The sequence below is a fragment of the Rhinoderma darwinii genome, chromosome 7 (assembly GCF_050947455.1).
Source record: "Rhinoderma darwinii isolate aRhiDar2 chromosome 7, aRhiDar2.hap1, whole genome shotgun sequence".
NCBI classification, from domain to species: domain Eukaryota; kingdom Metazoa; phylum Chordata; class Amphibia; order Anura; family Rhinodermatidae; genus Rhinoderma; species Rhinoderma darwinii.
This window is the reverse complement of record NC_134693.1, coordinates 48,601,829-48,738,647: the sequence shown is the minus strand read 5'-3', so window position 1 is coordinate 48,738,647 and position 136,819 is coordinate 48,601,829. Positions and strand designations below refer to the sequence as shown.

The following is a 136,819-nucleotide window of genomic DNA, read 5'->3' as shown; positions in this document are numbered from 1 at the left end:
GTCACACTACAAACGTTCCTGCTCTTTACCTCTCTGTTATGTGTGATCCAGACCTGGATTATCAAAGACAACACACAAGTGTAAACCAAGGCCTGAAGAGCGGAATCAACATCATCTGTGCCTTTCTATTGAAAGTGACTTTATCTAAAGTCTATATTTTATCTTCTTTGCTTGATAGTAACAACTTTCATGCATAAATAAATATTTGAACATCTCTGGAGGTTTTTGCAATATTCTTTCCATATACAAAAAAAATCTTTTTTTTATTAATATTATAAAGTGCTAAGATAATGGGGGAGGAGCAAGAAAACTAGTATAAACATGGCAATATAAAAAACATACTTATATTATAAATAAAGAATCACTGGAATAATGATAGAGCTTTATAAAATATAACTTTTACTTCATATTGTTTAAAATAATGTGCAAAACATACACACAGGACAAATTTAAAGGCTAAAAATGTGCTCTCTTTTGTGAGAGAAAACTGACATTCTGTACGTTTTGTGCAGAGTAAATGCACGCTACACGCCGTGACAGGCGTTTATCCCAGCATCGTGGGAACAGATGCACTTAACTTTCTTTGCCACTGCATAGGATTTATCTTTTTTCTTGCTCCAAAGCCTCTGACCATAGAGGCTAATTGGCCTAAACTCCCCTGAAGAATCTTGGCCACAAGGAAACGCGTCGGGAGAACAGCATTATCTGCCTGGACACATATAAAAGGAAAATAGGAGGTTTCCCAGTCCCCAGCTACAGGATCAAGATGGACTTGGACACACTATAGAATGGGTAGGGGGGTGGATTACCCCAAAATATACCTTTGAAAAAACCTCCTCCTTTATGCAGTAATATTTGGAGCTTTGCATTTACTCTGCACAAAACGTACAGAATGTCAGTTTTCTCTCACAAAAGAGAGCACATTTTTAGCCTTTAAATTTGTCCTGTGTGTATGTTTTGCACATTATTTTAAACAATATGAAGTAAAAGTTATATTTTATAAAGCTCTATCATTATTCCAGTGATTCTTTACTAATTCTAAATAGAGTATTTATGCTATAAAAAACCTTTGGTGGAAGGAATAAAAATACCACCTGACATCTATTTATATTATAAATAAGAATTTTAAATGTATCCATAAACTGAGCTCAAACATTATGAAATGTAGTTATTCAAATCACTAGACCAATATCCATTTTATTATTGCACGGTAGGGGTGACATAAAATGTATAAAGTGCTTGTTCAGTACAATGGTCCAGCCATCTTTTATAAACATGGGTAGTACACATAAATCTGCGTGAGCCGGTCACCAGCCAGTATCTGTGTATGCAAGGACATGATGTACACTAGGGTGTGAGTGAGTACTGACTAATGTAATAGGTAAGGGAAATGAGTCAGAGTAGGGAATCTGACAGGCCTGTCTCAAAATATGTGTTTTCAGGGCACGCTTAAAACGATGGATGTTGGGCACTTATCTGATTTCCCGGGTTAAAACATTTCAGAGGACTAGTGCGGCACGAGAAAGATCTTGGAGACGGGTGTGGCAGGTTCGGATTATGGAGGATGTTAATCTAAGGTTGTTGGTAGAACGTAGAGCACAAGTAGGGTGGTAGACAGAGATGAGGGAGGAGATGTAAGAAGGTGCAGCACAGTGGAGTGCTTTTTAGGTGACAGTTATAAATGTACATTTTATTTTAAAGAGAATGGACAAACAGAGCAGTGACTGGCCCTGTGTAGAGGCGTTGGTGTAATGGGTGCTCAGAAAGATGACCAAGTCAAGATGGGAGTAAATCAGAATGACTATGGGTGTTTTGGCTGTTTCCATAATAAGAAAAGGGCGGATTCTGGAGATGTTTTTCAGATGAAGGTGACAAGAGCGTGCATTTTATTAAATATGAAGAATAAAGCAAAGATCTGAGTCCAACATAACCTAAAGAAATATATATCCTACAAAAGAGGTCAATTAACACAACATATTTTTTAGAAAAATACAAAATATACTTTATTATTACATATATTTAAACAAACAGTTTAAAACGGAATCATACAGTGCAATACCAAGGTGTCTGTCAGGGCAAGAAGCATATGGATATTGACAAGCGTGATATATGACCACAAATACTATGTATCAAAAAATACATACAAAAATATGTGATGGGCAAAATCCCCATGCATGTATTCAGAGAGACCGGGGTCAAAAAAAGGTGAGAGTGTTGTAACAAGATGATGAAGTTTTTCTAAGAAATGTCAAATAATTCCCTAGTAAGTATGCTATTTGCATTAATAAGGTAAGGATGTGGACAAAAATAACCTACCCATATTACTGCTTCTGCACCGTGGAGACACCAAACCCCAACAAGGGTAAGAAAGTAGCCTCCAGCGGGTGATAATGTAAGCATACAGTACCTCCCAACTGTCCAGGAATTCTGCCAGACAGTCCCAAATTCCGGGCGGTGTCCTGCTGTCTCGGGCGGCCGCTGGTATGTCCCGGTGTCAACTGTATCTGTATAGAGGGAACCCCTGACGTCACTGTTCATAAATGGAAAGTGAGGTCAGTGGCTCCTCGAGGAGCGGAATCCCCAGCCAGAGCATTGCCGATGCTCTGGCCGGGAATTCCGCTTTGAGAGGGAACCCCTGATATCACTGTGTATATATGGACAGTGACGTCAGGGGCTACTCTTTGACCGGAATCCCCGGCCACAGCATGGTCAATGCTCTGGCTGGGGATTCCGCTCCTAGAGGGAGTCCCAATGGAGCTATCTACAGGGAGGAGGTAGCACTATCTACAGGAGGGGTGGTGCTATCTTCTGGGAGCTGGGGATTCTGCTCCTAGAGGGAGTCCCAATGGTGCTATCTACAGAGAGGGGTTAGCGTTATCTACAGGAGGGTGGCGCTATCTTCAAGGGGGTGTTTCACTATCTACATGGGCACTGTGGCACTATATACGGGGCATAATCTACAGGGGACACTGGGGTGCTATCTACATTGGCACTGTGTGTGGCACAATCTACGTGGGTACTGGCACCTTATATGTGGGCACTGGCACTAGGGGCAACTAAGGGGGCATTATACTGTATAGGGAAGCTATAGGGGAATTATACTGTATGGGGCAGCTATTGGCGGTCACTAAAGGGGTAAGATTGTACGGGATGAGGTGGATTCTACTCTTAATATTACGCATCATGATATAAAACATAGGCTTCATTTATCAAAACTGTCTCAGGGAAAATCTGTCCTTGGTACCCATAGCAACAAATCACAATGCAGCTTTCAAGGATAGTTTATCTATTAGACAGTTTTGATAAATGAGGCCCATATATACAGTAATGTAATATATTTTATTATTTGCTTTTCTTTTTACATTTTTTATACAAAAATATAACTCAAGTAAGTCGGTTTTGGAGCTGCAATTAATACAGATTTTTTTTTTATCTCAGCAGATGGAAGCCTTAAATCAAGCTCTGACATATTGGTCATGCCAGTAGAAGACCTTGGTTATGCCAGTAACCGTACTCCATCCCCCAAACAATTGGTCAACATGATGATACCTATTGACTTTGACAATCTTAAATTCCAGAAAAACCTTGGAGCGGGGAACTACGGAAAAGTAAGTGGCCAAAACGTTAAAATATAAACTACTTCTAGTCATTAGATGTGTCCTTATAATAAATCACAGTTTGGTCTGACCTGTTTTGGTTCTCCTCCAGGTCATCTTGGCATCAGATGCGGTCAGTGAAGAACTGCTGGCTGTTAAAATCATGGCCAAGAGTCAAATCGAGGACAAAATCTTTGCAGAGCTGGAAGTTCTGGAAATTGCCGCTGGAAGCCACTTCCTAACACCTATGCGGGCATCTATAGAGACACCAAGTGATTACATCATTGTAATGGACTATATGGCTGGAGGAGATCTGTTTAACCTAATGGGGGAATGGATGCCGTTTGATATATATAACACAAGGTAATTTTGTTATAGCAGAATTTTAGAAGAGAGGATCTTATAAATCTGCTGCATATAGATTGTAGTCTTAGAGCAATGGACAATGACAACAGGAGAAGATGAAGACATGAATAGGACACTTCTGTTTAATCATCTTGTGTCCTCTGTATGATTATATATGTAACCCCTGATCAATCCTCTACTTTCTACTCCACAGATTGTTTGCGGCAGAGATGGTCTGCGGACTCCAATACCTGCATGAGCATGGCGTCATACATCGGTAATAACTTATATCTTCAGACATATCACCTTCGGCGCCGTAGTTGTCATCTTACAGGTCTTCTCATTATAGTCTTACCAAAAAGAGATATTTTTTCCCTCTATATTTAAAACATTATTTGCTATTATTTAAAGTTTTATTTTTTAATAAATTATCCATCAAAATAAGTGTCTGCTTTTCCTCTCTGCAGTGACCTGAAGCCTGAAAATATCCTCCTAGATGATATCGGACACATCAAAATCGCCGACTTTGGCTTATCAGCAGTGAATGTGTTTGGGGAGGAATCAGTGAATGACTTTTTAGGCTCTACTGGTTATGTGACCCCTGAGGTAAGGATCACTCCTGTCTGGATGACGCAAATAGTATGACTGAGTAGTAATCTTGTCATTTACGACCCCTTATCTGTAACTTTCTAAGTGTTCTGATAGAATTCCCATCTATCCTGCTTATTTCTGATCACAGATCAGTCCTCATAGCACTCTGTATGTAAATCCCCTCACCTGCATATTCAGCTGATCTAGTACTAAGTGATGTTTTACCAGGTGATGAACGGTAAACGCTACAACCATTTGGTGGACTCATTTTCCTTCAGCGTCATCTTATTTACGATTAGCTTAGGTGATCAGCCGTTCAATGGCTATGGCTCGCTGGAGGATTACGATCAGTCACTAGAGGAGGATGTCCCTTTATTTCTACCTGGGATGTGCCCGCTTATCATCGACTTTATAGAAGGGGTGAGTAGAGTCAATAGAGGGCGAGGGGATTATAAGACTGGGAAGAACATAAAAGTTGAACACCTTTTACCCAGAAGAAGATGGTGCTAAATAAGATGTGCAAGTGATTGTAATGCTGTATCTCATATTTCCCCATATTCTTCTACAGAATCTTATAATATTATCATCAATAAGACATAAATATAATGATCTCTCTCAATTTTCAGCTCCTCTGCAAAACTCCATGCAGCCGGCTGGCAATAACATTTTCCATCAGATCGCACCCGTTCTTCTACTCAATAGATTGGGGTGATGTGGAGTCCGGCAGGGCCCCCCCCCACCATTCCAATGGGACTTTGTAAGTATAACACACAGGGACATCCATAGTGTTAGTATTGCTCAGTAACACACATACACACTATATCCTTATTATTATATTCGTGTATGGTCTAGATCCTCACTTACTACACTTTCATAGCGACATTTTTTATGTTATATTGTCCAATATCCAGATGTGGGTGTAATAACTAATACATTTCACTTATTTGTAAGTAAAGGGTCTTCCAAATATAGTAAACGATGCTATAGTACTTTATTTATACATCATAAAGACGCCCCCCCCCCAGCTATAGAGTATATATATGAAAAGCTGATTCTAAGACATGTTTTATTTTCTTACAGGAGTAAGTGGCTGATATAAATCAGCCCCATTCCAGTAACATCAAGGAATGAATTCTTCTTTACCGATTTGTGATAAATTTACCATAATTCCACCACTGAACATCAATGTAGATTCGAGCACCAACGATCCAGGGATTTATTCCGATCGCCATATTGGGGTCAGGAAGGAATTTTTCCCGTTATACAAGGACAAACCAATAACTAGTCCTAATGGGTTATTTTTTGCCTTCCTCTGGATCACCATAGCAAGTAATTAATAGGTTGAAATTGAAGGACTTTTTTCAACCATACTTGCTATGTAACCATCTGGACATCTCATCTACAAATGTGGTGGCAAAGACAATCAGAAGGAAACTTCTGAGATAGAATGCAGCTCCTTAGCCTACCGGCAATGGTCGTACAGTAGGAAGCTCTTGAGACAGAAAACACCTTATTTTCCTACTGACCATAGACACTTAGAAGGAAGCTGCTGAGATAGCAGCTCCTTCTCCTACCAAGAATGGTCACAAAGAAGGAAGCTGCGTAGACAAAAAACAGCTCCTTCTCCAATGGACCATAGACATACAGAAGGAAGCTGCTGAAAGAGAAAGCAGCTCCTTCACCTACCGACCATGGGCAGATAGAAGGAAGCTGCTAAGACAGAAAACAGCTCCTTTACTTCCTGCCCATAGACAAACTGAAGGAAGCTGCTGAGAAAGAAAGCAGCTCCTTCACCTAGCAACAATGGTCAGAGAGTAGGAAGATGCTGAGATGGAAAACGTCTTCTCCTACTGACCATAGACACACAGAAGGAAGCTGCTGAGATACAAAGCAGCTCCTTCAGCTACCGACAATGGTCAGACAGAAGGAAGCTGCGTAGACAGAAAACAGCTCCTTCAACTTCTGACCATAGACGCACAGAAGGAAGCTGCTGAGATAGAAAGCAGCTCCTTCACCTACATAGACAAAGAAAAGGCCGAATAGTTGATCGTAATGTTGTAGAAAGAACATCTAGAAGAATTCAGTGAAAACTCCAACTACACAGGTCACACTACAAACGTTCCTGCTCTTTACCTCTCCGTTATGTGTGATCCAGACCTGGATTATCAAAGACAACACAAAAGTGTAAACCAAGGCCTGAAGAGCGGAATCAACATCATATGTGCCTTTCTATTGAAAGTGACTTTATCTAAAGTCTATATTTTATCTTCTTTGCTTGATAGTAACAACTTTCATGCATAAATAAATATTTGAACATCTCTGGAGGTTTTTGCAATATTCTTTCCATATACAAAAAAAATCTTTTTTTTATTAATATTATAAAGTGCTAAGATAATGGGGGAGGAGCAAGAAAACTAGTATAAACATGGCAATATAAAAAACATACTTATATTATAAATAAGAATTTTAAATGTATCCATAAACTGAGCTCAAACATTATGAAATGTAGTTATTCAAATCACTAGACCAATATCCATTTTATTATTGCACGGTAGGGGTGACATAAAATGTATAAAGTGCTTGTTCAGTACAATGGTCCAGCCATCTTTTATAAACATGGGTAGTACACATAAATCTGCGTGAGCCGGTCACCAGCCAGTATCTGTGTATGCACGGACATGATGTACACTAGGGTGTGAGTGAGTACTGACTAATGTAATAGGTAAGGGAAATGAGTCAGAGTAGGGAATCTGACAGGCCTGTCTCAAAATATGTGTTTTCAGGGCACGCTTAAAACGATGGATGTTGGGCACTTATCTGATTTCCCGGGTTAAAACATTTCAGAGGACTAGTGCGGCACGAGAAAGATCTTGGAGATGGGTGTGGCAGGTTCGGATTATGGAGGATGTTAATCTAAGGTTGTTGGTAGAACGTAGAGCACAAGTAGGGTGGTAGACAGAGATGAGGGAGGAGATGTAAGAAGGTGCAGCACAGTGGAGTGCTTTTTAGGTGACAGTTATAAATGTACATTTTATTTTAAAGAGAATGGACAAACAGAGCAGTGACTGGCCCTGGGTAGAGGCGTTGGTGTAATGGGTGCTCAGAAAGATGACCAAGTCAAGATGGGAGTAAATCAGAATGACTATGGGTGTTTTGGCTGTTTCCATAATAAGAAAAGGGCGGATTCTGGAGATGTTTTTCAGATGAAGGTGACAAGAGCGTGCATTTTATTAAATATGAAGAATAAAGCAAAGATCTGAGTCCAACATAACCTAAAGAAATATATATCCTACAAAAGAGGTCAATTAACACAACATATTTTTTAGAAAAATACAAAATATACTTTATTATTACATATATTTAAACAAACAGTTTAAAACGGAATCATACAGTGCAATACCAAGGTGTCTGTCAGGGCAAGAAGCATATGGATATTGACAAGTGTGATATATGACCACAAATACTATGTATCAAAAAATACATACAAAAATATGTGATGGGCAAAATCCCCATGCATGTATTCAGAGAGACCGGGGTCAAAAAAAGGTGAGAGTGTTGTAACAAGATGATGAAGTTTTTCTAAGAAATGTCAAATAATTCCCTAGTAAGTATGCTATTTGCATTAATAAGGTAAGGATGTGGACAAAAATAACCTACCCATATTACTGCTTCTGCACCGTGGAGACACCAAACCCCAACAAGGGTAAGAAAGTAGCCTCCAGCGGGTGATAATGTAAGCATACAGTACCTCCCAACTGTCCATGAATTCTGCCAGACAGTCCCAAATTCCGGGCGGTGTCCTGCTGTCTCGGGCGGCCGCTGGTATGTCCCGGTGTCAACTGTATCTGTATAGAGGGAACCCCTGACGTCACTGTTCATAAATGGAAAGTGAGGTCAGTGGCTCCTCGAGGAGCGGAATCCCCAGCCAGAGCATTGCCGATGCTCTGGCCGGGAATTCCGCTTTGAGAGGGAACCCCTGATATCACTGTGTATATATGGACAGTGACGTCAGGGGCTACTCTTTGACCGGAATCCCCGGCCACAGCATGGTCAATGCTCTGGCTGGGGATTCCGCTCCTAGAGGGAGTCCCAATGGAGCTATCTACAGGGAGGAGGTAGCACTATCTACAGGAGGGGTGGTGCTATCTTCTGGGAGCTGGGGATTCTGCTCCTAGAGGGAGTCCCAATGGTGCTATCTACAGAGAGGGGTTAGCGTTATCTACAGGAGGGTGGCGCTATCTTCAAGGGGGTGTTTCACTATCTACATGGGCACTGTGGCACTATATACGGGGCATAATCTACAGGGGACACTGGGGTGCTATCTACATTGGCACTGTGTGTGGCACAATCTACGTGGGTACTGGCACCTTATATGTGGGCACTGGCACTAGGGGCAACTAAGGGGGCATTATACTGTATAGGGAAGCTATAGGGGAATTATACTGTATGGGGCAGCTATGGGGGCATTATACTATATGGGGTAGCTGTGGGGGCATTATACTGTATAAGGGCAGCAATGGGGGCATTATGCTGTATGGGGAAAGCTATTGGAGCATTATGTTGTAGGGGGGCAGCTATGGGGAATTATACTGTATGGGGGCAGCTATGGGGGCATTATACTGTATAGGGGCAGCTATGGGTGCATTATCCTGTATGGAGCATTATGCTGTATGGGGGAATTTGTGCATTATGCTGCATAGGGGCATCTGTGTGGGCATTATACTGTATGGGGGCATCAGTGTAGGCATTATACTGCATGCGGCATCTGTGTGGGCTTTATATTGTATGTGTACATCTTTGGGGGTATTATACTGTTTGGTTGCAGCTATTTGGCATTATACTGTGTGTGAGATACAATGGGAGCATGATGCTGTGTGGGCTGATCCGGGTGTGTATGGGCAGAGATTGGGTGGGATTAGAGCCATGGTTTAAAAGGAAAAAAATGTGCCCCTCTTTGCGATACTTGAAAGTTGCGAAATATGATGTAAGGACCAATGCAGTTGTATGGTGGCAAAGATAGAATGGAGACAGGAGATTTCTTGCAAACTGAACTGTACTAATGTAACCTCGCCGCCGGGTCTCGTGCCTCCACCGGCGTTCCGTCTCTTCCCCAGGCCACTGCTATCTTTGGTTTGCGTCCGCTATTTCCTTAGTGCGTGCGTGCACTCCGGCCATCTCTTACAGGGCCAGTGGGCAAAATTCTAAATTCACCCATTCAAACCCCGGTGCCCCCAGGACTACTAAAGGCACCTCCGCTATTGTATTCAGTTATCCGCTACCAGCCTGAATCCAGTCCGCTATTGCTGCCTATTGTCAGCCAGTATCCAGTCATCTGCTACCAGCCATGAACCAATCCGCTATTGCTGGCTGTGGTTAGCCAGTATCCCGTCATCCACTACCAGCTTGCATCTAGTCTGCTGTTGCTGCCTGTGGTCAGCCAGTATCCAGTCATCAGCTACCAGCCTGTATCAAGTTTGCTATTGCTGCCTGTTGTCAGCCAGTATGCAGTATATTGCTACCTGTCAGCATCCAGTCCGCTATTGCTAACTGCAGTCAGCCAGTATCTAGTCATCCGCTACCAGCCTGTATCCAGTCCACTATTGCTGCCTGTTGTCAACCAGCATCCAGTCATCCACTACCAGCCTGTATCCAGTTTGCATTTGCTGCCTGTTGTTAGCCAGTATCCAGTCATTTGCTATCAGCCTGTGTCCAGTGCACTATTGCTGCCTGTAGTCAGCCAGTATCCAGCAATCCGCTATCAGCTTCTTTCCAGCTGCCTGCTGTCCGCCTTCCTCCTACTGTCGGTGGCAAGCCTGAACTTTCTGCACATTAAGGTACCATCTGCCAGTGCCTGTTTCTAGTCCGATTGGCCAGCAGCTACTCCGCTGAGACCACCTCTAGAGCTAGCGACCTGCAAGCCTCACCAGACCAGAGCCCTGTATAGAGATTAAAGGGTGAAGACCGGGGAGGCTACTTAAATAACGCCCTTAGGCTAGATTTACACGAGCGTTTTCGATTTTCGTCCGCAAAAAAACAGACAAGCATTTCATGCGTTGCAGTTCCGTGTGCCATCAGTGTTTGTTCCATGTGGCATCAGTTGTTGATGTCAGTGTTGGTGCACATTTCTTTATTCTTATTTTTTTCCTCTGCATTTCAAGGAGCTGGTGCGTGAATCACGGACAGCATGCAGATGTATGTCCGTGATTTTCAAGCACCCATTGAGTTCAATGGGTGCGTGATCCGCAAAAAACGCACAAGAATTGGACATGCAGTGAGTTCCACACAATGGAAACACTGCATGTCTGATTGGCCCCATTGAATTGCATAGATTTTTGTGACGGCTGTTGTTTTAATGGCCGTCACACAGACGTATTAAATGTTCGTGTGAATAAGGCCTTAGAGGTGGCCCTAAGACAAACCGGTGGAGTAACCCAGTGGATTCACAACCTGCTGGTCATAACAGCTATGCTGGAGTTCTGGCCACAACTGGCCACAGCAGGTAAAACAAATAACACTTCTCAATATGAGTGGCACAGATCTTAGACACGGTTCAGCTAGTCAGATGTTGGCTGGCTAGCTCTTACTCTTGTTGAGGACAGAGCCAACGGCTCTCCTCCCTCCTGCTACAAATTTTAGTTTTACAAGGCTGCAACTGGCTGACTGTTTACATGTTAGATAGATAGGAAGAAAAATCTAGATAGATAAATAGATAAATATGACATAGATGAATAGATAAATAGATAGATAGATAGATAGAGCTAGTCAGAGGGTGCTCCTATACACATACCTCCCAACCGTCAGCAGGACAGTAACAGATTCTGAGCGGTGTCCAGCAGTCCCGGGTGGCCGGTTGTATGTCCTGGTGTCAACTGTATCTGCATCCTCAGGACGCAGATACAGTTGAATCCAATGCTGAAGCAAGGAACCATCAGGTCCCTGCTTCAGCATTCAATGTTCGTATGTTAAGGACTCCCTGTACAGAGCCCGACTTGAAGAGCTGAGCCTGGGGAAGCCCTTGATGACTATGTCCATATATGGATAGTGATGTTGGGCTTTCAACTATGGAGTCACCGGCCAGAGCAATGCAAGCTCTCTGGGCGGGGACTCCTGACTTGGGAAAGCCTGTGACGTCAGTGGCCCCACCAATCCCCGCTTAGAGCATTGCCGATGCTCTGGCTGGGGAGTCCACCCCTGGAGAAGCCCATGGCTTCACTATCCATATATGGACAGTGACGTCAGGGGCTAGTACTGGAGCGGAATCCCCGGCTAGAGTGTTGTCGATGCTCTGGCCTTGGATTCCGCTCCTACAGGGAGCCTCTGACGTCACTGTCCATATATGGACAGTGACGTCAGGAGCTCCTCCTAGAGTAGAATCCTTGACCACAGCGTGGCCGATGCACTGGCCGGGGACTCCGCTCCTAGAGCCCCACACAGGGGTAGCGCTATATACAGGGGGTGGTGCTATATTCATGGGAGGTGTGGCACTATCTACAGGGGATAAGGAACGGGGAGTGGGAAAAGTAGTGTGTTTTGTAATTGCAAAAAAATAAATAAAAAATACTTTATTATTAAATTTATATTAAAACAATGTTAGATGAAAATGATGTTGCGCCAAAGTCCCCTAAATTGGCGCACTATGACAAATTATGTCTGATTTAGATTGCTCCGGATTGTAAAGGATATATATGTGTCTAACCTCCCCCTTATTTAGTAATAGAGAGGAAACTATAATAGTCCCTAAACCAGAAATTGGGTTGTTAAATAATTGCAAATAACTGTCCCCCTCAGTGTCAATGATGAGACAGTCTGATTGCACATGAACCCAGAGGTTCCTTCAACGGGCTGTAAGTGAAGCCCAGCGGTGGAGAAACCCCTGTATTAATGTGACTGTAATGGGTTACATGTACATGTGTCTTATATGAATAGACATGGGTTACATGTACATGTGTCTTATATGAATAGACACAGCACAGCAGAGTTGCAACTGCTGCATTCTAGGAACTGAACAGGAGAAGGGAATAGACTGGGCCACAGTCTGTAACGGGCGGCTGGTCCGCTGAATTTAGGACGAGGGACGACTAGGCCCGAGGAAGCATAAGGTGGGCCAGGGCGTCCCTGATGAGTTTGGTTAGAGGAAGCAAGGGATATAAAATGGTGCTGGCCGCATGGCCAATGGCACCAGCATGGCTGGAGGGGGAGGGTGAACTCATTGTTCACTGTGAGATAAGTGTAGAAAGGGGAGTGATAGTGGAAAGAACTATAGGAGGCATAGGTAATGAGGTTAGGGGAGCAGGATAAGGGTTTATAAGTCCAGAAAGCAGGGGGAGGTAAGACAGTACTTACCAGGAGAAGCAAAGACAGTACTTACCAGTACTTACCAGGAGAAGCAAAGACCCACCCAACCCTCCCTTGTTAGAAATAGAACCGTCCCAAAAGAAGTCGTTTGGCGAGGTTGTCGCTGGAATGGAGCTGGTGGCTACTGCTGGAGCAAGTCCAAGGCGGAAGACCGTGGTCTCCAAGCGTCTTCGGGATTCCATTAGCCCGGGTAAGTCGGTCCCATACCGTAAGCGTTCTTCTCTGGCCCCCTGCCCCACGCCAGTCCCAAGGGCCCCATTATTCTTCCTCCCACCCCATCTCAGCCCAATTTTTCCCAAACAACCCCCCCTCACAACATGTAACCCTGTCACCCCCACTCACATAGGTTCCCTGCCACACCCCAGCAGGGTTTTATTCTTTTAATGGGCCGCAGGTACACAGGGAGGGTAATTTCCAAGGTGGCCCTATGGGCATGCTAAACCCCCACCAATTTAATAGTGTCCCCAGTAGTTTCTGGGAAGCCAGCAGACCCGGTAAGCCAGAGGTACAACGGCAATTAGGATCAGGTGCCAGCAAGCTATATTCAGCCTAGCCGGGGGGTGGTGGGGAGGACATGGATATTTCTTCCCTTAAGCCGGGGGGGTTTAGCAATGGGCCATGGGGCCTTTCAGCGATGGAACAGTAAGGAAGCATTATCACAGAGCCAAGGGGAAAGGTCACATAGGAACACATACTCGCACAATATCTTTTGTTGCAGGGAGCGAAGCAGCGATAGAGCACAGGAGGGATTGCAGCAAGCCAGCCCAGCGACCAGCAACCTAGGACAGAGTCATTAAGAGCCTGGAAGCCAAAGTATGCAACAACTGGGTGAGTCTGATTCCAATGCATCGGATGGGCATTATTTGTGTTCAGATGAGGAATAATGCAGTAATTATGGAAAAATGCTCAATATAAAGTTATTAAATTAATAAAAACATTTAAAGGTAGTGAAGGGAAGAGCAAATAAGTAAAGAAGCTGTTTCTGTAGGGGGTGTAAGAATTTTTCTCTTCCACCCTCTTTACTGGGTTAGACTTTAAAGGAACAGTGTCATCACAAATTATTTTTTTATATGTTAAAGATGTTAGTGCTTTATTAAAAACGTTTATATTTATTTGTGTGTTTGTGTTTTACTTTTTCTTATTTTTACACTTTTTCTTCCCTATGGGGGCTGCCATTTTTTGTTCCATTTCTGTATGTGTCGATTAACGACACATACAGACCTGGAATACGGCAGCCACAGTCCCATAGGGACTGCGAACGGCTCCCGTCCCATTCACTTGTGTGTACGGCGTCTGTGTGGGAACTGCGCATGCGCCGCTCCCACACAGTCCAATTTGAAATTGGCGCCGTCCGGCGCCATTTTCCTGTGGACCGGAAGTCGCGGCCGGACAGTAATATTACTACTTCCGGTCGCGGCTTCCGGACTTGTGCACTTGGACCAGCGGCAGCAGACGGAGCGGACGGGCCGGAGGGAGCCGCGGCGGTAGGAGCAGGTAAGAGATTTCAATGTATGTTCGTGTTTGTGTGTGTTTACTACTGTATGTAAACCTACTACACTGTGTGTTAGCTCAAAAAATGGCGACACACAGTGTAGGAGGTTACACCGTTCAAACCCCTCGTTTATCCCGGCACTAGCCAGGATAAAGGAGGGGGGGATGCTGAGAGCTCACTAGAGCGAGGGCTTTTTACCCAATTTTGCAATGCTGAAATTTTGGGAATAGCTCCATCTAGTGACCAAAAATGGGAAGTATTCTAAATTAGAATTAATTTATAATATTTCCTGACTCGTGAAAAAAATAAAAAAAATTTGAACAATGTTTAATCACCCACACACTAAATGTTTAATTAAAAAAAAAAAAACATGTTTTTCTGGCAACACATTGCCTTTAAGGCATTAATCTAGAGGTGTAGTGAGCATTTTGACCGGAGACCTACACCCCATAAACTGTAATGTGGGTTCTCCCGGGTATGGCAATACTGCACGCCGGGCTGCTTGAGCAGCTCTTTGTGCATGAGTGCACGGAGCTGAGCTAAGTTTGAGACAGGATCGTACTCAAACAGCTGACAGCAGCTCGGCTCCTTGCAGCCCTCCCCACATATACGTGACTCACCAGGCAGCCTTATCTTGCACAGACAAACAAACAGTGGTACAATATCCTTACTGCCTGTTAGGCAGAGTACTCACTGTTGTGTGGAGCTGGAGAACGCTGTCCAGGCGCGCTGCCTGTGTGATCGTTTGCCCGGGAGCGTGGCTGGCCTGTCAGGTCTCCTTGCAGGGCTGGAGACCTGAATGTAGCAGTAACGGCTCTGCTACATCGAGCTTTGACAAATAAGACAACACACACACAGTGTTTGTCTTTGACGGGGGCTTCTTTGCTGCTGTGTGCAGTCATAAATACTCAGCTGACCGCAGCCTATTTGCTAGCCCACATAAATTGTTGTAAACCCTGACAGCTAGGTTGTTAGTATACATCAGCTGGGGGGAAGTGATTATACTGCCTGATAGGAATTTTACAGATACTTTAGATCACTACCAAGGCAATTCAGCGGACCAGCCGCCCGTTACAGACTGTGGCCCAGTCTATTCCCTTCTCCTGTTCAGTTCCTAGAATGCAGCAGTTGCAACTCTGCTGTGCTGTGTCTATTCATATAAGACACATGTACATGTAACCCATTACAGTCACATTAATACAGGGGTTTCTCCACCGCTGGGCTTCACTTACAGCCCGTTGAAGGAACCTCTGGGTTCATGTGCAATCAGACTGTCTCATCATTGACACTGAGGGGGACAGTTATTTGCAATTATTTAACAACCCAATTTCTGGTTTAGGGACTATTATAGTTTCCTCTCTATTACTAAATAAGGGGGAGGTTAGACACATATATATCCTTTACAATCCGGAGCAATCTAAATCAGACATAATTTGTCATAGTGCGCCAATTTAGGGGACTTTGGCGCAACATCATTTTCATCTAACATTGTTTTAATATAAATTTAATAATAAAGTATTTTTTATTTATTTTTTTGCAATTACAAAACACACTACTTTTCCCACTCCCCGTTCCTTATTCATATATCGACAATTGGTGGTGTACACCTAGTGTGAATTACTCTAGCATATTATATATAAAATTGTAAGAGGGGAATACCTATTTAAATATATCCTATCTACAGGGGACACTGTGGCGCTATCTACATGGGCACTGTGGCACTATGTGGGCACTGGCACTTTATATTTGGGCACTGGCACTAGGGGCAGCTAAGGGGGCATTATACTGTATCTGGGCAGCTAAGGTGGCATTATACGGTATGGGGAATTATACTGTATGGCGGTATGGGGAATTATACTGTATGGGGGCAGCTAAGGCGGCATTATACTGTATGGTGGCAACTAAAGGGGCATTATACGGTATGTGGCAGCTATGGGTTCATTATACTGTATGGGGGCAGCTATAGGGGCATTATACTGTATGGGGGCAGCTATAATGTATGGGGGAGCTGCAGGGGCATTATACTGTATGGGACAGCAATGGAGCATTATACTGTATGGGGCAGCTATGGGGTATTATACTGTATGTGGGCAGCTATGGGAGAATTATACTGTATGGGCGAATTTGTGTGGGCATTATACTGTATGAGGGCATCTGTGTGAGCATTATACTGTATGGGGCATTATACTGTATGGGGGCATCTGTGCTGGCTTTATACTGTATGGGGGCATCTATGGGGCATTATGCTGTATGGGGCATTATACTGTATAGGGTCATTATGCCGCATAGGGGATCTGTGGACATTATACTTTATGGGGGCATTATGCTGTATGGGGGCAACTATGGGGCATTATATTGTATGGGGGAATTTGTGTGGGCATTATACTGTATGGGGGAATCTGTGCTGGCTTTATACTGTATGGGGGCATCTATGGGGGCATTATACTGTATGTGGGCAGCTGTGGGGTCATTATACTGTGTGGGGGCAACTATTTGGCATTATAGTGTGTGGGAGGCACTATAGGGTATTATACTGTGTGGGGCAGCTATAGGGGCATTATACTGTGTGTGGGTTCTATGGGGGCATTATACTGTAGGGAGGCACTATGGAAGCATGATGCTGTGAGGGCTGAACTGGGTGTGTATGGGCGGAAATTGGGAGGTGTTAGAGGTGTGGCTTAAAAGGGAAAAAATTGCTGCGCTAAGTCCCTCTTTGCGATACTTGAAAGTTGGGAGGAATGTGTACAACACTTTGTCAGACACCAGTGACGTCCCACCTGTCACAGTATCTGGCCTCATGCTCTGAAGATTATTTTAAGCTGGTCACATGCCACATTCAAATGTTGGGTAACATTCCTTTATGTACAGACTGAGAACAAGGTTTGCAGCACGGACTTCTACATTCGAACATTTTACATAATAGAGAGCAAAGCAATGAAAATGAGGAAACATATATTCTGTTGATGTCATTACAGACTTTTGTGGATGATAGCATGTTGCTCTGAGATGTTATATTCAGTCCTACTGCAACAATTCTATTTTGAGCATGGAACTCTTGGATATGGCAGTGTCTCAAAGAGCCGGGCACAGTCATTAGACAAATCTGGGTGAGTTACATTAACGGCTAGAATTGCAATTCTCTCTAGATTATTTAAGTTTGGTAAGAGTCTTCTACATGGAGTGATAAAAAAATATTTATGGCAGAGAAATCCATTGTGCTTACATAAAACAATCAAAGGAACTATGAAAGCCCTGGGAGCATTTGTCCTAATTTCCTAGCAATGATAGTGAGCGTGAAATGTTTTTAACCAGTGCATGCACTAAGGTGGAGCAGTTTTTGTGCATTCTCTCAGAATAAATGGGACTTTGTATGCACAGATACTCATAAAGTCAATACGCAAGTTAAATATGCATTGTTTCCTCAGTACCTCTCAGTACACACATCTACCAGTATCTGAAGATAATCCAGATATATTAGTATTTTTCATGATATTCATTATAACACACAAGAGTTGCTCAAGGATATCACTGGTGTTTAAACCTAATTCATAAAGAACTTATCTACTTAACATTTTTAGTACAATAATTTGCAGAAATCTTTAAACATAACAACGCTGAGCATTAGATGCCTGTAGGGAAAGCTATAAATTGTGTGTAGTTAAAGGGGCTCTCGCCGTTGGACAAACCCTGCTTGATAAAAAGATCCCTAAACAATAAGCTGATCACCAAGTGTCCTCCTACTGGGTCCTCAGCGTTTAACTGTAATCTATGGGGAAACCTGGTAGTAAGTGTTCAATTTCCCTGCAGCGCCACCACAGGGGTCATTAAGCATTACATAATATCCATTCATATCAATGAGTTTGAGTAATACACGACAGGACAGGTTCTCCAGGATCTCTTGTAATGTATACCCCTTTAAAAACAAGCATCTATAAGTAAAAATATCGTAACAGGTGTAGCTCAGGCGCAACATAACTAAAAAAGATGAATAGACTACATCTAGATATAAGGTCCAACCATTATATGTATACAACAAAAACAATGCAAATTTTTGGAATTTAGTGTCTGTTAGCTTTGTGCCAAATACACTGTGATCACATTCAGATTTGAGATCAACCGGCAGATGCCTCGGTCATTTAAAGACCATTTAAATAAGGGGTAACTAAACGTTCAATAAACTTCTGACATGTCGTAGTGACATGTCAGAAGTTTTGATTGGTGGGGGTCCGAGCACTGAGACCCCCACCAATCGCTAAAACAAAGCAGCAGAAGCACTCATGTGAGCGCGCAACCGCTTCGTTTCTGGTCGGCTTTTTCCCGAAATCAATGTATCGGAGTACGAGCTCAATGGAAAGTATATGAGCCCGTACTCCGATACATCGGCTTTCTGTAAAAAGCCGAACAGAAACTAAGTGGCTGAGCACTCACACGAGCGCTTCTGCTGCTTCGTTTTAGCGATTGGTGGGGGTTACAGTGTTCGGACCCCCACCAATCAAAACTTCTGACATGTCACTATGACATTTTAGAAGTTTGTCAAACGTTTAGTTACCCTTTAATTATTTGGACTGACTTGAATGTAAGGCTTTGCAAAACAACTTGCTTCATTGAGGATAACTATGTATTATTATGGAAGACCAGTAAAGAGTATGTCCTGAGCCACATCACAGTGATATGAATACTATGCCATTTATATAAATGGCACATGTGTAAAAATAGCTATACACTAAATCATTTTGTTTAGGAAGAATGACAGCTGCGAGGAAAATGTTATTTACTGCTTCAGGAAACATCTTTAACTGATAAAGCATTTCCCTACAGAGATTAAAGTTAAATATGAATTTGCATTGTTCAAGGTAATAACAGTAATCAGCTAAATTTTACTTTCCACCGTTAATAAATAATTAGCAGATTAGTTATGCACATCATACATTTTTAAAGGGGATTTCCAAGCACGTGCCTGCGAAGGAATAGGCAATAAACCCACCACAAATTTTACAACTGGTATCTTAGTATGGAATGGTGAAGGGGTTAATGGAAATGGTCTAGGACAGGAAAAAGTACCAACTCTTTGGATGGGTCAGAGCGTTGTTTTAATTCTTCCCTCCACACATTCGTAGAGTAACATGATGAGATTCTGGTTGCCTGCAGCCAACACTAGGGGGAGCTCACTGCATAGGGGTTTATACAGTTCCAATAGACCGCTATAATAAATCCATATTCAATAAGCTTCCTCGCCGAAATAATTTTATCATTTAACTCCACCTAATGATGGTGATACTAGAAAAGTGCTATACTGGGAGAAGTCACTTGTTGAGAAGGATCTGGGTGTACTTGTAGATCATAGACAAAATAACAGCATGTCAATCAGCTGCTTGTAAGGCCAGCAAGATATTATTGTGCATTAAAAGAGGCATGGACTCGCGAAACAGGGATATAATATTACTGTGAATCTATGGAACAGTCTTCCGCAGGAGCTGGTGACAGTAGCTACAGTAGATGGCTTTAAAAAAGGCTTAGATAATTTCCTAGAACGAAAAAATATCTGCTGCTATGTCAATGTGTACAATTTTTTGTTTCATTCCTTCCCTTTTCCCATCCCTTTGTTGAACTTGATGGACATATGTCTTTTTTTCAACCGTACTATGTAAATATGTAACTAAAGGCCCTTTTTGACGGACAGATATTCTGCGCTTTAAACGAGCACCTATCAAAAACACAGGATGTTGATTGGCGCGTTTGCTTCATTCTAATGGAGCAATGATTGCAAGTATGTGGAAGGACGATCATTACAAAGATTGGTCGTCCTGTACATTATGCATCTTGTCAGCAGCATATCCCGTGCTTACACGATGAGACGTGCTGCCGACAATCCACCATAAAAGATGTGATCAGCTGGTTAATTGGCTCATTGCTGTCCTATTCACACAGGACAATGATCGGGAACGATCATTTGTACAAACAATCGTGTGCCCGGTCATTGGCCCGTGTAAAGAGGCTTTATTAAAATCCAGCCAGAATGACTCATTTTTCCCCCTAGCCCCCTCCCTCCCATATATTCCAACAGAAATAGCAATATCAGTCTGATACGAAAATACCTGCCCTGCACCTTCTTACATCAAACCCATAAAGAAATTATACAAATTATATTACCCCATCAGCCATTGTTCAATGTCTCTTGCCCAATTTGAAAAATATATTATTTCTAATCAAAAAATCCGACCAAAAAATTGGAAGGCCTTAGCCCCTCACCAGTATATAGGAGCAAACTAGACTTAGGCACCTTAAAAAGAGACCTGTTACCATTCTGTTCCCTACTAAATAAATAGATAGTGGTGAGTTCAACATAATGTAAACTATATCTTAACCTTTTATGATTTTCTACTACTAATTTGCCTTGCTGCATATTCACAGTCCCACTCATCATGGGTTGATAGCACTACTTTTTATGCAACTGACTAAACTGCTGCACATGATAGATATAGCAGGACTCCTCTCTTCCTTTGACTCTTCCGAGCATGATGTGACTAGGTAGATTTTACATTTAAAATGTCTCTGTCTTCCATAGATACACCAAGTACAGTCCTTGTCCTAAAGCAGGAACATGACAGCTTTGGTTTGCTTAGGGTCAATCTCTAATATTAAAGCTTTGTGGGAGAGCAGAATCCAGAAACACCAGGAAGAGCTGAAATCGGAGAAAGGCCGCAGAGGAAAGACTTCTGTGGAAGAGTGAGTATAGAGACATTACATCATATAATTACCATATGGTCAATGGTCCGTTATATACATGGCATTTTTCATGGTATATGTAACCGCTCATAAGTTCTGCTAAGAATACTACCGTATGTGGGTATTAAAATAAGTAAGAAGGGACAAATCTGCCTGTAACATTGCATCTTGCTGTAGCCTATAGGCCAATGATGCCCAACTGACAAGTCTGCGTTTCTGCTTTGCAACTCATGCTCCAGAAGACACAATGATCGGGAAGAGTACAATGCCTGCTCTGTCTGTTCAAAGGGAACATAGGGGCTGTTATCCGACAGCTCTTCTGTACTTTCTCTTTCTCCTGTGCAAGGTCCAGGAAATAGAGGAGAGCAGCACTTCCCTCTGCCACAGGAGGAAGGGCTTAAAAGTACTAAAAAACAGCCATTGATTGGCCACTCACAGTCGTTTCCTGTTGGAAGAGGACAGAGCAGTACTGGGGAGGTCACATCATTCCTAACACTTTTTAAAGTAGGTGACCGGTCCCCCACCTCCACAAAAGAATTTGCGTATATACTTTGTCAGATTAATTGATTTTGGTCTTTTATGTTTATGAATTAAAAGTTAAGTTTTAAGCATTTTTTCACCCTTTTGGACTGTTTTTTTGTGACATGTAAATGCAGTCTTAAAGGGAACTTCTCATGTATTTAATTTTAGTTTAGTTAACTACGTTTAAGTCTGTAGAAAAAAATAAATTTGTTCTTTTTTTTCTTCAATGTAGTGTTTTATTCTTTTATTTTTATAACCTTCCCTAAGGGCGTTCATATTGAAAATACACACACTGCCTGTATTGACAATTCGGCAGAGTGTGTGTGCTTTATGTCAGCTGAAATGAATGAGAGTCAATTGACAGAAAAATATCATAGATTATTCGTTTTCAGGAAGTGATGGAGTACAGCCCCTAGCAAGCCCCAAACTGTAAAATGATGGGGCCAAGGACTGCAGGCTAGTTAAATGGTTAACCAAATGTCATGTTTAGGTCAAGGGGAGGTGCGAGAAATGTATCCATATCAATGTTGCCCAGGCCAGTATACGGCCCTGGGGATTTGTCAACTTAAATTGTGGGGTGGGTTTACTCAAAAATTAAGTAAAAGATAACATATGGGTCCTACCTCTTCCTGGCCTGTGCATGCAGCGTCCCACCCTCCCGGCCCCCTTTTTTGTACTTCGGTCTAATTTTGTATGTTATGTTGCTTGATATCATTGTGTGCCTTATGTCGTCACAGCTGACTTAACGTTGTTAAGTGCTCAATGCTAGTTTATGGTGAATAAGGAAGTACGTGCTTACTGCTCTGCAGTATCTGGGCATACCCATGGATAACTGAGAATGGACGTTAACGTATAATGTTAACGGTTTCATACATATATTTATAATAAAGCTGTGGTCTTCCACTTAACCAACAAGAAAGCACACATATATATATAGTATGTAAAAGGACTCTTCCCCAAGATTTTAGAATTTTCATTCTGCAGCATGCATGACCGTCAGCGGAGAAGCAGCGGATTTTCATTGCAGATTTCAGCCTTTGCAATGCAAAAACTGAAATCTGCGGCAAGTCCACAGTGATATCCGCAACGTCTGAATTACCTGTCAAATATGCAAATGTTGCTGCAGATTCATCGCGTAATTGGCACGAATTTGCAGCGGAAAAATTTTGCCACCTCTGAACATGCCCTTACTCTTTACTTTCTCAAGCCTTATTGACAGTCCTCCCCCAGAAACCAGGGAGTGACAAGGGAGATGCATACAGAGCCTTATCTGTATCTATAGTGTAACTATACTGCCTTATAATACAAGTACAATAGAGATGTAATTTAAAGGGGTTTTCCCATAATCATTATTTAACCCCCATCCACAGGACAGGTGATAAATATGTGATGGGTGGGGGTCCGGCCGCTGGGACCTTCACCGTTCATGAGTACAGGCTTACCTTGCCATTCCTGGGAGCCCAATATGAATGGAGCAGTACTACTTGTGCTCAACCACTGCTCCATTCATTTCTATGAGGCTGCCGAAGATAGCGCCTGGCAGCCCCATAGAAATTAATGGAGCGGTGGCCAAGCACACGTAGTACTGCTCCATTCATATTGGGTTCCCAGGAACGGCAAGGTAAGCCCGTTCTTGTGATCAGTGGGGGTTCCAGTGGTCAGACCCACACCGATCAGTTATTTATCACCTGTCCTGTGGATAGGTGATAAATATTGATTATTGGAAAACCCTTTAATGTTTATATATACATAAATATGCAGCTATACAGCAATGCTGAGAAGTGAACTACAGAAAACAGAAATCACCATTAGCCTATTGTGACTGCTCTAGTGGCCAGTGTGAAAACTACGATATTTTAAAGATTTATTTTTTTCTTTGATAGTCACATAAATTTATTTTAAAAAAATACAAATTTAAAAAAAATATGTTTATAATAAATAAAGATATTTTCTGATGATATATTCTCTTTAAAGTGGTCAAAGACATTAAGATAAGTCTGCTAATCCATCTGCCACTTAGTGGTTAGAGCAATAAAATTTCATTTGATTCTTGATTTGATTGTGTTGCATGTCAGGCATGAATGGTTTAGAATATGTGTGCCTATATGTGATATGTGTCATACTTTGGTGGAACAGAATCTCTAATGTATGGGAAAGTCGGATCCAGTTATCTAAACTGAAAGAAAAAGTTTACAATGAAGATGGAAGACTAATCCTAAGGATAGAAAAGGAGGAATGGAAGGTAATTTATACCCTATAGTATTTCAAAATAACTAAAAAGTTGTTTCGACTTATCTCTAAATAGTTTATTTTACTGATATTTATATTATTTTAGTCACGCTATAGCCAGAATTGCATCGCTACACCTCTAAATAAGAGCAGAAAAAAGGATATTTTTGTGACCGTTTTTTGTTTTTTAAAAAACAGTTCTACCAACTGTTCTTTGAACTATTAATTCTATAATCTTAAAAGCTATTTGAAATCTTTTAAAAATAATTTTTACCTTTTGAGATACAGCTGCATTGTATCCTGTAAACAGAGCAGCTCTATCTTGCACTGAGACCTGAATCCGTCAGGTCAGCAGCACTAACAAGTTCAGTGTCAGCAGATCACTGCAGGTTATTGATCACATCTAAGGCTGTGTTCACATCATCGCTGACTTTCCATCGGAGGTTTTCATGGGTTAACCCTTCAACGGAATCCCCTCATCAATGGTGATGCAAACAGAAGGCAAGGTTTCCGTTTGCCTTTCCGTTGAGGGGTTAACCCAATGGAAACCTTGTACATAGACTTTATGTAATGACGAGGAGGGAGACAGACAGGTGAGCCCTAATCTACCCGCCACTCAGTCCCTGCCTACTTGCAACGACCCGTCCTAGGCGACGGGGTACAACTGGGTGACGGTCCCTACGCTCAGGAAGTGCAAGACAGACAAACAGACAAGGGTACACAGAAGCTACGGAAACGGGGCAGCTGCCCACGGACACACCGTGAGCAACCAGAGTAGTGAACGAGCCGAGTCAAACCTGGAGTGAACGAGGTACAAAAACGCTGAGCAGGAGAGTGGTCAGAAAGCCAAGGTCTATAACAAGCAGAGGATGAGTAGTACAAGCAGTAGCAGCAAGGCCAGGAAACAAGCAGAGCAGAATCACAAGCAAAGGAGGAACAGGAAAGGCAGGTATAAATAGACAGTGGGCGGGAGCTAGCTCCGTCTGGCCAGGCTGTGATAGGCTCTCCCACTCCTAAGCCTGCCATCCTGAGGGGTGGAAAATGGAGTCAGTCTCACAGACATAGGAGCAGGTGCAGACTGATTGCCCATGGGCGTAGACACAGAAGCTGTGTCTGGCAAATCCTTTACACTTTAATGCTTAGGCTATGTGTACACAGGGCAGATACGATGTGTACAAGGAAACAGCGTATCCGCCCTGGAACCCGCAGGGAATTCTGTCTGAAAAACCACACTAAATTGTGGAGCAGTTTTTCGGGTGGAATGTCCGCATCCCTCTGTTGTCCGTGCAGCCCGGCCTCCTGGGTTTGTTTCATCCCATGTGAACACTGCAACTTGTGATTGGCTGCAGCAGTCACATGGGATGAAACGTCATCCAAGGAGGCTGGCCTGGACGAAGAAGTATATAAAAAAAAACGATACTTTTTTTTTTGTGAGTTGCCCTTTTTTTCAGCGGCGGAAATCACAACATTTTCTATTTATTACAGGTTTTACCTCCGCATTGAATTCAATGGGGAAAATCCGCAACAGGAAATACTCCAAAGCATAAATTTACATTCTGCGTATTTAAAAAAGCCGAACCGCACGTCAATTTATTAATGTTTTTTTTGGCTGATTTTTTACGCAGCTTGTGGATGAGATTTGTTCAAAAAATATGCAGTGTTTACGCTACGTAAGAAAAATACCCATACCGTTTGTAAAACGATTCTTTTGTGATATTTATATTTAGTATGTACTGAAAATTTCTCTACCCAAATACTAGTAAAAGTATGAGCAATCGGTATGTGTCAAAATGGTAAAAACTACAAATAGAAGAAAAATAGATTATAATGAATATTAACTGAATTAGTATTCTGATCATTAAAAATGGATAATTGATAGTTTTGCATACTTAGGTTTGCATAATAATTGCAGAATTTTGTTGTTTATCAGTTAAAGGTAAGAATTACATGTGTTTTGTTGTTTTAACAGTTTAGAGTGCCAAAAACCTTTTGCCGAAAATATGCCTCCATTCTATTGCATATAGCTTTCCTTCAGCATGAAAACTAGAGTGGTGAGGCATATATTCAATGGATGTATCATTCCCAAAATAGTTAGAAAATTCTCTTGTCATAGCTGTACTTAGATGGATCCATCCCCTACAACTGGTAAGAACAACTCCACTGTCTTCTCCCTTTACTGCAGACACTTCCAGCATGCTTGGTGAAGTTACCACAACTTCAAGAGTGGCAATTGCATCGCACAGGTCTGACCACTATACCCACGTTCATTGGCAACTTTAATAACCTACTGGTCCTCGACTTATCTCGAAATGTGATAAATAAGATCCCTCAGGAGATTGGTGAGTTACTATCCAGTTAGTGAGTTACTTCTGTATATATAGAATTATACTTTTATATTTGTAATTTTTAATGTTTAAAAGGAAGATCTTGTCAAAATGATCTTCTAATATGTCATAGAAACATGTGAGAAGATCTCATCGGTGATGTTTGTGATCTCCTACCTACAATTATTTTTTTTAATGAAAGGACTCTATATAAAGTTCTTAAACCCGCTTTAAATTTGTTTGTTAAAATTCCCATTTCTTACCTTTCTTTTTATCCAGGTGCGCCATTGATGAAAAGAAGTAGTTTAAAGAGACAATCCAGCAATTTTTTTTTCTTATTGCCACCATTAGTACAGTACACCTGGTAAAAGGATGGGCAGGCCATTCTCTTACCAGGCGCTTTGTTTCAGAAATATCCCGGCCACAATGGGATCACGTGACCGCACTGTGACCGGCCGATTCATACAGTGTCTCAAATTGAGCGTCTCATAGGAATGTATAGTGAAAGAGACCTCCGATCCACACAGCAGACGGTATAAGAATCGGCCGGTCACAGTGCGGCCACGTGATTGCATTGCAGCCGCGATATTTCTGAAACAAATCACCCGATAAGAGAATGGCCTGCCCATCCTTTTACCAGGTATACTGTACTAACAGTGGCAATAATAAAAAAAATTCACTGGAGTGTCTCTTTAAATATCTATTGAAATTACTTACTCCCTTACTCATGTGAGGGCCATAAATTTGGGTGGAAATTAAGATAGTCTCTTCAAATAAATTAGTCTTGATATTTTTTATGACGTATACACTACACATACTACATGATGTAACAAAGTTAAGGGTAAATATTGGCTTAGACAGCCCTTCATGACCAAAATGTATAGAATTTTGGTAAAAATTTTGTTCTGATTGCTACTCTTTGTATTCTAATATTAGGTAGGCTCACTAAGCTCCGAGAACTTCTGCTTAGTTATAACCGAATAGCAGAGGTACCTGCGGAAATAAGTGGCTGTGAGAATCTAGAAAGATTAGAACTTGCTGTTAACAAAGATATATCCGAGCTCCCCGATCAGGTAATAGAAATAAGCAGTGCTCACTCTATAGTATAACCATACAATAATCAGCTGCTTTGTAGTATGATACGGCAGCAGAACTTTTGCAGGTTCTAAGCATGAGAAGTCTTGTCCCTTCTACAGCTAAGTAAACTGACCCTGCTGACACATCTGGACCTGAATATGAATCAGTTTTTGACCATCCCAAAGGCTGTCTTAGAGCTCCCTGCACTGGAATGGCTGGACATGGGTAGCAATAAATTGAAGATGCTACCCCAAGATATAGACAAGTGAGTGCAGCCAGATAACTGCTATCAGGCCACTATGTGAATTGTCTGCTCATCATGGTTGTCTTAATACATACAGAATGCAGCACTTACACACCTTGTGGCTTCAACGAAATGAAATCTCACAGCTCCCTGAATCTATCAGATGTCTGCAGAATCTCAGCACGCTTGTCCTAAGCAATAATCGAATGACAGAGATCCCAGCTTCTCTGCAGAGCTTGCAAAATCTTAGGTAAGAGCATTGAGAAGGTTTTGACAATAATAAAGATAATGAAACCAACGTTACGCTAAAACCCTATGAATGTTTTTTTTTAATTTTATAAAATAAATTTTGTATAGGACCTGTCAGCTCTCCTGACATGACTGTTTTAGTAAATACTTGGGATTCCCAAATGACATAACAAATCTTTTCTTAGAACTCTGCATTGTGCCATCTGTTTGTATTTTGCCATTCCCCTATTTTTCCTCTTAGAAATGTATGAAGAAATTGACCTCTGGGTGTTACCATTTTCCTTGTCAATAAGTCGTATCCCTACACAGCACTTATTAGACAGTGTCAAAGTGTGTGGTGACATGACCCATTGGCAATGAGAATGGTAACCCAGTTATCAATGTTTTCATACATTTCCAGGAGGAACAACAGAGGACTAGCATTATTTTATGGAGAATACAAGTATTAAACAAATCGGTCAGGAAAGCTGATGGGTCCACTTTAAAGGGAATGTGTTGCCAGCAAAACATGTTTTTTTTTAGTTAAACAATTAGTGTGTAGGTGATTAAACATTGTTCTAATTTTTTTTATTTTTTTCACGAGTCAGGAAATATTATAAATTGGATTCAATTTATAATATTTCCCAGCACTGGTCACTAGATGGAGCAATTCCCAAAATTGCAGCATTGCATGTGGTAAAGCAACCACATTGCTTTATGCTGCAAAATTGGGAAAAAATCCCTCGCTCTAGTGAGCTCTCAGAATCCCCCCCTCCTTTATCCTGGCTAGTGCTGGGAGAAACGAGGGGTTTGAACGGTCTAACCTCCTACACTGTGTGTCGCCATTTTTTGAGCTAACACACAGTGTAGAAGGTTCACATACACTAGTAAAACACACTGAAACACGAACATACATAGAAATCACTTACCTGCTCCAGTCGCCGCCGCTCCCTCCGCTCCGTCTGCTGCCGCTGCTCCATGTGCACAAGTCCGGAAGCCGCGACCGGAAGTAGTAATCTTACTGCCCGGCCGCGACTTCCGGTCCACAGGAAAATGGCGCCGGACGGCGCGCATTTCAAATCGGACTGTGTGGGAGCGGCGCATGCGCCGTTCCCACACACACGGCGTACATCATAGTGGATGGAACGGGCCCCGTTCGCAGTCCCTATGGGACTGGAGCTGCCGTATTCCATGTCTGTATGTGTCGTTAATCGACACATACAGAAATTGAAAAAAAAATGGCAGCCCCCATAGGGAAGAAAAAGTGTAAAAATAGAAAAAAGTAACACACAAACACACAAACAAATATAAACGTTTTTAATAAAACCCTAACATAAAACTGATATAAAAAAAAAAATGTTGGTGACACTGTTCCTTTAAGGCTTGACACATGCAGGTTTTGATGCATTCTTCTAAGCCAAAGCCAGGAGCAGATCCAAAAAGAAGGAAAAGTATAGCTGCCCATGCACTTAAAAGTTGCTGTTGGCAAAACGTTAGTTTGGCCAACAGCTCAATCTCCTGACTCTACAATACACATGCACTCTTGGCTCGGACAGGTGTGCATGTGTATTCAATAGGTGGGGGGGGGGGAAAGATAGCGCCAGACACCTCTGGCAGCAGGTTATTTCTTTGTGTTGAAATCCAACTTGCTTGATCCTTCTCTCCCCTGTCATCTGCCGTCGGGGGAAAGTCACGACATCACAATAAACATCAGATAATTGGCCAATCCCGCCAAACTCAGTGGGTTCCGGCAACTGTCATCTGATGTGTTTGGGCACCTTTAGGAAAGATGTGTTTGGCTTAAAAAGCTGCATGTATGATTCGAGCCTAAGCCATTTAAGCATAAACTACTCAGAATTTTCACTTTATATATTGATATAGCTATATGAATGTTCACCATTTGGAGTAGCAGACTTTTAGAGTTAAATGATGCCTTTATTTGCCTCTAAACCATAAGTATAGTGCAGAAGCTTTCCTAACATAGCATTGCATGTTCTATTGTAAGCTAAATAAATCAGCCGCAATATCATATCCATGTGTCAGTGAGCTATAACTTTAACCTATAGACTTGATTTATTCAGTAATTATTCATTACTATGGGCCGCAATGTAGCATACGGTTTCCTTTGTCTCTCATTAGGTACAGGAATCTGTGCTATATGGTATTTATTAGATTTAAAGGTGGGATGGGACAAGGAAAACAGTGGGTATGCAATATTAAGATTGTTTGTTTCTGCAGAGCAGGCAGCATGGACTCCAGCAGGTCTGGAAGTGTGTAAAACACTATAAAAGATACTAATCAAGTAAAACCTGCACTGCTTTGACTAAAGCTGATCGGTTGAGAAAGCCAAGAAGTCATTGGTATCCCTTCCTATGCTTCATCCATATGTGCATTGTAAATTGTGATGCATGCAACACTAACCTGCTTCTAATTCTCAATTAAAACACCAAACAAGCCATATTTTTTCAAATGACAGCCAGAAAAATTGTTTCTATGGGTAACTGTTCTACACACCATTATTTATTCTTGAGGTCCAATTTGTCTAGAATATTGGAGCCAGGCTACTATTTATCCGTGAAGCAGACCACAAAATGTCTCTATGATTAACAAAAAAAAATATCTCTCCTAACAGCTTTGTAAACTTCAGGGATAATCCTCTGGAGCTGGAGGTCACACTGCCTCCAGATGAAGACGATGAGGAGAGAGAGCTGTTTGGATTACAGTTCATGCATGCCTATATTCAGGAGAGTACAAATGTTGGGAACACAGGTAGGGTTTTCATACATCTCATAAAGAATCTGCCAAACATGATATAGAACGCTGTCCAATGCATGTGTACATTAGAAAACTAAAGACAGCTTTCTATGTAGAAGCAGAAACTATGTAAACTGTTGTATGTTATAGGCCAGAGGTATCAAACACGCGGGACAGAGCCGCTAGACCACTTCTCCAGAGCCGGAGTCCTATTAGCGCTCTGCCCGGGACTCCGGCTCTGGGGTTGCCCTGACATCTCTGTCCATATATGGACAGTGATGTCAGGCACAGAGCTGGAATCCCAGGAAGGAAGATCGCTATTAGCGCTCTGCCCGGGACTCCAGCTCTGGGGTTGCCCCTGACATCTCTGTCCATATATGGACAGTGATGTCAGGAACAGAGCTGGAATCCCAGGCAAAGTGCTAGAAGTGGCTCTGCTCCGGGACTCCAGCTCTGGGCAAGCCCCTGACATCACTGTCCATATATGGACACTGATATCAGAGGCTTCCCCAGAGTTCCAGAGCAGAGCCTATACTAGTGCTCTGCTCTGGGACACCGGCTCTGGGGTTGCCCCTCACATCACGTTCCTGCCCAGAAGAATCCCCTGACATCAATGTCTATGGACAGTGACGTCAGGGGCTCCTCCAGCAGAGAAATTCTTGGCCAAAGCGTCGGCAACACTCTGGCTAGGGATTCCACTCCTAGAGGGAGCCCCAATGGAGCTATCTACTGGGGGTGGGGTGTGGCACTATCTACAAGGGGTGTGTGGCATTATCTACAGAGGGCACTGCGGTAGTATGTACAGAGGGCACTGTGGCATTATCTACAGATGGGTGTGGCAGTATCTACAGGAGGGCACTGTGACATTATCTGGGGGGGTGGCATTATCTACAGAGGGAACTGTGGCATTATCTAGATAGAACCGTGGCATTATCTACGGGTTGGTGTGTGGCAGTATCTACAGAGGGCTCTGTGGCACTATCTAAAAAGTGGCTGCCCAATCTTGAAATTCGTGTGTCTGCCAAACTCTGCCAAATGAGCCGCCGGACTGCATTTAGCGACACTTAAACTGGATTGTTAAAATAAAGCACGTGGAGAAAACGCGCAAATTTCTGGTAAGTTTAAACCTAGCGGTACTATTATAGTAATGCAGTATTGTTATAGTAGTTCAAATAACTAATTAACAATAATTTTATATCAAATTTGAAAGTAATGCGGCCCGTCAACTTCACATTTTTCTATATGTGGCCCACTAACCCGGTCGAGTTTGAGACCCCTGTTATAGGCATGGTCTGTGATCCGAACATTTTTTTTAAAAACACCTGGAATTTCTGTCATAACTGAATGTACCAATACTAGTATTGGAGACCTGAAGAAGAATTCTAATCAGGGGCTTAGCTGGTGGAAATGGGGGTTTGAGGCAAACAAGAAGTCAGCAGAGCCAGAAGAGAGATAGTTCCAACAGGAGAGGTCCGAATTGAATGTATAGCATCTAGCTATTTCTTTTAATGGTATTTTACAATTTTTTTACAGGTTCCAGCGTATAAAAATGTAAAAAAAATATTTGGATACCGGACAAACCCTGTTCAAATGTGAAAAGAGATGTTAATAAAATAACTCAGTGACAGACACTAAAAACATGAATGACAGCCTATTTGTTAACACATTTTTATTTGCTATTACCCTAATGTATATCTATTGGAAGCTGTAGCATAATACTGGAGCAAGGAAGCCACGGGAAATTCACATTTTCCACAGCTTTCTTACGGCCTGTTCACACCTGCATTGGTGTTTCCGTTGCTCTGCTCCGTCAAAGGAGCAGAAGAACGAAAATACCAGAAGCACTTGTTCCATAGTATACCTATAGACGTTAATGGGCTCTGTCATGGTGTCCGTGGTTTTTCCGTAAACAATACCGCATTATTTCCAATATTCTCGGCTGGATCTGTGAAAGAAGCCACTAACGGAGCCTCCAACGCAGATGGCATCAGGCCCTTATCCTGAAGCAGACACAAGTAGTTCTAAGACAGCTTTGTCTGTCAGATTACAGGCTGTCATAAGCGATAACTTGCATTTTTCTGAAAGAATTGCAGGTCAATCACTGGGAACTTGATCTTCTCGCTGCTTATAATGGAGTGATTCGGATAATAGATCTATGACCACTTTATAAGGTTCACCTTTCTAGAACCTGGTAGGAACAAATCTTCCCATGCTCATGTTTGGTCTGAACTAAGCCACATGAACTAAGCCAGTGTTCCATGCACTCAGTAATGGCGACACGTTGGGGTGATCTGGTGTATCTAATAAAGTGGTCACATAGTGTATAATAGAGAATGGCTATTTATGCCATTTCCTACATTTTGCGTGGAATCACAGTAACCAATCAGAAACTGTCACGAAAATTCAAAGAAACAACCCCAAATGTGTGGTAAAGCATATGTAACTATTTATATACAAATTGCCCTCAGGCAAAAAAAAGAGTGTCTATTTTCCACCTCACTATTTATATTAAAATATATCACATTTTATTAGGTCAATATAAAACTCTAATTATTCCCAACACCACAAAGATAATTATTAAAATTAGCTGTCCCTATCTATCCTAATACAATTACTAGTGTTACTAGATTGAGATAATTTTTAATCGGTTCTTCAGTGGCACGGAAATCCCTGATGATCCCTGAATGTGGCAAAACCTGTTGGGGGTTCTCTTGTTGAATTTTTTTTAGACCTGTGCCCCAACTTGTTCTAGTCATGCACAATTAATTTACACATGATTGCATGTAATTTAGACACACAATCCTAATAGTGATCCATCATATGTCACAGCTGTCTAGAGTAGTGGAGTGAAAATGATCTAAATCTAGTAAAATTAATAATTGTATTAGGCTAGAGACAGATGATTTTAGTAATTATTTCCGCGGTGTAGGGAATAATTTGAGTTTTAATCTGACCTAATAAAATGTGATATATTTAAATAGGGAAGTGGAATATAAGCAATTTGTATATAAACAGTCAGATACTGAACACAGGAAACTTTGCACCTCACTTCAATGCTAATATGTGAGCTCCATTATATGTACTCATCTGTTTATACTGTGAACCTGCATATTTTAGAGTGGAAACTTTAGTAATCTGGAATAATTCTTTGTATTACAGACAATGAGGTTCTGCAGACAGATGACCACTAATTCTCGTGATGAACAGGTTTGGTGAAATAACTAAAAAAAAAAGGAATATTCCTAGATCATGAAGTCCGTGTTTTATTACATCTTCCTTTATAATCCTACGAAATACAAGTAGGTCTTTGCGACATCCATAATGTGCTTCATTCACTTCGTTGAGCTGAGGAACATGGTTTCCTGAGGAAGGCTGCACTCGATCTTTTCGCTAGAATGATACTTCAATGTTGGATTATTTTGTTCCCAAATACCGTTCAGGCTTGTTGCTGCATATCATACTAAAAGACTTGAAATATAAAATAAAGCAACTTAAAACAATTTAAGAGTTTGCCCTGTGTAACTGGGGTACTGCTGTCAATAGGACATTCTCTAATGATACCTCAGGCTCAGTATAATACTCTAAACTGGCTTTATAGCCCATTCTTTCCAAGTAGTCTACACGTCCACGGTCTATCAGCAGCTTGCAAAGACGCCCTAAATGTTCTCGCTCCTCAACAGAAAGTTGTAACCTGGGAAACAAAAGAGGCAGAATTTACATATGAGAAACAGACAAGACTTCATGCAGAAGTATAGTTATATATTTATTATATTCAAAAAATAGGCAGCACTCCGCAGTAAATGTGAAAATAGGGTACTTTTATTGCCCCCTGTGCAACGTTTCAGCTCTGTCCTCTAGAGCCTTTCTCCTTTCTTCTTCTTACCGGTGCTGCTAGATATATTTGTTTATCTATATATTTATTATAGATATCTACACTGCCACCATAATGTCCTCACCCCTGAACAGACTCTGTATTACAGTCATTGTTCTTCTGGTCCATGTCATGCTCTTCTATCTCAGAGTTTTCTTTTCCACTGGAGTTCTCTGTTAGAGATGGCCTCCTGGCACCACATGTAGCCCAGCTTGACATACGCTGGAAAATACCAAATTCCTCCTGCCCCAGTCCTAGCTTTTCGAAAAAGTCTCTGCCCACATAGTGCTGCCAATCACAGCGATGGTGACAACACAGGGCAATAACAATTCCATCTACATTGCAGTGGTTTGTGGGCTCTTGAATGATTGACTGCTCAGTGTCTGTCCTGAAGCGCTTTGACTGGGGCTCTCCCTCTGGATTATCATTACTGTGAATAAGACATCGAAGTGCCAAATCTACAAATTCACAATGAGAGAAGAAGACAAGAGAAATAAAAACATAAGAAATGAAATATGCAGTGACATAAACCTTCTAGCTTTCTGCTTTTATGCAGTTTTTTCCATTTTCTAATACACCTGTATTTCAATGCCTCACTATTTTCATGATGTCCATTGCTGTCAGTGAATGCAAACATTCTTGTTTACATCCAGGGCCTGAAAACCAATACAGACCTAATATTTCTCACAGATAAGTTAGCTACAATTGTACCCAGTCTAGGCAACCCTCAGTGTGCCTGGACTCCAGGCCGATACATTTTACCTACACTGATACATTGTAGCAAACTGTCAGGACAGAGGAGAGAGATGAGACTAGTGCACAAACAAATAATTATTGTAACGCTGACTTACCTGTTCCAGCTCCGCAGAGGTGTTTACCAATTCCAATAACTGGAAGCGGTTTCTGAACAAGACTGGGAACTCGATCTGAAAATTATAAACCACATATGTTTTATCAATCTCACTATTCACCCCTCTAACAATGGTCACCCCACTAACCTAAACACAGGTGCTGGATGTCAATATGGAGCCTCTCAAAAGTTGACTTCCTCTGTTTTCCATCTACCTGTTGACAAAAACCACATCACATTTCAATTTATAATACTTGATTCAAACTATAAAACATGATATGCATATGACCTCGCTTAGATATTATAAAGAATGGTGCATTGTACAATTCAGTTGTTAAAACACATACATAACATCTATACACCTTATACTAGTGAAAGCTCTTTTGTTGGGGGGGGGGGCGGCAACCACCCACTTCACATCAAAACCTTTACACCCTTGTCTTATTTAATAACATTACAGATTTGTAATATAATGATGTACGAAAGATTAATATATATGTAATTGAAGGATAATTATAGTCAAAACTTCTCAACAATAAAAATGAATCCAATAGAGGAATGGGCCAAAAGAAGTAATATTAATTTATAAGAATGATATATAAATCAGAGAAAACATTCACATAAGGTAAGGCAAAAGCAAAATTATGATGTCATATGTGCTCCAAGATCTCCTGGCCTTGCAATTGGATCGGAGACTTTTGGTAGATACCCCATCAGCAGGCTCATTGACGCTGAAAATTTTAAGAAAGTTTTAGTGCAGAAGATGACTGAACTGCAGGAACTTGTGGAGTACAAGAACCAGTATATTACTAAACATTATAATCTATAAAGCTTGTAGCAATCTGTCAAACTATCAAAATGTTGTCACCACAATGATCATACATTTGGCACTATTTTTAAATGAATGCTTGGTTGTAGAGGCATATGTATTGTAAATGATGGATCAGTTACATTTCCATATACCAATACCGCAAACTATAACTTTTATGTATGCACTATCATTTTTGATTAGCAATAAACAATTTTATTGCTTTTCATTGATATTTTTGTGCATTTAGACAGGAGAAAAGAGCTTCTCAGCACAAGTTGGCATGCAGATTCAACAGCAGGTTTGCAGCTGAAAATCAGATTTGGTGAATATTGGTAAACCGATAACGAATGGCTGGAAAAGAAAATTATCTGGAGGGGGTTAAGGGAAGGAAAATGGTATAATAAAGACCTAAGGGGCCTAAAGATCTGCTCTGAGTCCTGCAACCTTATGGGGATAACCAGCATTGTAGTAAGTAGTCAATGATAATAATTAAACTAATAATAATAAAAAGACACAAATTTTCCATTCAGAAGAGCAGGGTCCAGCTCTCTCATACAACACGATGATCAGCAGGCATAGAAGGAAATTATTTTAATCATAGAAATTTTTTCCAAAATGTTTTGTACTTTTGCACTATACCTATTTACAGCAGTATCAATGCCTCTTTTAATGAGAGTCATGCGCTAAAGAGATTTACTTGTCCATTTTAGACTATGCTCAAATTTGCATTGGAGGGTTCGTAGCCTTCATCAGTGATTACGCCGAATTTGACAGGAAAAATATAGCAGCAAAATATATGAAGCACTATTTTTCCCATCAAACGGCGATCATCAATCGCCATAGAGGGGTGATTGGGGGAATGACACATTCTCATTGGTCTTAAAGTCCTGAACTCATAATATTGGATAATTTCCGTATATTCTGAGGCTTTTCATGTGGGCTAATATCGGAAATATAAAGGGGACCTCCTTGGCTTCCTTTCTAGGTATCCATAGATGCTTTTTTAAGCTGCTTTGAAGCTTCGATGGCTGAGCACCTGGCTAAGTGCCTACAAACTACCATTTTCCCACTGAAGTGCCGCAGCCTGATCGAGCTTCTTCTGAAACGTCTCTTTTACCTGTGGGATCACCCACTAAACAGCCACTGGGACAACCCACACCACCGATCACCTTACAAAGTAATGTGGACAGCACTCTGCTTCCAGAGTCAACCTGGGCGGTTCCGCTACACATGGCTACTCCACCTCAGCATTGGACCTGCTATTCTGGAGAGGAAGGTCCCTCCCTAATACTGTGCCCCACCATCTCCGAAATATCCTACTGATTATTTCAGCTCTTAAGCCGCCGTGACCCAATTACAAGCTAAAGGCCTCCGATATCGCTGGGACTTTCTGTGTACACTGTTGGCTTCCCACCATGCCCAAATTTGGACACGCTTGAATTCAGTCTCCTCAAATAATGCTTATATTACCTGGACTTTCTTAATATTCCCACTTCTAGTTTGATTTTGTCCTTCCTAGATAGCCTTACCTACTTTTTCATAAAGAAAGTTTTGATTAGTCAATTTTCTGATGGCTTAGCTTATATTGTTTCCCATCTCTACCAGTCATTTCCCCCCTTAGGGCCTGGGAGTTGATCTCCCTATACTATAAAATGTATATTTAATACCCATAACTATGCTTGTTCGGTCCCCAATTAAGTTTATAGATATTAGACCTGATTCATGTTTTCTTTAAGTTCTCTATTGCAGGGTTTCGACCCCATCCATTTTAGGTCACTATCGTTGCTAAATTCACCCTTTATAGTATAGTTCACCTCTTTCTACCTTTGCTTTTAATTTTCTATGCATGTTTGTGTTTCTCTTTCAAAGTGTACTTTATATATACACGTGCCCTTTAGCCTTTTGTTATCATGCATAAAAAAAATCAATAAAGACAAAATAATATAAAAAAAAAAAAAAAAAAGTGACCTTGGCAGGATGCAACAGACCCCATTGTGTTATATCAAGTCCAGAGTCAACACAGCTGTGTACCAGGAAATTTTAGGGCACCTCAGCAGTGCCACAGGCTGATCGCCTCCATGCCACGCCACATTGATAACACCTCAGCAATGCCACAGGCTGATCACCTCCATGCCATGCCGCATTGATGCAGCAATTCATGCAAAAGGAGCCCCGACCAAGTATTGAGTGCATATACTGTACATACTTTTCAGTAGGCCTATATTTCGGTATTAAAAATCATTTTTGAAATTGGGCTTATTTAATATTCAAATTTTTTTAGATACTAAATTTTGGGTTTTTATTAAAAAAATGCTAGAAATAGATCAGTCTGTGTGTAATGAATCTATATAATATATGAGTTTCACTTTTTTAATTGAATTACTGAAATATATTAACTTTTTGATGATATTCTAATTCATTGAGAAGGACTAGAGAGTCAATGGGGTCCGTCGGATTCTGCTGGTATTTGTCGAGTGATGGATCCTGCACTGTGTCATGGGTTCCGTTATAAAAGTAAACCACTAATCAAATGCAAACAAAGTCTTAGGCTATGCTTGCATCTGCATTGTGTCTTCTGTTTACAATGGAAGCCACAATGCAATGCCGTCGTATAACACATACCACCCGCGCCTGACGGACCGCCACTGACTTTGTTTCATTGCGTTGTCTGTAGTTTTGGTGGCAAAAACAGCACTGATTGCAGCTCTATTCCTCCAATCAAATCTGACGGAATTGCTGACAGAGCCTCTGACTTGAGTAAGAACATTACCTAGCCAGTTTAAGAATCTACGTTTACTGCTTATAATGGCTGTCATTCAAAGTGTTGTTAGATTTACACAGAAACACTCACTGTAGTTTACACAGTGGTTTTCTTGGGTAGACAGAATGCAGACTCCCACCTTAAATCTTGTTGTGGCTCTTTCCACCAGCAGAAAGTGGACACTATCTTCAGTAGCAATGTTCACCCAGTGTGACAACTTTCCTCGGCCTGCTCCGAATTCTACAAAACATTGAGATCGCCCAAGTAAGCCCAATCTTTCCAAATGACCCAAAATGGAGCCCTGTAAAAAAGGAAAGAATTAAGAATTAACTCCCCTGATGACATCCATAACATGCTATACACTGCTTACATTGTAGCTCGCAGTTTAATTTATCATGTGATTTTATTACGCGGACACTAATGGTGGCAGATCAAAGTCAGAGAATCATGCATGTCATGTACACAAGATTTATCCCAAAAAGATTGAATTTACCAAACTTAGGTGAGTTATTTTTAATGGTATAAACAAATATACCGATTTCATAACCTGTTGGTAATATATTTTACTGTCTTGGTCCTATATTCCATAATGTAGCGGTCTAAAATCTGCGGTTGCCCAGTACTTTCAAAATGGCAACAGTTGAGGCTTTCAGGGCATGCTGAGGGTTGTAGTCCTGCAGCAGCTGATGAGTCACATGTTGGAGAACAGTGCTTTGATGCATAGTAAATCTCTGATTCATAGGCACGTAATTCTTAATAATGAATGACAAAACACTATAGATCCATTGGTCTAATGTATAAAAACGAGTGCATTAAAAAAGGAAAAACAAAGTTTTTGCACAAATTGCGACTTTTCTGCAGACAGAAAACTGGCATACAATGCTTGATGAATTCGCTCGTAGGTGGTTATAGCACTGACCTGATTGGATTATATGTCCAACTGCATTGGTCTTTATGCCTAATTCCCATAGTCCATAAATCCAATGAAAATCAAAAGATCATGCCAAAATTATCCAATGGCAAAAAATTGTACCTGTTGTTTGAGATGTTTGGAGGCAGAATCTCCATTTGCTGGATCATTCAGAGCTTCGTGTAATGCTGGGTGACAGAGTATCTGGTTTGGCAGTGGAGGATCTAAGCCTATGAATGTTAGTGGAAGTATAATATTGTAAGAGACACACAAATACAGTCATCAACATTTACACAAATACAGCACAACAACCTGCAATCTAAAGGACAATATATATTACTGGATATAAATTTTAGCATTAACATAGATATAATAGTTATTTTGCATTACCTATCTTGCACTGGGCCTGAGTTAGAGGATGAATTATTGTCTGCGGAGGCATTGAAAATTTTGCTAGTTAGACTCTGTACACATCTGCGTGGCAGATTCCAGCATATTTGACAGACACCATGATGGAAAACCAACAGAACACATTAAATTCAATGTGTTCTGTCAGGCGCTGTTGGTGTCAGTCATTCTTTTATTTCGTTATTCTATTCCTATGACAGAACTGACTAACGGAAATACGAGAGCAGATGTGAACAGAGCCTTACTACTAGAATTAGTCAAGACCGTGTTGCCAGACAGAGCCCAAACAGTTTAGCTGAGATCCCATAAATGCACTGTACTCTGCTGAACTGTATTACATGTATTTTTTTTCTAGTCTGGTGTAAAGACTATAAATAAAATCCCAGAATGTAAGCAGAAAATGCTCTGTTAAGCAACTGAACAAGCAGTGGAAGATGTATGTTCAATGTTAAAGGAGTTCGATCATCAATTCGACCCGTTTTTTAAAACAAAGCAGGCTTCTCTATCCCCTTGTGATCGTTATTGCCGGGGGCAGCCATGTCTGGCCACTAATTTTTGGGAAATGTAGCATTGCATTTTGTCCAATCAAATGAATGGGCGTCATTGTAATGCCTGGTTGGGCCAGGTCTGTCAGAATGGGAGACGCTCTTACAGATTGACTCTCCATTTTAGCTCATAGAGGAAAATATAGAGAGTTATTCTGACACAGAGTGCATGCCACCTTTTATACTACCAATAGTCTTCTCAACAATTGTAAGATCCTAAATCAGACTCACTCACCGTTCGTGACCTGTACCAGTATGTCTGTAAGCTTCTTCAGCTCTTCTTTGGATAATGAACTAAGGCTTACCTGAAAGTAATTCAAGAAACTGTATTTGTCAGCACCTCAAACTTATCAAGATAGGTGATAGGTGAGATATGTATCTGTCTTTTCATATTATACACAGTTAAACTGGGTAGATAAGCTAGTTGTGTGCCTGAGGCAGTAAGCTTCGGCAAAGAACACAAAAATATGGAGATTTTTTTTTTTTCCTATCTATACTGTATTAGAAATTTTTTTTTATACTGTAGAATATTTTTTTCATTTTACTTTAGCTGAATCAAATAAAGCTTGTAGTATTTGTCAGCTTACCTGTTCCTCTCTTGTATCCACCGTCTCAGCTCCAGAATTTACATTATGTACATAAAAAACCTATAAAGAAAAGAAAAAAAATAATCTCTGTGAGGACAATTTTGTCAAAATTCTTGCTCTCAAGATGATTCCCACATACCGAACATCTATGTAGCTGCTGGGCAATTTATAATTATCCCATGTATTCTTCCATAAGGCCTGTAAACAATTCAACTTTGTGAAAATAGAATAGAGTGAAGAAAAAAAAGCTCCTATATGGGGCGCTCCCATTGGTGATAGATGCGCGATCACGTAAGCCAGATGAAGACCTACGTCCTAGGTTGAAACGCGTAGCACTTCATTTTATATTAGTGTTTGTCATATTATACGTTCGTTCAGAATAAGTAAGAAAAATAACTCACCCTCTATTATCGTGATTGTGCATATGTCACCAACGGGAGCGCCCCATATAGGAGCTTTTTTTTCTTCACTCTATTCTGCATGGACGCTGGGAGGATCCCTATTCCCAGGGAACAGACACCCAGAGTCAGCTCCGGAGGCCAGCAAAACACGGTGAACAGAGGTCCACTACGACCAGATATGTGAAAAAGTTGAGTTGTGCCGACCAACCAGCGCAACCTCATCAGTTGAGCCTTTATGTTTCACCACTCACCAATTGCACCCACGTTTGAAACGTTAATACCCTAGGGGAGCGCATTTTTTGTCTTTACTAAGCACAACTTGGTGAAAATGCAGTTTCTATGATTTACTATAAGAGAACTCTGAATTTATATGTCAAGGACATTTAGAGATATTGCGATAGTTCCAGTTAAAAGCCTTTAGTTCACATAAAGTCACAGAAATCACAAGAGAATATGTTGTCATGAAGACGAAGGAGCTCAGCACTGCAGGCTTCGGGCCTGTAATGACAAGTACTGATATAGGTGTATATAGTTATAGCACTTTTGCCAATTTCCTTTACCCACCAACTACAACCCAAAGCTTTTTGTACATTTTGGATGGAGATAGCCTTGAAGAAGTGCATAAGTGGAATAGACTTTTATATACATACCGGCTGAGGTTTCTCTCTGGAGTTGCACTTCTTTAGATGTTTTTGGAGCTGATCCTCATAAACTGTGCTATAAAAAAAAGAACGCAATACTGTATAAAAATAATCTGCTGAAACGCACTCCCACATTGCCGTAAATAAACTGGATCATATCCTGGAAACTCACTGTTTTGGGTCCAGAGGACAAAGGATTCTTTTTCTGCTGTTTTGCTCCTGGAACAAAGGTACAGACAACATTTCTGTATACACCGTCCTACAGTCAATCTTCTAACCAGAGTATTTCAGATTTATGACTTATATCAAAACATATAGTAAATTCAAACACATATAATCCAAGTGATGAAACCTGTATAATATTACGCTGTGGAACCGGCCTACAAATCTACAACGAAATCCGCACGTAACACATTTTGTTGCAGATTGAAGTGCGAATACAGCCGCAGATTTTACTCATCGCATTGCAATGAATGAAATCTGCAGGAAAATAAATGGCATTTACGCAACAGATAGGGCCTGCTGTGGATTAAAAATTCTGCAGAATGTCTGAAATCTGCTGTGGATGTTTAGCTAATTTTTCCCATTTCCACAAGGGCTAAAGGAGAAAAAGCACCACAAGATTTGTAAAGCAATATCTCCTGAGTAAAACAATGCCCCATATGTGGTGATAAACGGCTGTTTGGACACACGGCAAAGCTTAGAAGGGAAAGAGCGCCAGTTGGAGCTCAAATTTAGAAGTAATGTTTTGCGGAGGCCATGTTACATTTGCAAAGCCCCAAAAGGGACAAAACAGTGGAAACCAACCACAAGTGACCCCAGTTTTGAAACAACATCCCTTGAGGAAATTATCTAGGGGTATAGTGAGCATTTTAACCCCACAGGTTTTTTGCAGAAATTATTGGAAGTAGGCCGTGAAAATGAAAATCTACATTCTGTCAAAGAAAATGTAGGTTTAGCTAATTTTTTATCATTTCCATTAGGACTAAAGGAGAAAATGCACCTCAACATTTGTAAAGCAGTTTCATCCGAGTAAAACAATACCCCACATGTGGTCATAAACCGATGTTTGGACATACGGCATGGCTTAGAAGGTAAGGGTATGTGCACACACACTAATTACGTCCGTAATTCACGGACGTATTTCGGCCGCAAGTCCCGGACCGAACACAGTGCAGGGAGCCTGGCTCCTAGCATCATACTTATGTATGATGCTAGGAGTCCCTGCCTCGCTGCAGGACAACTGTCCCGTACTGTAATCATGTTTTCAGTACGGGACAGTTGTCCTGCAGCGAGGCAGGGACTCCTAGCATCGTACATAACTATGATGCTAGGAGCCCGGCTCCCTGCACTGTGTTCGGTCCGGGACTTGCGGCCGAAATACGTCCGTCAATTACGAACGTAATTAGTGTGTGTGCACATACCCTAAAGAGTGCCGTTTGGCTTTTGGAGCTCAAATTTAGCAGGAATGGTTTGCGGAGGCCATGTCACATGTGCAAAGCCCCTGAAGGACCAAAACAGAAAAAACGCCCAAAAAGTTACTCCATTTAGGAAACGACACCCCTTGAGGAATTCATATAGGGGTGTAGTGAGAATTTTGACCGCACAGGTGTTTCATAGATTTTATTAGAATTGGGCAGTGAAAATAAACAATCCTTTTTCTTCAATAAGACGTAGCTTTAGCTCAAAATGTTTCATTTTCTCAACAAATAAAGGAAAAAAAGAGCCACAACATTTGTAAAGCAATTTCTCCTGAGTACGGCAATACCCCATATGTGGTCATAAAATGCTGTTTGGGCACACAGTAGAGCTCAGAAGGGAAGGAGTGCCATTTTGCTTTTGGAGTACAGGTTTTGCTCGATTGGTTTTTGGTCGCTATGTCGCATTTGCAAAGCCCCTGTGGGACCAAAACAGTGGAAACCCCCCAGAAGTGACCCCATTTTGGAAACTACACTTCTCAAGGTATTCACCTAGGGGTGTAGTGAGCATGTTAACCCTGCAGGTGTTTTGCAGAAATTAGTGTGCACTCGATGTTGCAGATTGAAAATGTTATTTTTTTCCATAGATATGCCAATATGTGGTGCCGAGCTTGTGCCACCATAACAAGACCGCTCTCTAATTATTATGCTGTGTTTGCCGGTTTTAGAAACACCCTATATGTGGCCCTAATCTTTTGCCTGGACATTCGACAGGGCTCAGGAGTGAAATAGTACCATGCAAAATTGAGGCCTAATTTGGAGACTTAAACAGTATTGGTTCACAATTGCAGAGGCTCAGATGTAAAATAATAAAAGAAACCCCTGAGGGTTTGGAAGGGGACACAATGAAACTCATCTAGTCAACTGCATATTGTCTGCTGCTCCAGTATATAAAGCACCCTGGTTGTTTTTGTTTTGGTTTTTTTTCTGGACCCTCGAACCTGTAAGAGACCGAAGTCGGAATATGCCAATGGGAAGATTACATTGGAACTCTCTCTCATTTACAAGCTGCTTGAATCGCGGTTTTTGAAATCGGTAGTCTCTGATCAGACTCTATTTTATAACTTTATATTCATATTTTTTTTCTTGTTTGTTTTTGTGTTTTGTGTATTGTGCGTCTGGAGAGAGTAAGGGGGGGAAGGAAGAACCAGGGAAAATGCCAGCTAAAAGTAGGAAATCTTTGAGCCCTAGTAAGGAGGGTAAGAATACAAGCAAGATGGACAAATATATTATGTCCCCCCTTGTAGCAGGGAAAACTAGAACAGCAAATAAGACAACTGGGGAGATTTTGAGCGACCAAGCTCTACCATCATTGACTGAGATTTTAGACGCTATTAATAAAGTATCCTCTCAAGTAGGTAGCATTAGTATAGAAATTTCAATAATAAGAGATGATATGGGTAAAATTAAAGAAAGATATACTGAAGTGGAAAATAGAGTGAGTTTACTTGAAGATGAAGTTACCCAAATGAAAAAGGAGATGAAGGGGTTAGTGGAAGGAAATAGTACACTAAAAAATAAAATGGTTGACATAGAAGATCGCTCCAGAAGGAGTAACATCAGATTATTGGGTTTTCCAGAAGGGGAAGAAAGGGAAGGTGTTGAAACTTTTGTCCAAAATTGGATCAAAAACAAAATAGGAATTGAAAATCTGTCTCCTTTGTTTGGCATAGAGAAAGCTCATAGAGTACCAGCAAGAGTGCCTATCCCTGGTTCTAGACCTAGAGCTATAATAGCCAAGGTTCTAAATTCCCGGGATAGAGATAATATATTGAGAAAGTCAAGGGAGTTACAAAATCTATCCCATAACAATTCAAAAATAGCAATATATCCTGACTACTCATATGACACTCAATTAAAGAGACAAGCTTTTGGTCCAGTCAAGAAAAAACTCAGAGAGGCAGGGATTAAATATTCTTTAATGTATCCAGCAAAATTGAGAACAGAATATCAGGGTAAAGTTAATTTTCATTCGTCACAGGAAGAGACCTTTAAGTGGTTAGCAAGTTTGAAATCATTATGAATTAATTAATGGTGTATTAGGGGAACATGCGTTGGTTGAGAGACTTGTTAAAAATATGACAAGTCAACGGAAGGGAAGGGGAGGGGGGTGGGGCAAGACTGGTCTGGTATTGGTATACATTAAGAATTTTTTACGAATATGTTATATCAAATTTCTAATATTTGTTACTTTTCATTCTGTTAAAACGCACGGATGAACACTAAAATTGTGGTATGGAATATTAGGGGTATGGGGGAAAAATTAAAACGTTTTACTATTAAGAATTATATAAAAAAACAGTTTCCATCAATTACATGTTTGTTAGAAACACATTTGACACAAGAAACAATCCCAAGATTGGGTAATAGGTGGTGGTCACAACAGTTTCATTCTATACACTCCTCCTATTCCAGGGGAGTGAGTGTTCTTATTCACTCGGGAGTGCAATGTGAGATACTTGATAAAAATATAGACAACGAAGGTAGATTCATTTTTATTCACTGTAGATTAAAGGAATTAATTTGTATTTTAGCTTTTGTATACATTCCACCTCCGTTTTCATCCGTGGTGTTCAGGAAATTATGTAATTATATTATTAGTAGAAGCGATTGTCCTGTAATGGTTTTGGGGGATATGAATTGTGTTATGGACGAGGTAATGGATAGGGTTAGCTCTAAGGGAGGAAATAAGAGCCCAATTAAAACATCATTGGCGAGGATAAGTGAAGAAATGGGTCTAGTAGATATATGGAGACTGAAAAACCCTAAAAAGAAAATGTACTCTTGTTATAGTGGTTCACACCATACCATGTCACGTATTGACTTGGTATTGTGTAGTGAATCACTTGTTACAACTATTGGGAAAATTAAATATGACAACAAAAGCATTTCGGATCATACGCCACTTATTGTGGACATAAAAATAAATGAAAAAAAGGAATTCATTAAGCCTATAAAAATAAATCCACATTGGTTCTCATTATTAAAAGACCTTGAAAATATTAAAGTTGAAATTCATAATATTTTGTCACTAAATTGGGAGACTGCCCCAGACTTAATTGTCTGGGAAACATTAAAAGCCTGTATAAGGGGTATCCTTTTTGAAAGAATAATAAGATTAAAAAGAGAATATAATAAGATTGAGCAGGGAAAAGAACGAAGTGCAAATTTGTTGGAGGCAAATTACTTTGAAACCCCTACGGAAGATAGTTTAAAGTTGTGGCTTCAGGCCCAAGAGGAATATAAGGCCTGGTTAATCGAGAAAGCACAAAATAAATTATTTTTTCTGGGGCAGAAAAATTTCTGTGAATCAGGAACACCAAATAAACTGTTAATGAGTATTATTAAAAATCAAAGTCAGAAGAATAATATTTTGGCAATTCTTGATAAAAGAGGGAATATGATTAAGCAAGATTATGAAATTAGATCAGAATTCTTGAATTATTATTCAGAATTGTATGGCTCCGGAAAAAAGTATAATGAAGAACAATTGGAGCTCTTTCTAGATTCAATGTCTTTCTCCCCCTTGTCTGATATTCAGAAAGATGAGTTGGATCAACCAATCTCCCTGGAAGAATTAAGAAATGCATTGACTAGTGTTAAAGGAAATACAGCTCCAGGTTTGGATGGTTTCCCATTTGAACTGTATAGAACATTTGGGGAAGAACTATTACCAGCCCTGTTAAAAACATTGAGTTCGGCAGTGGTAGAGGGCAAATTGCCAAGCTCAATGGTAGAAGCTAATATAGCTTTGATATTGAAACCAGGTAAATGCCCGGAAAGGATGGAATCTTACAGACCTATTTCCCTGTTGAACACGGATGCTAAACTTTTCGCCAAAGTGTTGGCGGGAAGGATGGCTAAAGTAATCTCTACTGTAGTACATAGTGATCAGCAGGGATTTATTTCTGGTAGAACGGTCAACCAGTGTGTTCGTCGGGTATTTGGGAACATTCAAGTTACGCCAGGTGAGGCCCCCCGCTCCATTCTGTCTCTTGATGCAGTTAAAGCATTTGAAAGAGTGGAGTGGGGCTATTTATGGGCAGTCATGAGAAAGTAAGGCCTCATGCACACGACCGTGTTTTTGCGTCCGCAATTCAACCGCAAATCCACGGGTTAATTGCGGACCCATTCATTTCTATGTGGCCATACCCACTATCCGTGTTTTCACGGCTCTCCGCATGTCCGCACATCCGTGCCGCAGAAACTCCGGACATGTCTTATTATGGGCCGCAAATGCGGTGCGGACATGCCAATAGAAGTCAATGGGCCCGTGGAAATTGCGGATACACCGCCGTGTGTCATCCGCAGTTTGCGGATTTGCGGATCATGTGACCTTCTAAAGGGGGTTTGACCAAGCTTTTGGCATCCTGTTTAAAAGTCCTTTTTTTTTTTTTTTTTTTTTCATCCGCATTTTTGCGGATTACATACGGATGAACTGCGGATTACATACGGATGAACTGCGGATGACATTCCACGGAACACGGTCCTGGAATTTGCGGACCAGAAAAACACCACGGTCGTGTGCATGAGGCCTAAGGTTTTGGAGAATCTTTTATAGGAATGGTTAAATTATTATATAATGGTCCTAGAGCAAACATTAACATAAATGGTGAGAACTCAGAATTTTTCAATTTAAGTAGGGGTACAAGACAGGGTTGTCCGCTTTCTCCCCTACTCTTTGCATTGGCAATGGAACCTCTCGCCTGTTTGATCAGAGAGGATGGAAATATTGTGGGTTTTGGAGCTAGGGGGGAAGAGGATAAAATTATCTTATATGCTGACGACCTTTTATTTTTTTTGACGAACCCGGAAGAAAAATTGGATTATGTTATATCTATTATTCAAAGATTTGGATTCTATTCTGGTCTAAAGATCAATTGGGAAAAATCCATATTAATGGCACTAGATAAAAGCGATTTAGTACTACAAACAAAAATTTGAATCATATATCCAGGAGAAAGTTTTAGATATTTGGGTATAGAAATTTCAGATAATATAAAAGAATTTTTGGATTATAATTTGCTCCCCCTTATAAACGAAATGGAAAAAAAAACAAGAATATGGAACGAATTGCCAATATCAAAAGCCGATAAAATTGTCTTGATTAAAACAGTTCTAATCCCCAAACTTTTATGTGTTTTTGGGGTTACCCCGGTGTGGATACAAGATAAATATTTTAAGAAAATCATAACTATCTTTAATAACCTGATTTGGGGAAGGAAGAGAGTTCGGATTAAGCTAGACTACTTATGTCCTTCAAGAGAACAAGGAGGACTAGCATTTCCAGATATTCGAGTATATTACTTAGCAGCACAATTACAATACATACAAGAGTGGGATCAGGCCGAGTTCTTACAATGGTTGATCACTAACATTAAAGGCCGTTTTTCAGATATTTATGAGGTGTTAGAATCTGGTCAATTAAAATCTGGAGTTATGGAAAACGTGTTGACCGCACAACTCCTGCATGAATGCTGGAATAGTTTAAGAAATATGACTGGTCGAAATGGTTTTTTATCCTTTTCCCCGTTATGGCACAATCTTAATATAGAAGAATGTAAGGCTATCCCAGAGTTACCATTGTTAAAGCTTAGAGGGATTAGATATGTATTAGATATAATGGAAGGAGGAAAAATCAAAACATGGGAAAAATTATCAGTTGATTTTGACTTGACGGAGAAGGAAAGATTCTCCTATATCCAATTAAAGCACGCATTTGATAAATTTAAAGATGGCAATCCTCTCAATAAAGACCATATGGATGACTTCTACAAAAAACTGAGAAAATACAAATGTGAAAAAAAACCTCTCTCCAGGTTGTATAAATCCCTGATGGAAATAAAGTCAAGGAAAATAAAATTTAATTGTGTTATTAAATGGGAGAAGGAATTGAATAACGATTGTGTTCTTGATTGGAACATAATATTTCAAAATATTTCTAAAGTATCGATAAGCATGAACCATCAGCTTATTCAGTTCAATTTGATACATAGGCTTTACTATACGCCAGTCCTTTTGAGTAAGTTCTCGATTAATAAAGCTTCTAACTGCCCCAGATGTGGTGCAGCGGAAGCAAACTATTTGCACATGTTATGGAATTGTATTAAGATTGCTGACTACTGGGATAGAATTTTTAAAAACATTTTGGAAAAAATAGATCCAGATATAGTGTTTCAACCTCAACTGGTGTTGCTGGGTGATGATTCCAAATTAAAAATTTCTAAGGAAAAAAAATGTGGATTAATAAAACTATTATTTATTGCAAAATTACTAATAGTTAGAAAGTGGATATCTAGCTCCCCACCGGAGTTTAATGCTTGGGTAAATAATGTAAAAATTATAATGAAATATGAGAAAATCTATAATCAAGGCAAACACTGCAAAACCTATTGGGGGGAGTGGTAAGAATTTTTGTTCTTTTTGTTTTTTGTTTTACCAAGATCGGTCTTGAGAGGGTGGGGGGTGGGAGTAGGGGGAAAATGTAAAAATGTGCATAATTGTATTTTCTTTATTCCTTACTTGTATGGAATTTTATATTGTATTGAATAAAAAAATAAATAAATAAATAACCATGTATTAGTTAATTAAAAGTTAGAGTTAAAGCCAAAAAAAAAAAAAAAAAAGAAACCCCTGAGAAGTGACCCCATTTTGGAAACTACACCCCTCAAGGCATTTATTAAGGGGTGTAGCATTTTCACCCCATAGGTCTATTACATAAGTGATTGCAATGCGGATGGTGCAAAGTAAAAAATAAATAAATTCCCTAGATATTCCATTTCAGTGGCAAATATGTTGTGAACAGCTTGTGCCACCGGAGACACCCCCCCCCCCCCAAAAAAAATAATTGTTAAAAGGGTTCTCCCGGGTATGGCGATGCCATATATGTGGAAATAAACTGCTGTTTGGGCACACTTTAGTGTTCAGAAGGGAGGGAGCACCATTTGGCTTTTGGAGCGTGGATTTTGCTCGGTAGTAGTTTTGTTTGGAGTTTTATTGGTATTTCAGTTTATAATGTGGGGGTAGATGTAAACTGGGCAGAGTACATCAGGGGCATAATCTGGTGGTATAATAATGGGGTAAAATAATCCATAGATGTGTGTAAGGCCTCATGCACACAACCGTAGCCGTGTGCACGGCCGTGATTTTCGGGTCGGCCGGCTGCGGACTGTCAGCCGCAGGCCGCCCGCAAATCGCGGGACATGCACATGGCCGCCGCCATTGTTTTCAATGAGCCCGGACCGCAGAACAGGGCCGTAATAAGACATGCCCGTTCATTCTGCGGTCCGGGCTCCCGGGCCGTGCAAGGACCGCAAAAATACGGTCGTGTGCATGGCCCCATAGAAAAGAATGGGGCCGCAATTCTCCCGTGGATTTTCGGGGGAATTGCGGCTGCAAAAACATGGGGCATGGGGCCTAACGCTGTAAAGCAATCCTTTCGGCACAGGCCAGTGTCGCACTAATAAATGGTCCTTACTTATCCCCCTTTTGGTCCACACTCCGCACCTTTGCAGTTTGGGGAATTTTACTGGGAAGGTGTTGTCATGGTAGAATACGGGCGCCCTCGCTTCCAGCAGATATGTTTGGGCCCTCCTCTTCCTGGTTCCTTAAATTTAGGGCCTTGATAAATCGCCTCTTGAAACATAAGAAATGTTCCCCTCGGACCTGCACAACTGCATATTTTTTATTTCCTGACATATTGGAACCTTAACTAATTTTATTTTTACATAGACGTAGTGGTATGAGAGCTGTTTGTTTTTTTTTGCAGGACGAGCTGTAGTTATTATTGGAACCATTTGGGGTACATGCGACTTTTTGATCACTTTTTATCCTATTTTTTGAGAGGCAAGGTGACCAAAAAGCAACAATTCTAGTATAGTTATTTCGTTTTTTTATACAGCGTTCACCATGCGTTATAAATTACATGTTAACTTTACTCTGCGGGTCAGTCCGATTCCGGCGATACCAAATTTATAGCACTTTTTTATGTTTTACAACTTTTTGCACAATAAAATTACTTTTGTAAAAAGAATGTATTTTTTCTGTCGCCATATTGAGCTATAACTTTTACATTTCTTCGTCAACAGAGCTGTATGAGCGCTTGTTTTTTGTGGGATGAGCTATAGTTTTTATAGGTACCATTTTTGGATACATGCGACTTTTTGATCACTTTTTATTTACATTTTTGAAGGGCAAAGTGACCAAAAAACAGAAATTATGGAATTGTTTTTTATGTTTTTTTTACGCCGTTCACCGTGTGGAACAAATAATATAATATATTTATAGTTCAGGCCATTACGGTCGTGGCTATACCAAATATGTATGGTTTATTTATTTTTTTCAATATTAAATGACTTCATTAGGGAAAAAGGGCGATTGTGTTTTATTTTATTACTTGAAACTTTTATTATATTTTATTATATGTAGTGCAATACATTAGATCTGTCAGTCATTCACGGACAGCAAGCCGATTAGGCTTCGCCTCCGGGCGGGGCCTAATCAGCTTCCGTAATGGCAGAGCAGGAGGCCTTGTTAGGCCTCCTGTTGCCATAGCAGCAGTCGGCAGCCGTGCGATTGCAGGGCAGAGCTGCCGATCTGCTGCCAACCACTAAGATGCAGTGATTGCTTTCGATTGCTGCATCTAATGGGTTAATGGCAGGGATCGGAGCTAGCTCCGGTTCCTGCCGTTATAGGTGGATGTCAGCTGTAACATACAGCTGACATACACCACTTACTCCGGCTCATCTCCTGAGCCGTCGCCATCCTGCCGACGGCTACCGAAGCCTTTTAGGCCCCACCTCCGGGCGGGGCCTGGAAGGTTTCCGTACTAGGCAGACCGGGAGGCCACTATTTGGCCTCCGGTTGCCGTTGCAACCACCGGCACCTTGGCAATTTCAATGCTGGGGTGCCGATGAGCTGCAAACACCTTAAATGCAGTGATTGCTTTTGAGCGCTGCATTTAAGGGGTTAATGACAGGAATCGAAGCTAACTTCGGTCCCCGCCATTACAGCAGGGTGTCAGCTGTAAGTTACAGCTCACATCTAGGGATGATGGCACCGACTCAGCTTCTGAGCCAGTGCCATCCATTTGTCGTAAGTATATGACAATTTGCAGGAAGCACTGGCTTTCCATGATGTATACTTACAACAAATGTCGGTATCATTACTCCTCTTTTTGTTGATGGCATGGGAGAAAAATATATATTCGGAAAATTAGTTAGAAATTCTTTTCACATCTATTTAATTTAATTGGGTTTCCTGAATACAGAATACATTGCAATTTTGTTTTCAAGCTTCCTTCAATAAAAGGGATCGTATGAAGGAGCTATTTAACCCTTTTACATCGAGAGACATAATATGAAGTACCATTGTGGAAAATAAATATGGTCACTACAAAATGAATACCAATAAATGTGTCATGCATGGGAAGCTTCCTCAGCTCACATAGGACAGACCTAGTATATCAAAGTTCTAGCAATCCACACAAAGTATAAGACTTAGTAACATAACAGAGAACATAACCAAAAAGATGGAGTGTACAATTGATTACAGTCCTGGTTCCACATGAACCGTACGTGAACATCCTGGTAAGCAGAATGAACAACGGGTATAAGGAAAGGACATGGAGAGAACGGCCTTTGTTTTAACGGCCGTCACATGGACGTAATCAACGTTCGTGTAAATTAGGCCTTATAAATAGTAGGGGGCGTTTAGCTACTTTAAAGTGGGCCCCCTTACATACTGGGGTATTGCACAGATTACACATATGGTGTGCCTGCTCCTGTTTTGACTTGTCAATCTGGTAACCACATTATGGCCATGCTTTTGATGTAATGTATTGGATGTGTTACAGCGGTTCCCAAAGTGTGTTCCACGGAGACGGAGTGTCCACAGAAACGCAGGGTTCCACAGAATGGTTTCCATTAGTGGCGGACAGCCACAGCCATACAGAGGATTCCGCTCACTAACTCTTTCACTGCCAAGGACAAACAACGTGCAGTAGTTAAGGACATAGCTTATACGTCCTTGCTACAAATGGCTCTAGCGTGGGCTAGATTGCGGCCAAGCCAGTGTTAGTAAACGTGCCTCGATATGTTGCAGCTAACTGCTCGCATCCTCCAATGTGATGGCGTCACTATGGATGACGTGACTTATGCAGTCGTATGGCGTATTGTTTCAATAGACAACAGGTTAGGGATACTCACTGGGATCTCTAACTGGTTTGCAGTTACCTGGCCTGAAAACTTTGAGAACCAGAGGGCTATGGAATGCAACGATGCTATATGCCTAAATGACAACCCATTGATTCCCACATGTTGCCATATATTTGGACATTACCTCCCCACTTTCTGCATGCTCCCCACAAAATTTCTTCCCCAATGCAACGATCATCTTGCAATATCGTTTCTTTCTCTGAACGAAGTGACTGCATCTGCCTGGCATGGGGCCTGCAGGAAGGCTTAGATCTGTGCATGGCTCTCTCTTCTCGTTCTGCATATCCGTCGTGTCCTATATGAGAAATATTCTACGTTCCTTTGGCTCAGTAAGCATTCCCTCTTTGACCGTAACAAACATGGACGATTAGGGAACAGCAAGTCACGTTCCCACAAATGACATGGCGTCGCACAGTCGAATGCGTCATGTCGTCAGCACGCAACAGGCGGTTGATTTGGAAATTGTACCGCGACAAGGGGAAAGTAGCGACTAATTGGTTCAGCCTGTCCTCCACATACATTGTCGAGTATACTGAGGGGCTATGATTAACGGGTCACTGAGGGAAGGCGAAAATAGGTTCTAGGCAGCCCGGAAGTGGTGGTAAATACAGGGGGAGAGCAGGAGTCCAGAAACCGCCCGGCATATCATTACAGTGGGAGGATAGTACAGTCGTTTATCCGGAGGACTGACCCGTAGCCAGGGAACAAGGCCCCGGGACAGGGCACGTCTGCAGGATGGCTCAGGTTCAGGAGCTGCTGAGCCGGGAGCTAAAGGTTCTACTACGGAACCAGGACTGCAATGAGAGGTAATGTATCAGTCATGATACTACTACTACTCACATTATTCTGTACTAGTCCTGTGTGTGTCAGTCATGATACTACTACAACTACTACTCACATTATTCTGTACTAGTCTTGTGTGTGTCAGTCATGATACTACTACTCACATTATTCTGTACTAGTCCTGTGTGTGTCAGTCATGATACTACTACTACTACTCACATTATTCTGTACTAGTCCTATGTGTGTCAGTCATGATACTACTACTCACATTATTCTGTACTAGTCCTATGTGTGTCAGTCATGATACTACTACTCACATTATTCTGTACTAGTCCTAAGTGTGTCAGTCATGATACTACTACTCCCGGTATTCTGTACTAGCCCTATGTGCAGCTGTCATTAATGTACTACTCCCATTATTCTATACTAGTCGTATGTGTCAGTCATGATACTACTACTCCCGGTATTTTACACTAGTCCTATGTGTGTGTCAGTCATGTTACTACCATTCCCATTATTCTATACTAGTCCTATTTGCATCAGTCATGAATGTACTTCTCCCATTATTCCATACTAGTCCTGTGTCAGTCGTGATACTATCCCATTATTCTGTACTAGTCCTATGTGCATCTGTCATACTACTACTCCCATTATTCTGTACTATTCCTATGTGCATCTGTCATACTACTGCTCCCGTTATTCTGTACTAGTCCTATGTGCATCTGTCATACTACTGCTCCCGTTATTCTGTACTAGTCCGGTGTATCAGTCATGATACTACTACTCCTATTATTCCGTACTAGTCCTATGTGCGTTCGTCATGACATTACTATTCCCATTATGCTACACTAGTCCTATGTGTGTGTCATTGTACTACCAGTACTATTATTCTATACTAGCCCTATGTGTGTCAGTCATCATACTACTACTCCCATTATTCTATACTAGCCCTATGTGTGTCAGTCATAGTCATGATTCTACCACTCCCATCCATACAGTGCAGTCCAAGAGATTGTGGCTTGGGGACCAAATTGCATAAATAATTGTAAGAAAAAAAATGTCTGTGCTGAAACAAATGCTTTCAATGTAAAGGCTATGGAAACCTTTTGATGTGGGGAAAAAATGATTTTTACATATGTTAGTAGTTATCTGGAGTTAAAAAAGTTGAACTAAGTTTCAGGCTACAATCTTCATTGCTTTATTCATTTTCAGACCCCCTGATAAACCGTTTGGAATCTGCTCGTTTCAAGCTTTAGGCCTAATGCACACAACCTTGGGTTTTTTTTGGCCGTGTGCTATCATACTATGTCCCCATGGGCACGACCATGATGTTCACGGATTGGTGTGTCCAAACTGCAAAAACTCAAGACATGTAATTTTACGGTCTGTATTTGTGCCATGCACTCGTCCATAGAAGTCTGAGACCATGAAAGTTGCGGACGGCATACGTATTGCTGTCCGTAATTGCGAATACGTTACCGAGTGATGCCATGGAATTTATATGAATCGTGTTATCTACTCGGGGTTGGGACAAACTGGTGCTACGATCTATAAGGGGTGGTGCTGCAATCTACAAGGGGGTGCTAACTGCAAGGTGGGATGCGATCTGCAAGGCTGTGTGGCACTATATGGGGGGTGGCACTACCACTACCACTATATGTGGACACTCACGATATGTGGGCACTGTGGCACTATCTACATGGGCACTGTGGTGGTTTCAGGGGATTGGGACAAAAAAACCCTGACAAAGGAAATCCATTTGGGGAGACACTGATGCAAAATGGACATGAAAATGGACTGACAATTCATCAGTTTTTAATGGCCATTTTTTTCACTGTCCTGTGACTGTTGCCTAAGTGACTATGATGCCTGGGGTCCCTTTCACATGTACCGTGGTTGGGCCGGGAAATCCGGCTGACACACAGACCGTTTTTCACGGTCCAATCTCGGTCGTATGAATCCGTTTAATTTTTATTAAAACCCCATGGTGGGGCCGGTGCTATACAGGGTCCTGCTCAGACTATCTGCCCGCTTGGCACTATCTGCCTGACCCTGCTCTCGCGTGCAATGTCAGAGATCGGCTGAGGTGGTATTTTTTTTTTATCAACATGTTTTTATTGTAAATCTTTTTTAACAACCAGCCGCGGAATTCCACGGCAAACAAAAACAGAACGGGGGGGGGGGGGATTAAAGAGTTGAGAAAGAAAAAAATATCTAGGTCATTTAGGGGTTATTCCGATCAGAGGGCTCCAGGGGGCAGGTCATCCAGGGTGAGCACAAATAGGGATCTTGCAGAAATACAGAAGGGGGTGGTGTCCCCTTACTCTCAATGTACAGAATTCCAGACTACTGAGCTGCAGTTGTGTATTAAAGGCTGGCATTTAGTGGTAGCGAGGAGAAACAATAAATAAATGGGGGGATAGGGATATGAGGACGTGCAGACCATAAACACCCCAATGGTTCAAAGGGACAGACCGATTAGAAAAAGGAAAACCAATCACTGTGTGTATGATTATACCGGGCCACTATAGTGGATCATCACCAACTAACGTCTGTTCCAAGAACTAGACGGTGGGGCAAAACAATCTCGTATTCTGGTCGTATTAATGTGTGTGGGGAGGATGTGGATTATGGGTTGCCAGGTCTCAAAGAAACCACATACTCTCGATTCCAGTCGGAGGGAAGCGTTCACCCAATCCATGCGTACTAGAAAGACCAACTTTTCTAAAAATAAACAAAGGGACGGGATGTCTGGGCCCAGCCAGGTCTGCAGTATAGTTTTTTCGGGCAGCAGCGGAAATGCAGAAAATTAGCCTCTCGTAGAGCCGGGGGACAAGGGAAGTGATGTCAGGCAGATGACCAAAAAGAGCCCAACTGGGGGTTAGGGGAATCTGTTGCGTAGCGTGTGTGTGGGTGAAAAGTAGTATCCTAGTTCTGAACAATTGGGATACTGGGCAGGTCCATAAGCAGTGGTACATATCAGCCACATCTGCCCTGCACCTGGAGCAAGCCGAGGTTGGGACATTTCCCATATGGAAGTTTCGTAGGGGAGAAATATAGCCTTTATGGGTAATTTTCAAGAACATTTCCCAGTAGGAAATAGCCGGTATGTATTTCAGTGCCTTGCCAAGAGTGCGAAGGATCAAGTCAGGTGAGAGCTCGGAGTCATGAGAAGTCCACCGCCCCAATCCCGAGTTGAGTGTCTGATAATGAACCTGTTTCCAGAGTAGCGAGTAGTAAGCAGACTTGTTTCTGGCGTTCCGTCGAGGTGACAAGCCGACGACAACAATCGTCGTCCCAGTCTACCTCCCTTATGGAGGGCAAAACACCAATAATATAGCTTTGTGCCTGCAAGAAGTGAAAAAAATGTGGGCGTATGAATTAGAGTTGCAAGATGCATCGAAACTTCGATAATATTTCGATGCCTTGCACCCTCAAACGGTTTGATACCGTTATTTCATGTATTTCGATACTAAGCTGTGCCGCCGCACAGCTTAGCATTGTTACACATGAATGTTGTTAGCGCAGGGCTGTGTAATGCAGGAACGGCACATACGGTCGTGTGCATGAGGCGTTAGGTGGTGCCCGATTATGACCCAAGTTTTCGAGACAGAGAGAAGCAATGAGTTGTCCCTAACTGTTATGGGGAGTGAGTGGTAGGGGAGATGAAGAAGACAACAATTTTTTCATCATTTATGGTGTACGCTGTAAAAAAATAAAATAAAAACTGCTTTCTTTCACTTATTGTGAGGCACGAGGTGTGATGAATTTAACCTCCATGTGCCTCACATTAATAGTAATTAACCCCATCATGTACCTCACACATTAACCCATTATGACTGAGAAACATGATGGGGTTAATTACTACAAGGCCTCATGCACATGACCGTAGCCATGTGCTCGGCCGTGACTTTCGGGGCGGCCGGCCACGGAGTGACAGCCGTGAGCCGCCCCCGCAAATCGCGGGCCGTGCACATGGCCGCGGCCATTATTTTCAACGAGCCCGGACTGCAGAACACGGCCGTAATAAGACATGCTCGTTCTTTCTGCGGTGCGGGCTCCTGGGCCATGCACGGACCGTGAAAACCACGGTCGTGTGCATGGCCCAATAGGAATGAATGGGGCCGCAATTCTCCTGTGGATTTTCGGGGGAATTGCGGCCGCAAAAGCACGTTGGTGTGCATGAGGCCTTAATGTGAGGCACATTCAAAATTCATCACGCCACGTGCCTCGCGTCAGAAAATGGAAGAACTTTTTTTTTTTATTATTACTTTTGGTAAAGTAACGTTTTGGTATCAAAATCGCAATACTACACAAAGTATCGGTATCGAAGTCCAAATTCTGGTATTGTGATATCCCTACTACACAGTAAACGTAGTCAATTTAAAATAGCACAATATCAATGGCAGAATACAAGTTAACCAATAAGGTATATGTACCTCAAATTCGTGCTATTAAAAAATACAACTTGGCACGTAAGGCTGGGTTCACACTACCTATTTTCAGGCGTAAACGAGGCGTATTATGCCTCGATTTACGCCTGAAAATACGGCTCCAATACGTCGGCAACCATCTGCCCATTCATTTGAATGGGTTTGCCGACGTACTGTGCCGACGACCTGTAATTTACGCGTCGTCGTTTGACAGCTGTCAAAAGACGACGCGCAAAATTACAGTCTCGTCAAAAGAAGTGCAGGACACTTCTTGGGACGTTTTTGGAGCCGTTTTCTCATAGACTGTATTGAAAACGGCTCCAAAAACGCCGCGAAAAACGTGAGTTGCTCAAAAAACTTCTGGAAATCAGGTTCTGTTTTCCCTTGAAAACAGCTCCGTATTTTCAGATGTTTTTCCTCAGCGTGTGAACATACCCTAACACACCAGCCCTCATAGTGCTATGTCGATGGAAAAATAAAGTTATGGCTCTCTGAATGCAGCTGTGAAAAAATGAAACAATCCCACCAAAATAGGCTCGGTAATGAAGTAAAGTTTTGAACAATGTAATAAAAAAAATTGTAAAAGTTTAAAAAAAAAAAAATCCTTTTCCTGTTTAAAAAAAAATAAATATATAATGTAAACCATAAAAAAAACTATTGGCGTTGCCATGTCCGAAAAAGTCTGAACTAATAAAATATAAAAAATTTTTGTTTAGCGTGCATGTCGGGAAAGCTAAATGTCTCTAGGGTTCCATTACGAAGACCAAAAGAGTGTACTTTTAGTCGGTATACGTAAGTAAAAAGTTATGAAATAGCGTATTGGACTACACTCTTTCATAACTGGAAATCCAGTAAAAAACATATATGCTAAACATACAATTTTTTTTAACATGGTAGTCTGTGGGTGATGGATGCCACTGTTTGGCATCGGTCACAGGCATCTGTTAAACATATATGCCATGAGCTTTTCATGACATCTTTTAAATGGATGCCATTGTAATTTATGGGTGACTGATGCCACTTAAAGGCCCTGTTCACACAGAGTTTTTGCAGGCGGAAAGATTTTGACCTGCCTGCACTCTTTGCCGTGCTTTTTGTCGCGTTTGGCTGCGGGCAATAAAAACGCAGTGAAAACCGCTTTCTCTGTCTCCCATTGATGTCAATGGGAGGTCAGCGACGGCAACGCCCGAAGAAAGAGCGTGACTTTATTTTCCCTCGAGCGTTTTTTCCCGCTCATGGGTTACAAAACGCCTCGACCTCCATTGAAATCAATGGGAGGCTTTCTCGGCGCGATTTCTGACGCTGTTTCCGCGTCGTCAAATGCACCACAAAACACAGTGTGAACAGGTCCTTAGGCTCCCATTTAACACATCCGTCAACCATAGACTATAATGGTGTCCATTTAATGGCTATGTCTTGCTCTCTTGACCTCTTTTCATGGCATGTATGTTGAACGTAGCCTAACCAAAAACATTTTAGATGTGGCAGCACATCTGTTACACCATCCATAAGAACAGACCTCTGTAGCGCAGACTCTCCGTACTTTATACTTTGATTCTTTGATATTACATGTTCCTGTTTCTATAGCTGTCCATGTTTTAATCTATAGTTTGTGTTGCAGGAAGCAAACTGTCCGGATCTGCATTGAGCTGCGAGCAGGCTCTACCCCTGTCCATAAGAAGGTGTGTATAGAGCGTTCTCTGTAGTGTAATGTGCTGAGCATGGCCTTTTATCCCACTTGTTCCACATAAACTTTCATAGACATTAGCTCGATTTAAAAATCTAAATTTGTCCTTGGAAGTAGAGCAATCTCCTGATATTTTGGACCATATCTCGTCAAATGCAATGAAAGTAGGAAGCTATAAGAATTGTGGAACCTGATGAAATGCTTGTGTGAATGCTCATCTAAAGTTTGCATTACTACAATCGGGTCCTCTAGTATAAGGGCCAGTTCACACTGAGTTTTTTGGCACGGAAACCGCGCCGCAAAACGCGCCAAATAACGGCCAAAAATGCCTCCCATTGATTTCAATGGGAGGCGGAGGCATTTTTTTCCTGCGAGCGGAAAAACCGTCTCGTGGGAGAAGGAAGGGACATGCCCTATCTTCGGGCGTTTACGCCTCTCACCTCGCATTGACATCAATGGGAGGCAGAGAAAGCGTATTTTGCGGCGTTTTATGCCCGCGGCGCTCAATGGCTGTGGGCGAAAAACGCCAGGAAAATCTGCCTCAAAATTCCAAACGGAATTTTGAGGCAGATTTTCCTCCTGCAAAAAACCCAGTGTGAACTCAGCCTTAGGCCCCATGCACACGAACGTAAAAACGTCCGTAATTACGGACCCATAGACTTCTATTGGCCACGGGTACCTCCCCGTATGCTTACGGGAAGGTGCCCGTGCCGTTGAAAAATATAGAACATGTCCTATTTCAGGCCGTAATAACGGCACGGGCAGGCCCATAGAAGTCTATGGGGTTCCCGTAATTACGGGTGACTACGTGTGTGCACCTGTAATTACGGGAGCGTTGCTAGGCGACGTTAGGGGATAGTCACTGTCCAGGGTGCCGAAAGAGTTAAACTATCGGCAGTAACTTACAGCAGCCTGGACAGTGACTACCGATCACAATATAGATCAACGTGTAAAAAAAAAAATAGAAGTTCGTACTTGCCTAAAACTCCCTGCTTCTTCCTCCAGTCCGGGATGACGTTTCAGCCCATGTGACCGCTGCAGCCAATCACAGGCCAATCACAGGCTGCAGCGGTCACGTGGGCTGCCGCATCATCCAGGGAGGTCGGGCTGGATGTCGAAAGAGGGACGCGTCTCCAAGACTATGGCCAGGTAAGTATGAATTTCTTTTACTTTTAGGCTGGGTTCACACGAGCATGTTACGTCCGTAATAGACGGAACGTATTTAGGCCGCAAGTGCCGGACCGAACACACTGCAGGAAGCCGGGCTCCCAGCATCATAGTTATGTATGATGCTAGGAGTCCCTGCCTCGCTGCGGGACAACTGTCCCGTACTGTAATCATGTTTTCAGTACGGGACAGTCGTTCCACGGAGAGGCAGGGACTCCTAGCATCGTACATAACTATGATGCTAGGAGCCCGGCTTCCTGCAGTGTGTTCGGTCCGGGACTTGCGGCCGATATACGTTCAATGCTTCACGGACGTAACATGCTTGTGTGAACCCAGCCTTACTACGGAAAGGGCTGCCCCTTCTCTTTATCCTGCACTGAGAGAGAGAAGGGGCTGGCGATTAGTGCAGTGCAATTTTGTAGCGAAAACGTGCCCGTAAATACGGCTGGAATACTGGTGACACCGGCCCCGTATTTATGGGCACGGGTCTGTAAATACTGGTGCAATACAGGTCGAATACGTGTGACCAAGGACCCATATTTACGGGAGTAAAAAAATACGTTAGTGTACATGAGGCCCTAGTGATCCATTGCAATGTAACAATTAGGCTGGATTCACACGAGCACATTACGTCCGTAATTGACGGACGTATTTCGGCCGCAAGTCCTGGACCGAACACACTGCAGGGAGCCGGGCTCCTAGCATCATAGTTATGTACGACGCTAGGAGTCCCTGCCTCACTGCCGGACAACTGTCCCGTACTGTAATCATGTTTTCAGTACAGGACAGAAGTTCCACGGAGAGGCAGGGACTCCTAGCGTCGTACATAACTATGATGCTAGGAGCCCGGCTCCCTGCACTGTGTTCGGTCCGGGACTTGCGGCCGAAATACGTCCGTCAATTACGGACGTAATGTGCTCGTGTGAATCCAGCCTAACAAATACTTAACCAAAGTTTAGTTTATGCGTTATTACTGTGAAGTTTTTGTGTATTTAGCAAAAATAACATAATTTTGGAAGGCAGAAATAAAAAAACACCAGTGACCGTTCTGGATCAGCCCTGGTCTTGTGATGCAATTCAGCGAATCTCTCACTTTATCAGAACTTCCTTCCCCTTCCGTTTTTAAATGGAAAAGCTCTAATTATCATTGATCCTGCTACGTTTCTATGTGAAGGATATTGCTGTGCCCGCTCTCCTGGCACGCCCTCTATCTATGATATTCATTGTTCTTAAATAAGTAATGCCAAAGGCATGTAATTTCTAGAAATACCTGAATGCAGATAGTATTGTTGGTGAGATTATATAACCCCTAAGGCTATGTTCACACAGAGTTTTTTGACGCGGAAACCGCGCTGCAAAGCTCGTCAAAAACGGCCCTAAAATGCCTCCCATTGATTTCAATGGGAGGTGGGGGCGGTTTTCTCCCATAAAGAAAGGACATGCTCTATCTTCGGGCGTGCCTCTGACCTCCCATTGACATCAATGGGAGGCAGAGAAAGCGTATTTCGCTGCATTTTATGCCCGCGGCACTCAATGGCCACGGGCGAAAAACGCAGCAAAAATCAGTGTGCAGGTAGAGGAAAATTTGCCTCAAACTTCCAAACGAAATTTTGAGGCAGAAATTCCGCCTGCAAAAAAACTCTGTGTGAACACAGCCTAAGTGTGCAAACTCTCTACAAGACAAGACAGAACTGGTAATCACACAACTGTGGTTTTATGATACAGTTCTACAATAAAATAAATTAAGGTTATGACACAGGCTTTGTGTGATGCAGGTTTTTCTGTATTTTTTATTTTTTTATACAATTTTAAACTTCTAATAGTTCCCTAATTTATTCATATTTTGCACTCCCTTTCCTGCAGGAGTTGGTTGTTCGCATTACTGATGATAGCGATCCTTTCTTTCTTTACAACCTTGTGATATCAGAAGAAGATTTCCAGAGTCTGAAACTCCAACAGGGCCTCCTGGTTGATTTTTCAGCTTTCCCACAAAAGTTCATAGATTTGCTTTATCAGTGTATCAATGAAGAAAACAAAGAGGTGCCTCGGTAAGAGAAACAGTACATCTTATTAGATAACAAAATTAAGATTTCTGTAGTAAAAAAATAACTAATTCAGTTCTTTATTTTAGTTTTCATTTTTTTGGGCTCTGTCACCACATTATAAGTGGCCTATCTTGTACATAATCTGATCGGCGCTGTAATGTAGATAACAGCAGTGGTTTTTATTTAGAAAAATGAACATTTTTGACGGAGTTATGACCTATTTTAGCTTTATGCTAATGACTTTCATAATGACCAACTGGGCGTGTTTTACTTTTTGACCAAGTGGGCGTTGTGGAGAGAGGTGTATGACGCTGACCAATCAGTGACCAATCAGCGTCATACATTTCTCTCCATTCATTTACACAGCATAGGTTTATTTTTGTGATCAAGAACGCCGCCATTTTACAGTTTGTGTATACAGTAGATATAATGTACATAAAGTTAAGCAAATACATTGCATTATTTATCTTGCTCTGGTCATGAGTTACAGCCTGTATTATAGTCTCTTTACTGTTCTGCTGGAAGAGTTGACAAGCTTTGAGTGCTGGGGGGATTTCAGGTCTGCTGCCTGCAGAATTGTTAATGCAGCTTCCGACTATAGAACAGGCTGTAACTCAGGATCAGTTAAAATAAGTAATGCAAAGTATTCACAACGTTACTTTTCATGCAGGACAATTTTATATAAAAACTGTAAAATGATGTAAACAATTAAGGTATTTGCGTTTTTTTGTTTTTTTTAAAGGTCCTGTGCAAGGCTTAAACAGGCCATTAACCCCTTAGTGTCTAAGCCTGTTTTGGCGTTAAGGACCAGACCATTTTTTTCAAATCTAACATGTATCACGTGAAGTGATAATAACTTGGGAATGCTTTTATTTTTTCAAGCGATTCTGAGATTGTTTTCTTGTGACACATTGGACTTTAAGTTAGTGGTAAAATTTGGCCGACACATTCAGTATTTATTTATGAAAAACACCAAAATTTGGAGAAAAGTTGCAAAAATGTGAATTTTTTTTTACATTTAAATGTATCTGCTTATAAGACAGATAGCAATACCACACAAAATTGTTACATTTCCCATATGTTTACTTTATGTTTGCATTGTTTTTTGAACGTCCTTTTATTTTTCTAGGACGACACAACGCTTAGAACTTTAGCATCAATTTCTCATATTTCCAAGAAAATGTCAAAAACCTTATTTTAGGGACCGGTTCCGTTCTGAACTGGTTTTGAGGGCCTTATACACTTTAAACCCCCTATAAGTCACCTCATTTTAAAAACGGATCCCTCAAAATATTCAAAACAACATTTAGAAAGTTTCTTAACCCTTTAGATGTTTCACAGGAATTAAAGCAAATTAAAGGTGAAATTTACAAATGTCATTTTACCAGAGAAATGCTGCTCAATATTTATTGCCCAGATTCTGCAGTTTTTAGAAAGATCCCACATGTGGCCCTAGCGTGCTACTGGATGGAAACACCGGACTCCAAAGCAACGTAGCACCTAGTGGATTTTGGGGCCTTATTTTTATTAGAATATATTTTAGGCACCATGTCAGGTTTGAAGAGGTCTTGTGGGGCCAAAACAAAGAAAACAACCCAAAAAAGCATTTTGACCCCACAGGTATTTTAGTGTAATTAGACTCTGAAAATGAAAATCTACATTTTTTTCTAATAAAATGTCGTTTCAGCTCAGATTTTTCCATTTTCACAATAGATAAAGGAGAAAAAGAACCCCAACATTTGTAAAGCAAACTCTTCTGAGTACAGCAATACCCCATATGTTGTCATATATTGCTATTGGGACCCACGGCAGGGCTCAGGAGGGAAGGAGTGCCATTTGGCTTTTGGAGCTCAAATTTTGCTTGATTGTTTTTCAGGTGCCATGTTTCATTTGCAAAACCCCTGAGAGGCCAAAACAGTGGAAACCCCCCAAAAGTGACCCCATTTGGAAAACTACACCCCTCAAGGAATCTATCTAGGGGTATAGTGAGCATTTAGACCCCACAGGTCTTTTGCAGAATTTATTGAAATTAGGCCGTAAAAATGAAAATCTACATTTTGTTCCACTAAATTGTAGAATGTATTAATTTTCACAAGGGATACTGGAGAAAAAGCACCCCAACATTTGTAAAGCTATTTCTCCCGATTACGGCAATACCCCACATGTGATCATAAACTGCTGTTTGGACACACGGCAGGGCTCAGAATGGCAGGAGCGCTGTTTGGCGTGTAGATTTTGCTGTATTGGTTTTTGGCCACTATGTCGCATATGCAAAACCCCTGAGGTACCAGAGTTTAGTGGAAGCCCCAAAAAGTGACCCCATTTTGGAAACTGCACCCCTCAAGGCATTTATCATTTGCCTGGAAAATGAGCATGCACATTTCGAGGTCTTTTTTGGTGATTTTTCACAGCATTGGCCCACAATTGCAGGGCTCGGACGTCAAATAGTAAAACAAACCCCAAGTAGATACCCCCATATTGGAAACTACACCCCTTAGGGCATTTTAAGGGGTGTTGTGAGCATTTTGACCCCACAGGTGATTCTACATTTGAAATTAGTGCCCAATGGATGGTGCAAAGTGAAAATTGCAATTTTCCACTGATATGCCAATTTAGTGCACAATATGTTGTGCCCAGTTTGTGCCACTGAAGACAAATATCTCTCAAACTGTTAAGCGGGTTCTCCCGGGTATGGCGATGCCATATCTGTGGATGTAAACTGGTGTTTGGGCACGCTGCAGGGCTCAGAAGGGAGGGAGTGACATTTGGCTTTTGGAGCGCAGATTTTGCTTGGCAGTAGTTCTGTTTGGGGTTTTGCTGGTATTTCAGTTTATAATGTGGGGGCACATGTAATCTGTGCGGAGTACGTCAGGGCATAATAAGAGGGTATAATAATGCGGTAAATAAATAATAATTCATAGATGTGTGGCCGGTGTCGCACTGATAAATGGTGCCGAATCTTATCTGCTTTTGGAACACTCGGCACATTTTGCATCGCCATTTTCTGAGAGCTAGAACTTTTTTATTTTTTCCCCACCAGAGCTGTGTGAGGGCTTATTTGTTGCGGGACAATCTGTAGATTTCATTGGTACCATTTTGGGGTACGTGCGATTTTTTATTTTATTTATTTATTTATTTATTTTTATTTTTTTTAATATCACTTTATTCCATTTTTTTTGGCAAGCAAGGTCACCAAAAACCATCAATTCTGACAATGTTTTTTTGTTTTTTTTACGGCGTTCACCGTGCGCTATAAATTATATTTTACTTATGCGGGTCGATGTGATTACGTAGATACCATATGTATATAGTTTTTTTTTATGTTTTACAGCGTTTGCACAAAAAAAAATAATTTTTTTTTGTGTCCCCATATTCTGAGAGACATAACTTTTTTTTATTTTTGCGTTGACAAGGCTGTGTCAGGATTTGTTTTTTGCAGGACAGGATGTAGTTTTTATTGGTACTATTTTGGGGTACGTGCGACTTTTTGATCATTTCTTATTCTATAATTTAGAAGGGATGGTGACCAAGAAAATAGCGATTCTGGCATTTTTTTTTTTTTTTTTCTTGCGGTGTTCACCGTACGGGAAAAATAACAATATAGCTTTATAGTTTAGGTTGTTACGAACGTGGTGATACCACATATGTGTACTTTTTTAACGGTTTCATTTTTTCCCTATAATAAGAGACTTATTATAGGAAAAAAGGCAGTTTTTAACTTTTAACTTTTAACTTTTTTATAACTTTTTTTTTGTCCCACTAGTGGACTTGAAGACCTGCACCTCTCATCTTTATTCTAATACATTGCACTGCCCACATAGTGCAATGAATTAGAGCCGTCAGCTATTTCTGTACGTGGGAGACTAGGAAGCAATTGTTGGCCTCCGGTTCCCATAGTAACGATCGGCATCCGTGCGACCACTTCGCAGCGATGCCGGTCACCTGGAAACACCTAAGATGCTGCGATCGCTTTTCATTGCGGCATCTAATGTGTTAATGGCAGAGAGCTGAGCTAGCTCCGTTCCCTGCCGCTACAGCAGGATGTCAGCTGTAACAAACAGCTGACATCCTTCAGCTGATGGCGCAGGCTCAGCTTCTGAGCCCTCCGCCATCTTTCATCTGCGGGGCCTAACAGGCCACCGTACTTGGCAGATGGGGCCATTGTTAGGCCTCCTGTTGCCAACAACCGATCGGCTAGCGTGGCTATCCGGCTCTTTTAGCCGGGTAATTATGCTGCAATACTGTGATTGGTCAGTCACTACTGACTGACCAATCACATCGATCGCTGGCGGCGCCGCGCCATGATTGGTCCCCCGACGAGTCACAGTGGCTGTCTGTGACAGCCGATGTCACTGTTATGTCACCTCGTGTTTTGACATAGTGACGGAAAAGCACCATGACGTACAGTTGCGTCATTGTGCGTTAAGGGGTTAAAGACAATTTTTCCCTTATCAGATAAATGTTTTGTTGCTTTTTATTATCCAGTCAACCGATTTGAGACGGCTTAAGGCCCATTTACACGGGCCTCTAATCTGCCGAACGAGCGGTCTTACAAATGCTCGATCCTAATTATTGGCCCGTGTTAACAGGGCAGCGATTAATCGAAAAAAGAGCAAACGCTTGTTCGACGGCTGATCGTTTTGTTTGTGGAGCCTATAAATTCATCGTTGTCGACCGCACATCTCCATGTGTAAACAGGGGATGTGCTGCCGACAATGATGCAAACTAATGGTAAAGGAACGATCATATTAACAATAGTTTACCCCCATACAGTAAAGCATTGGCCCATGAAAAAGGGCCTGTCAACGAGTACCGATCAACTTGGTATATCGTCGATTTCCGCTCGTTGAGGGCAGAAATCTCCCCGTGTAAACCAGCCTTTACATGCAACAATATTCTGCTATTCTAGGAATGACTTCCTGTAGTAAAAAAGGATCTTTGTAAATAACTTCGAAGCTTGTCTGAGAAACGTTCTGACTGATGAAACAGATTTGTTACGTCTGTGGCAACCTTATAGCCTCCTGCACATGGGACCAAAATGCTGCAGAGTTTCCAAGTAGAAATTTTGCAGTTTATACAAGATAAATTAGCATGCTGCAGATTGAGAATCCGCAGGTCTATTTCTGCACGTGTTTTCAAAAAGATTTGTCCGCATCATGTGGATGAGGTTTGTTCAAATGTTATCCACTTTGCTGCTACTGTAATATATGCTGTGGAATTTCTGCACAAATTCTGTAGCATTTCCTTCCCGTGTGCAGGAGGCCTTACACTATATTAATAAATCCTGTACAGAGATCTAATACAAGAGTGTTATCTTTATGGATTCCACTGTGCTATATACTGCTAAGCGAAGCTTAACCTTGCAGTTACATTTACTTGTCACTTGACTACTTATTATTTCCGTATGTAAAGTGACTTGTTCTGGTCTTTATCTGCAGATTCCTGTTACAGCTGTCTTCCAGCACAGTTTTGGGTAGTTCGCCTGCCCAGTTAGATGTGGTTGAGACAAATCCATTTAAGCACCTGACACATCTTTCTCTGCGACTCCTACCAGCAAATGACGTGGAAGTAAAGACTTACCTGGCAACGTGTTTAAAGTGTATTAAGGTACCAATCTTATTAGTTATATGTATAGCGTTTTCTTTTTGTTTCCTCTTGGATTGGGTAACAATGTATGGGTCTTTCATTGTGCAGGAAGAAAAAATTATGTTACAACACAAACTGAAAAAAACAGAAGATGATTTGACCCGACAGCTCATCTGCACACAGCAGGTAAAATAAAATTGTGAGATTTCCTACACAGGTTATTACCTCTGTTTGTTTTAGATTGTAATAAGTTTGAACGCAGAGGGCGTGTCCGAGCACATTTTCTTCAGGTTTTCTTTAAATTCAGGAAAATTTCCTGCAATTTTGTAGTGGGGAAAGAACCGCAAACACAGAGGGAGCATAAGTGGTCCTCTTAGTAGACCACCTACCTTTCCTCGTAAGCTTTGACTACTCAGATATGTACGAGTCCAATGACCTCCCGTTCTCCCCTGCGGTCTTGAGTTTAGATCCCTTTCTGTCCGCTACGGTCTCTACGTGGCTTATATCGCCAGACACACAGATGCTCGGTCAAGCTACTACTGAGCTCATCCTTCTGCGCACTGCTACTAAGAATCTGCTCCAGTCCAGGCTACACCAGTATGGAAGACTGCTGCGCTCCAGTTGCACAGCCCTTAGGAGGGTCGGACCTCTCTACAGCTCACTTTCCTAGTAGAAATAGCACTCCACTTGTGCCATTTCTCTCTCCAGAAGAAAACAACCGGGGTGAGTCTCCATCCTTCTCCCCATTCCCTGTTTGTGGCCGATTTCAGCTAGGCCTGCTGTCTCTACAGTTTACCAACCACCCTTTCTCTCCTCTTCTGTGATACCAGAGTCTGAGGAAGATGAAGGACTGATTCAGAAGTTGCTGACCCCTCTCCCAACAAAAGCTGACTTTGAACTTATGACACAGAGGCTTGAGACAGTGTGGAGATCAGAACTGTCTTACATGCAGACTAAAATCACAGATCTGCCTGCTGGGGTAGCTCAGTCACAACGTTATAATGAGGGGGACTTAAAGAGGCTCTGTCACCAGATTTTGCAACCCCTATCTGCTATTGCAGCAGATAGGCGCTGCAATGTAGATTACAGTAACGTTTTTATTTTTAAAAAGCGAGCACTTTTGGCCAAGTTATGACCATTTTTGTATTTATGCAAATGAGGCTTGCAAAAGTCCAAGTGGGCGTGTATTATGTGCGTACATCGGGGCATTTTTACTACTTTTACTAGCTGGACGTTCTGACGAGAAGTATCATCCACTTCTCTTCAGAACGCCCAGCTTCTGGCAGTGCAGACACATCGTGTTCTCGAGAGATCACGCTGTGACGTCACTCACAGGTCCTGCATCGTGTCGGACCAGCGAGGACACATCGGCACTAGAGGCTACAGTTGATTCTGCAGCAGCATCAGCGTTTGCAGGTAAGTCGATGTAGCTACTTACCTGCAAACGCTGATGCTGCTGCAGAATCAACTGTAGCCTCTGGTGCCGATGTGGCCGACACGATGCAGGACCTGGGGCAGGAAGTGAGTGACGTCACAGCGTGATCTCTCGAGAACACGCTGTGTGTCTGTGCACTGCCAGAAGCTGGGCGTTCTGAAGAGAAGTGGATGATACTTCTCGTCAGAACACTCAGCTAGTAAAAGTAGTAAAAACGCCCCGATGTACGCACATAATACACGCCGAGTTGGACTTTTACTTTAAACACGCCCACTTGGACTTTTGCAAGCCTCATTTGCATAAATACAAAAATGGTCATAACTTGGCCAAAAATGCTCGTTTTTAAAAACTAAAAACGTTACTGTAATCTACATTGCAGCGCCGATCTGCTGCAATAGCAGATAGGGGTTGCAAAATCTGGTGACAGAGCCTCTTTAAGCTTTTTACGATCTACTGTGCACACCCTTATCTTAGCAATGAGACAGACCCTGGACTCGCACGATGCTAAGCTTCGTATAAACCACAACAAGATATGCGGGACTCCAGAATCTTCCAATTTACAACTTTGCTGTTCATGCAAGTCTTGGGTCCATCTATATTCCCTGTACAAATCATTCAGGATCGCTCGATCAAGAAATTTTGACCCTGCTGTACCCAGCGATGTTAATACCTACAAAGCTGCGAAATGATCCTCCTTCTGACAAAAGCTAGGAAAATGCCCTCCTTGCAGGTTTATATAGTACCAGTCTCTTTCTACCCTGACTTGCCTTGGCAGGCTTTTCTGTTGCGATCTTCACAAGCCTCTAATCGAGCGCCTGGCAAAGGAATACAATACTGTTGAGGCTCTCTGTTTGCCTTATCTGTTTCCCATGGGGACCAAGAACTAACTCTATACACCTGCGGACTTTCCCGCTTTTTGTGAGTCTCTGGGCCTGCCCTATATGGCCCAATCTGCTTTGTCGACTCTTATCTTTAGCTCGTTATGGTCCTTGGCTTCTAAATCCAACATAGAGCTGACTCCTTGGATACATTAGGGGTGCTCTCCTTTCAAGGTCCGCATTCAGCAGACCCCATCCAGCAAATTTGGCTTCTGAGGACCACACCTGAATAGTGTTTCTCTCTCCCTCTCCCTCATCATGTCGTTTCTGTCCATTGTTTCGTACCTACACTATATATCCTGGTAAAGAGTATTTTTTTGTTCTCCTTTTGCATAGTTTAATTACTCTCTTAGATGGGGGTTTGCCAGTTCTCTCCAGTTACTCACTCCCCCATGGGGCCTGGGAGTTCTCCCTATATGGCACAAACTCCCTCTCATTGACCACGTTTACTCATTTATTCTTATTGTATAGTTTCTTTTTGAGAACAATTGAATACTGTTGAGGCTTCCTTTTCCTTTATATAAGTTGGTAATTTCTTTGTCAGAATCCACCAACCTAATATATAGACCAATACTGAAATTGGAAATAATCCTGAGTTCATGTTACCTGTCCAGTATTTTCTGTTTTTATTATATATGTTTTCATTTTGTCGTGGCAACATCTCATCTTATCTGATTACCTTGTTATCTTTTATATAGAGTTTGTCTGAGAAAAGTATTGAACTGGAGAATTTAAAAAGCGAATCTTCATCAAAGATTACATCACAAAAGAGCCAGTACACGATAGAGCTTACCAGTGAAAAAGAAAAGGCTCAGCAGGTACAAGACTTGTCTGGTTTAGAAAACCTATTTTCAAACACCCCATTAGTGCATTCAGGGTTAAAGTGGTTGTAAAAGACTGAAAAATTATGGCTGCTTCCTTCCAGAAACCGCATCTCTTTTGTCCGTGGGCTGCTTCTGGCATTGCAGATTAGTTTCATTCTTGAATGGGCATAAGTAGCACTGTTTCTGGAGATTAAATACTTTTTTTTTTCTAATTTCATACAACCCCTTTGATAGTGGGGGGGGGGGTGCCTTGTTTTTTGCCGCCACCAATAAACTACAGCATAGAGCAGGTACAGTGCTTATCACACATGAGATGAGCGGCTGAACAGCTAATGGCAGTAGTCCCAACGGAACAATTTTTTTACATTTCTTAAAAATATTAGATCTTTAACTTTACCGATTTCTGTATCCATTAACTACTTTGTGTCTTTGTTTTTGCTTATGCTACCTGACTGGACCAGTTTTTTTTTCTGTTTTCTGGACCGTATGTTTTACATTTATTATGGATGGTATTTCTTTTTAGGCTTCTGCTCAGCTACAACAACATTGTGAGCATCAAAGAAAGGAGTTTGAGAGTTTGCTTCATAAGAACACCCAGCAGATGCAGAGCAGACTGGATGATCTTGAACAGTCTAATAAGGATCTTCTTGAAAGGAGATATAAGGCTGAATCTACTGTCCGGGAGCTCAGAGCAAAGTACCAGAGCCTAGAAGAGGTACCCTCTTAATTTTTGATATGTATGAGTTTAGTATTAGCAGTATGACTAAGACTATGTTCACATTTACGTTGTGTCTTCCAGTCATAACAAAAACCACAACAGTCTGCCGGATCAGTCATATGTCAGATTCCACCGGCGCCCAACGGACCCAATTGACTTACAATGCGGTCCTTCTGGTTCCGGTGTTGTATCTGCTGTTTTAATGGGTAGATAGGCAGACTTTTGCACAAACCAAAGAAAGTATGTGACTAAGAGAAAAAAAAGACAGCAGCAAGAAGCCACACGTGTTCTCACCCAATATTTCATCCTGGGATCAGTAGGTCCTCAATGGAGTGCAATTGGAAGGGGGAGGGGGGCTTGTAGGCAGACAAGGAATTCAATATTTTGAAAAAAGTTACAAATATTCCTCAACACATCCGCAATGTGAAATATAAAAAAAAAAGCTTTATTTGGTCATTTGTTTAAAAGTTCATAGAGGACACAAGTAGGGCGTGTTACTGCTTATGGGTTTTGAACAAAGTGTTCGTACTTATAGCATAACATAACAGATTCGATACATGTGTTTTAAAATCAGTAAGCCAATCCTGACATCTAGGTAAAAGCAATACTACACACCATTTTTAGAAACCGATTAAATGTATAACAAGGTTACAGAATGTATAGACTCATATGAAACTTATACAAAGTAATTTGCAATAAGATTATAAAGTATAATTCATGTTTTGGAGAACAGTGAAAAAAGAAGAAATCAAAATATAAGTTAGGAGATATCCACTCAATGGGAAATGTACAATATAAAAGGAAAAAAACATCGAAATTTGTGAAATCTTTGGTACAATTTATCTGAGTAATGAAACTATTTTTAGTTTGAAAAAAAACTATTCCAATCTAAAAAATTTACTAAATATCTAACTTGTGCAAAGAAATTTGACAAAAACCGCAGTAAAAGAATTAATGTGCATACTTCGGCGCTGAATATGCATAACTGACATATATAGATGTTCTGTGCAAATTACTGAGTAATGAATCTACTTTACACACAAAAATACAATTTATATATGAAGAATGTTGTGAATTATGTCACTAACATGCAAACTTGCACAAAAAAGTTTTAGGATATTACATAAATATAAGGTGGTGTTTGTCGACGTAATTGTTTTAAATATCTAAATTTGAAGAAAAATCATTAGCAAATGGGAAAAGGGGAGAAAATGTTTTCTTTCAAAGCCAAGCTTTTAACATAGTATAAATATAGGAGATCTCCCCTCCAGCGTAATCCCTTTAGGGTGACTGGTATCTATTTGGAGAATCCAAAAGGCTTCTCTATTAAAGAGATGCCTCTTCCAATTGCCTCCCCTGAGAGGTTTTCCCACTAGCTCAATGCCATGAAATCTAAAATGTTCCAAGGAACTGTTGTGTTTGTCAATGGAATGTTTGGCAGCCCCAGGTGTCTTTGAAGAATTTTTCGATATATCTGATGTATGTTCCGCTATACGTATTTTAAGTTTTCTGGTTGTATACCCTATATAGTTTAAATGACATGAGGCACAGGTAATCATGTAGACCACATGATGTGTATCACAGTTCATAAAAGAGTCTATGTTGTGGATTTTGTTATTAGGTAGATTAAATTCTTTGGTCTTCATGCTGTATTTGCAAACATTACATCTATTGCCACCACATTTGAAAAAACCCTTTCGGGATAACCATATTTTATTAGTGACATTGGATGTAAAAAGGCTTGGTGAGAGGATATCACCTAGACTTCTACCTCTTTGGCCACATATTTACAGCCTTGTTTTATAATTTGAGACCGAGTAGTGTCCTGATTTAACATGGGAATATATTGCATTATAATGTTAACGATCTCTGTATGACTAGAACCGTGGGCAGTAGAAAAAACTATAGGGGATATTACGGAGGAATTAATTTTACTGCTGTTTTTCAGAAAAGACTGTTTCGATTTATTTTTAACATAATTCCAGACTTTTTTCCCCACATCCACTTTTTATAACCTCGATGCGAGAGTCTCTTTTCTATGTCTTTGCAATGTGTAGAAAAGGACAGATCATCAGAGCAAGCTCTTCTTGCTCTGAATAATTCTCCTGGCGGTATCGATTTGATAGTGTGACTGGGGTGACAACTGGATGCATGTGGAATGATATTACTTGCTAAAGGTTTAGGATATAAGGAAGTAGATACACCCTTGCCTACAGTGTCCCCCACTCAAAAGTAAATCCAAAAAGGAGGTTTCAAAATTAGATGAATTGAAGGTATACATCTTGAACCTAAAATTTATCATTAATGTAGTCCACAAATTGTGATATGGATGCCACATCTCTGTCCCAAACCAAAATCAGGTCATCAATGTAGCGTCCATACCACATGATGGCATTGCTGAATGGATTAATTTCTGAAGAGATACATTTTTCTTCCTACCATGACATATATAGATTGGCTAGGGAGGGTGAAAATTTCGAGCCCATTGGGGCACCTTCGATTTGTATATAAAACGTATTATCGAAGCTGAAAAAATAATGATATAAAAGATATACTATTGACGTTATAATGAACTCCTGTAGTTCTAAATTGTATTATTATTTAAATGGAATTCAACCACATGAAGTGCCATGTCGTGGGGAATACAAGAATATAGTACCACGACATCGCATGTAAGCCAAGATGAGGTATTAGAACATGTGAAGTCTTGAAAAGACTTCAAAACTTCTTTACTATCTGAGGAATATTTTTTACTTTTTTTAAAATATAGTATGTGACTATTATTCTGAAAAACAAATTAAGCGACCATATGCTTAAGAGTTAAAGCCAAACACCCCTCCAAATCTGAAAATTGGAGTTTAAGGTACAATCTCCCACTCTCTTCATAAATAACACTCAAGAAGGTTGAGAAAGAGAAAAATATACTTCAATTATCCGGGTCCTTGCACTAAAAATTAACAAGAAATGGAAAAAAAAGACTTATTAAAATTTTTTCTATGTGACCAGTGTACCTAAGCTGACAGCAGATGCAAAAAGTTGAACATCACTCTAGATTACACTTGCATTTAGGTAAAGTTTATTATAGTATCAGAAGTTTCATTAATAGGTTATATAGCAATGTTTCGAACCTGTGGCCCTTCATCAGGCTAGGTAAACTATTATGTTATTACGTAACCTAGAAATGAACCTATAATACTAACCTGAACGTGCACACAGCATATTTAGACATGGTCAAGAAGTTTTTTGCATTTCCCCTAGCTTTCAGCATTAAACAGCGAATTCCTAGAGCTATATAATTTAAGGGTGGGATATTGCCCCTCTCTCAAACCAGAATTTTTAGTATGCTTGATAAAGATGTTTTGTGTGGTTAAAACTTTGCAGGAATAGATGAATAAACTGTACTTGAATTTGAAGCCGTTGCTATGAAACTTGTCTGTTTCTTTTTAGGAGCTACAACGAGCACAACAGAAGGTTACATCGCTTGGTAGAGAAAACAGTGCACTAGATGTAGAGTGTCATGACAAGGAAAAAGAGCTAAATAGACTTCAGACACGGCTAGCTGTTCTTGAACAAGAGCTGAAAGACAAGGATCAATTGGTACTGAGAAGCAATGAAATCCTTGCAGCCACTCAAGAGCAAAAGGTAGCGCTCCGTCTAGAATTTTTAAAATGCAGACAACTGTGTATGTGTTATTTTAAGTATTATTATTTTTTTCCCAATAGACTGTATTAGAAGCCAGCACTGAGAAGAAGCAAGTGCAGATTGGGAAGTTAGAAGCAACAATAAAATCCTTATCTACTGAGCTCCTTAAAGTAAGTAACTTATTTAATATCACGAACTAGACACTGGTTTACAATGGCATAATGGAAGGTCAAGGCCACAGTAAGGTGGTCATCTCTATGCCAGTAATGCATAACCTGTTTGACAAAAGAGGCCGTTATCATTCTCTACCTTTTCCCTCCCACTTAAATTCTAAAGGCCAATGATATAATCAAGAGGCTTCAAGTAGACCTGAAAACATTAATGGGGAAACTGAAGCTGAAGAATTCAGTGACTGTGCAGCAGGAGAAACTTATTGCAGAGAAGGAGAAGTTGATTCAAGATGGGCAAAGAAAAATACATGACGTTCAGCAGAGTCTGCGGTTGAAAGAGGAAGAGGCAAGCATAGCTGGGCTTTAAGCACCCTGTGGCTCTCTTCTATGGTACTGCAGGGACTTATTGTACCACTGTTTGTCAGAGCTATTCTCCCCTAGGAGCACACAGAGAATGCCTCCATAATAATATAGATTTTTTTTTTTTTTCAAATTCGTATGGAATGCAACAAAAAAAAGCTAAGAGCAATAACTAGCCTAGTTGGTTATAGCAACCAATCAGAGTGTTGCTTTAAAAAAAAAAAATGTAATTATATAAAGTTTTTCACCGCTCAAACAGCACCGAGAAACACAGTCCAACCTGTATTCTTATAGACGTATTTTCAAATAAAATCAGTAGCAGCACGTCAAAAAACTCGCCCAGCAAGTTTGTTTGACGGCTGCTACTGATTTTATTTGAATCACCAATGCTTTTATTCTATTTTCTGTAAGTATGGAATAAATCTTGCGTATTGCAAAAAAAACAGGGTGTTGCACTATTTCTCCTCTTCTCTAATGGAGTCATAGGATTTATCCTGCATGGAGCTTGAACATCGTGATACGGTGCAGAGCTCCGTGGTACTACAAGGACCAGAACAACTGCACACACCTCTGGACTGTATATTGCTTGTGGACTGAGCAGAAACGTCTATAAGACTACAGGTTGGACTGTGTTTCTCGGTGCTGTTTGAGCGGTGAAAAACTTTATATACTTTGTTTTATTTCAAGGTGTTTTGATTTCACCTGATTTTTGCCTTCTCTGGCCTGAAACATATTCATTGTGGTCATTAGAGCCAGGATTTACCCATATAGTATAGTTTCAGAAATGAAAGCTGAGCACTGATTAGATGTTTTGGCAACCATGACAATCTTTCTCAGCTTTGATTAAATAAGGACAATGATGTCCACCCTTCTCTTTGCTCCCAGTGAAATGTATCCGACACCTGAAGAAATTATTGTCACAAAAAACCCCTTTAAGGCCAGGATCACACATGCAGTTTTTTAATGCAGCATTTTGACCCAGAGCCAGGAGTGGATCTAACGGGAAGGAAAAGTATAAATCCTTCCTTTAGAATTTCCATACCTTTTTGAATCCACTCATGCAATTTTCATGTCAATTTTTTGTGCCAAAGCCAGAAGGGAATCCAAAAAGCAGAAAAAGTGTAAAGGAAAGACTGATCATGTCTCATTTATTTTGTTTCCTCTACTGTGTTTGGCTCAAAAAATGACCACAAAACTGCATGTGTGATTTTTTTGATGATGATCAAAGCCAGAGATTCATCAATGTAAATCGATGATGTAGTTTAGAGTCCACCACCCAAACTTGTTTTTGTGTAGTTCCCTGTAAAAAAAAATAAAAAAAAAAATATATATATATATATATATATATGTATAGGATATTGTAGATCCAGAGTTTCGTATGTAAAATATAACCTTTACTGTATTCTCATATAAAATTTCTTATAAAAAAACGAACATGTGCATATAGATGTAAAAATCAAGTATAATGGATTTTCAGCATTTGTTCATGGCATATATCCAATATAATTAGATATTTAGATTTAGACAGCAATTTGTGCGTATTTTAATAGATGGAGAGTGTTCATCAAGTTTTAAATTTGAGATCCTTCCTGATAAATAACCAACAAGTATTTGAAGAGCGGGGCTCAATGCCCACCTTCCCGTTTGGATGTCATCCGTTTCTGGGTTGCTTTAGGCTTGATGTCAAGGGACCAGGAAACCTCTCTTAGTATAGGAAAAGATCTCCCATGGAACCTCTCTCAATGTGCAAAAATATACCTCCCAACGCGTTTCCTCAAGGCCAAGCGATTCTTCGCCGGAGATGGGCCATAACCAGCTAAATCCAATTCTAGGAGTGCTGGGACAAATTAAGTAGCTGTCTATTTGGAGGCGTACGTGGAGTCGCAAGAAGTCGCCCAGATGATTCAATATTTTTGAAATTGGCGCCAACTTCAAAAATATTGAATCATCTGGGCGACTTCTTGCCACTGCGAGTACGCCTCCAAATAGCTACTTAATTTGTCCCAGCACTCTTAGAATTGGATTTAGCTGGTTATGGCCCATCTCCCCTGAAGAATCGCTTGGTTGGGAGGTATATTTTTGCACATTGAGAGAGGTTCCATGGGAGATGTTTTCCAATACTAAGAGAGGAAACTCTGGATCTACATTGTCTTTAAGCCAGAGATTCAAAAATTATATATTTTTGTTCGTGCCTTTTGCCAGTATAAAAAAAAAAAATCATAAATATTTAATCCAACTTATCCGTACCCCAAAATGTTTCATGTAAAACCATAATCATGCATATGGTAACATAGCAAAATAACAAATAAGGTCTTTTAAGGGAGCATCTCAGCAGGGTCATGCTGCACTACCCACAAGCAACATGAAATAGTGCCAGGTGGACTACATGTTACCCTGAAGTGCTGCAGTGTTTCAAAGAAAACCATGCTTTAATTAGTGCCAGGCTCGAGAAGAAGTGTCCGATAGGTGGCCCCCCTCTGATTCTCTAGCTCGGCTCAGCTTGATTAACAGGTCTCTACCTACACATAAAATTTCCTTTAGGTCACCCATCACCAGCATTTCAGAACACACAGTGGGGCAGATTCACGAATACTGGCATTTAATATGCCAGCCTTCGCTTTCTGCTCTGCTGGTGTAAAAGCAGCGTCAGGGCCTTATATGCGACCCCACACTCAACGACCTTGGCGCTTCATCACATACCTGAAGGTATCTGGTTTTTTAGCATAGATTTACGGCAGCTTTCTGGCATAAATTGCTCCTTTTTAGAAAAAATTGTCAGACGGCGTAAAATGCCCAAAAGTAAAAATTTTCAATGCAAATTGCGACTTTTGGGCCCTTTTTCGACTTTTCTAAGCAAGAAGACGGTTGTACAAAGGTTGGCAAATTCCCCCCAGTGTTCCTAATTTATGTCCATATTGACTATTTAGCAAATCTTAATGTTCGCTTTTGTGCATTGTAGGCCGAAAAACTGCAAGAACAGCTTCGGGAAACAGACAAGAAGTTAGAAGAAAGTAAAGAGCTGCTCAAGACAAATGAGAATGGTGAGGACCATAGAGTGGCTTTTGACAATGTGTTACCAGAACTGCTCTTCTAGTTGCCTCTGAATGTTGGCATATGATGCATTCCTGGTGTAAAGCATACGTATTGTATATCCAACCCCACATCGATCACTAATACATGACAAGTGGGATAGCTCATGTGTGCCTAAAAGTACTTGTGCTACTTCATTACCTTTGCGAAAAAAAAGTAACAATTCACGAGTTAAAATTATATGAACATGATTAAATTCGTTTTTACCATCTCGTCCTATTTGTTCCCTGCAGTTATTTCGTGGTTGAATAAACAACTGAATGATAACCAGTCTGTGAGCTCAAATCCAAGCAGTGCCCCCTTCAAGTCAACCGTGACACCCAACGAAATGGTAATTTTTCTTTCACGTAGCTACATTATATACACACCATTTTTAGATTTGATTTATTATGTTGATTTTCTTATTTTTCTTTGTGTTGCAGCTAGAAAACAGGATACCTCTCCGTAGCTCCCGGATTAACTATCCACTTCCTTCCTCATATTCAGTCATACCTTTCATTGCACCTTCCGCATCATACCAGCCCCCATTGGAGGTAGTTCACTCAGGTCCACGAGTAAGGAAGACTATTTCTCTGAATGAAGTGTATATAAATATTAGACTTCTGTTATTTATGTATGGACATGTTTGTTAATTTCCAAACTCTCTTTGTAAAGGTTCACTACAATAATCCACTCTCTAAAGCAAATTTGCCAGGAGCAACGCTTAGTGCAAATAAAGAGAAGTAAGTCATTCTTTACTTTGTCAGGCATTTCACCGTCTTGTATTAATGTGGAATTTATTTATTTATAGGGCTGGGCAATTATGACCTAAATCAAAATCACGATTAAGTGAACATGTAACCTCGATTACGATTATTGACCGGTTATAAAGGCCACACCCCTTTTTGCATGTCACACCCCCTATTTTCATGCTACACCATTGAGTTAATATTTATCTCTACATAGTATAATGCCCCATAACTGACTTCCACGCAATATCATGCCCCTATAGCAGCCCTCACACAGTATTAGGTTCCCCATAGCTGTCCCCACACTGTATAATGCCCCCACAGCTGTCCCCAAAAGTGCCTGATAAAAATAATATACATACTCTCCTAACCCCGTTCTAATGACGAGTGGAGGAGATCCCTCCGCTCTGTGCGGCACGACGCAGACTACATCACTGCCTGGCGTCCGGCGATTCATAGTAAATGGTACAGCAAGTCCCCTGCTGTACCATTGGATTCAACTGTATCTGCGTCCTGAAGATGCAAATACGGTTAAAACGGGGAAAAAATAATTGATAAAACCGAAATTCGCAGGATGACTCCAATTTAATTTTGTTTAATTTTGCGATTAATTGCCCAGCCCTAATGTATTGTATTTGAATTTACCAGTTTCTGGCCAGTTGGGTCGCTGATTGTCTTGTGTTATTTTAGTGCAGAACCAGCAGGCCTGGATCTTAAGTATCTGAAGAAGAGAGAGGGCATTCTCCCTCTACAAGGCCTTATCCAAAACACTGCTCCAGGTGAGAGCTCTTCATCTATAGCTCAGGGTCAATCTTTGCAGAATGTTAATGGGGTTATCTGGTTTACGTAACCCATTTTCAAATACTTGTAATAGACTGGAGTCACCCATACAGGACCCTAATCTACTAGAGTGGAGTGTGGCTACAAAGAGCGTCTCTTGCTCTGGGCAACCCAACACATCCATGCATTACGCGGACCGACACTCTCTAGTTGATTGACTTCGATGGAAACTGTGTAATACTTCATTTCCTCTGTGGTGCTGTAGGGGAATTAAACTGCTAAATTTCTCCCACAGATGGTCTTTGAAATATTCACTCTATAGTACCTGTGAACGTAAATCAGAACAGTAGCAACCGCAGGGACAATTCTTATCCAACTCGCAACAGTCTACTTTCAAGGGGGTTGTCTAGTTTAGAAAACCCATTTTCCTATAGCACTTATCTTGTTCAGATTTAGTCAAATTATATCAATTTATTTTGAATATTCTATAGCTATGGATGACTGTAAAAGTCGAATAGAAACACTGCTTGTGTACCAGATGGTTTCTTTACTTTGCCACAAGTAAATGCTTTTTCAGTATTGTACTCATTTGCTTTAAAGTTTTTGTCTTTCCCAATTACAGAACCTCATAAATCCTTGCGTACACAAGCAAAGACTGGACCTTTGATACAATCTGCATACTTTCCTGGATAAGTCATCTTCTTGATTCTTTGAGACCAGCTCGACTGTTTCATTGCTGAAGTACTTTTAATTTGAGGGTGGAATCATGTTCATGGGCCTATGGAAATAGAATTTATGACTGCACAAGCATTGTTTTTTAACTGGCCACAGCATATTCCAATGTGGACCCTCATAAGTTTGGAATGGTTGTTTCGGTGAATTGCTAGTTCAAATATGTTTGGTTTTGTGTGAACGTTTATTTCCTTTGTAACAGTGAGTGATGTGTGGTACTAATATGTACATCAGCCCCCAGTGACTTATTATGAGATTGGGGTGGAAGCGTCATGGTCATAAGAAGCTCGTCTAGTAAGGTATCTTGTATGGACATATGAGTATAAACTTGTGTCTGTGCCCTATCCTAACATTTCTAGGACTATGGACATTCTTTATTACTGTATTTTGCACATTATGACAAATGTATTTAACATTTTATTCCAAAGAAATGTTTTCAAGATTATACTACCTCTTGTCTTCTATAACATGTCTTGTATGTGTGTATATTTGTGCTTAGATCCGACTGCTCAATTATTCAGATTACATTGTATGGAATATGCTGATTAAACACTGTAAATAATTGTTTTGAGAGGGGTACTTATATCGCACTCTGTATCTCTCTTCAAACCATGTACTGACAAGTCCATTGACCCAATGGATGCCAAAAGTTTCCTTTTGGCATCGTCTAGGCACGTATAGCGTTTTTATTTTTGTTTTGTCTTTTTAAACTGTATAGCAATGCTACATATTCTTATGCAGTTTGCCACCACAGGAAAAACAAACAATATATACCGTGCCGTATGTAATTTTTGTTTTTGTGCATAAAGCTGTTCTATGACATAGGCCGGGAAATTTCCCTTGAGTATGTGCTGAATGTAGTCTAATAATGTGATTTGAACAGATCCTAAGCAGTATAAAATAGGTCATATGCAGTAGTGTTAAAAAAAAAAAACAAAGTTAAAAAAATAGCATTTAAAAATGCAAATAAAGCGCAAAATCATTCATTTGTTTGCCTAAATGCAAATGCACTGGAAATTACACTACACATTCAATTCCAAATCAAAACAATAACAAAATGTATCCAGTTTGGGTTAATCCTTCACAGAAAGTAAAGAAAAGGGAATATTAGGCTGTTCCAAAAAAATAGCAGTGCCAGCATTTTTATTTAAAAACTCAAATTTAATGTATAAACGGAAAAAAAAGTTTCAGATTTCACTTTACTGAACTAATAGTTAGTGGCATAACCATTGTTTCTGAGAACTGCTTGACATCTGTTTTACATGGAGTCAACCAACTTTTGGCACCCCTGAACAGGTATTCCAGTCCTGGAAGATTAGACTACATTTTTTACATTTTTGAACCTTGCTTCAAACTGCATTTTTGATGTCACCCCACAAGTTCTCTATGGGATTGAGGTCAGGGGATTGGGCTGGCCATGCCATTACCTCAATACTGTTTATCTGTAACCAAGATGTTGTTCGCTTACTGGTGTGTTTTGGGTCGTTGTCGTGTTGAAACACCTATTTCAAGGACATTTCTTCTTCGGCATAGGACATGATCTCCTCAAAGCTTTTGATATATTCAAGCTGATCCGTGATACCTTGTATGCGATAAATAGGCCCAACACCATGCAGTGAGAAACATCCCCATATCATGATTTTTGTACGACCATACTTTACGGTCTTCACAGTGTACTGCGGCTTGAATTCAGTCCTCAGGGGTCGTCTGACATACTGTCTATGGCCACTAGACCCAAAAAAAAACAATTTTGCTTTCATCAGTCCACAAAATTTTGCTCTATTTCTCTTTGGGCCAGTCAATGTGTTCCTTGGCAAATTTTAACCTATTCAGGACATGTAGTTTTTTTTTGTTTTTTTTAAACGGGACTTTGCGGGGAGTTCTTGTTGGTAACTTGGCTTCACTTAATAGTCTGATTGTTTCAGTACTCACTGGCAACTTCAAATCTTCTTTTATCTTTCCGGAGGTGATCATTGGCTGAGCCTTTGCTATTTTGGCTATTCTTCGATCGTTTGAACAGTAGTTGCCCGCTCCCTTCCGTGTCTTTCGGATTTTGGTTGTCCCTTCAATGCATTTGAGATGATTTTAGCTGAGCAGCCTATGATTTGCTGCTCCTCTCTTTTTCCCTCTCTAATCAACTTTTTAATCATGGTACATTTTTCATCAGAGGAATGTCTGGAACGACCCATTTTCCCCAGTATTTCAGAAGGAAAAGTTCAAATTTACTTACCTTGAGTCCTGAGGCAGCACACCAAAGGGTTAACATACTCTCTTGTCCTACTAGGACAGAAGAAAACACACACTAATTCAATTAATTAACCAATCCACATGGTGGCAGCTCCATAAAATACCCCCAGAGGCCACAACAAACCGAGTAAGTATGTAGCAATTATTTCATAGGGAGGGATGTTGTGCTGCGTCAAGACTCTACAAACGGAAAATTTCGGTAAGTAAATTTGTACTTAAAGAGACTCTGTCACCACATAAGTGCCCTATCTCCTACATAAGGAGATGGGCGCTATAATGTAGGAGACAGCAGTGCTTTTTATTTTGAAAAACAATCTATTTTTACTAGGTTATGAGCGATTTTAGGTTTATGCTAATTGCTTTCTTAATGCCCAACTGGGCGTGTTTTTACTTTAGACCAAGTGGGCGTTGTACAGAGGAGTTTCTGACGCTGACCAATGAGTGTCATACACTTCTCTCCATTCATTTACTCAGCGCATAGGGATCCTGCTAGATCAGTATGTGCTGTCTTCTACTGACACATTAACGATACTGAAGTGTTTAGACAGTGAATAGACATTCCTTCCAGCCAGGACGGGATGTCTATTCACAATACCGACACTTCGTTAACGTTTCTGTGGTACTTACAGCAGAGCAAGCGTAATCTCGTGAGATCACGCTGTAAATGACAGGTTACAGAGAGATTACGCTTGCTCTGCTGTAAGTACCACAGAAACGTTACAGATAGGGCACTTATGTGGTGACCGAGCCTCTTTAACATTTCGTCCTTCGGCAGCACACTAAAGGGATATGTGTATGTGTGTGTATATATATATATATATATATATATATATATATATGTATAATGTGAAACAGAACAGGGTGGGAGTCACATAGGCGCCATTTCTAGCACTCGTCTGCCAAATGCTGCTTCCTTGTTGGCAGAGATGTCCAGTTTGTAGTGTTTCACAATCGTACAAGGTGAAGACAAAGTTGCCTCCCTGCATATTTGAGCAAATGAGACCTGGCCCAATTCAGCCCAGGATGTAGACGTAGATCGAGTGGAGTGAGCTTTAATTCTAGTAGGAGGCACAATCCCTTGATTAGTGTAACACTCCGTAATGACATTCTTTATCCATTAGGATAGGGAAGCTTTTGAGGCCATCTTCACCTTGTTAGGGCCTTGAAATTGAAGGAAGAAAGAATCAGTTTTTCTGTATTGCTGGGACCTTTCTAAATATAATATGACAGATCAACTGACATCTAGTAGGTGCAATTTGAATGATCTCCTGATTAATCTCACTGGAGGGAACTTTAGGCAGAAACCCTGGTCCTGTTCGGAGCATGAGTGAGTCTTGGTGTACCTTAAGGTAGGGTTCTTTGGTCAATATGGACTGAATTTCCCCCACACGTTTTTGCTGAAGAAATTGCTACTAGAAGCCACTTTTTCCAGGATAGAAATTTCAAAGATGATTTTTCTAGAGGCTCAAATGGAGATTGAATTATAGCTTCCAATACTGAAGGGAGGTCCCATGAAGGTATAGGTTCCCTAACAAGGTGACGTAAATTCCTGATGGCTTTAAAAAAAACTCGCTACTATAGCCTGATTTGAAAATGTTTCCTTTGTATAAGGAATTGATAGCTGAAAAATGAACCCTAAGGGTATTGAATTTAAGGCACTTAGAAAAACCTTCTTGAAGAAACTTTAGAACATCTGGAAGGGAAGGTGAAAGGACTTGAGCATCGGAGCACCAGGACCTGAAACGCTTGACTATCCGATCGTAGACTTTGATAGTAGAATATCTTTTTGAGGAAACTAGTATGTTTGCAACATCTTCTGCTAATCCCCTGCCCCTCAGGTTGTGCCTGTCAGTTTCCAGGCTGTAAGACAGGACTTCTCACGGACATGAGTGAAATCGGCCTTCCTGTGAGAGTAGATCCGGACGGAGAGGAATTTCCCAAAAGGATCCTTCCAAGAGACTTAGTGCTATTGGGAACCAATCTCTCCTGGGCCAGAACGGTAGTATCACAATTGCTGAGGCTTGTTCCTCTATAATCTTGCTCAATACCCTCATGATTAGCAGCAAGGGGGGAAAAACATAAGTATCCCCTTCCAGCTGATTGATAGACTGTCTAGGAAGTATTGATGATCTTCTCTGAAGAGGGAACAAAACCTGTCTGTTTTCCTGTTTATTTTGGTTGCCATTACATCCAATTTCGGTAGCCCAAACTTCTTGACCATCTGGAGAAATACCTCCGGATGAAGACTCTGATGGCTTCAGGAAGTTTATGCTGAGCCAGCCAGCTTCTATATTCAAGGATCCCTTGATGTGCACCGCTCTGATGTCTAAGAGGCATTCCTCAGCCCAAGTCATGACCTGGTGACACTCCATGTGTTGAGGGGATCATGTTCCACCCTGTTCAGGTAAAAAACGGATGCTAAGTTGTCCGATTTTGGACTAACTCCTTTCTCTTTTGTAGGAAATTCTGAAAATGGATTAAGGCTAGGTGAATTGCCCTTAACTCTTTGAGATTGGATGAGAATCTTGATTACTCTTTGGACCATCTCCGCTGAACCCACATGTTGCCTATGTGAGCACCCCAACCTGCCCCGGAAGCGTCTGTTGTCAGGATAATCTGAGGAACATTCACCAACGATCTGCCTGAGCTGATCTTGCCCTTTTTCAACCACCACCTGAGATCCCATCTGGTAGCCAGGGGATATGAACATAAGATCTTTCTGGCCCCGAGGCTTTCTGTTCCATTGGCAGAGAACGTTGTTCTGAAGTTGTCTCGTATGTGCTTTTGCCCAGGAGACTGCATCTAAGGACGACGTCATCAAACCCAGAACCCTCATTGCTGTCCGAATGCTCACTGAATGACAAGCTAAGAGGGCTCTCACTTCCAACTTTATCTTCTGAGACCTCTCTGTTGAGAGTGACCGTCATGGCTGAAGAGTTGATGATGAACCCCAGAAACATGCAAATACTGAGGGGAGACTGGTGCGATTTTTCCCAATTGATGATGAACCCGTGACGGTTCAGAACGTTGATATTCAGATTGATATGTTGAACTAGCATTTCTTCGGGTGGTGCTTTCACAAGCCAATCATCCAGTCTGGGTACCACAAATACTCCTTGTAGCCTGAGAAATGCTGCCAAGACAATCGTCACTTTGGTAAATACTCAGGGTGCTGAGGAGGGGTCGAATGGTAGACCGGTGAATTGGTGGTGAACCACCGTATTCTTCCTCTACTCAGGAGTTTCCGATGAGATTTCAGCACACGTATGTGGAGATAACCATCCATGAGGTCGATAGTAGCTAAATAATAGTTTTCTTGAAGAATTGAGACTACTGATCTTATTGTCTCCATCTTGAATCTTTTTCTCATCATGAACTTGTTCAGAAATGGGGGATCGACGACCAAGCACCAAAGCCCTCCTCCTTTTTTCGGAACAGTAAAAACTCTGAAGTAAATGCCTGACCTTAGCTTGTGATATGTTACTCTTTCTAGAGCTCCCTTGGGTATGAATTTGTTTTGAGTTTTAGAATTCGAGGATTTCCTTGGTTGATGAAAAACATGTTTGGAGGAGACTGGGACATCTCTAGGGAGTACCCTCTCCTTATCAAGGACTGAACCCAGGAGTCTGATGTAGTTTTGAGTCAGGCGCAGGTGAACCGAGCGAACCTGCCCCCTATCCTGAGATTCAGAAGATTGTTGTCACAAATCCGTTTCTTTGGGACCCCAGGAAAGGGCTTCTTCCTGTATGACTTTGATGTTGAATCCGTCCTGGGCTTAAACCATCGTCGTTTATCCTGCTGTCTAAAATTTATATTTTTCGGGGACCTCGTATATTGCCTCCGAAAGGGCCTGAACCTGGATTTTTTGGGAGTTTGAGCGAAAGATACCCCTTTATTGTCACCCAGGAATTCCAAAATTTTACACAGCTGGGGTCCAAACAGGCTTCCTGCCTGAAATGGTAAATTGCAGAAATGAGACTTGGAGGGGATGTCACCTGACCATTCCTTAAGCCATAAGGCTCACCTCGCTGCGGTAGATAAACGCAATACTTTGGAGCTTAATCTAAGAGCATCAAAGGGGAAATAGGACAAAAATTCTGTGGCTAATTTCATATCTGGCAGAGACTGGACTATCTCTTCCCTCGAAACCCCTTCCTGCAGGTCTCTGGAAAGCTGATTTATGAGAGCTCTAGCTACTGGCACAGTGGCCATAGATGCTTTTCAAGTGGATGAAGGCGTTGAATAAATTTTTTTCAAAGATGCATCCGCCTTTCTATCCATTACATCACTAAGTAATGTAGAGTCCCCTCGCTGGAAACAGATTTTTGAGACCGACTGTCTACTGCCAAATCGACCTTAGGGGGAGCTTCCCACTCTAAGTTTTTAGGGTCCAGTTTATAGACTGCTTTAAATCTGGATCCGGCATCCAATTTTTTATCTGGTTTTGACCAGTCCATCTGCATAAATTCGTTAAGGAGTGGTTGATCAGGCAGAAACCTACGTGGTTGTTGCGGAAAATAATAAAGTGCTTCCTTTTTAGAAAGATCCTTTAATTTTGTCGACTTAGACAGTTTTTTTTCTTGTTTTTTTCACTGCCTTAGTCAAGATGTCTGCTTTATTCTTGTGCAGGAGCTAATAATCCTCAGGCAATCCTGTATCAGTGTTATCTGAATCAGAGGTAATCTCCACTTCTGACATCACTTGTACATCAGAGTCTGATGAAACTGAAGAAGGAGATAGACGTCATGCGATTTTGCGTTTCTTAGCGCCTTTTTATCAGAGGACTTTGCTTACAGAAGCCTTGCAAGAGGTTGAGTCTTAAACCATACAAAGAACCTGAACCCAGAGTTCTCAGCAGGGGAGGCACAGCCTTGACATCTATCAGTAGTATGATCTTCCTGCAGGTGCTGATCACAATGCATACACATCCTATGTTTATTCTTATGCTTCCTTTTTCCTCATTACCTATGACTGAACATCTGCAGAAATGATGAATACGCCAGGTAAGTAAGTACATGTCACCTAAGCTCATAGACAGCCACAGCTGCCCTGAGCAAAATACATACCTTGTGCCAATAATAGAAACTGTTGCCCGGCAGAGTGCACAGAATGACACTGCCGCCAATACTTTTAAATTACCAGGTCCTGCGATACAAATGGGAATCCCGTGCATCAGACTCCTGCGGCCAGATCACTAAGGAACACGCCGGGGAAGGAATAAACAGTGCGACACCGCGCGTCAGACTTCCTGGGCAGCAGAATGCCGACAAGGGTGATACTCTCACTGGTTGCATGGAGACACTTGCAGGCAGAGCCAGAAGCATGGAATCCCTGTTGGAAGTGTCAGACCAGGATCACCTTTCGTCCATAACTCCAGGTATCTAGGATAGCCAGGGAACGGGAGAGCCGAGACACTCTTGGTATGCCAGAAGGGATAGGAGCAACAACCTTCCTAGGGTGGGGTTGTTTTATAGAGCTGCCAGCATGTTGATTGGTTAATTGATTAATTAATGTGTGTGTTTTCTTCTGTCCTAGTAGGAAAATAGTATGTTAACCCTTTGGTGTGCTGCCGAAGGATGAAATGGAATGCACTATAACCAACATGTGCAACATTTGCCACCCTCCTACCTTAGAGGCTCTGTCACCACATTATAAGTGCCCTATCTCCTACATAAGGAGATGGGCGCTATAATGTAGGTGACAGCAGTGCTTTTTATTTAAAAAAACGATCAGGTTTCACCACTTTATTAGCAATTTTAGATTTATGCTAATGAATTGCTTAATGCCCAAGTGGGCATGTTTTTACTTTAGACCAAATGGGTGTTGTACAGAGGAGTGTATGACGCTGACCAATCAGCGTCCTGCACTACTTTCCATTCAATTAGTCAGCGCATAGGGATCCTTTTAGATCGCTATGTGCTATCTTATACTAACACATTAACGATACTGAAGTGTTTAGACAGTGAATAGACATTCCACGGGATGTCTATTCACAATCTGTGCACTTCGTTACTGTTTCTGTGATAGTTACAGCCCAGCAGTTGGGTCTGGTTTTTTTTCTACTTACAAGTAAATTAGTTGCTATGTAGGAATATTACTTCTGCCAAAAACATTAATTTATCAGGTTAATGATGTTGGACTGCTGTTTTTTTGACCACTACTATATATGTAAATCAAGGACTATTTTTATTTCTCGTTGTGAAGTTATTTTACCACTTTCTTTGAGGGACACAGATGACCTTGGGGTATAGCTGCTGTGACAAAGATGCAGACACTAGGCAAAAAAATTAAATAAAATTGTAGCTCCTCCTACCCCACTATACTCCTCCTGCAGAGACTGAGCTTATCCGTTTGTACAAATGCAGAAGGAGAAGTAGAGAAATACATAATTGGTTACAAGAAACCATATAAAATCCAGAGGAAAAAAGTCCCATTGTAGAGAAGTGAATGTCTAAAAATACAAAAATTGGGCGGGGTTGTGTTCTTAATGAAAAATCCCAGAAGGGGATTTTACAATAAGTAACAAAAATTCAGTTTTCTCCTCCAAGCCATTGGGGGAAACAAGATGAACGTACGACATTCTAAAGAAGTTCTCAGGGGTGCGAAAAGTATAAGTACAGTCCGTGCACTGTCACCTGTAAAACCATGTGACAGACGTATCAAGAACACAAAGTATTTATCTCTTCAATTTAGTAATGAGCTGTGGGTAATAAAATGTGAGTTTGAAAAAGTAAACCGTTTAGCGCAGCATACAATGCAAATGTCAATTCCTGAAAATATAGTCTTTGATTCTGTCTGGGGAGATGAAAATACAGTTGGAGCATCAGAAGCAGACTGTTACAGACAGACAGGTCCGATGTGCTGCAAGCACATCCAGGTGAACTAGGAGCATCCTCTAGAATAGGCAGTTCCATCTTTAGCAGGAAGAGAAAGCCACCACAAAGGCTACATAGCGATAAGAAGCAGATCTAGATCTCATTTGTCTCCAAGATGAAATCTGAAGGAGTAATGGGGCCGGATGGCGGGACCCTAGGTTGGAAAGTAAGGTCAAGCCTCGGAAAACAAACCAACCTTTGCTGGAGGAGGCAGCAGGAGACATTCTACAGAACTCGCAGAGGGAGTCCAAATGTGTCTCTCAGCCCACAATAGGATCCTGAGTGAACTTTACCATGCTTTTAGAGCTGCGGGTCACCATAATGGTTTAACCCCTTAAGGACGCAGCCTAGTTTGGGCCTTAAGGCTCAGAGCCCATTTTTCAAATCTGACATATTTCACTTTATGTGGTAATAACGTCGGAATGCTTAAACCTATCCAAGCGATTCTGAGATGGTTTTCTCGTGAGGCATTGGGCTTCATGTTAGTGGTAAAATTTGGTCGATATATTCAGTGTTTATTTGTGAAAAATGGCAAAATTTTGAGAAAATGTAGAAAAAATAGCATTTTTCTGAATTTAAATGCATCTGCTTGTAAAACAGATGGTTATACCACCCAAAATAGTGACTAGTTCACATTTCCCATATGTCTTCTTTAGATTGACATCGTTTTTTGAACATTCTTTTATTTTTCTTGGACGTTAAAAGGCTTAGAACATAAACAGCAATTTCTCATATTTTTAAGAACATTTCAAAAGCCTTTTTTTTAAGGTACCTGTTCAGTTCGGAAGTGGCTTTGAGGGGCCTATGTATTAGAAACCCCCATAAAACACCCCATTTTAAAAACTAGACCCCTCAAAGTATTCAACACAGCATTTAGAAGTTTTTTTTAACCCTTTATGCATTTCACAGGAATTAAATCAAAGTGGATGTGAAATTTGCAAATTAAATTTTTCTTGCTGAATTTCAATTTTATTCCATTTTTTTTTCTGTAACACAGAAGGTTTTACCAGAGAAACACTACAAAATATGTATTGCCCAGATTCTGCTGTTTTTAGAAATGTCCCACATGTGGCTCTAGTGTGCTCGTGGACTAGAACACAAGCCCCAGAAGCAAAGAAGCACCTAGTGCATTTTGGAGCCTCCTTTTTTTATTAGAATATATTTTAGGCAGCATGCCCGGTTTGAAAAGGTGTTGAGGTGCCAAAACATTAGGAATCCCCCAAAAGTGACCCCGTTTTGAAAACTACACACCTCAAGGAATTCATTTATGGTTGTGGTTACCATTTTTACCCCACAGTGTTAACACAGCACGTATTTGAATTGGGCTGTGAAATTAAAAAAATTTCATTTTTCATCAACATTTCTTATTTTCACAGGGCACAAAATACCCCATTTTGTTGCCCAATATGTCCTGAGTGCGGCAATACCCCATTTGTGGTGATAAACTGCTGTTCGCGTCCATGGGAGGCCTTAGGAGGAAAAGAGCGCTATGTGTTTGCTGGATTGGTTATCGGGTGCCATGTCGCATTTGCAGAGCCCCAGAGGTATCAAAGCAATGGAAACCCACCAGAGGTGACCCCATTTTGGAAACTACACCCCTCAAGGAATTCATTTACATTTCATTTCAATACCCCATTTGTGGTGATAAACTGCCGTTTGGGCCCATGGGAGGGCTCAGAAGGAAAGGACCACCATTTTGCCTACTGGGGATTTTCTGGTGCTAAGTCATGTATACAGAAGCCCCTGAGGAACCATTACAGTTGAAACCCCCGAGAAGTTACCCCATTTTAAAAACGACACCCCTTAAGGCATTCATCTAGAGGTGTCGTAAGCATTTTGACCGGGGACATACACCCCATAAACTGTAATGTGGGTTCTCCTGAGTATGGCAATACCCTCAATGTGGCTGTTATCAGCTGCCTGGGCACGCAGCAGGGCCCAGAGGGGAAAGACTAGGGGGGATAAGCTGTGCGGAGTGCATCAGGGTAAGTAAAACTGGGGTAGATTCAAAATCAAGGGACGTATGATAAATTTTAAAACACTTTCATACAGAGCCTTAGTTTTTCAGGACACGTGTCACATTGATATATTGTGTCCTTCCTTATCCCCCTCTTATAGCAGACTTTGTACCTCTTTTGACTTTTTCCTTTCTTGCCAGTTTGGGGAACTTCTCCTGGAAAGTGTTGCCCTGGTACGATGCGTGTGGCCCCGCTTCCAGAAGTACTGGGTACCCCCCCTTCTTGGTCCCTAAAGATTAGTTTCTTGATAACCACCTCTTGAAATTCCAGGAAAGTTCCCGTCTGGCCTGCACATCGATGTGGTAAGTACGCATTGTACAATGCCATCTGTTCTTATACCACACCGCATGGCGCTGTAGGGCTTCAGGACTTGATCTGACAAGTCCACCCCTCCCATGTACCTATTGTAGTCCAGGATGCAGTCTGGTTTGGTGGTCTCTGTACTGGTACCTCGTACTGGTACATGGGTACTGGTGTGGCCATGTATTGTCAATACAAGGGCATCTCTCTTGTCTTGTACTTGACACACAATATGTTGCTGCTAGATTGTGCCCTACTCTCACCCCTTCTGAGTGTTTGCCCAAGCAGTCTCTTAGGGAGGCCTCTCCGATTTCTTCTAGCAGTGCCGCATGCCGCAGAACTTCTGGAAGCGAGGCAGTTGAAGAGTGGGACGCTGGTATAAAAATTATCCAGGTAGAGGTGGTAACCCTGGTCCAGCAGTGGGTGCACCAAATCCCACACAATTTTTGCATTAACTCCCAGCAAGGGGGGGCATTCTGTGGACTGAATACTGGTGTCCTTCCCTTTTTATATATCCTAAATTTGTAGGTATACCCTGATGCACTCTCGCACAGCTTATACATCTTCACGCCATACCTTGCCCTCTTACCCGGCAGGTACTGGCGGAATTGAAGCCTCCCTTTAAAATGTACCAAGGACTCATCAATAGAAATACACATCTCGTGGTGTATGCTTGTGAAAACCGGGTACTGAAACGGTCTAATAGGGGTCTCCATTTATACAAACGGTCAAAACTGGGGTCATCTCGGGGTGGGCACTGCTCATTATCAGTATAATGTAAGAAGCGAAGTATTGCCTCATTTTTCTTTTTTTTTTTTAGGTTCCAGTTCAGTTCTGAAGTTGCTTTGAGGGGCCTATATATTAGAAACCCCCATCAAACACCCCATTTTAGAAACTAGACCCCTCAAATTATTCATAACAGCATTTAGAAAGTTTATGAACCCTTTAGGTGTTTCACAGGAATTTAGAGCAAAGTAGAGGTGAAATTGTCATTTTTTTTTTGGTCAGAAAATCCTTTTTATTCCATTTTTTTTCTGTGAAACGGAAGGTTTTACCAGAGAAACGCAACTCAATACTTATTGCCCAGATTCTTCAGTTTTGAGAAATATCCCACATGTGGCGCTAGTGCGCTAATGGACTGAGGCACCGGCCTCCGAAGCAAAGGAGCACCTAGTGGATTTTGATCCCTCCTTTTTTATTACGCACCATGTCTGGTTTGAAGAGGTCTTGTGGTGCCAAAACCATGGAAACCCCCCAAAAGTGACCCCATTTTGGAAACTAGACCCCTTGAGGAATTCATTGCAGTTTTCATGGGGTGCATGTGGCTTTTTGATCAGTTTTTATTCTATTTTTAAGAGGCGTGGTGACTAAAAAACAGCAATTCTACTATTGTTTTTTATTCTATTTTTTTACAGCGTTCACCGTGCGCTATAAATTAAATTCACTTTATTCTGCGGGGCGATACGATTACGGCGATACAATATGTTTATAGTTTTTTTTATGTCTTATGGCGTTTGCACAATATAATACGTTTTGTAAAAAAGAATGTACTTTTTGTGTTACCTTATTCTAAGAGCCATAACTTTTTTATTTTTCCATCAAGAAAGCCGTGCGAGGACTTGTTTTTTGCGTAACGAACTGTAGTTTTGATCAGGACCATTTTTAGGTACATGCGACTTTTTGATCTCTTTTTATTCCATTTTTTAGGAGGTGAAGTGACCAAAAAATTGTCATTCTGGTACGTTTTATTATTATTTTCTTTTATGGCGTTCACCGTGCGGGATAAATAACAAAATAATTTTGTAATTCAGGCCGTTACGGACGTGGCGATACCATTTATGTATAGTTTTTGTTTAATTATTTTAATAATAAAGACTGATCAGGGAAAAGGGGGGATTTTTACTTTTATCACTTTTAAAACTTTAATTTTCTTATTTTTACACAACTTTTTTTTTACTTTTTTTTTTTTACTTTTTTACTTTGTCCCACTATGGGACATGAGGGCAGGAGGCCCTGATCGCTATTCTAAGACACTGCACTACATGCGTAGTGCAGTGTATTAGAGCTGTCAGCTGCTCACTGACAGCAAGCATAGTAGGGCCTGACTGTGTCAGGACCCACTAGGCTTCCGTCAATGGCGTATCCGGAGTCCTTTGTTAGGATTCTGGTTGCCATAGCCACCATCGCCGGCCGCTATCACGTAGGGGACTGTCGATGGCGGTTTAACCCCTAAGAAGCTGTGATCGCTATTGAACGGGTTAATCTGCGGGGACCACCACGATCGGTCCCTGCACATTGAGCTGTGATAGCCTGCTGTCGGAAACAGCAGCTATCACAGCTCATGAACGAGCGAACGGCACCGTGTTTCATCCATGACATACTATTATGTCATGGAGCGCGAACGATGCACTTACCATGACATAATAGTATGTCCTGGAGCGTTAAGGGGTTAAGTAGGAGACCTAAGTAATATTATCAGACTAGATAATATTTAATGTTTTTCTAGTAGGGGAGCCCAGAGAAGAAAACACATGGAAGGAGCGGTCCTGGCAAATGGGTGGAGAGGAGAGCCCCCCTCTGGGATGCATGACGCACCTCTAGGGGGAGAAAAAAGGGATTAGCCAGCAAAGCTGGAAATCAATCCCAGCGGACCAGAACTTCCTGATGAAGTTGGTCAATGTGACACTGAGCGTAGCGAATGGCTTCCATGGAAGAAGACCCCCGGGCGGACGCTGTAGTGAATACCCTAGGCAGGAAGGCTATGCACCTGAATAGTGAAGGCTGCCCCATATGATCAGACCGAAAAACCTACAGGGCTGGAGAGCTGCCATGACCCTGGCGAGGACCTTTGTGACAACATGAAGGGCATACGCCAGGCCGAAGGGGGGCTTGTGGAAGCACTGGTCCGATAAGCATACCATAAAAATGAGAAAGGACAGCCTGTAAATATCCGGAGTCGCAAAAAATATCAAGATCTTAAAGTGCGTAAGCCGAAATAGCTCAGTTGGGAGAGCGTTAGACTAAAGGTCCCTGGTTAGATTCCGGGTTTCGGCAGGTACTACTTTTCTTATAACTATGAATTGTGTCCCAGAAAAATCTAAATTCTTTGAAATTTTGGGGTGTATCAAAGCTTTCCTTCTCCCCGGATGTTTAGTCTCTGGATTCCCCAGGGCTGAATGTCGGGTTCCGCTGAGCACGTTTCCTCTCCTTGCTTGCTGTAAGTTTTAATGGTCAAAGTACTATTTTAATCTACAATTTCTGGTTGTAACAAAAGCTCCCTTTTTATTAAAGTGTTACGATTTTACATTATGTTGCGACAACTCTTTATCCATCCAAAAGTGAGAAAGGACAGCCTGTAAAGATCCGGAGTCGCAAAAAATTTTGGGGTGTCTCAAAGCTTCCCTTCTCCCCGGATGTTTAGTCTCTGGATTCCCCAGGGCTGAAGGTCGATTTCCGCTGAGCACATTTCCTCTCCTTGCTTGCTGTAAGTTTTAATGGTCAAAGTACTATTTTAATCTACAATTTCTGATTGTAACAAAAGCTCCCTTTTTATTAAAGTGTTACGATTTTACATTATGTTGCGGCAACTCTTTATCCATCCAAAGAGTCTAAAGGTCCCTGGTTCGATCCCGGGTTTCGGCAGGTACTACTTTTCTTATAACTATGAATCGTGTCCCAGAAAAATCTAAATTCTTTGAAATTTTGGGGTGTATCAAAGCTTCCCTTCTCCCCGGATGTTTAGTCACTGGATTCCCAGGGCTGAATGTCGGGTTCCGCTGAGCACATTTCCTCTCCTTGCTTGCTGTAAGTTTTAATGGTCAAAGTACTATTTTAATCTACAATTTCTGATTGTAACAAAAGCTCCCTTTTTATTAAAGTGTTACGATTTTACATTATGTTGCGGCAACTCTTTATCCATCCAAAAGTGAGAAAGGACAGCCTGTAAAGATCCGGAGTCGCAAAAAATTTTTGGGTGTCTCAAAGCTTCCCTTCTCCCCGGATGTTTAGTCTCTGGATTCCCCAGGGCTGAATGTCGGGTTCCGCTGAGCACATTTCCTCTCCTTGCTTGCTGTAAGTTTTAATGGTCAAAGTACTATTTTAATCTACAATTTCTGATTGTAACAAAAGCTCCCTTTTTATTAAAGTGTTACGATTTTACATTATGTTGCGGCAACTCTTTATCCATCCAAAAGTGAGAAAGGACAGCCTGTAAAGATCCGGAGTCGCAAAAAATATCAAGATCTTAAAGCTCCCTTTTTATCAAAGTGTTACGATTTTACATTATGTTGCGACAACTCTTTATCCATCCAAAAGTGAGAAAGGACAGCCTGTAAAGATCCGGAGTCGCAAAAAATTTTGGGGTGTCTCAAAGCTTCCCTTCTCCCCGGATGTTTAGTCTCTGGATTCCCCAGGGCTGAATGTCGGGTTCCGCTGAGCACATTTCCTCTCCTTGCTTGCTGTAAGTTTTAATGGACAAAGTACTATTTTAATCTACAATTTCTGATTGTAACAAAAGTTCCCTTTTTATCAAAGTGTTACGATTTTACATTATGTTGCGACAACTCTTTTGAATCGTGTCACAGAATAATCTAAATTCTTTGGGATTTTGGGGTGTCTCAAAGCTTCCCTTCTCCCCGGATGTTTAGTCTCTGGATTCCCCAGGGCTGAATGTCGGGTTCCGCTGAGCACGTTTCCTCTCCTTGCTTGCTGTAAGTTTTAATGGTCAAAGTACTATTTTAATCTACAATTTCTGATTGTAACAAAAGCTCCCTTTTTATTAAAGTGTTACGATTTTACATTATGTTGCGGCAACTCTTTATCCATCCAAAAGTGAGAAAGGACAGCCTGTAAAGATCCGGAGTCGCAAAAAATTATGGGGTGTCTCAAAGCTTCCCTTCTCCCCGGATGTTTAGTCTCTGGATTCCCCAGGGCTGAATGTCGGGTTCCGCTGAGCACATTTCCTCTCCTTGCTTGCTGTAAGTTTTAATGGTCAAAGTACTATTTTAATCTACAATTTCTGATTGTAACAAAAGCTTCCTTTTTATTAAAGTGTTACGATTTTACATTATGTTGCGACAACTCTTTATCCATCCAAAAGTGAGAAAGGACAGCCTGTAATGATCCGGAGTCGCAAAAAATATCAAGATCTTAAAGTGCATAAGCCGAAATAGCTCAGTTGGGAGAGCGTTAGACTGAAGATCTAAAGGTCCCTGGTTCGATCCCGGGTTTTGGCAGGTACTACTTTTCTTATAACTATGAATCGTGTCCCAGAATAATCTAAATTCTTTGGGATTTTGGGGTGTCTCAAAGCTTCCCTTCTCCCCGGATGTTTAGTCTCTGGATTCCCCAGGGCTGAATGTCGGGTTCCGCTGAGCACATTTCCTCTCCTTGCTTGCTGTAAGTTTTAATGGTCAAAGTACTATTTTAATCTACAATTTCTGATTGTAACAAAAGTTCCCTTTTTATCAAAGTGTTACGATTTTACATTATGTTGCGACAACTCTTTATCCATCCAAAAGTGAGAAAGGACAGCCTGTAAATATCCGGAGTCGCAAAAAATATCAAGATTTTAAAGTGTGTAAGCCGAAATAGCTCAGTTGGGAGAGCGTTAGACTGAAGATCTAAAGGTCCCTGGTTCGATCCCGGGTTTCGGCAGGTACTACTCTTCTTATAACTATGAATCGTGTCACAGAATACTCTAAATTCTTTGGGATTTTGGGGTGTCTCAAAGCTTCCCTTCTCCCCGGATGTTTAGTCTCTGGATTCCCCAGGGCTGAATGTCGGGTTCCGCTGAGCACATTTCCTCTCCTTGCTTGCTGTAAGTTTTAATGGTCAAAGTACTATTTTAATCTACAATTTCTGATTGTAACAAAAGTTCCCTTTTTATTAAAGTGTTACGATTTTACATTATGTTGCGACAACTCTTTTGAATCGTGTCACAGAATAATCTAAATTCTTTGGGATTTTGGGGTGTCTCAAAGCTTCCCTTCTCCCCGGATGTTTAGTCTCTGGATTCCCCAGGGCTGAATGTCGGGTTCCGCTGAGCACATTTCCTCTCCTTGCTTGCTGTAAGTTTTAATGGTCAAAGTACTATTTTAATCTACAATTTCTGATTGTAACAAAAGCTCCCTTTTTATTAAAGTGTTACGATTTTACATTATGTTGCGGCAACTCTTTATCCATCCAAAAGTGAGAAAGGACAGCCTGTAAAGATCCGGAGTCGCAAAAAATTTTTGGGTGTCTCAAAGCTTCCCTTCTCCCCGGATGTTTAGTCTCTGGATTCCCCAGGGCTGAATGTCGGGTTCCGCTGAGCACATTTCCTCTCCTTGCTTGCTGTAAGTTTTAATGGTCAAAGTACTATTTTAATCTACAATTTCTGATTGTAACAAAAGCTCCCTTTTTATTAAAGTGTTACGATTTTACATTATGTTGCGGCAACTCTTTATCCATCCAAAAGTGAGAAAGGACAGCCTGTAAAGATCCGGAGTCGCAAAAAATATCAAGATCTTAAAGCTCCCTTTTTATCAAAGTGTTACGATTTTACATTATGTTGCGACAACTCTTTATCCATCCAAAAGTGAGAAAGGACAGCCTGTAAAGATCCGGAGTCGCAAAAAATTTTGGGGTGTCTCAAAGCTTCCCTTCTCCCCGGATGTTTAGTCTCTGGATTCCCCAGGGCTGAATGTCGGGTTCCGCTGAGCACATTTCCTCTCCTTGCTTGCTGTAAGTTTTAATGGACAAAGTACTATTTTAATCTACAATTTCTGATTGTAACAAAAGTTCCCTTTTTATCAAAGTGTTACGATTTTACATTATGTTGCGACAACTCTTTTGAATCGTGTCACAGAATAATCTAAATTCTTTGGGATTTTGGGGTGTCTCAAAGCTTCCCTTCTCCCCGGATGTTTAGTCTCTGGATTCCCCAGGGCTGAATGTCGGGTTCCGCTGAGCACGTTTCCTCTCCTTGCTTGCTGTAAGTTTTAATGGTCAAAGTACTATTTTAATCTACAATTTCTGATTGTAACAAAAGCTCCCTTTTTATTAAAGTGTTACGATTTTACATTATGTTGCGGCAACTCTTTATCCATCCAAAAGTGAGAAAGGACAGCCTGTAAAGATCCGGAGTCGCAAAAAATTATGGGGTGTCTCAAAGCTTCCCTTCTCCCCGGATGTTTAGTCTCTGGATTCCCCAGGGCTGAATGTCGGGTTCCGCTGAGCACATTTCCTCTCCTTGCTTGCTGTAAGTTTTAATGGTCAAAGTACTATTTTAATCTACAATTTCTGATTGTAACAAAAGCTTCCTTTTTATTAAAGTGTTACGATTTTACATTATGTTGCGACAACTCTTTATCCATCCAAAAGTGAGAAAGGACAGCCTGTAATGATCCGGAGTCGCAAAAAATATCAAGATCTTAAAGTGCATAAGCCGAAATAGCTCAGTTGGGAGAGCGTTAGACTGAAGATCTAAAGGTCCCTGGTTCGATCCCGGGTTTTGGCAGGTACTACTTTTCTTATAACTATGAATCGTGTCCCAGAATAATCTAAATTCTTTGGGATTTTGGGGTGTCTCAAAGCTTCCCTTCTCCCCGGATGTTTAGTCTCTGGATTCCCCAGGGCTGAATGTCGGGTTCCGCTGAGCACATTTCCTCTCCTTGCTTGCTGTAAGTTTTAATGGTCAAAGTACTATTTTAATCTACAATTTCTGATTGTAACAAAAGTTCCCTTTTTATCAAAGTGTTACGATTTTACATTATGTTGCGACAACTCTTTATCCATCCAAAAGTGAGAAAGGACAGCCTGTAAATATCCGGAGTCGCAAAAAATATCAAGATTTTAAAGTGTGTAAGCCGAAATAGCTCAGTTGGGAGAGCGTTAGACTGAAGATCTAAAGGTCCCTGGTTCGATCCCGGGTTTCGGCAGGTACTACTCTTCTTATAACTATGAATCGTGTCACAGAATACTCTAAATTCTTTGGGATTTTGGGGTGTCTCAAAGCTTCCCTTCTCCCCGGATGTTTAGTCTCTGGATTCCCCAGGGCTGAATGTCGGGTTCCGCTGAGCACATTTCCTCTCCTTGCTTGCTGTAAGTTTTAATGGTCAAAGTACTATTTTAATCTACAATTTCTGATTGTAACAAAAGTTCCCTTTTTATTAAAGTGTTACGATTTTACATTATGTTGCGACAACTCTTTTGAATCGTGTCACAGAATAATCTAAATTCTTTGGGATTTTGGGGTGTCTCAAAGCTTCCCTTCTCCCCGGATGTTTAGTCTCTGGATTCCCCAGGGCTGAATGTCGGGTTCCGCTGAGCACATTTCCTCTCCTTGCTTGCTGTAAGTTTTAATGGTCAAAGTACTATTTTAATCTACAATTTCTGATTGTAACAAAAGCTCCCTTTTTATTAAAGTGTTACGATTTTACATTATGTTGCGGCAACTCTTTATCCATCCAAAAGTGAGAAAGGACAGCCTGTAAAGATCCGGAGTCGCAAAAAATTTTGGGGTGTCTCAAAGCTTCCCTTCTCCCCGGATGTTTAGTCTCTGGATTCCCCAGGGCTGAATGTCGGGTTCCGCTGAGCACATTTCCTCTCCTTGCTTGCTGTAAGTTTTAATGGTCAAAGTACTATTTTAATCTACAATTTCTGATTGTAACAAAAGCTCCCTTTTTATTAAAGTGTTACGATTTTACATTATGTTGCGACAACTCTTTATCCATCCAAAAGTGAGAAAGGACAGCCTGTAATGATCCGGAGTCGCAAAAAATATCAAGATCTTAAAGTGCATAAGCCGAAATAGCTCAGTTGGGAGAGCGTTAGACAGAAGATCTAAAGGTCCCTGGTTCGATCCCGGGTTTCGGCAGGTACTACTTTTCTTATAACTATGAATCGTGTCCCAGAATAATCAAAATTCTTTGGGATTTTGGGGTGTCTCAAAGCTTCCCTTCTCCCCGGATGTTTAGTCTCTGGATTCCCCAGGGCTGAATGTCGGGTTCCGCTGAGCACATTTCCTCTCCTTGCTTGCTGTAAGTTTTAATGGTCAAAGTACTATTTTAATCTACAATTTCTGATTGTAACAAAAGTTCCCTTTTTATTAAAGTGTTACGATTTTACATTATGTTGCGACAACTCTTTTGAATCGTGTCACAGAATAATCTAAATTCTTTGGGATTTTGGGGTGTCTCAAAGCTTCCCTTCTCCCCGGATGTTTAGTCTCTGGATTCCCCAGGGCTGAATGTCGGGTTCCGCTGAGCACGTTTCCTCTCCTTGCTTGCTGTAAGTTTTAATGGTCAAAGTACTATTTTAATCTACAATTTCTGATTGTAACAAAAGCTCCCTTTTTATTAAAGTGTTACGATTTTACATTATGTTGCGGCAACTCTTTATCCATCCAAAAGTGAGAAAGGACAGCCTGTAAAGATCCGGAGTCGCAAAAAATTATGGGGTGTCTCAAAGCTTCCCTTCTCCCCGGATGTTTAGTCTCTGGATTCCCCAGGGCTGAATGTCGGGTTCCGCTGAGCACATTTCCTCTCCTTGCTTGCTGTAAGTTTTAATGGTCAAAGTACTATTTTAATCTACAATTTCTGATTGTAACAAAAGCTCCCTTTTTATTAAAGTGTTACTATTTTACATTATGTTGCGACAACTCTTTATCCATCCAAAAGTGAGAAAGGACAGCCTGTAATGATCCGGAGTCGCAAAAAATATCAAGATTTTAAAGTGTGTAAGCCGAAATAGCTCAGTTGGGAGAGCGTTAGACTGAAGATCTAAAGGTCCCTGGTTCGATCCCGGGTTTCGGCAGGTACTACTCTTCTTATAACTATGAATCGTGTCACAGAATACTCTAAATTCTTTGGGATTTTGGGGTGTCTCAAAGCTTCCCTTCTCCCCGGATGTTTAGTCTCTGGATTCCCCAGGGCTGAATGTCGGGTTCCGCTGAGCACATTTCCTCTCCTTGCTTGCTGTAAGTTTTAATGGTCAAAGTACTATTTTAATCTACAATTTCTGATTGTAACAAAAGTTCCCTTTTTATTAAAGTGTTACGATTTTACATTATGTTGCGACAACTCTTTTGAATCGTGTCACAGAATAATCTAAATTCTTTGGGATTTTGGGGTGTCTCAAAGCTTCCCTTCTCCCCGGATGTTTAGTCTCTGGATTCCCCAGGGCTGAATGTCGGGTTCCGCTGAGCACATTTCCTCTCCTTGCTTGCTGTAAGTTTTAATGGTCAAAGTACTATTTTAATCTACAATTTCTGATTGTAACAAAAGCTCCCTTTTTATTAAAGTGTTACGATTTTACATTATGTTGCGGCAACTCTTTATCCATCCAAAAGTGAGAAAGGACAGCCTGTAAAGATCCGGAGTCGCAAAAAATTTTGGGGTGTCTCAAAGCTTCCCTTCTCCCCGGATGTTTAGTCTCTGGATTCCCCAGGGCTGAATGTCGGGTTCCGCTGAGCACATTTCCTCTCCTTGCTTGCTGTAAGTTTTAATGGTCAAAGTACTATTTTAATCTACAATTTCTGATTGTAACAAAAGCTCCCTTTTTATTAAAGTGTTACGATTTTACATTATGTTGCGACAACTCTTTATCCATCCAAAAGTGAGAAAGGACAGCCTGTAATGATCCGGAGTCGCAAAAAATATCAAGATCTTAAAGTGCATAAGCCGAAATAGCTCAGTTGGGAGAGCGTTAGACAGAAGATCTAAAGGTCCCTGGTTCGATCCCGGGTTTCGGCAGGTACTACTTTTCTTATAACTATGAATCGTGTCCCAGAATAATCAAAATTCTTTGGGATTTTGGGGTGTCTCAAAGCTTCCCTTCTCCCCGGATGTTTAGTCTCTGGATTCCCCAGGGCTGAATGTCGGGTTCCGCTGAGCACATTTCCTCTCCTTGCTTGCTGTAAGTTTTAATGGTCAAAGTACTATTTTAATCTACAATTTCTGATTGTAACAAAAGTTCCCTTTTTATTAAAGTGTTACGATTTTACATTATGTTGCGACAACTCTTTTGAATCGTGTCACAGAATAATCTAAATTCTTTGGGATTTTGGGGTGTCTCAAAGCTTCCCTTCTCCCCGGATGTTTAGTCTCTGGATTCCCCAGGGCTGAATGTCGGGTTCCGCTGAGCACGTTTCCTCTCCTTGCTTGCTGTAAGTTTTAATGGTCAAAGTACTATTTTAATCTACAATTTCTGATTGTAACAAAAGCTCCCTTTTTATTAAAGTGTTACGATTTTACATTATGTTGCGGCAACTCTTTATCCATCCAAAAGTGAGAAAGGACAGCCTGTAAAGATCCGGAGTCGCAAAAAATTATGGGGTGTCTCAAAGCTTCCCTTCTCCCCGGATGTTTAGTCTCTGGATTCCCCAGGGCTGAATGTCGGGTTCCGCTGAGCACATTTCCTCTCCTTGCTTGCTGTAAGTTTTAATGGTCAAAGTACTATTTTAATCTACAATTTCTGATTGTAACAAAAGCTCCCTTTTTATTAAAGTGTTACTATTTTACATTATGTTGCGACAACTCTTTATCCATCCAAAAGTGAGAAAGGACAGCCTGTAATGATCCGGAGTCGCAAAAAATATCAAGATCTTAAAGTGCATAAGCCGAAATAGCTCAGTTGGGAGAGCGTTAGACTGAAGATCTAAAGGTCCCTGGTTCGATCCCGGGTTTCGGCAGGTACTACTTTTCTTATAACTATGAATCGTGTCCCAGAATAATCTAAATTCTTTGGGATTTTGGGGTGTCTCAAAGCTTCCCTTCTCCCCGGATGTTTAGTCTCTGGATTCCCCAGGGCTGAATGTCGGGTTCCGCTGAGCACGTTTCCTCTCCTTGCTTGCTGTAAGTTTTAATGGTCAAAGTACTATTTTAATCTACAATTTCTGATTGTAACAAAAGCTCCCTTTTTATTAAAGTGTTACGATTTTACATTATGTTGCGGCAACTCTTTATCCATCCAAAAGTGAGAAAGGACAGCCTGTAAAGATCCGGAGTCGCAAAAAATTATGGGGTGTCTCAAAGCTTCCCTTCTCCCTGGATGTTTAGTCTCTGGATTCCCCAGGGCTGAATGTCAGGTTCCGCTGAGCACATTTCCTCTCCTTGCTGTAAGTTTTAATGGTCAAAGTACTATTTTAATCTACAATTTCTGATTGTAACAAAAGCTCCCTTTTTATTAAAGTGTTACTATTTTACATTATGTTGCGACAACTCTCTATCCATCCAAAAGTGAGAAAGGACAGCCTGTAATGATCCGGAGTCGCAAAAAATATCAAGATCTTAAAGTGCATAAGCCGAAATAGCTCAGTTGGGAGAGCGTTAGACTGAAGATCTAAAGGTCCCTGGTTCGATCCCGGGTTTCGGCAGGTACTACTTTTCTTATAACTATGAATCGTGTCCCAGAATAATCTAAATTCTTTGGGATTTTGGGGTGTCTCAAAGCTTCCCTTCTGCCCCGATGTTTAGTCTCTGGATTCCCCAGGGCTGAATGTCGGGTTCCGCTGAGCACATTTCCTCTCCTTGCTTGCTGTAAGTTTTAATGGTCAAAGTACTATTTTAATCTACAATTTCTGATTGTAACAAAAGTTCCCTTTTTATCAAAGTGTTACGATTTTACATTATGTTGCGACAACTCTTTATCCATCCAAAAGTGAGAAAGGACAGCCTGTAAATATCCGGAGTCGCAAAAAATATCAAGATTTTAAAGTGTGTAAGCCGAAATAGCTCAGTTGGGAGAGCGTTAGACTGAAGATCTAAAGGTCCCTGGTTCGATCCCGGGTTTCGGCAGGTACTACTTTTCTTATAACTATGAATCGTGTCACAGAATACTCTAAATTCTTTGGGATTTTGGGGTGTCTCAAAGCTTCCCTTCTCCCCGGATGTTTAGTCTCTGGATTCCCCAGGGCTGAATGTCGGGTTCCGCTGAGCACATTTCCTCTCCTTGCTTGCTGTAAGTTTTAATGGTCAAAGTACTATTTTAATCTACAATTTCTGATTGTAACAAAAGCTCCCTTTTTATTAAAGTGTTACGATTTTACATTATGTTGCGACAACTCTTTATCCATCCAAAAGTGAGAAAGGACAGCCTGTAAAGATCCGGAGTCGCAAAAAATTATGGGGTGTCTCAAAGCTTCCCTTCTCCCCGGATGTTTAGTCTCTGGATTCCCCAGGGCTGAATGTCGGGTTCCGCTGAGCACATTTCCTCTCCTTGCTTGCTGTAAGTTTTAATGGTCAAAGTACTATTTTAATCTACAATTTCTGATTGTAACAAAAGCTCCCTTTTTATTAAAGTGTTACTATTTTACATTATGTTGCGACAACTCTCTATCCATCCAAAAGTGAGAAAGGACAGCCTGTAATGATCCGGAGTCGCAAAAAATATCAAGATCTTAAAGTGCATAAGCCGAAATAGCTCAGTTGGGAGAGCGTTAGACTGAAGATCTAAAGGTCCCTGGTTCGATCCCGGGTTTCGGCAGGTACTACTTTTCTTATAACTATGAATCGTGTCCCAGAATAATCTAAATTCTTTGGGATTTTGGGGTGTCTCAAAGCTTCCCTTCTGCCCCGATGTTTAGTCTCTGGATTCCCCAGGGCTGAATGTCGGGTTCCGCTGAGCACATTTCCTCTCCTTGCTTGCTGTAAGTTTTAATGGTCAAAGTACTATTTTAATCTACAATTTCTGATTGTAACAAAAGTTCCCTTTTTATCAAAGTGTTACGATTTTACATTATGTTGCGACAACTCTTTATCCATCCAAAAGTGAGAAAGGACAGCCTGTAAATATCCGGAGTCGCAAAAAATATCAAGATTTTAAAGTGTGTAAGCCGAAATAGCTCAGTTGGGAGAGCGTTAGACTGAAGATCTAAAGGTCCCTGGTTCGATCCCGGGTTTCGGCAGGTACTACTTTTCTTATAACTATGAATCGTGTCACAGAATACTCTAAATTCTTTGGGATTTTGGGGTGTCTCAAAGCTTCCCTTCTCCCCGGATGTTTAGTCTCTGGATTCCCCAGGGCTGAATGTCGGGTTCCGCTGAGCACATTTCCTCTCCTTGCTTGCTGTAAGTTTTAATGGTCAAAGTACTATTTTAATCTACAATTTCTGATTGTAACAAAAGCTCCCTTTTTATTAAAGTGTTACGATTTTACATTATGTTGCGACAACTCTTTATCCATCCAAAAGTGAGAAAGGACAGCCTGTAATGATCCGGAGTCGCAAAAAATATCAAGATCTTAAAGTGCATAAGCCGAAATAGCTCAGTTGGGAGAGCGTTAGACTGAAGATCTAAAGGTCCCTGGTTCGATCCCGGGTTTCGGCAGGTACTACTTTTCTTATAACTATGAATCGTGTCCCAGAATAATCTAAATTCTTTGGGATTTTGGGGTGTCTCAAAGCTTCCCTTCTCCCCGGATGTTTAGTCTCTGGATTCCCCAGGGCTGAATGTCGGGTTCCGCTGAGCACGTTTCCTCTCCTTGCTTGCTGTAAGTTTTAATGGTCAAAGTACTATTTTAATCTACAATTTCTGATTGTAACAAAAGCTCCCTTTTTATTAAAGTGTTACGATTTTACATTATGTTGCGGCAACTCTTTATCCATCCAAAAGTGAGAAAGGACAGCCTGTAAAGATCCGGAGTCGCAAAAAATTATGGGGTGTCTCAAAGCTTCCCTTCTCCCCGGATGTTTAGTCTCTGGATTCCCCAGGGCTGAATGTCAGGTTCCGCTGAGCACATTTCCTCTCCTTGCTTGCTGTAAGTTTTAATGGTCAAAGTACTATTTTAATCTACAATTTCTGATTGTAACAAAAGCTCCCTTTTTATTAAAGTGTTACTATTTTACATTATGTTGCGACAACTCTCTATCCATCCAAAAGTGAGAAAGGACAGCCTGTAATGATCCGGAGTCGCAAAAAATATCAAGATCTTAAAGTGCATAAGCCGAAATAGCTCAGTTGGGAGAGCGTTAGACTGAAGATCTAAAGGTCCCTGGTTCGATCCCGGGTTTCGGCAGGTACTACTTTTCTTATAACTATGAATCGTGTCCCAGAATAATCTAAATTCTTTGGGATTTTGGGGTGTCTCAAAGCTTCCCTTCTGCCCCGATGTTTAGTCTCTGGATTCCCCAGGGCTGAATGTCGGGTTCCGCTGAGCACATTTCCTCTCCTTGCTTGCTGTAAGTTTTAATGGTCAAAGTACTATTTTAATCTACAATTTCTGATTGTAACAAAAGTTCCCTTTTTATCAAAGTGTTACGATTTTACATTATGTTGCGACAACTCTTTATCCATCCAAAAGTGAGAAAGGACAGCCTGTAAATATCCGGAGTCGCAAAAAATATCAAGATTTTAAAGTGTGTAAGCCGAAATAGCTCAGTTGGGAGAGCGTTAGACTGAAGATCTAAAGGTCCCTGGTTCGATCCCGGGTTTCGGCAGGTACTACTTTTCTTATAACTATGAATCGTGTCACAGAATACTCTAAATTCTTTGGGATTTTGGGGTGTCTCAAAGCTTCCCTTCTCCCCGGATGTTTAGTCTCTGGATTCCCCAGGGCTGAATGTCGGGTTCCGCTGAGCACATTTCCTCTCCTTGCTTGCTGTAAGTTTTAATGGTCAAAGTACTATTTTAATCTACAATTTCTGATTGTAACAAAAGCTCCCTTTTTATTAAAGTGTTACGATTTTACATTATGTTGCGACAACTCTTTATCCATCCAAAAGTGAGAAAGGACAGCCTGTAATGATCCGGAGTCGCAAAAAATATCAAGATCTTAAAGTGCATAAGCCGAAATAGCTCAGTTGGGAGAGCGTTAGACTGAAGATCTAAAGGTCCCTGGTTCGATCCCGGGTTTCGGCAGGTACTACTTTTCTTATAACTATGAATCGTGTCCCAGAATAATCTAAATTCTTTGGGATTTTGGGGTGTCTCAAAGCTTCCCTTCTCCCCGGATGTTTAGTCTCTGGATTCCCCAGGGCTGAATGTCGGGTTCCGCTGAGCACGTTTCCTCTCCTTGCTTGCTGTAAGTTTTAATGGTCAAAGTACTATTTTAATCTACAATTTCTGATTGTAACAAAAGCTCCCTTTTTATTAAAGTGTTACGATTTTACATTATGTTGCGGCAACTCTTTATCCATCCAAAAGTGAGAAAGGACAGCCTGTAAAGATCCGGAGTCGCAAAAAATTATGGGGTGTCTCAAAGCTTCCCTTCTCCCCGGATGTTTAGTCTCTGGATTCCCCAGGGCTGAATGTCGGGTTCCGCTGAGCACATTTCCTCTCCTTGCTTGCTGTAAGTTTTAATGGTCAAAGTACTATTTTAATCTACAATTTCTGATTGTAACAAAAGCTCCCTTTTTATTAAAGTGTTACTATTTTACATTATGTTGCGACAACTCTCTATCCATCCAAAAGTGAGAAAGGACAGCCTGTAATGATCCGGAGTCGCAAAAAATATCAAGATCTTAAAGTGCATAAGCCGAAATAGCTCAGTTGGGAGAGCGTTAGACTGAAGATCTAAAGGTCCCTGGTTCGATCCCGGGTTTCGGCAGGTACTACTTTTCTTATAACTATGAATCGTGTCCCAGAATAATCTAAATTCTTTGGGATTTTGGGGTGTCTCAAAGCTTCCCTTCTGCCCCGATGTTTAGTCTCTGGATTCCCCAGGGCTGAATGTCGGGTTCCGCTGAGCACATTTCCTCTCCTTGCTTGCTGTAAGTTTTAATGGTCAAAGTACTATTTTAATCTACAATTTCTGATTGTAACAAAAGTTCCCTTTTTATCAAAGTGTTACGATTTTACATTATGTTGCGACAACTCTTTATCCATCCAAAAGTGAGAAAGGACAGCCTGTAAATATCCGGAGTCGCAAAAAATATCAAGATTTTAAAGTGTGTAAGCCGAAATAGCTCAGTTGGGAGAGCGTTAGACTGAAGATCTAAAGGTCCCTGGTTCGATCCCGGGTTTCGGCAGGTACTACTTTTCTTATAACTATGAATCGTGTCACAGAATACTCTAAATTCTTTGGGATTTTGGGGTGTCTCAAAGCTTCCCTTCTCCCCGGATGTTTAGTCTCTGGATTCCCCAGGGCTGAATGTCGGGTTCCGCTGAGCACATTTCCTCTCCTTGCTTGCTGTAAGTTTTAATGGTCAAAGTACTATTTTAATCTACAATTTCTGATTGTAACAAAAGCTCCCTTTTTATTAAAGTGTTACGATTTTACATTATGTTGCGACAACTCTTTATCCATCCAAAAGTGAGAAAGGACAGCCTGTAATGATCCGGAGTCGCAAAAAATATCAAGATCTTAAAGTGCATAAGCCGAAATAGCTCAGTTGGGAGAGCGTTAGACTGAAGATCTAAAGGTCCCTGGTTCGATCCCGGGTTTCGGCAGGTACTACTTTTCTTATAACTATGAATCGTGTCCCAGAATAATCTAAATTCTTTGGGATTTTGGGGTGTCTCAAAGCTTCCCTTCTCCCCGGATGTTTAGTCTCTGGATTCCCCAGGGCTGAATGTCGGGTTCCGCTGAGCACGTTTCCTCTCCTTGCTTGCTGTAAGTTTTAATGGTCAAAGTACTATTTTAATCTACAATTTCTGATTGTAACAAAAGCTCCCTTTTTATTAAAGTGTTACGATTTTACATTATGTTGCGGCAACTCTTTATCCATCCAAAAGTGAGAAAGGACAGCCTGTAAAGATCCGGAGTCGCAAAAAATTATGGGGTGTCTCAAAGCTTCCCTTCTCCCCGGATGTTTAGTCTCTGGATTCCCCAGGGCTGAATGTCGGGTTCCGCTGAGCACATTTCCTCTCCTTGCTTGCTGTAAGTTTTAATGGTCAAAGTACTATTTTAATCTACAATTTCTGATTGTAACAAAAGCTCCCTTTTTATTAAAGTGTTACGATTTTACATTATGTTGCGACAACTCTTTATCCATCCAAAAGTGAGAAAGGACAGCCTGTAATGATCCGGAGTCGCAAAAAATATCAAGATCTTAAAGTGCATAAGCCGAAATAGCTCAGTTGGGAGAGCGTTAGACTGAAGATCTAAAGGTCCCTGGTTCGATCCCGGGTTTCGGCAGGTACTACTTTTCTTATAACTATGAATCGTGTCCCAGAATAATCTAAATTCTTTGGGATTTTGGGGTGTCTCAAAGCTTCCCTTCTCCCCGGATGTTTAGTCTCTGGATTCCCCAGGGCTGAATGTCGGGTTCCGCTGAGCACGTTTCCTCTCCTTGCTTGCTGTAAGTTTTAATGGTCAAAGTACTATTTTAATCTACAATTTCTGATTGTAACAAAAGCTCCCTTTTTATTAAAGTGTTACGATTTTACATTATGTTGCGGCAACTCTTTATCCATCCAAAAGTGAGAAAGGACAGCCTGTAAAGATCCGGAGTCGCAAAAAATTATGGGGTGTCTCAAAGCTTCCCTTCTCCCCGGATGTTTAGTCTCTGGATTCCCCAGGGCTGAATGTCGGGTTCCGCTGAGCACATTTCCTCTCCTTGCTTGCTGTAAGTTTTAATGGTCAAAGTACTATTTTAATCTACAATTTCTGATTGTAACAAAAGCTCCCTTTTTATTAAAGTGTTACTATTTTACATTATGTTGCGACAACTCTCTATCCATCCAAAAGTGAGAAAGGACAGCCTGTAATGATCCGGAGTCGCAAAAAATATCAAGATCTTAAAGTGCATAAGCCGAAATAGCTCAGTTGGGAGAGCGTTAGACTGAAGATCTAAAGGTCCCTGGTTCGATCCCGGGTTTCGGCAGGTACTACTTTTCTTATAACTATGAATCGTGTCCCAGAATAATCTAAATTCTTTGGGATTTTGGGGTGTCTCAAAGCTTCCCTTCTGCCCCGATGTTTAGTCTCTGGATTCCCCAGGGCTGAATGTCGGGTTCCGCTGAGCACATTTCCTCTCCTTGCTTGCTGTAAGTTTTAATGGTCAAAGTACTATTTTAATCTACAATTTCTGATTGTAACAAAAGTTCCCTTTTTATCAAAGTGTTACGATTTTACATTATGTTGCGACAACTCTTTATCCATCCAAAAGTGAGAAAGGACAGCCTGTAAATATCCGGAGTCGCAAAAAATATCAAGATTTTAAAGTGTGTAAGCCGAAATAGCTCAGTTGGGAGAGCGTTAGACTGAAGATCTAAAGGTCCCTGGTTCGATCCCGGGTTTCGGCAGGTACTACTTTTCTTATAACTATGAATCGTGTCACAGAATACTCTAAATTCTTTGGGATTTTGGGGTGTCTCAAAGCTTCCCTTCTCCCCGGATGTTTAGTCTCTGGATTCCCCAGGGCTGAATGTCGGGTTCCGCTGAGCACATTTCCTCTCCTTGCTTGCTGTAAGTTTTAATGGTCAAAGTACTATTTTAATCTACAATTTCTGATTGTAACAAAAGCTCCCTTTTTATTAAAGTGTTACTATTTTACATTATGTTGCGACAACTCTCTATCCATCCAAAAGTGAGAAAGGACAGCCTGTAATGATCCGGAGTCGCAAAAAATATCAAGATCTTAAAGTGCATAAGCCGAAATAGCTCAGTTGGGAGAGCGTTAGACTGAAGATCTAAAGGTCCCTGGTTCGATCCCGGGTTTCGGCAGGTACTACTTTTCTTATAACTATGAATCGTGTCCCAGAATAATCTAAATTCTTTGGGATTTTGGGGTGTCTCAAAGCTTCCCTTCTCCCCGGATGTTTAGTCTCTGGATTCCCCAGGGCTGAATGTCGGGTTCCGCTGAGCACGTTTCCTCTCCTTGCTTGCTGTAAGTTTTAATGGTCAAAGTACTATTTTAATCTACAATTTCTGATTGTAACAAAAGCTCCCTTTTTATTAAAGTGTTACGATTTTACATTATGTTGCGGCAACTCTTTATCCATCCAAAAGTGAGAAAGGACAGCCTGTAAAGATCCGGAGTCGCAAAAAATTATGGGGTGTCTCAAAGCTTCCCTTCTCCCCGGATGTTTAGTCTCTGGATTCCCCAGGGCTGAATGTCGGGTTCCGCTGAGCACATTTCCTCTCCTTGCTTGCTGTAAGTTTTAATGGTCAAAGTACTATTTTAATCTACAATTTCTGATTGTAACAAAAGCTCCCTTTTTATTAAAGTGTTACTATTTTACATTATGTTGCGACAACTCTCTATCCATCCAAAAGTGAGAAAGGACAGCCTGTAATGATCCGGAGTCGCAAAAAATATCAAGATCTTAAAGTGCATAAGCCGAAATAGCTCAGTTGGGAGAGCGTTAGACTGAAGATCTAAAGGTCCCTGGTTCGATCCCGGGTTTCGGCAGGTACTACTTTTCTTATAACTATGAATCGTGTCCCAGAATAATCTAAATTCTTTGGGATTTTGGGGTGTCTCAAAGCTTCCCTTCTGCCCCGATGTTTAGTCTCTGGATTCCCCAGGGCTGAATGTCGGGTTCCGCTGAGCACATTTCCTCTCCTTGCTTGCTGTAAGTTTTAATGGTCAAAGTACTATTTTAATCTACAATTTCTGATTGTAACAAAAGTTCCCTTTTTATCAAAGTGTTACGATTTTACATTATGTTGCGACAACTCTTTATCCATCCAAAAGTGAGAAAGGACAGCCTGTAAATATCCGGAGTCGCAAAAAATATCAAGATTTTAAAGTGTGTAAGCCGAAATAGCTCAGTTGGGAGAGCGTTAGACTGAAGATCTAAAGGTCCCTGGTTCGATCCCGGGTTTCGGCAGGTACTACTTTTCTTATAACTATGAATCGTGTCACAGAATACTCTAAATTCTTTGGGATTTTGGGGTGTCTCAAAGCTTCCCTTCTCCCCGGATGTTTAGTCTCTGGATTCCCCAGGGCTGAATGTCGGGTTCCGCTGAGCACATTTCCTCTCCTTGCTTGCTGTAAGTTTTAATGGTCAAAGTACTATTTTAATCTACAATTTCTGATTGTAACAAAAGCTCCCTTTTTATTAAAGTGTTACTATTTTACATTATGTTGCGACAACTCTCTATCCATCCAAAAGTGAGAAAGGACAGCCTGTAATGATCCGGAGTCGCAAAAAATATCAAGATCTTAAAGTGCATAAGCCGAAATAGCTCAGTTGGGAGAGCGTTAGACTGAAGATCTAAAGGTCCCTGGTTCGATCCCGGGTTTCGGCAGGTACTACTTTTCTTATAACTATGAATCGTGTCCCAGAATAATCTAAATTCTTTGGGATTTTGGGGTGTCTCAAAGCTTCCCTTCTCCCCGGATGTTTAGTCTCTGGATTCCCCAGGGCTGAATGTCGGGTTCCGCTGAGCACGTTTCCTCTCCTTGCTTGCTGTAAGTTTTAATGGTCAAAGTACTATTTTAATCTACAATTTCTGATTGTAACAAAAGCTCCCTTTTTATTAAAGTGTTACGATTTTACATTATGTTGCGGCAACTCTTTATCCATCCAAAAGTGAGAAAGGACAGCCTGTAAAGATCCGGAGTCGCAAAAAATTATGGGGTGTCTCAAAGCTTCCCTTCTCCCCGGATGTTTAGTCTCTGGATTCCCCAGGGCTGAATGTCGGGTTCCGCTGAGCACATTTCCTCTCCTTGCTTGCTGTAAGTTTTAATGGTCAAAGTACTATTTTAATCTACAATTTCTGATTGTAACAAAAGCTCCCTTTTTATTAAAGTGTTACTATTTTACATTATGTTGCGACAACTCTCTATCCATCCAAAAGTGAGAAAGGACAGCCTGTAATGATCCGGAGTCGCAAAAAATATCAAGATCTTAAAGTGCATAAGCCGAAATAGCTCAGTTGGGAGAGCGTTAGACTGAAGATCTAAAGGTCCCTGGTTCGATCCCGGGTTTCGGCAGGTACTACTTTTCTTATAACTATGAATCGTGTCCCAGAATAATCTAAATTCTTTGGGATTTTGGGGTGTCTCAAAGCTTCCCTTCTGCCCCGATGTTTAGTCTCTGGATTCCCCAGGGCTGAATGTCGGGTTCCGCTGAGCACATTTCCTCTCCTTGCTTGCTGTAAGTTTTAATGGTCAAAGTACTATTTTAATCTACAATTTCTGATTGTAACAAAAGTTCCCTTTTTATCAAAGTGTTACGATTTTACATTATGTTGCGACAACTCTTTATCCATCCAAAAGTGAGAAAGGACAGCCTGTAAATATCCGGAGTCGCAAAAAATATCAAGATTTTAAAGTGTGTAAGCCGAAATAGCTCAGTTGGGAGAGCGTTAGACTGAAGATCTAAAGGTCCCTGGTTCGATCCCGGGTTTCGGCAGGTACTACTTTTCTTATAACTATGAATCGTGTCACAGAATACTCTAAATTCTTTGGGATTTTGGGGTGTCTCAAAGCTTCCCTTCTCCCCGGATGTTTAGTCTCTGGATTCCCCAGGGCTGAATGTCGGGTTCCGCTGAGCACATTTCCTCTCCTTGCTTGCTGTAAGTTTTAATGGTCAAAGTACTATTTTAATCTACAATTTCTGATTGTAACAAAAGCTCCCTTTTTATTAAAGTGTTACTATTTTACATTATGTTGCGACAACTCTCTATCCATCCAAAAGTGAGAAAGGACAGCCTGTAATGATCCGGAGTCGCAAAAAATATCAAGATCTTAAAGTGCATAAGCCGAAATAGCTCAGTTGGGAGAGCGTTAGACTGAAGATCTAAAGGTCCCTGGTTCGATCCCGGGTTTCGGCAGGTACTACTTTTCTTATAACTATGAATCGTGTCCCAGAATAATCTAAATTCTTTGGGATTTTGGGGTGTCTCAAAGCTTCCCTTCTGCCCCGATGTTTAGTCTCTGGATTCCCCAGGGCTGAATGTCGGGTTCCGCTGAGCACATTTCCTCTCCTTGCTTGCTGTAAGTTTTAATGGTCAAAGTACTATTTTAATCTACAATTTCTGATTGTAACAAAAGTTCCCTTTTTATCAAAGTGTTACGATTTTACATTATGTTGCGACAACTCTTTATCCATCCAAAAGTGAGAAAGGACAGCCTGTAAATATCCGGAGTCGCAAAAAATATCAAGATTTTAAAGTGTGTAAGCCGAAATAGCTCAGTTGGGAGAGCGTTAGACTGAAGATCTAAAGGTCCCTGGTTCGATCCCGGGTTTCGGCAGGTACTACTTTTCTTATAACTATGAATCGTGTCACAGAATAATCTAAATTCTTTGGGATTTTGGGGTGTCTCAAAGCTTCCCTTCTCCCCGGATGTTTAGTCTCTGGATTCCCCAGGGCTGAATGTCGGGTTCCGCTGAGCACGTTTCCTCTCCTTGCTTGCTGTAAGTTTTAATGGTCAAAGTACTATTTTAATCTACAATTTCTGATTGTAACAAAAGCTCCCTTTTTATTAAAGTGTTACGATTTTACATTATGTTGCGGCAACTCTTTATCCATCCAAAAGTGAGAAAGGACAGCCTGTAAAGATCCGGAGTCGCAAAAAATTATGGGGTGTCTCAAAGCTTCCCTTCTCCCCGGATGTTTAGTCTCTGGATTCCCCAGGGCTGAATGTCGGGTTCCGCTGAGCACATTTCCTCTCCTTGCTTGCTGTAAGTTTTAATGGTCAAAGTACTATTTTAATCTACAATTTCTGATTGTAACAAAAGCTCCCTTTTTATTAAAGTGTTACTATTTTACATTATGTTGCGACAACTCTTTATCCATCCAAAAGTGAGAAAGGACAGCCTGTAATGATCCGGAGTCGCAAAAAATATCAAGATCTTAAAGTGCATAAGCCGAAATAGCTCAGTTGGGAGAGCGTTAGACTGAAGATCTAAAGGTCCCTGGTTCGATCCCGGGTTTCGGCAGGTACTACTTTTCTTATAACTATGAATCGTGTCCCAGAATAATCTAAATTCTTTGGGATTTTGGGGTGTCTCAAAGCTTCCCTTCTGCCCCGATGTTTAGTCTCTGGATTCCCCAGGGCTGAATGTCGGGTTCCGCTGAGCACATTTCCTCTCCTTGCTTGCTGTAAGTTTTAATGGTCAAAGTACTATTTTAATCTACAATTTCTGATTGTAACAAAAGTTCCCTTTTTATCAAAGTGTTACGATTTTACATTATGTTGCGACAACTCTTTATCCATCCAAAAGTGAGAAAGGACAGCCTGTAAATATCCGGAGTCGCAAAAAATATCAAGATTTTAAAGTGTGTAAGCCGAAATAGCTCAGTTGGGAGAGCGTTAGACTGAAGATCTAAAGGTCCCTGGTTCGATCCCGGGTTTCGGCAGGTACTACTTTTCTTATAACTATGAATCGTGTCACAGAATACTCTAAATTCTTTGGGATTTTGGGGTGTCTCAAAGCTTCCCTTCTCCCCGGATGTTTAGTCTCTGGATTCCCCAGGGCTGAATGTCGGGTTCCGCTGAGCACATTTCCTCTCCTTGCTTGCTGTAAGTTTTAATGGTCAAAGTACTATTTTAATCTACAATTTCTGATTGTAACAAAAGCTCCCTTTTTATTAAAGTGTTACTATTTTACATTATGTTGCGACAACTCTCTATCCATCCAAAAGTGAGAAAGGACAGCCTGTAATGATCCGGAGTCGCAAAAAATATCAAGATCTTAAAGTGCATAAGCCGAAATAGCTCAGTTGGGAGAGCGTTAGACTGAAGATCTAAAGGTCCCTGGTTCGATCCCGGGTTTCGGCAGGTACTACTTTTCTTATAACTATGAATCGTGTCCCAGAATAATCTAAATTCTTTGGGATTTTGGGGTGTCTCAAAGCTTCCCTTCTGCCCCGATGTTTAGTCTCTGGATTCCCCAGGGCTGAATGTCGGGTTCCGCTGAGCACATTTCCTCTCCTTGCTTGCTGTAAGTTTTAATGGTCAAAGTACTATTTTAATCTACAATTTCTGATTGTAACAAAAGTTCCCTTTTTATCAAAGTGTTACGATTTTACATTATGTTGCGACAACTCTTTATCCATCCAAAAGTGAGAAAGGACAGCCTGTAAATATCCGGAGTCGCAAAAAATATCAAGATTTTAAAGTGTGTAAGCCGAAATAGCTCAGTTGGGAGAGCGTTAGACTGAAGATCTAAAGGTCCCTGGTTCGATCCCGGGTTTCGGCAGGTACTACTTTTCTTATAACTATGAATCGTGTCACAGAATAATCTAAATTCTTTGGGATTTTGGGGTGTCTCAAAGCTTCCCTTCTCCCCGGATGTTTAGTCTCTGGATTCCCCAGGGCTGAATGTCGGGTTCCGCTGAGCACGTTTCCTCTCCTTGCTTGCTGTAAGTTTTAATGGTCAAAGTACTATTTTAATCTACAATTTCTGATTGTAACAAAAGCTCCCTTTTTATTAAAGTGTTACGATTTTACATTATGTTGCGGCAACTCTTTATCCATCCAAAAGTGAGAAAGGACAGCCTGTAAAGATCCGGAGTCGCAAAAAATTATGGGGTGTCTCAAAGCTTCCCTTCTCCCCGGATGTTTAGTCTCTGGATTCCCCAGGGCTGAATGTCGGGTTCCGCTGAGCACATTTCCTCTCCTTGCTTGCTGTAAGTTTTAATGGTCAAAGTACTATTTTAATCTACAATTTCTGATTGTAACAAAAGCTCCCTTTTTATTAAAGTGTTACTATTTTACATTATGTTGCGACAACTCTTTATCCATCCAAAAGTGAGAAAGGACAGCCTGTAATGATCCGGAGTCGCAAAAAATATCAAGATCTTAAAGTGCATAAGCCGAAATAGCTCAGTTGGGAGAGCGTTAGACTGAAGATCTAAAGGTCCCTGGTTCGATCCCGGGTTTCGGCAGGTACTACTTTTCTTATAACTATGAATCGTGTCCCAGAATAATCTAAATTCTTTGGGATTTTGGGGTGTCTCAAAGCTTCCCTTCTGCCCCGATGTTTAGTCTCTGGATTCCCCAGGGCTGAATGTCGGGTTCCGCTGAGCACGTTTCCTCTCCTTGCTTGCTGTAAGTTTTAATGGTCAAAGTACTATTTTAATCTACAATTTCTGATTGTAACAAAAGCTCCCTTTTTATTAAAGTGTTACGATTTTACATTATGTTGCGGCAACTCTTTATCCATCCAAAAGTGAGAAAGGACAGCCTGTAAAGATCCGGAGTCGCAAAAAATTATGGGGTGTCTCAAAGCTTCCCTTCTCCCCGGATGTTTAGTCTCTGGATTCCCCAGGGCTGAATGTCGGGTTCCGCTGAGCACATTTCCTCTCCTTGCTTGCTGTAAGTTTTAATGGTCAAAGTACTATTTTAATCTACAATTTCTGATTGTAACAAAAGCTCCCTTTTTATTAAAGTGTTACTATTTTACATTATGTTGCGACAACTCTCTATCCATCCAAAAGTGAGAAAGGACAGCCTGTAATGATCCGGAGTCGCAAAAAATATCAAGATCTTAAAATGCATAAGCCGAAATAGCTCAGTTGGGAGAGCGTTAGACTGAAGATCTAAAGGTCTCTGGTTCGATCCCGGGTTTCGGCAGGTACTACTTTTCTTATAACTATGAATCGTGTCCCAGAATAATCTAAATTCTTTGGGATTTTGGGGTGTCTCAAAGCTTCCCTTCTGCCCCGATGTTTAGTCTCTGGATTCCCCAGGGCTGAATGTCGGGTTCCGCTGAGCACATTTCCTCTCCTTGCTTGCTGTAAGTTTTAATGGTCAAAGTACTATTTTAATCTACAATTTCTGATTGTAACAAAAGTTCCCTTTTTATCAAAGTGTTACGATTTTACATTATGTTGCGACAACTCTTTATCCATCCAAAAGTGAGAAAGGACAGCCTGTAATGATCCGGAGTCGCAAAAAATATCAAGATCTTAAAGTGCATAAGCCGAAATAGCTCAGTTGGGAGAGCGTTAGACTGAAGATCTAAAGGTCCCTGGTTCGATCCCGGGTTTCGGCAGGTACTACTTTTCTTATAACTATGAATCGTGTCCCAGAATAATCTAAATTCTTTGGGATTTTGGGGTGTCTCAAAGCTTCCCTTCTCCCCGGATGTTTAGTCTCTGGATTCCCCAGGGCTGAATGTCGGGTTCCGCTGAGCACGTTTCCTCTCCTTGCTTGCTGTAAGTTTTAATGGTCAAAGTACTATTTTAATCTACAATTTCTGATTGTAACAAAAGCTCCCTTTTTATTAAAGTGTTACGATTTTACATTATGTTGCGGCAACTCTTTATCCATCCAAAAGTGAGAAAGGACAGCCTGTAAAGATCCGGAGTCGCAAAAAATTATGGGGTGTCTCAAAGCTTCCCTTCTCCCCGGATGTTTAGTCTCTGGATTCCCCAGGGCTGAATGTCGGGTTCCGCTGAGCACATTTCCTCTCCTTGCTTGCTGTAAGTTTTAATGGTCAAAGTACTATTTTAATCTACAATTTCTGATTGTAACAAAAGCTCCCTTTTTATTAAAGTGTTACTATTTTACATTATGTTGCGACAACTCTTTATCCATCCAAAAGTGAGAAAGGACAGCCTGTAATGATCCGGAGTCGCAAAAAATATCAAGATCTTAAAGTGCATAAGCCGAAATAGCTCAGTTGGGAGAGCGTTAGACTGAAGATCTAAAGGTCCCTGGTTCGATCCCGGGTTTCGGCAGGTACTACTTTTCTTATAACTATGAATCGTGTCCCAGAATAATCTAAATTCTTTGGGATTTTGGGGTGTCTCAAAGCTTCCCTTCTCCCCGGATGTTTAGTCTCTGGATTCCCCAGGGCTGAATGTCGGGTTCCGCTGAGCACGTTTCCTCTCCTTGCTTGCTGTAAGTTTTAATGGTCAAAGTACTATTTTAATCTACAATTTCTGATTGTAACAAAAGTTCCCTTTTTATTAAAGTGTTACGATTTTACATTATGTTGCGACAACTCTTTATCCATCCAAAAGTGAGAAAGGACAGCCTGTAAAGATCCGGAGTCGCAAAAAATATCAAGATCTTAAAGTGCATAAGCCGAAATAGCTCAGTTGGGAGAGCGTTAGACTGAAGATCTAAAGGTCCCTGGTCCCGGGTTTCGGCAGGTACTACTTTTCTTATAACTATGAATCGTGTCCCAGAAAAATCTAAATTCTTTGAAATTTTGGGGTGTATCAAAGCTTCCCTTCTCCCCGGATGTTTAGTCTCTGGATTCCCCAGGGCTGAATGTCGGGTTCCGCTGAGCACATTTCCTCTCCTTGCTTGCTGTAAGTTTTAATGGTCAAAGTACTATTTTAATCTACAATTTCTGATTGTAACAAAAGTTCCCTTTTTATCAAAGTGTTACGATTTTACATTATGTTGCGACAACTCTTTATCCATCCAAAAGTGAGAAAGGACAGCCTGTAAATATCCGGAGTCGCAAAAAATATCAAGATTTTAAAGTGTGTAAGCCGAAATAGCTCAGTTGGGAGAGCGTTAGACTGAAGATCTAAAGGTCCCTGGTTCGATCCCGGGTTTCGGCAGGTACTACTTTTCTTATAACTATGAATCGTGTCACAGAATACTCTAAATTCTTTGGGATTTTGGGGTGTCTCAAAGCTTCCCTTCTCCCCGGATGTTTAGTCTCTGGATTCCCCAGGGCTGAATGTCGGGTTCCGCTGAGCACGTTTCCTCTCCTTGCTTGCTGTAAGTTTTAATGGTCAAAGTACTATTTTAATCTACAATTTCTGATTGTAACAAAAGCTCCCTTTTTATTAAAGTGTTACGATTTTACATTATGTTGCGACAACTCTTTATCCATCCAAAAGTGAGAAAGGACAGCCTGTAATGATCCGGAGTCGCAAAAAATATCAAGATCTTAAAGTGCGTAAGCCGAAATAGCTCAGTTGGGAGAGCGTTAGACTGAAGATCTAAAGGTCCCTGGTTCGATCCCGGGTTTCGGCAGGTACTACTTTTCTTATAACTATGAATCGTGTCACAGAATACTCTAAATTCTTTGGGATTTTGGGGTGTCTCAAAGCTTCCCTTCTCCCCGGATGTTTAGTCTCTGGATTCCCCAGGGCTGAATGTCGGGTTCCGCTGAGCACATTTCCTCTCCTTGCTTGCTGTAAGTTTTAATGGTCAAAGTACTATTTTAATCTACAATTTCTGATTGTAACAAAAGCTCCCTTTTTATTAAAGTGTTACGATTTTACATTATGTTGCGACAACTCTTTATCCATCCAAAAGTGAGAAAGGACAGCCTGTAATGATCCGGAGTCGCAAAAAATATCAAGATCTTAAAGTGCATAAGCCGAAATAGCTCAGTTGGGAGAGCGTTAGACTGAAGATCTAAAGGTCCCTGGTTCGATCCCGGGTTTCGGCAGGTACTACTTTTCTTATAACTATGAATCGTGTCCCAGAATAATCTAAATTCTTTGGGATTTTGGGGTGTCTCAAAGCTTCCCTTCTCCCCGGATGTTTAGTCTCTGGATTCCCCAGGGCTGAATGTCGGGTTCCGCTGAGCACATTTCCTCTCCTTGCTTGCTGTAAGTTTTAATGGTCAAAGTACTATTTTAATCTACAATTTCTGATTGTAACAAAAGTTCCCTTTTTATTAAAGTGTTACGATTTTACATTATGTTGCGACAACTCTTTTGAATCGTGTCACAGAATAATCTAAATTCTTTGGGATTTTGGGGTGTCTCAAAGCTTCCCTTCTCCCCGGATGTTTAGTCTCTGGATTCCCCAGGGCTGAATGTCGGGTTCCGCTGAGCACGTTTCCTCTCCTTGCTTGCTGTAAGTTTTAATGGTCAAAGTACTATTTTAATCTACAATTTCTGATTGTAACAAAAGCTCCCTTTTTATTAAAGTGTTACGATTTTACATTATGTTGCGGCAACTCTTTATCCATCCAAAAGTGAGAAAGGACAGCCTGTAAAGATCCGGAGTCGCAAAAAATTATGGGGTGTCTCAAAGCTTCCCTTCTCCCCGGATGTTTAGTCTCTGGATTCCCCAGGGCTGAATGTCGGGTTCCGCTGAGCACATTTCCTCTCCTTGCTTGCTGTAAGTTTTAATGGTCAAAGTACTATTTTAATCTACAATTTCTGATTGTAACAAAAGCTCCCTTTTTATTAAAGTGTTACTATTTTACATTATGTTGCGACAACGCTTTATCCATCCAAAAGTGAGAAAGGACAGCCTGTAATGATCCGGAGTCGCAAAAAATATCAAGATCTTAAAGTGCATAAGCCGAAATAGCTCAGTTGGGAGAGCGTTAGACTGAAGATCTAAAGGTCCCTGGTTCGATCCCGGGTTTCGGCAGGTACTACTTTTCTTATAACTATGAAACGTGTCCCAGAATAATCTAAATTCTTTGGGATTTTGGGGTGTCTCAAAGCTTCCCTTCTCCCCGGATGTTTAGTCTCTGGATTCCCCAGGGCTGAATGTCGGGTTCCGCTGAGCACGTTTCCTCTCCTTGCTTGCTGTAAGTTTTAATGGTCAAAGTACTATTTTAATCTACAATTTCTGATTGTAACAAAAGTTCCCTTTTTATTAAAGTGTTACGATTTTACATTATGTTGCGACAACTCTTTATCCATCCAAAAGTGAGAAAGGACAGCCTGTAAAGATCCGGAGTCGCAAAAAATATCAAGATCTTAAAGTGCATAAGCCGAAATAGCTCAGTTGGGAGAGCGTTAGACTGAAGATCTAAAGGTCCCTGGTCCCGGGTTTCGGCAGGTACTACTTTTCTTATAACTATGAATCGTGTCCCAGAAAAATCTAAATTCTTTGAAATTTTGGGGTGTATCAAAGCTTCCCTTCTCCCCGGATGTTTAGTCTCTGGATTCCCCAGGGCTGAATGTCGGGTTCCGCTGAGCACATTTCCTCTCCTTGCTTGCTGTAAGTTTTAATGGTCAAAGTACTATTTTAATCTACAATTTCTGATTGTAACAAAAGTTCCCTTTTTATTAAAGTGTTACGATTTTACATTATGTTGCGACAACTCTTTATCCATCCAAAAGTGAGAAAGGACAGCCTGTAAAGATCCGGAGTCGCAAAAAATATCAAGATCTTAAAGTGCATAAGCCGAAATAGCTCAGTTGGGGGAGCGTTAGACTGAAGATCTAAAGGTCCCTGGTTCGATCCCGGGTTTCGGCAGGTACTACTTTTCTTATAACTATGAATCGTGTCACAGAATACTCTAAATTCTTTGGGATTATGGGGTGTCTCAAAGCTTCCCTTCTCCCCGGATGTTTAGTCTCTGGATTCCCCAGGGCTGAATGTCGGGTTCCGCTGAGCACATTTCCTCTCCTTGCTTGCTGTAAGTTTTAATGGTCAAAGTACTATTTTAATCTACAATTTCTGATTGTAACAAAAGCTCCCTTTTTATTAAAGTGTTACGATTTTACATTATGTTGCGACAACTCTTTATCCATCCAAAAGTGAGAAAGGACAGCCTGTAATGATCCGGAGTCGCAAAAAATATCAAGATCTTAAAGTGCATAAGCCGAAATAGCTCAGTTGGGAGAGCGTTAGACTGAAGATCTAAAGGTCCCTGGTTCGATCCCGGGTGTCGGCAGGTACTACTTTTCTTATAACTATGAATCGTGTCCCAGAATAATCTAAATTCTTTGGGATTTTGGGGTGTCTCAAAGCTTCCCTTCTCCCCGGATGTTTAGTCTCTGGATTCCCCAGGGCTGAATGTCGGGTTCCGCTGAGCACATTTCCTCTCCTTGCTTGCTGTAAGTTTTAATGGTCAAAGTACTATTTTAATCTACAATTTCTGATTGTAACAAAAGTTCCCTTTTTATTAAAATGTTACGATTTTACATTATGTTGCGACAACTCTTTTGAATCGTGTCACAGAATAATCTAAATTCTTTGGGATTTTGGGGTGTCTCAAAGCTTCCCTTCTCCCCGGATGTTTAGTCTCTGGATTCCCCAGGGCTGAATGTCGGGTTCCGCTGAGCACGTTTCCTCTCCTTGCTTGCTGTAAGTTTTAATGGTCAAAGTACTATTTTAATCTACAATTTCTGATTGTAACAAAAGCTCCCTTTTTATTAAAGTGTTACGATTTTACATTATGTTGCGACAACTCTTTATCCATCCAAAAGTGAGAAAGGACAGCCTGTAATGATCCGGAGTCGCAAAAAATATCAAGATCTTAAAGTGCATAAGCCGAAATAGCTCAGTTGGGAGAGCGTTAGACTGAAGATCTAAAGGTCCCTGGTTCGATCCCGGGTTTCGGCAGGTACTACTTTTCTTATAACTATGAATCGTGTCACAGAATACTCTAAATTCTTTGGGATTTTGGGGTGTCTCAAAGCTTCCCTTCTCCCCGGATGTTTAGTCTCTGGATTCCCCAGGGCTGAATGTCGGGTTCCGCTGAGCACATTTCCTCTCCTTGCTTGCTGTAAGTTTTAATGGTCAAAGTACTATTTTAATCTACAATTTCTGATTGTAACAAAAGCTCCCTTTTTATTAAAGTGTTACGATTTTACATTATGTTGCGACAACTCTTTATCCATCCAAAAGTGAGAAAGGACAGCCTGTAATGATCCGGAGTCGCAAAAAATATCAAGATCTTAAAGTGCGTAAGCCGAAATAGCTCAGTTGGGAGAGCGTTAGACTGAAGATCTAAAGGTCCCTGGTTCGATCCCGGGTTTCGGCAGGTACTACTTTTCTTATAACTATGAATCGTGTCACAGAATACTCTAAATTTATTTGGGATTTTGGGGTGTCTCAAAGCTTCCCTTCTCCCCGGATGTTTAGTCTCTGGATTCCCCAGGGCTGAATGTCGGGTTCCGCTGAGCACATTTCCTCTCCTTGCTTGCTGTAAGTTTTAATGGTCAAAGTACTATTTTAATCTACAATTTCTGATTGTAACAAAAGCTCCCTTTTTATTAAAGTGTTACGATTTTACATTATGTTGCGACAACTCTTTATCCATCCAAAAGTGAGAAAGGACAGCCTGTAATGATCCGGAGTCGCAAAAAATATCAAGATCTTAAAGTGCATAAGCCGAAATAGCTCAGTTGGGAGAGCGTTAGACTGAAGATCTAAAGGTCCCTGGTTCGATCCCGGGTTTCGGCAGGTACTACTTTTCTTATAACTATGAATCGTGTCCCAGAATAATCTAAATTCTTTGGGATTTTGGGGTGTCTCAAAGCTTCCCTTCTCCCCGGATGTTTAGTCTCTGGATTCCCCAGGGCTGAATGTCGGGTTCCGCTGAGCACATTTCCTCTCCTTGCTTGCTGTAAGTTTTAATGGTCAAAGTACTATTTTAATCTACAATTTCTGATTGTAACAAAAGTTCCCTTTTTATTAAAGTGTTACGATTTTACATTATGTTGCGACAACTCTTTTGAATCGTGTCACAGAATAATCTAAATTCTTTGGGATTTTGGGGTGTCTCAAAGCTTCCCTTCTCCCCGGATGTTTAGTCTCTGGATTCCCCAGGGCTGAATGTCGGGTTCCGCTGAGCACGTTTCCTCTCCTTGCTTGCTGTAAGTTTTAATGGTCAAAGTACTATTTTAATCTACAATTTCTGATTGTAACAAAAGCTCCCTTTTTATTAAAGTGTTACGATTTTACATTATGTTGCGGCAACTCTTTATCCATCCAAAAGTGAGAAAGGACAGCCTGTAAAGATCCGGAGTCGCAAAAAATTATGGGGTGTCTCAAAGCTTCCCTTCTCCCCGGATGTTTAGTCTCTGGATTCCCCAGGGCTGAATGTCGGGTTCCGCTGAGCACATTTCCTCTCCTTGCTTGCTGTAAGTTTTAATGGTCAAAGTACTATTTTAATCTACAATTTCTGATTGTAACAAAAGCTCCCTTTTTATTAAAGTGTTACGATTTTACATTATGTTGCGACAACTCTTTATCCATCCAAAAGTGAGAAAGGACAGCCTGTAATGATCCGGAGTCGCAAAAAATATCAAGATCTTAAAGTGCGTAAGCCGAAATAGCTCAGTTGGGAGAGCGTTAGACTGAAGATCTAAAGGTCCCTGGTTCGATCCCGGGTTTCGGCAGGTACTACTTTTCTTATAACTATGAATCGTGTCACAGAATACTCTAAATTTATTTGGGATTTTGGGGTGTCTCAAAGCTTCCCTTCTCCCCGGATGTTTAGTCTCTGGATTCCCCAGGGCTGAATGTCGGGTTCCGCTGAGCACATTTCCTCTCCTTGCTTGCTGTAAGTTTTAATGGTCAAAGTACTATTTTAATCTACAATTTCTGATTGTAACAAAAGCTCCCTTTTTATTAAAGTGTTACGATTTTACATTATGTTTCGACAACTCTTTATCCATCCAAAAGTGAGAAAGGACAGCCTGTAATGATCCGGATTCGCAAAAAATATCAAGATCTTAAAGTGCGTAAGCCGAAATAGCTCAGTTGGGAGAGCGTTAGACTGAAGATCTAAAGGTCCCTGGTTCGATCCCGGGTTTCGGCAGGTACTACTTTTCTTATAACTATGAATCGTGTCACAGAATACTCTAAATTTATTTGGGATTTTGGGGTGTCTCAAAGCTTCCCTTCTCCCCGGATGTTTAGTCTCTGGATTCCCCAGGGCTGAATGTCGGGTTCCGCTGAGCACATTTCCTCTCCTTGCTTGCTGTAAGTTTTAATGGTCAAAGTACTATTTTAATCTACAATTTCTGATTGTAACAAAAGCTCCCTTTTTATTAAAGTGTTACGATTTTACATTATGTTTCGACAACTCTTTATCCATCCAAAAGTGAGAAAGGACAGCCTGTAATGATCCGGAGTCGCAAAAAATATCAAGATCTTAAAGTGCATAAGCCGAAATAGCTCAGTTGGGAGAGCGTTAGACTGAAGATCTAAAGGTCCCTGGTTCGATCCCGGGTTTCGGCAGGTACTACTTTTCTTATAACTATGAATCGTGTCCCAGAATAATCTAAATTCTTTGGGATTTTGGGGTGTCTCAAAGCTTCCCTTCTCCCCGGATGTTTAGTCTCTGGATTCCCCAGGGCTGAATGTCGGGTTCCGCTGAGCACATTTCCTCTCCTTGCTTGCTGTAAGTTTTAATGGTCAAAGTACTATTTTAATCTACAATTTTTGATTGTAACAAAAGTTCCCTTTTTATTAAAGTGTTACGATTTTACATTATGTTGCGACAACTCTTTTGAATCGTGTCACAGAATAATCTAAATTCTTTGGGATTTTGGGGTGTCTCAAAGCTTCCCTTCTCCCCGGATGTTTAGTCTCTGGATTCCCCAGGGCTGAATGTCGGGTTCCGCTGAGCACGTTTCCTCTCCTTGCTTGCTGTAAGTTTTAATGGTCAAAGTACTATTTTAATCTACAATTTCTGATTGTAACAAAAGCTCCCTTTTTATTAAAGTGTTACGATTTTACATTATGTTGCGGCAACTCTTTATCTATCCAAAAGTGAGAAAGGACAGCCTGTAAAGATCCGGAGTCGCAAAAAATTATGGGGTGTCTCAAAGCTTCCCTTCTCCCCGGATGTTTAGTCTCTGGATTCCCCAGGGCTGAATGTCGGGTTCCGCTGAGCACATTTCCTCTCCTTGCTTGCTGTAAGTTTTAATGGTCAAAGTACTATTTTAATCTACAATTTCTGATTGTAACAAAAGTTCCCTTTTTATCAAAGTGTTACGATTTTACATTATGTTGCGACAACTCTTTATCCATCCAAAAGTGAGAAAGGACAGCCTGTAAATATCCGGAGTCGCAAAAAATATCAAGATTTTAAAGTGTGTAAGCCGAAATAGCTCAGTTGGGAGAGCGTTAGACTGAAGATCTAAAGGTCCCTGGTTCGATCCCGGGTTTCGGCAGGTACTACTTTTCTTATAACTATGAATCGTGTCACAGAATACTCTAAATTCTTTGGGATTTTGGGGTGTCTCAAAGCTTCCCTTCTCCCCGGATGTTTAGTCTCTGGATTCCCCAGGGCTGAATGTCGGGTTCCGCTGAGCACATTTCCTCTCCTTGCTTGCTGTAAGTTTTAATGGTCAAAGTACTATTTTAATCTACAATTTCTGATTGTAACAAAAGCTCCCTTTTTATTAAAGTGTTACGATTTTACATTATGTTGCGACAACTCTTTATCCATCCAAAAGTGAGAAAGGACAGCCTGTAATGATCCGGAGTCGCAAAAAATATCAAGATCTTAAAGTGCATAAGCCGAAATAGCTCAGTTGGGAGAGCGTTAGACTGAAGATCTAAAGGTCCCTGGTTCGATCCCGGGTTTCGGCAGGTACTACTTTTCTTATAACTATGAATCGTGTCCCAGAATAATCTAAATTCTTTGGGATTTTGGGGTGTCTCAAAGCTTCCCTTCTCCCCGGATGTTTAGTCTCTGGATTCCCCAGGGCTGAATGTCGGGTTCCGCTGAGCACATTTCCTCTCCTTGCTTGCTGTAAGTTTTAATGGTCAAAGTACTATTTTAATCTACAATTTTTGATTGTAACAAAAGTTCCCTTTTTATTAAAGTGTTACGATTTTACATTATGTTGCGACAACTCTTTTGAATCGTGTCACAGAATAATCTAAATTCTTTGGGATTTTGGGGTGTCTCAAAGCTTCCCTTCTCCCCGGATGTTTAGTCTCTGGATTCCCCAGGGCTGAATGTCGGGTTCCGCTGAGCACGTTTCCTCTCCTTGCTTGCTGTAAGTTTTAATGGTCAAAGTACTATTTTAATCTACAATTTCTGATTGTAACAAAAGCTCCCTTTTTATTAAAGTGTTACGATTTTACATTATGTTGCGGCAACTCTTTATCTATCCAAAAGTGAGAAAGGACAGCCTGTAAAGATCCGGAGTCGCAAAAAATTATGGGGTGTCTCAAAGCTTCCCTTCTCCCCGGATGTTTAGTCTCTGGATTCCCCAGGGCTGAATGTCGGGTTCCGCTGAGCACATTTCCTCTCCTTGCTTGCTGTAAGTTTTAATGGTCAAAGTACTATTTTAATCTACAATTTCTGATTGTAACAAAAGCTCCCTTTTTATTAAAGTGTTACGATTTTACATTATGTTGCGACAACTCTTTATCCATCCAAAAGTGAGAAAGGACAGCCTGTAATGATCCGGAGTCGCAAAAAATATCAAGATCTTAAAGTGCGTAAGCCGAAATAGCTCAGTTGGGAGAGCGTTAGACTGAAGATCTAAAGGTCCCGGGTTTCGGCAGTTACTATTTTACTTATAACTAAGAATCGTGTCCCAGAAAAATCTAAATTCTTTGGGATTTTGGGGAGTCTCAAAGCTTCCCTTCTCCCCGGATGTTTAGTGACTGGATTCCCCAGGGCTGAATGTCGGGTTCCGCTGAGCACATTTCCTCTCCTTGCTTGCTGTAAGTTTTAATGGTCAAAGTACTATTTTAATCTACAATTTCTGATTGTAACAAAAGCTCCCTTTTTATTAAAGTGTTACGATTTTACATTATGTTTCGACAACTCTTTATCCATCCAAAAGTGAGAAAGGACAGCCTGTAAAGATGCGGAGTCGCAAAAAATATCAAGATCTTAAAGTGCATAAGCCGAAATAGCTCAGTTGGGAGAGCGTTAGACTGAAGATCTAAAGGTCCCTGGTCCCGGGTTTCGGCAGGTACTACTTTTCTTATAACTATGAATCGTGTCCCAGAAAAATCTAAATTCTTTGAAATTTTGGGGTGTATCAAAGCTTCCCTTCTCCCCGGATGTTTAGTCTCTGGATTCCCCAGGGCTGAATGTCGGGTTACGCTGAGCACATTTCCTCTCCTTGCTTGCTGTAAGTTTTAATGGTCAAAGTACTATTTTAATCTATAATTTCTGATTGTAACAAAAGCTCCCTTTTTATCAAAGTGTTACGATTTTACATTATGTTGCGACAACTCTTTATCCATCCAAAAGTGAGAAAGGACAGCCTGTAAATATCCGGAGTCGCAAAAAATATCAAGATTTTAAAGTGTGTAAGCCGAAATAGCTCAGTTGGGAGAGCGTTAGACTGAAGATCTAAAGGTCCCTGGTTCGATCCCGGGTTTCGGCAGGTACTACTCTTCTTATAACTATGAATCGTGTCACAGAATACTCTAAATTCTTTGGGATTTTGGGGTGTCTCAAAGCTTCCCTTCTCCCCGGATGTTTAGTCTCTGGATTCCCCAGGGCTGAATGTCGGGTTCCGCTGAGCACATTTCCTCTCCTTGCTTGCTGTAAGCTTTAATGGTCAAAGTACTATTTTAATCTATAATTTCTGATTGTAACAAAAGCTCCCTTTTTATTAAAGTGTTACGATTTTACATTATGTTGCGACAACTCTTTATCCATCCAAAAGTGAGAAAGGACAGCCTGTAATGATCCGGAGTCGCAAAAAATATCAAGATCTTAAAGTACATAAGCCGAAATAGCTCAGTTGGGAGAGCGTTAGACTGAAGATCTAAAGGTCCCTGGTTTGATCCCGGGTTTCGGCAGGTACTACTTTTCTTATAACTATGAATCGTGTCCCAGAATAATCTAAATTCTTTGGGATTTTGGGGTGTCTCAAAGCTTCCATTCTCCCCGGATGTTTAGTCTCTGGATTCCCCAGGGCTGAATGTCGGGTTCCGCTGAGCACATTTCCTCTCCTTGCTTGCTGTAAGTTTTAATGGTCAAAGTACTATTTTAATCTACAATTTCTGATTGTAACAAAAGTTCCCTTTTTATTAAAGTGTTACGATTTTACATTATGTTGCGACAACTCTTTATCCATCCAAAAGTGAGAAAGGACAGCCTGTAAAGATCCGGAGTCGCAAAAAATATCAAGATCTTAAAGTGCATAAGCCGAAATAGCTCAGTTGGGAGAGCGTTAGACTGAAGATCTAAAAGTCCCTGGTTCGATCCCGGGTTTCGGCAGGTACTACTTTTCTTATAACTATGAATCGTGTCCCAGAAAAATCTAAATTCTTTGAAATTTTGGGGTGTATCAAAGCTTCCCTTCTCCCCGGATGTTTAGTCTCTGGATTCCCCAGGGCTGAATGTCGGGTTCCGCTGAGCACATTTCCTCTCCTTGCTTGCTGTAAGTTTTAATGGTCAAAGTACTATTTTAATCTACAATTTCTGATTGTAACAAAAGTTCCCTTTTTATTAAAGTGTTACGATTTTACATTATGTTGCGACAACTCTTTATCCATCCAAAAGTGAGAAAGGACAGCCTGTAAAGATCCGGAGTCGCAAAAAATATCAAGATCTTAAAGTGCATAAGCCGAAATAGCTCAGTTGGGAGAGCGTTAGACTGAAGATCTAAAGGTCCCTGGTTTAATCCCAGGTTTCGGCAGGTACTACTTTTCTTATAACTATGAATCGTGTCACAGAATACTCTAAATTCTTTGGGATTTTGGGGTGTCTCAAAGCTTCCCTTCTCCCCGGATGTTTAGTCTCTGGATTCCCCAGGGCTGAATGTCGGGTTCCGCTGAGCACATTTCCTCTCCTTGCTTGCTGTAAGTTTTAATGGTCAAAGTACTATTTTAATCTACAATTTCTGATTGTAACAAAAGTTCCCTTTTTATTAAAGTGTTACGATTTTACATTATGTTGCGACAACTCTTTATCCATCCAAAAGTGAGAAAGGACAGCCTGTAAAGATCCGGAGTCGCAAAAAATATCAAGATCTTAAAGTGCATAAGCCGAAATAGCTCAGTTGGGAGAGCGTTAGACTGAAGATCTAAAAGTCCCTGGTTCGATCCCAGGTTTCGGCAGGTACTACTTTTCTTATAACTATGAATCGTGTCCCAGAAAAATCTAAATTCTTTGGGATTTTGGAGTGTCTCAAAGCTTCCCTTCTCCCAGGATGTTTAGTCTCTGGATTCCCCAGGGCTGAATGTCGGGTTCCGCTGAGCACATTTCCTCTCCTTGCTTGCTGTAAGTTTTAATGGTCAAAGTACTATTTTAATCTACAATTTCTGATTGTAACAAAAGTTCCCTTTTTATTAAAGTGTTACGATTTTACATTATGTTGCGACAACTCTTTATCCATCCAAAAGTGAGAAAGGACAGCCTGTAATGATCCGGAGTCGCAAAAAATATCAAGATCTTAAAGTGCATAAGCCGAAATAGCTCAGTTGGGAGAGCGTTAGACTGAAGATCTAAAGGTCCCTGGTCCCGGGTTTCGGCAGGTACTACTTTTCTTATAACTATGAATCGTGTCCCAGAAAAATCTAAATTCTTTGAAATTTTGGGGTGTATCAAAGCTTCCCTTCTCCCCGGATGTTTAGTCTCTGGATTCCCCAGGGCTGAATGTCGGGTTCCGCTGAGCACATTTCCTCTCCTTGCTTGCTGTAAGTTTTAATGGTCAAAGTACTATTTTAATCTACAATTTCTGATTGTAACAAAAGTTCCCTTTTTATTAAAGTGTTACGATTTTACATTATGTTGCGACAACTCTTTTGAATCGTGTCACAGAATAATCTAAATTCTTTGGGATTTTGGGGTGTCTCAAAGCTTCCCTTCTCCCCGGATGTTTAGTCTCTGGATTCCCCAGGGCTGAATGTCGGGTTCCGCTGAGCACATTTCCTCTCCTTGCTTGCTGTAAGTTTTAATGGTCAAAGTACTATTTTAATCTACAATTTCTGATTGTAACAAAAGTTCCCTTTTTATTAAAGTGTTACGATTTTACATTATGTTGCGACAACTCTTTATCCATCCAAAAGTGAGAAAGGACAGCCTGTAATGATCCGGAGTCGCAGAAAATATCAAGATCTTAAAGCGCATAAGCTGAAATAGCTCAGTTGGGAGAGCGTTAGACTGAAGATCTAAAGGTCCCTGGTTCGATCCCGGGTTTCGGCAGGTACTACTTTTCTTATAACTATGAATCGTGTCCCAGAAAAATCTAAATTCTTTGAAATTTTGGGGTGTATCAAAGCTTCCCTTCTCCCCGGATGTTTAGTCTCTGGATTCCCCAGGGCTGAATGTCGGGTTCCGCTGAGCACATTTCCTCTCCTTGCTTGCTGTAAGTTTTAATGGTCAAAGTACTATTTTAATCTACAATTTCTGATTGTAACAAAAGTTCCCTTTTTATTAAAGTGTTACGATTTTACATTATGTTGCGACAACTCTTTATCCATCCAAAAGTGAGAAAGGACAGCCTGTAAAGATCCGGAGTCGCAAAAAATATCAAGATCTTAAAGCTCCCTTTTTATTAAAGTGTTACGATTTTACATTATGTTGCGACAACTCTTTATCCATCCAAAAGTGAGAAAGGACAGCCTGTAAAGATCCGGAGTCGCAAAAAATATCAAGATCTTAAAGTGCATAAGCCGAAATAGCTCAGTTGGGAGAGCGTTAGACTGAAGATCTAAAGGTCCCTGGTCCCGGGTTTCGGCAGGTACTACTTTTCTTATAACTATGAATCGTGTCCCAGAAAAATCTAAATTCTTTGAAATTTTGGGGTGTATCAAAGCTTCCCTTCTCCCCGGATGTTTAGTCACTGGATTCCCAGGGCTGAATGTCGGGTTCCGCTGAGCACATTTCCTCTCCTTGCTTGCTGTAAGTTTTAATGGTCAAAGTACTATTTTAATCTACAATTTCTGATTGTAACAAAAGCTCCCTTTTTATTAAAGTGTTACGATTTTACATTATGTTGCGGCAACTCTTTATCCATCCAAAAGTGAGAAAGGACAGCCTGTAAAGATCCGGAGTCGCAAAAAATTTTTGGGTGTCTCAAAGCTTCCCTTCTCCCCGGATGTTTAGTCTCTGGATTCCCCAGGGCTGAATGTCGGGTTCCGCTGAGCACATTTCCTCTCCTTGCTTGCTGTAAGTTTTAATGGTCAAAGTACTATTTTAATCTACAATTTCTGATTGTAACAAAAGCTCCCTTTTTATTAAAGTGTTACGATTTTACATTATGTTGCGGCAACTCTTTATCCATCCAAAAGTGAGAAAGGACAGCCTGTAAAGATCCGGAGTCGCAAAAAATATCAAGATCTTAAAGCTCCCTTTTTATCAAAGTGTTACGATTTTACATTATGTTGCGACAACTCTTTATCCATCCAAAAGTGAGAAAGGACAGCCTGTAATGATCCGGAGTCGCAGAAAATATCAAGATCTTAAAGCGCATAAGCCGAAATAGCTCAGTTGGGAGAGCGTTAGACTGAAGATCTAAAGGTCCCTGGTTCGATCCCGGGTTTCGGCAGGTACTACTTTTCTTATAACTATGAATCGTGTCCCAGAATAATCTAAATTCTTTGGGATTTTGGGGTGTCTCAAAGCTTCCCTTCTCCCCGGATGTTTAGTCTCTGGATTCCCCAGGGCTGAATGTCGGGTTCCGCTGAGCACATTTCCTCTCCTTGCTTGCTGTAAGTTTAAATGGTCAAAGTACTATTTTAATCTACAATTTCTGATTGTAACAAAAGTTCCCTTTTTATTAAAGTGTTACGATTTTACATTATGTTGCGACAACTCTTTTGAATCGTGTCACAGAATAATCTAAATTCTTTGGGATTTTGGGGTGTCTCAAAGCTTCCCTTCTCCCCGGATGTTTAGTCTCTGGATTCCCCAGGGCTGAATGTCGGGTTCCGCTGAGCACATTTCCTCTCCTTGCTTGCTGTAAGTTTTAATGGTCAAAGTACTATTTTAATCTACAA

The 136,819-nt window shown here is 41.1% G+C and overlaps 3 protein-coding genes and 64 non-coding genes across 68 annotated transcripts; 66 read left to right on the top strand and 1 right to left on the bottom strand.

The window, feature by feature from the left end:
- The first annotated feature begins 17,403 nt into the window (after positions 1-17,403).
- Positions 17,404-33,947, top strand: LRRC39 (leucine rich repeat containing 39). The gene is made up of 9 exons (XM_075833347.1): positions 17,404-17,486; positions 20,945-21,105; positions 23,764-23,869; positions 26,039-26,195; positions 27,117-27,253; positions 27,377-27,522; positions 27,599-27,751; positions 30,362-30,498; positions 33,643-33,947. Exons 2-9 carry the CDS (start codon positions 20,981-20,983, stop codon positions 33,672-33,674), a joined length of 993 nt encoding a protein of 330 aa, XP_075689462.1. The 5' UTR covers positions 17,404-17,486; positions 20,945-20,980; the 3' UTR covers positions 33,675-33,947.
- Positions 33,428-54,710, bottom strand: TRMT13 (tRNA methyltransferase 13). Of its 2 annotated transcripts, XM_075833345.1 has the most exons (11): positions 54,085-54,550; positions 42,441-42,487; positions 42,278-42,344; positions 41,227-41,286; positions 40,875-40,944; positions 39,810-39,916; positions 38,916-39,077; positions 35,353-35,419; positions 35,206-35,280; positions 34,440-34,812; positions 33,428-34,174 (listed from the first exon to the last, which is right to left on the bottom strand). In XM_075833345.1, exons 1-11 carry the CDS (start codon positions 54,241-54,243, stop codon positions 33,985-33,987), a joined length of 1,377 nt encoding a protein of 458 aa, XP_075689460.1. In that variant the 5' UTR covers positions 54,244-54,550; the 3' UTR covers positions 33,428-33,984. The 2 variants fall into 2 exon arrangements, with proteins under 2 accessions (XP_075689460.1, XP_075689461.1); XM_075833346.1 differs by lacking the exon at positions 34,440-34,812 and having other exon boundaries at positions 34,038-34,174; positions 54,085-54,710.
- On the top strand, positions 54,379-83,934 carry SASS6 (SAS-6 centriolar assembly protein). The gene is made up of 16 exons (XM_075833344.1): positions 54,379-54,766; positions 60,798-60,858; positions 63,894-64,078; positions 69,514-69,682; positions 69,770-69,847; positions 72,673-72,792; positions 73,322-73,513; positions 76,964-77,158; positions 77,239-77,328; positions 77,495-77,674; positions 80,648-80,729; positions 81,012-81,109; positions 81,201-81,332; positions 81,433-81,500; positions 82,197-82,285; positions 82,909-83,934. The coding sequence occupies exons 1-16, from the start codon at positions 54,696-54,698 to the stop codon at positions 82,977-82,979; spliced, it is 1,881 nt and encodes a 626-aa protein (XP_075689459.1). The 5' UTR covers positions 54,379-54,695; the 3' UTR covers positions 82,980-83,934.
- A 15,685-nt stretch (positions 83,935-99,619) lies between these two features.
- On the top strand, positions 99,620-99,692 carry TRNAF-GAA (transfer RNA phenylalanine (anticodon GAA)). The gene has a single exon. It is a non-coding gene; the product is annotated as a tRNA-Phe (tRNA).
- Positions 99,693-100,040: 348 nt separating this feature from the next.
- TRNAF-GAA (transfer RNA phenylalanine (anticodon GAA)) lies at positions 100,041-100,113 on the top strand. The gene has a single exon. It is a non-coding gene; the product is annotated as a tRNA-Phe (tRNA).
- Positions 100,114-101,883: 1,770 nt separating this feature from the next.
- Positions 101,884-101,956, top strand: TRNAF-GAA (transfer RNA phenylalanine (anticodon GAA)). Its single transcript has one exon. It is a non-coding gene; the product is annotated as a tRNA-Phe (tRNA).
- Positions 101,957-102,304: 348 nt separating this feature from the next.
- TRNAF-GAA (transfer RNA phenylalanine (anticodon GAA)) lies at positions 102,305-102,377 on the top strand. Its single transcript has one exon. It is a non-coding gene; the product is annotated as a tRNA-Phe (tRNA).
- Positions 102,378-103,242: 865 nt separating this feature from the next.
- TRNAF-GAA (transfer RNA phenylalanine (anticodon GAA)) lies at positions 103,243-103,315 on the top strand. The gene has a single exon. It is a non-coding gene; the product is annotated as a tRNA-Phe (tRNA).
- Positions 103,316-104,180: 865 nt separating this feature from the next.
- Positions 104,181-104,253, top strand: TRNAF-GAA (transfer RNA phenylalanine (anticodon GAA)). Its single transcript has one exon. It is a non-coding gene; the product is annotated as a tRNA-Phe (tRNA).
- An 865-nt stretch (positions 104,254-105,118) lies between these two features.
- Positions 105,119-105,191, top strand: TRNAF-GAA (transfer RNA phenylalanine (anticodon GAA)). Its single transcript has one exon. It is a non-coding gene; the product is annotated as a tRNA-Phe (tRNA).
- Positions 105,192-106,056: 865 nt separating this feature from the next.
- Positions 106,057-106,129, top strand: TRNAF-GAA (transfer RNA phenylalanine (anticodon GAA)). The gene has a single exon. It is a non-coding gene; the product is annotated as a tRNA-Phe (tRNA).
- Positions 106,130-106,740: 611 nt separating this feature from the next.
- On the top strand, positions 106,741-106,813 carry TRNAF-GAA (transfer RNA phenylalanine (anticodon GAA)). Its single transcript has one exon. It is a non-coding gene; the product is annotated as a tRNA-Phe (tRNA).
- Positions 106,814-107,161: 348 nt separating this feature from the next.
- On the top strand, positions 107,162-107,234 carry TRNAF-GAA (transfer RNA phenylalanine (anticodon GAA)). Its single transcript has one exon. It is a non-coding gene; the product is annotated as a tRNA-Phe (tRNA).
- Positions 107,235-107,849: 615 nt separating this feature from the next.
- On the top strand, positions 107,850-107,922 carry TRNAF-GAA (transfer RNA phenylalanine (anticodon GAA)). The gene has a single exon. It is a non-coding gene; the product is annotated as a tRNA-Phe (tRNA).
- A 348-nt stretch (positions 107,923-108,270) lies between these two features.
- TRNAF-GAA (transfer RNA phenylalanine (anticodon GAA)) lies at positions 108,271-108,343 on the top strand. Its single transcript has one exon. It is a non-coding gene; the product is annotated as a tRNA-Phe (tRNA).
- A 348-nt stretch (positions 108,344-108,691) lies between these two features.
- On the top strand, positions 108,692-108,764 carry TRNAF-GAA (transfer RNA phenylalanine (anticodon GAA)). The gene has a single exon. It is a non-coding gene; the product is annotated as a tRNA-Phe (tRNA).
- Positions 108,765-109,379: 615 nt separating this feature from the next.
- TRNAF-GAA (transfer RNA phenylalanine (anticodon GAA)) lies at positions 109,380-109,452 on the top strand. Its single transcript has one exon. It is a non-coding gene; the product is annotated as a tRNA-Phe (tRNA).
- A 348-nt stretch (positions 109,453-109,800) lies between these two features.
- Positions 109,801-109,873, top strand: TRNAF-GAA (transfer RNA phenylalanine (anticodon GAA)). Its single transcript has one exon. It is a non-coding gene; the product is annotated as a tRNA-Phe (tRNA).
- Positions 109,874-110,221: 348 nt separating this feature from the next.
- Positions 110,222-110,294, top strand: TRNAF-GAA (transfer RNA phenylalanine (anticodon GAA)). The gene has a single exon. It is a non-coding gene; the product is annotated as a tRNA-Phe (tRNA).
- Positions 110,295-110,909: 615 nt separating this feature from the next.
- On the top strand, positions 110,910-110,982 carry TRNAF-GAA (transfer RNA phenylalanine (anticodon GAA)). The gene has a single exon. It is a non-coding gene; the product is annotated as a tRNA-Phe (tRNA).
- A 348-nt stretch (positions 110,983-111,330) lies between these two features.
- TRNAF-GAA (transfer RNA phenylalanine (anticodon GAA)) lies at positions 111,331-111,403 on the top strand. The gene has a single exon. It is a non-coding gene; the product is annotated as a tRNA-Phe (tRNA).
- Positions 111,404-111,751: 348 nt separating this feature from the next.
- Positions 111,752-111,824, top strand: TRNAF-GAA (transfer RNA phenylalanine (anticodon GAA)). The gene has a single exon. It is a non-coding gene; the product is annotated as a tRNA-Phe (tRNA).
- Positions 111,825-112,439: 615 nt separating this feature from the next.
- TRNAF-GAA (transfer RNA phenylalanine (anticodon GAA)) lies at positions 112,440-112,512 on the top strand. Its single transcript has one exon. It is a non-coding gene; the product is annotated as a tRNA-Phe (tRNA).
- A 615-nt stretch (positions 112,513-113,127) lies between these two features.
- On the top strand, positions 113,128-113,200 carry TRNAF-GAA (transfer RNA phenylalanine (anticodon GAA)). Its single transcript has one exon. It is a non-coding gene; the product is annotated as a tRNA-Phe (tRNA).
- Positions 113,201-113,548: 348 nt separating this feature from the next.
- On the top strand, positions 113,549-113,621 carry TRNAF-GAA (transfer RNA phenylalanine (anticodon GAA)). Its single transcript has one exon. It is a non-coding gene; the product is annotated as a tRNA-Phe (tRNA).
- Positions 113,622-113,969: 348 nt separating this feature from the next.
- On the top strand, positions 113,970-114,042 carry TRNAF-GAA (transfer RNA phenylalanine (anticodon GAA)). Its single transcript has one exon. It is a non-coding gene; the product is annotated as a tRNA-Phe (tRNA).
- A 615-nt stretch (positions 114,043-114,657) lies between these two features.
- On the top strand, positions 114,658-114,730 carry TRNAF-GAA (transfer RNA phenylalanine (anticodon GAA)). The gene has a single exon. It is a non-coding gene; the product is annotated as a tRNA-Phe (tRNA).
- A 348-nt stretch (positions 114,731-115,078) lies between these two features.
- On the top strand, positions 115,079-115,151 carry TRNAF-GAA (transfer RNA phenylalanine (anticodon GAA)). Its single transcript has one exon. It is a non-coding gene; the product is annotated as a tRNA-Phe (tRNA).
- A 348-nt stretch (positions 115,152-115,499) lies between these two features.
- Positions 115,500-115,572, top strand: TRNAF-GAA (transfer RNA phenylalanine (anticodon GAA)). The gene has a single exon. It is a non-coding gene; the product is annotated as a tRNA-Phe (tRNA).
- Positions 115,573-116,187: 615 nt separating this feature from the next.
- TRNAF-GAA (transfer RNA phenylalanine (anticodon GAA)) lies at positions 116,188-116,260 on the top strand. The gene has a single exon. It is a non-coding gene; the product is annotated as a tRNA-Phe (tRNA).
- Positions 116,261-116,608: 348 nt separating this feature from the next.
- TRNAF-GAA (transfer RNA phenylalanine (anticodon GAA)) lies at positions 116,609-116,681 on the top strand. Its single transcript has one exon. It is a non-coding gene; the product is annotated as a tRNA-Phe (tRNA).
- Positions 116,682-117,029: 348 nt separating this feature from the next.
- TRNAF-GAA (transfer RNA phenylalanine (anticodon GAA)) lies at positions 117,030-117,102 on the top strand. Its single transcript has one exon. It is a non-coding gene; the product is annotated as a tRNA-Phe (tRNA).
- A 348-nt stretch (positions 117,103-117,450) lies between these two features.
- Positions 117,451-117,523, top strand: TRNAF-GAA (transfer RNA phenylalanine (anticodon GAA)). The gene has a single exon. It is a non-coding gene; the product is annotated as a tRNA-Phe (tRNA).
- Positions 117,524-118,138: 615 nt separating this feature from the next.
- TRNAF-GAA (transfer RNA phenylalanine (anticodon GAA)) lies at positions 118,139-118,211 on the top strand. The gene has a single exon. It is a non-coding gene; the product is annotated as a tRNA-Phe (tRNA).
- A 348-nt stretch (positions 118,212-118,559) lies between these two features.
- TRNAF-GAA (transfer RNA phenylalanine (anticodon GAA)) lies at positions 118,560-118,632 on the top strand. The gene has a single exon. It is a non-coding gene; the product is annotated as a tRNA-Phe (tRNA).
- Positions 118,633-118,980: 348 nt separating this feature from the next.
- On the top strand, positions 118,981-119,053 carry TRNAF-GAA (transfer RNA phenylalanine (anticodon GAA)). The gene has a single exon. It is a non-coding gene; the product is annotated as a tRNA-Phe (tRNA).
- A 348-nt stretch (positions 119,054-119,401) lies between these two features.
- TRNAF-GAA (transfer RNA phenylalanine (anticodon GAA)) lies at positions 119,402-119,474 on the top strand. The gene has a single exon. It is a non-coding gene; the product is annotated as a tRNA-Phe (tRNA).
- A 615-nt stretch (positions 119,475-120,089) lies between these two features.
- TRNAF-GAA (transfer RNA phenylalanine (anticodon GAA)) lies at positions 120,090-120,162 on the top strand. Its single transcript has one exon. It is a non-coding gene; the product is annotated as a tRNA-Phe (tRNA).
- Positions 120,163-120,777: 615 nt separating this feature from the next.
- Positions 120,778-120,850, top strand: TRNAF-GAA (transfer RNA phenylalanine (anticodon GAA)). Its single transcript has one exon. It is a non-coding gene; the product is annotated as a tRNA-Phe (tRNA).
- Positions 120,851-121,198: 348 nt separating this feature from the next.
- Positions 121,199-121,271, top strand: TRNAF-GAA (transfer RNA phenylalanine (anticodon GAA)). Its single transcript has one exon. It is a non-coding gene; the product is annotated as a tRNA-Phe (tRNA).
- A 615-nt stretch (positions 121,272-121,886) lies between these two features.
- On the top strand, positions 121,887-121,959 carry TRNAF-GAA (transfer RNA phenylalanine (anticodon GAA)). Its single transcript has one exon. It is a non-coding gene; the product is annotated as a tRNA-Phe (tRNA).
- Positions 121,960-122,307: 348 nt separating this feature from the next.
- TRNAF-GAA (transfer RNA phenylalanine (anticodon GAA)) lies at positions 122,308-122,375 on the top strand. Its single transcript has one exon. It is a non-coding gene; the product is annotated as a tRNA-Phe (tRNA).
- A 348-nt stretch (positions 122,376-122,723) lies between these two features.
- TRNAF-GAA (transfer RNA phenylalanine (anticodon GAA)) lies at positions 122,724-122,796 on the top strand. The gene has a single exon. It is a non-coding gene; the product is annotated as a tRNA-Phe (tRNA).
- A 348-nt stretch (positions 122,797-123,144) lies between these two features.
- Positions 123,145-123,217, top strand: TRNAF-GAA (transfer RNA phenylalanine (anticodon GAA)). Its single transcript has one exon. It is a non-coding gene; the product is annotated as a tRNA-Phe (tRNA).
- A 348-nt stretch (positions 123,218-123,565) lies between these two features.
- On the top strand, positions 123,566-123,638 carry TRNAF-GAA (transfer RNA phenylalanine (anticodon GAA)). Its single transcript has one exon. It is a non-coding gene; the product is annotated as a tRNA-Phe (tRNA).
- Positions 123,639-124,503: 865 nt separating this feature from the next.
- Positions 124,504-124,576, top strand: TRNAF-GAA (transfer RNA phenylalanine (anticodon GAA)). The gene has a single exon. It is a non-coding gene; the product is annotated as a tRNA-Phe (tRNA).
- Positions 124,577-124,924: 348 nt separating this feature from the next.
- On the top strand, positions 124,925-124,992 carry TRNAF-GAA (transfer RNA phenylalanine (anticodon GAA)). Its single transcript has one exon. It is a non-coding gene; the product is annotated as a tRNA-Phe (tRNA).
- A 348-nt stretch (positions 124,993-125,340) lies between these two features.
- Positions 125,341-125,413, top strand: TRNAF-GAA (transfer RNA phenylalanine (anticodon GAA)). Its single transcript has one exon. It is a non-coding gene; the product is annotated as a tRNA-Phe (tRNA).
- Positions 125,414-125,761: 348 nt separating this feature from the next.
- TRNAF-GAA (transfer RNA phenylalanine (anticodon GAA)) lies at positions 125,762-125,834 on the top strand. The gene has a single exon. It is a non-coding gene; the product is annotated as a tRNA-Phe (tRNA).
- A 598-nt stretch (positions 125,835-126,432) lies between these two features.
- On the top strand, positions 126,433-126,505 carry TRNAF-GAA (transfer RNA phenylalanine (anticodon GAA)). The gene has a single exon. It is a non-coding gene; the product is annotated as a tRNA-Phe (tRNA).
- A 348-nt stretch (positions 126,506-126,853) lies between these two features.
- On the top strand, positions 126,854-126,926 carry TRNAF-GAA (transfer RNA phenylalanine (anticodon GAA)). Its single transcript has one exon. It is a non-coding gene; the product is annotated as a tRNA-Phe (tRNA).
- Positions 126,927-127,275: 349 nt separating this feature from the next.
- On the top strand, positions 127,276-127,348 carry TRNAF-GAA (transfer RNA phenylalanine (anticodon GAA)). The gene has a single exon. It is a non-coding gene; the product is annotated as a tRNA-Phe (tRNA).
- An 865-nt stretch (positions 127,349-128,213) lies between these two features.
- TRNAF-GAA (transfer RNA phenylalanine (anticodon GAA)) lies at positions 128,214-128,286 on the top strand. The gene has a single exon. It is a non-coding gene; the product is annotated as a tRNA-Phe (tRNA).
- A 349-nt stretch (positions 128,287-128,635) lies between these two features.
- On the top strand, positions 128,636-128,708 carry TRNAF-GAA (transfer RNA phenylalanine (anticodon GAA)). Its single transcript has one exon. It is a non-coding gene; the product is annotated as a tRNA-Phe (tRNA).
- Positions 128,709-129,057: 349 nt separating this feature from the next.
- On the top strand, positions 129,058-129,130 carry TRNAF-GAA (transfer RNA phenylalanine (anticodon GAA)). Its single transcript has one exon. It is a non-coding gene; the product is annotated as a tRNA-Phe (tRNA).
- An 865-nt stretch (positions 129,131-129,995) lies between these two features.
- Positions 129,996-130,068, top strand: TRNAF-GAA (transfer RNA phenylalanine (anticodon GAA)). Its single transcript has one exon. It is a non-coding gene; the product is annotated as a tRNA-Phe (tRNA).
- Positions 130,069-130,416: 348 nt separating this feature from the next.
- On the top strand, positions 130,417-130,489 carry TRNAF-GAA (transfer RNA phenylalanine (anticodon GAA)). Its single transcript has one exon. It is a non-coding gene; the product is annotated as a tRNA-Phe (tRNA).
- A 1,274-nt stretch (positions 130,490-131,763) lies between these two features.
- Positions 131,764-131,831, top strand: TRNAF-GAA (transfer RNA phenylalanine (anticodon GAA)). The gene has a single exon. It is a non-coding gene; the product is annotated as a tRNA-Phe (tRNA).
- A 348-nt stretch (positions 131,832-132,179) lies between these two features.
- TRNAF-GAA (transfer RNA phenylalanine (anticodon GAA)) lies at positions 132,180-132,252 on the top strand. The gene has a single exon. It is a non-coding gene; the product is annotated as a tRNA-Phe (tRNA).
- A 348-nt stretch (positions 132,253-132,600) lies between these two features.
- On the top strand, positions 132,601-132,673 carry TRNAF-GAA (transfer RNA phenylalanine (anticodon GAA)). Its single transcript has one exon. It is a non-coding gene; the product is annotated as a tRNA-Phe (tRNA).
- A 348-nt stretch (positions 132,674-133,021) lies between these two features.
- TRNAF-GAA (transfer RNA phenylalanine (anticodon GAA)) lies at positions 133,022-133,094 on the top strand. Its single transcript has one exon. It is a non-coding gene; the product is annotated as a tRNA-Phe (tRNA).
- Positions 133,095-133,442: 348 nt separating this feature from the next.
- Positions 133,443-133,515, top strand: TRNAF-GAA (transfer RNA phenylalanine (anticodon GAA)). The gene has a single exon. It is a non-coding gene; the product is annotated as a tRNA-Phe (tRNA).
- A 348-nt stretch (positions 133,516-133,863) lies between these two features.
- TRNAF-GAA (transfer RNA phenylalanine (anticodon GAA)) lies at positions 133,864-133,936 on the top strand. The gene has a single exon. It is a non-coding gene; the product is annotated as a tRNA-Phe (tRNA).
- Positions 133,937-134,284: 348 nt separating this feature from the next.
- Positions 134,285-134,352, top strand: TRNAF-GAA (transfer RNA phenylalanine (anticodon GAA)). Its single transcript has one exon. It is a non-coding gene; the product is annotated as a tRNA-Phe (tRNA).
- Positions 134,353-134,950: 598 nt separating this feature from the next.
- Positions 134,951-135,023, top strand: TRNAF-GAA (transfer RNA phenylalanine (anticodon GAA)). Its single transcript has one exon. It is a non-coding gene; the product is annotated as a tRNA-Phe (tRNA).
- Positions 135,024-135,492: 469 nt separating this feature from the next.
- On the top strand, positions 135,493-135,560 carry TRNAF-GAA (transfer RNA phenylalanine (anticodon GAA)). The gene has a single exon. It is a non-coding gene; the product is annotated as a tRNA-Phe (tRNA).
- A 735-nt stretch (positions 135,561-136,295) lies between these two features.
- On the top strand, positions 136,296-136,368 carry TRNAF-GAA (transfer RNA phenylalanine (anticodon GAA)). The gene has a single exon. It is a non-coding gene; the product is annotated as a tRNA-Phe (tRNA).
- Positions 136,369-136,819: the final 451 nt, after the last annotated feature.

Coding starts and splice junctions, on each gene's coding strand:
- TRMT13 (XM_075833345.1), bottom strand. CDS start 54,243: ATGCAGAACGAGAAGAGAGAGCCATGCACAGATCTAAGCCTTCCTGCA. Junction 42,488..54,084: donor AGCATGCAGAAAGTGGGGAG/GTAATGTCCAAA, acceptor CCTTTGTTCCAG/GAGCAAAACAGCAGAAAAAG. Junction 35,420..38,915: donor GAGCCACAACAAGATTTAAG/GTGGGAGTCTGC, acceptor TTTTGTCAACAG/GTAGATGGAAAACAGAGGAA.
- SASS6 (XM_075833344.1), top strand. CDS start 54,696: ATGGCTCAGGTTCAGGAGCTGCTGAGCCGGGAGCTAAAGGTTCTACTA. Junction 72,793..73,321: donor AAAAAGAAAAGGCTCAGCAG/GTACAAGACTTG, acceptor ATTTCTTTTTAG/GCTTCTGCTCAGCTACAACA. Junction 81,333..81,432: donor TAGTTCACTCAGGTCCACGA/GTAAGGAAGACT, acceptor CTCTTTGTAAAG/GTTCACTACAATAATCCACT.
- LRRC39 (XM_075833347.1), top strand. CDS start 20,981: ATGACAGCTTTGGTTTGCTTAGGGTCAATCTCTAATATTAAAGCTTTG. Junction 27,752..30,361: donor CAGAGCTTGCAAAATCTTAG/GTAAGAGCATTG, acceptor CTCTCCTAACAG/CTTTGTAAACTTCAGGGATA. Junction 30,499..33,642: donor TACAAATGTTGGGAACACAG/GTAGGGTTTTCA, acceptor TTTGTATTACAG/ACAATGAGGTTCTGCAGACA.